The sequence below is a fragment of the Tursiops truncatus genome, chromosome X (assembly GCF_011762595.2).
Source record: "Tursiops truncatus isolate mTurTru1 chromosome X, mTurTru1.mat.Y, whole genome shotgun sequence".
NCBI classification, from domain to species: domain Eukaryota; kingdom Metazoa; phylum Chordata; class Mammalia; order Artiodactyla; family Delphinidae; genus Tursiops; species Tursiops truncatus.
The window spans coordinates 83,565,757-83,679,585 of record NC_047055.1 but is presented as its reverse complement, the minus strand read 5'-3'; the positions used below and the strand labels follow the sequence as shown (position 1 = coordinate 83,679,585).

Sequence of the window (113,829 nt, the reverse complement as noted above, 5' to 3'; positions counted from 1 at the left end):
ATGTTTGGAACCTTTATCCCTACTTGTCTTGTGAGGAAACTTGTCCCAAGTGATACATATAGTAAGTGACAACTCCTTTCTAGTTTTCTAGGTGTCAGGGGAAACCTCAACCCTTCTCCACCTGAAACACAGGTGAATGACCCAACTGAACAACTGTCTGGACAGGAAACAGAAAGCTAGGTGAGGTGATGCTAATAACAGTAAAAAAAAAAAAAAAAATCACTAGTCTCTCACATGTGTAAGCATTTAACAGCCCACATAGCTCTTTCATACCAATTATCTCCCTTAATCTTTGCAACAGTCTTGGGAAAGATGTAGGTCAATTTACCCATTCTGTAGATGAGGAACCAAGTTCCAGACAGATTAAACAACTTGCCCACTGTTACACGGGAAGTTGCTGCCTCGGGGTCAAATGCTCTTCCTGTCATTTGCTCCTACCAGTGATAGAACTAGGCAGGAGAAGGGTGAGGAGAACAAAGAAGATAAAAGAATATGCCAAATCCTAGGTTGAAGGAAGTTTGGCCTTTCCATCTTGAGGCAGCTCAGTGAAGGGCAAAGAGCATGAATTAGGAGTCAGGAGACCAGGTTTGGGGTCTCAGCTCAGCCTAGCCTTCCCAAAGCCTTCTCTGAGGTCCTTAGCTGGGACACCACCCGCACCATCCTGGAAGGGCAAATGGAAATTGCATAGAGTCTTTGAAGCCAGTCAGATCCAATTCATTCATTCATAAACATTTATCAAATTCCTACTATGCACCAGGCACTCTTCTGGGCCCTGGGAATATAATGGTGACCAAGACAGACATGGTCCCTGCTTTCTTGCAGCTGACATTCACCTACTGAGATCTACCAAGTACCTCACCTCCATGAACCTTGATTTTCTCATTTATCCAATGAGACTATGTAAACCCTTCCTCACAGGGTAGTTATGAAGATTAGAGATCATGATAACTACCATTCATCAAAGGCCAGGTGCTATGAAATAGGTATTGGTATCCCTGTTTTACAGATGAGGAGACCGAAGTTCAGAGAAGTATAAACTTAAGCAAGTCACATGGCTAGTAAGTGGCAGAGTTCAAACCCAAGTCTGTCTGACTGCTGTACAATTCTGCCTGTAAAAATCTCAGATGGTGCCCCCTCCCCCCTCCAAACCACAGGTGCTCAGGAAATGGAATCCTTTCTCAATCCTTGGATCTTGCTGGAGACCTGCCTGAGTCTGGGCACTGCAGGGTTAAAAACTGGGACGCACCAGGGAGCTCACCCTGGACTGGGGGTTCGGTTGGCCTCACCCACCCACCTGGAAGACAGGGTCTGGCATGGAACTGGTACGGAGCAGTGATTGGAATGCTCAGCTGTGCTCTCGACCACACTCAATCCATCCACGTTTTCTGGATGAACTGTACAGTGACTTTGTGCCTCACTTTCTTGATTTGTAAAATAGGGTCCCTTCCAATTCTGAAGTAGGTATGAGCTGTGAGTTCTAACTCCTAAATAGCTCTGAAATTTACCCCCTCCTCCCCATGCCTTTTTCTAATCTTCTGCTCCCCATGAGAGCCATTTACTAACTCTAGCCAAGATTATTAAAAGAGCCTCCTCAAGATATCAAGGTCTCTATGTGAATTTATGGAGATAAATATATATATATATATATATATATATATACACATAGAAAGAGAGAGAGAGAGAGATGCATATTATATGCTTAATACATATGCATGACAATAAAATGATATATTCAAAATAATGATAATTCCAAATGAATTATGATAGTAGTGGATTATAACTCATTAAAATAAGAATCCGTGACTCCACACTGATAGAAATAAATAAAATGAGGGAAAAGGGAAAGCTCTTCCTTCAAAGAATGATGGAGTTAGAAAATCATCAATAGATGCTCAAACTTCTTCCAAATAAAAAAGCAAACCCTGAAAACGTAGCTATAACACTTAGTGCCCAAATCTTGGTTCCTAGATGCCATTGTCAACCAGGCATTTCCAGGTCTCCTTGGAAAAAATGGTTGACTCCAGGGCTGGGGCAGGGAAAGTACAAGATGAGACTGGAGCATCTTGTGGTGCCAGAAAACAAGGAAGTGCTCAAGGAAAGATGGAGACCTGCCAAAAGGACACAGGAGCCAGCTTGGAGGGCCTCTTGCTGGCCAAATCTGGGACATTTTGAACATCAAAATAAAGAATGACATTAATGTGTTATAACTCACTGAAAATGATAGACAAGCATGGTCCATGAGAATATAAATACATAAACATAGGAGAAGGGAAAGCTCTCCTTTACACTGGAGAGCCAACTAATCCATGTCAAAAGAATGATGGCATTGGACAGTCACCATTTGGCAACCTCAAGAATCATCAGTAAATGCTAAAACTAGTGAGTGAAAGTTTGAGGAGTAACAAGACAGTTACATAATGCCAATGCATCTCCCCTCAAGATACTCATTAATTACGGAGGGAAAAATAATAGCTTTACAACAGAGACACTACGTAGCCCAACGTGTCACCTGGTCTTTCTTCAGCTTCTACGGAGACCCTGGAGGCGCGAAGCCTGGGTGAGAAAACCTGCTGGCAACAGAGGAATGAGGATATGGGGGCTGCTCACCTCTGCTTTGGGATGTGCCATGCCCACCACCTGGGCTGCCCTCTCGCATTCCTTTCTCATTATTCTGCTAACATTACATACTCGCACACCTCCAGGCTTTTGCACATGCTGCTCCCTTTGACAAATGCCCTCCTTTACTGGGCTAATTCCTACTCACCCTTCAAGACTCAGCTAAAGGAGCGGTTCCAGAAACGCTTACCTGACCCCTGCCCCAAGTTGGGTTTTCCCTTTCTTTGTGCTCCCACACATGCTGTGCTTCCTTCTGGGACTGCACTTATTACTATATTGTATTGACATCATCCCCCTAGGCTGTCTACTTCTGAAAGTCTTGTCCTGCATTGTCCAATATGGTAGCCAGTACCCACATGTGGCTATTTAAATTTAAATTTAAAAATTCAGTTCCTCAGTTCAGTTGCAACCAGCCACATTTCAAGTGCTCAATAGTCACATGTGGCTAGGGGTTACCATACTGGACAGCACAGGTATAGGACATTTCCATATTCACAGAAAGACTTATAACAGGACAGCACTGGTCTAGATAAAGATAAGAACTCCGTGAGATTCTAGGACCTTTGTCCTTTCTTGTGTGTCATCCCTCCGCATCCACATTGCCAAAGAGATTGGCAGTAGAACGTTTGAGGACAGCCAGTGAACTCCTTGTCTTCAGGTCCTCAGGGAAATGGGGAGGTGAGGAGCCCAACACCCCTCCACAGCCTGGATGGTGAGCCTCCAGGGAGAGGGGGAGGGTCGAGCAGGGATGGCCCAGTGCTGGGACTGCAGTGAGGAAGGGAGGAGGAGGAGAAGGTAGGAGAGAGCTGAGAGAAGCATGAGGGGGTTCCAGAGGGGCCTGAAAGCTTGCATCAATCAATAAATCAACCAATGCCAAGATACTTTAAGATTTAGCTTAGGAAGAACTATTCATTCATTCAAATCAACAAACATTTTAGTGTCATCTGTGCTGTGCCAAGCACTGTGCTGGGCAATACTCTGGACAGAGGTGATTCAGACCAGTGTCATATCTGTGCCAGCTATGGCCTAGTGGGGAAGATAGATAATGATGTGAGGGATCTCAGAGAATGTGATCAAGGGCACTTTGTGAGGGATGGGTCCTTTAAGGCCAGCTCATAAGAGTGAGAAAACCTTCATCAGGGATGTTAGGGGAGTACATCTGGCAGCAGGGAAGGCACAGGTAAAATACTGAGTTTGGAAATTACACACAGATCTTTTCAGGGAGTGGTGAGTGGATGGCCAAAGTGTAGGCGAGAAATGAGAGGATTACAGAGATTGGCCAGGGCCATGTGGTGGAGGACTTCCAACGTCAAGGCAAAGGAGTTTGTACTTGTTTCTGTAGGTGGCCGAGAACAGCTGACTGTGTGTCTGGCAGGAGGTAGGCATTTCACATCCATCTATTAACAACTGTCCTGTAAGACTATTATCCGTATGCTACAGGTGAAAGACCAGGCTCTGAGAAGGTGACTTGCCAAAGGCAACAGTCAAGTCTGACTGAGTACTAAAAGCTGAGCTTTGGGAAGACAAAACGAGCATCAAGCTGAAGGTGGGAGAAGTGGGAACAACCAAAGGCAGTCCAGCTTGGTCCACCAGGGAAGAAACAAAAAAACTGCTGACTGGACTTGATTCTGGACCAAATGCTTAGATGGCCCCAACTGCTGCTTTTGCTTAAATGTGCGTATGAGGAAGAAAACAAAGACATTGATCCCAGCTGCTTAAGAGTGGGGCCATCCAAACTGCTCCCTCTTAGAGGCCATTCCACACTCTAAGAAGGCCCTCCAAATATTTACTGACTGCTGCTTCTGGGGACCCTGCTGACCCTAACCAAGAGCCAGTGTCCCCCATTCCTCCTAGGCTCTGCCGAGACCCAGGACATGATTAGTGGTGCTGGAAACATGTCCATTTTATAGGGAGGCAGTTTTGGGCACTGGAAAAGGGCCTGGACTAGAAGTCAGGAACGCCCCATCCTGACTTGCTGTGTGACCTTGGGAAAGACCCTTCCATTCTCTGGGCCTGACCCTTCCTCTGTAAACTAAACAGAGCTCAACTATTTGTTATCTAACATCCCAAGTACGTACACAGAGCTCTTAAAATGGATGTATCTAGCCCTCACTTCCTGGCCCAGGTCACCATCCGCCCCCCCCCGACACACCCTTAAGGACACAAATGTGGCCCAGCTGTGGGGAAGGAGAGAGGGCTCCAGGGCAAAGCCTGGCCAGTCACAGGAAGGGTGAGAATAGATGCCACAAGAGTAGAGGAAGTATCCAACATGTGAAAGCAAGAGAAGGGAACTAACTTGCTGAGCACCTACTCCATGCTGGCTGCTGGACATTCGTTACCTCATGCCTTCATCACAATCCCACGTGGCAATGGCTTATCACCCCAAGTTTTCAACTGAGGAAACAGAGACTCAGTTTCCCGAGGGCGCTAGGAAGGGGAAGCCCCAGGATCTGAACTGGATCAACTCCAAAGCCCAGACCCTTGCCGCTCTGCTCTGTCATGCAGATCGTTAATGAAACGAGACAGGAAAACCTCCCTCACCCCCACCTCCCACCCAACCAAAGCATCTCACCCACCCAGTTGCCTGAGCTTCTACCATCAGCGCCTCACCTCCCTGGGCTAAGGCCTCTCTCCCGGGTCTCCACTGTGGGGGAGGGGGCACAAGTAGGAGGCAGAGGCGGGAGGTGAGCACAAGGTCTTTTATGAGGCATCAAATATACATTCTTATATACAAGGAGGAAAAAAGACAATGCCTAAACCCCAGCTCCTCTCCATACAGCCCCTCCCGCTGCTGCCCTTCCCCACCCCCAAGCCCTGGGGTCCCTGGCCCTTCATACAGCCAGGGTCTATCTGTCTGTCTGTGCTGCAGCCCATGGTGGAGAGGGGAGAGGGAGGCAGGAGCTGAGAAAGGAGCTGGATATGCGGGGCAAGAAGAGGAGCTGGGGCTTGTAAAAAATATATTTATAATAAATAAACAGGGCTGTAAAAGGGCTGGAGAGGCAGCGGAGAGTTTGACGGACAGAAGGACTCAGGCATCCTGGCTCCCAGCCCCCACTTTGATGGCTCCAATCTCTGCCTCAGGAAGGACATCTCAGGCTCACGGTGGCCCTCTGGGAGCCCCTCTCCCCAGGGCTGATGCTGGGTGCCCTGCCCCAGCAAGGTGTGTGTGGGCAATATCTATAAAGTGCATTGTCTTCAGCTGTAGGTGGGGTAGGTGTGAGGGAATGGGGGGCATGCAATATGGGTGAGGGAGGGCAGCGCCCTTCTCATCCCAGACCTGAGCCCCCCCGCCCCAAACCTGTCTGGACTTTGATCAGGATAAGAACGTTGCAAGGAGAGGCAAGGTCCTGAAGCTGAAGAGGTCTGGGCTGGGGCCCACTGGAGAGAGGGCAGAGATTGGCTCCAAAGAGGATGCACTGCCCCACCTGGGGACCAGCATAAGTGGGGGCCCACCCACCGCGTGCACTGACGCTCCATGTCCTCCAGCAGGTGGAGAGACACATGGAGGTGCGTGGTCAGGCCCTGAGGTCAGAGAGAGGGCCGAGCCAGCTGAGGTTTGGCCACAACTCTACAGAGCTCCCTCCTGGCCCTACGCGGCCAGAGGTGCCCTGGGGAAGCCTTCACCCTCATTGTTCCCGACACCTGCCCTTCCCCACCAGCCAGAGCTGACAGGGAGCTCACACTGGCCCGGAGGTCTGAGGCCACCCAACTAGACCTCCAGGGAAAGGGAGGGGGGAGGGTGAAGAGAGGAAAGAGGACGAGGATCTCTGAAAGGTCCTCACCACTCCCCAGAGCTTGAGAGCCTTGCGTATAGGCTTCAAGTGGCAAGGAGTCTCGAATCTGGAAGGAAATCCCATGGAGACTGTTGGGGGTTAGAGGAGGGGTCCCAAGGCAGGGAGGCAGTGGGGAGGAGGACATGTCTATGTGTATATATGTTTTGGAAAAACTGAGGAAGCAGAGAGGGTGTGAGGCCCCTCTCCTGCAGATTCCCCAGACCTCCCTAGTCCCCAGCTCACACTCTCCCTTCATCAGACCACGGTGCTGATCCGGCTTGGCTTGGCCTTGGGGTTTGCAGTGGGTGGGTTGGCCGTGCCAGGGGGCCCAGAGGCGTGCAGTGGGCCGTGGGGGGAGGTGGGCGGCAGGGGCGAGTGTGGGGTGTGGGGTGAGGGTGGGGGCAAGGGTGGGTAGGAGGGGTGGGGTGGGATGGGTGAGTGCGGTGACAATGGTGACTGGGGGTGGTGGGGGTGGGAGTAGGAACCCCCTGGTGGCCGGGATCCAGGGCCCCCAGCGGCCCCTGCTGCTGGCATCATCTGTGGGTGGTGGCTGAAGATGAAGTGCTTGGGGCCCTGTTTGTGGGCTGGAGGGTGCTGGGGGGCAGGACTGTACAGGGGCAAGGGGGAGGTGGGCTGGTGCAGGGGGTGGCGGCCATGTGGAGCAAACTGAGGGTGTCCTCCGGCCCCCCGTCTGGGAGCTCTGCCTGGCCGGCCCAAGGTATAGTGCTGGGGGCCTGGGACTGGGCCATGGGCATGGAAGTGGCGATGCGGCCCCACGGGAGGAGCTGAGGCAGGAGGCGGTGGAATGGAGCCCAGCTGCGGGAGGGGCGGGGGCTGCTGAGGAGGTGGGGGGAGAGGGGGCTGCTGAGGTGGGAGGTAGGGGGGCGGGGCCGGGCCCGGTCCTTGGCAATACTGGGCATGCAGGGCCTGGAGCTTGGACTGCCCATCAGGCAGCACCCCCAGGCCGCCGTGGCTGTGACCGTGGTGGTGGTGGTGGTGGTGGTGGTGGGTGGAAGAAGCAGATGAAGAGGAGGCAGAGGCCTGGCCTGTTGGCGGTGGTGGCATCTGGAAGGGCCCCTTGCCCCGCTTGCTTCCAAATAGGGAGCCCAGGAAGGATGAGGAGTTGGAGACGGGCCTCTGGCTCTTGTACTCCTCTGGCGGCGGGGGTGGGGGCGGAGGTGGCATCCTCTGGTGAGGGCGTGGACTGCTAATAACAGACCCCTGGAAGGGGGGAGGGGTGGAAGTCAGGCCGGTCTAGATGTCCTAAACCCCCAACCCTAAACTCCACCCGGTCCCTGAGGGCTGGAGCTGGGGAGACAGGGCCCTCCCACGGCATAATGAAAACCAAGTCACAGTCCTGTACTTGTACATGGAGCGCCCCCAGCTTGCAGAGCTCTGCTGTCACATCCACTATCTCATCTGAGCCTCAGCTGGGAGAGGAAGAGTTAGCAGTACCTCCTCCTCATCCCCATTTTGCAGACAGGGAGCATGTTAGGCCCAGAGAGACAGAGTGACTTGCTCAGGGTCAAAGAGCAGGACTTGGAGGTAAGAGCTTCTCTGGGCCCAACTCCAAGGGCATCACTACTTGGAGTCGGCCCTGGGGTTGAGAGGGGGCTTGGGAGAGTGGAAGATAGACTGAGAGACAGGCAGAGTGAGGACAGACAGAGTTGAGGACAGATTGAGAGAGTGGTTGGCTGGGAGAAGTAGCCGCAGGGTTCCCGGCAGGGAAGAGGGGGAAGCAACAGGTCCCCTCCTCTTCTGGGGCTCCGCGGGCGGCGGGGCAGGGCTCATGCAGAGGACAAGTGGGGCAGGAGCTGGCACTTACTTCGATGGTGCTGTCCAGCGATCCCACGCTGTTACGCCGCCCCCGCTTCCCTGCACCCACAAGCAAGGAGCCCAGCGTCAGAGCAGCAACCCCCCCTCCCCACCCTGCTGGGCTCCAGAGCTGGGCACCAGGTCTGGGCCCCTCCCGGGGACAGACACCCCTATTCCCTTTCCCCCGCTGAAGAGGGGGAGGTGGGGAGGAGGAGAGGTGGAGGAGGAGGAGCGAGAGGAGGAAAAGATGGAGGAGGAGGAGAGGTGGTGCTGGACAGACAGAAGAGGAAAGAGAGGAGAGGTGGAGCGGCGAGAGAGCGGGGCTAAGACTGTGGCCCCATTCGCGCTCCCTGGCCCAAACCCTGGGCTCCGCCTGTTCTGACCCGGCTCCCAGGCCCCCTGCGGCGCGGCACCCAGGGCTCTGGATGAAGGCAGGGTGCGTGCACGTGTGGCGGGTGCAAGGAAGGCTGGCAGTCAGTGATAGGAGGCGAAGAGGACACCCGGTCCCACGGCTCCCCAGCCTGGGCAGGGGCCCCAGGAGACTTGCCTGCATCAGAGAGGTCTCGCAGGGAACTGCTGAGCGCTCCCCGTTTGAGCCCATCGCCTGCCCCGTACGTGTCCTCCAGGCTGCTTCGGGCCAGCGTGCCGTTCACCGAGTCCTTGGCCCCTCCGGGCTGTGAGGCGTTAGGCCGCATCATACCTTTCTGCTTCTCCAGCTCCGCTGGGTGGCAGGTGGGGAGACAGGGAGCGAAAGTCAGGGACAGGAGTGAGAGGCCACCTGACTGACCCCAGCCCTCCGTGGGCCTTCCCCCTCCTCACCTGCTCTGTCCTCAGGCCTCCTGCTTCACCCCCTGGACGGCCAAACCTCAGCTACATCTCCTAAGCACTGCGGCGCCCAGCCCGTCTCGTGCCATCTCCTCTGGCTCAGTCTCCCCTTGTCCCTCTCAGTGTCTGCTGCTCCGGCTCCTCTCCCCTTCCCTGCCTGGTCTCCCAGACCACCCCTACCTTTCAAAACTGAGCTTTACATTGGCTGCTTTGTTCCCAGGAGGGGCAGGAAGGCCCTTCGAGCCTATAGTGAAGGGCACTCACTCCAGAGCCTTCTCCATTCTCAGATACCTTGTTCCAGAGCAGAGGGCTCCTGGAAGGACAGGAGCAGGAAACCAAAGGGAATCAAATCATCTATCATGTGCCAGCAGTATGCTGGGTGCTATGCGTACTTGATCTCTCTCAATCCTTACACCAGTTCAGAGGTAAGTATTAGTAGCCAGTTTTCAGAGGAAGAAACTGAGGATCCAAGAAGTCACAGAGATTGCCCAGGGTCATACAGCTGGAAGTGGGGGAGGCGACATTCTGGAAGCAGGTCTGCCTGAGTACAGAGCCCATACTCTCAGCCTTACACTCCTGCCTCCTTGCGGAGGTCACGGAGACTTCTGTCTATCACCCTCCCCTCAGCCTGGCATGCTCACCCTCTCTCTGAATGTCCCCAGGGTCTCAAGGATCTGGTGAGCTGAATGAGTGACCCTGCCTTGCTGAGGAGCACAGCAGACCCTGGAACTGTGAAGGCCTCACCGAGGAGCTGTCCGCCGCCTCTGTCTCTGTCTCTGTCTTTCTCTGCCTGCCTCTTTCTCCTTAACACCATGTTACTTAACTGTGACTGCTTAGCCTGGAGAAGAGAAAACTTAGAGGGCATTGGGAGGAATGAGATGTAATCACTATTTTCCATCATATATGATCAAAATGACTTGATATGGCCCCTGGAGGCTGGGAGGATGGGTCACCAGGACTCAGCTCGGGAACTAGAATGTGGGGAGAGGAAAGGAGAGGCTGGGATGGGGGCTAACATTTGTTGGACACCTAGGATGTTCAACACTCATGTCCTACGAACACGTAGGACACACATTCCACCTTATCTCATTGAATCTCCACAACTCTGCGAAGGAGATTTCACCACCCCAATTTCATGTATGAAGAAATTGGGGCTCAGAGAGTCAGGCACCTTGCCCCAGTTTACCCAGATAATAAGTAGCATACCTGGCATCTGAACCTAGAGTCCTACCTCCAATACCCTGATTCTTTTCCCTGCTGCCTTTCAATAGAAGGAAGAGTTGGCTCATAATTAGGGCTTGGAGTAATAATCTGAGGCTGAGAGGTTAATGAGCCCCTTGTCACTGAAGCTATTCAAGCAGAGGCTGAAGTGTTCCTGGAATGAGGGTAGGAAGGTTGGACAAGCTAACCCTCAACTCTGAGCTTCTCAGAGGACAGGATTCTTAGTGTTTGCAAGGCACTGTATCAGGAGACGGGGAAGGAGACGTGGCTGGGCTACTCACACTCCACGCGGTATTTCTCCATCTCCTGCACCTCAGCGATGGATTCTCGCAGGTCGGATGTGAAGCGCAGCCGGTCCTGGAGGCTGGGGGCATTGAAGATGATGAGGACTTTGCGCTCCCCGCCAGGTACTGCAGACAGCAACTTGATCCCAAACTGGTAATCTGTGGGGAGAGGGGAGGTCAGGCACCTCTGTCAGGACTGAAGCAAGGTGGCTCATATGTGAAATAATTTTTTCTAATGTCCAACTCTGACCCAGCCTCTTCTCTGCATGAGCATCAGCAGCAGCTCCCCTTTGCTCCAAAGCCCCCAAACTCCTGGTAATCATGGCCCTGGGTTGTAAAGGCAGACCGAACTCTGGCTGCTCTCTAGAACCCCTTTTCTCATGCCTCTACCTCTACTCACATTGCTTCTGCTGCCCAGAAGGCCACTCATCAAAGCTCCTCTGGTTTAGTCCTTCAATGCATACCATGATCGCCATGCCTCTGGCCCACCAAAAAACATACATGCTGCAGTTCTCTGCCAGACCATAGCTCCCCAGGGCACAAGTCAAACTCCACCCTGGCCTGTCTTACATCCTGGGACCAAGTAGGTGCTTTGGAGACCTTAGCCCAGTTGTAAAGGAGTCCAAAAACTGGAGGTTGGTGTGGAAAAAGGATGAGCATGAGGGCCACGGCAAAGACTCTTGGGATGCTGGGATCCGAGAAGGGACTCACATGAATTCTGGAAGAGCTGCATGTGCATTTCCACGAGGGGAAAGGACTGACGGAAGCTGTACGTCACCAAGATCTTCTTCTTCTGGAAAATTTTGGTGACCTTCGGCAGGGGCGGGGAAAAAGACAAGAGGCAGGGTTTGGGGTGGGGAATTTCCACATGGCACCTATTGCTTGCAGCTGCCCTCCCCTCTACCCCACTGCCACTAACAGACATATACACACAAACACACATACCCACAAGCTGGGGCGAACTGAAGCTTGTGGAGCAGAACAGGAAAGACGGGAGAAAAATGCAAGTTCCTGATGTAATGATGATGCACAACAGGCACTTTCGATTTTTACAGGAACTAACTGAATGCTGCTCCCTCCAGGAAGCCTGTTCTAACACCTCACATAGATCTCCCACCACTTTCTGAGCTTCCAGAGTGCTGGTTCAGTGCCTTTCACTGCTAGGCTTTAGGAGAGTACTCTGAGTGTGTGATTGCTGGACTGGGAGCGCCAAGAGGAGTCTGGATTTCATGTATCTTGCCCACCTGGACCAGACCCGGGGCACATTAGCAATCTTCAATAAAGCAATGTATAGAGTTAACGAGTCTTCTTCTCAACAACCAAGGTCTTTGTCAAGTACTTGGGCACTCTGGACTGAGCTAATATAAGTTGTAAACACCTCAGACCACCTGCAAATGGTGTTTAAAAGCACATGATTTGATTTCAGGATGGTTACAGTGCACAGTTATGCGAAGCATCTTTTTAGCCCTTCAGACTGTGAGCTTCCCGAGAACGAGGACCGAGTCTCCCTCATCTCTGGGAACCCAGTGCCTAGCATGGGGCTGGGCACCCACAGGTTTCAGCACATGATGGATGGTGAAACATTTACTCAATACCTGCGTGGGCCAGGCCCTCCTCTGGGTTAGGCTAGTCCGCATCTAACCTCTTATTTCATCCCCATGACAACCCTGAGATAGGGATTAGCTCTACTTCATAGAGGAGGAAATAAAGGCTCAGAGAGGGCACTGGAGGAGCTTCATCTAAAGCAGCAATTCTCAACTAGAGGTGACTTTGCCTTTCAGAGGACATTTATCAATGTCTGGAGACATTGTTAGTTGAGGAGTACTACTGCTACCTAGTAGGTAGAGACCAGGGATGCCGTTAAACATGCTGCAATGCACAGGACAGCTCTCACAACAAAGTATCCCACATCTGCCCCAAATGTCAATAGTGTCGAGGTTGGGAGACCTGCTCTAAAGGACAGAAGACCAAGGGAGGACAGGTCACTGTCCTCAAACCCCTGAGGAGCTGTCTCAGAGCAGAGGGAGAACACTTGTTCTCTGTGATCCCAAGGGTTGAGTGAAGATTATTGAAGGAAACCCACTGGGAGACACAAAGATTCTAGCAGTCAGAGCTGTCTGAACGGGAAACTGGCTGCCTTGGAGGAAGGCAGCCTTCTGTGCCTGCACTCATGCAAACAGAGGGCCATGCAGGAAGCTGGCTCCTGCGTGGGGCAAGAGGTTGGACAGGAGACCCTGAACTTCCCTTCCCACCTGCAGAGTCCTAAGAGTCCTAGTTCTAAAAGACACACGTCTACACTGGTGATGAGCTCGGTTTTAAGAATCACTTCAAGCCGCCCGACCACCGGAAGGTTTCAGACTGACCCCAGGGTCACAGGTTCACTTCCTCCAGCCAACTCACTGGGCTATTGAGGTGGGCAGGGACTTTTTCTACCACTTCCCAGATTGTAAGCCTGTCATCTGCCCTGGTTCTCACATTTTCTGCCCCCGTGTGGCTGCCACTACCTCCAAATGGATCCTCCAAATGGTGAAGTAAAGGAGGGGCTGAGGCACTCAGATCACATGGCAGAGCTCCTTACCTGCCACGCCTCCACCCACCAATGTTAATATGGTTCACACCAGACCCGGGGTCCAGGCTCACCACCTTCCCTCCTTCTCCCCTCAGTGCTCATACCACAAGGAGATCGTTGAAGAGGAAGACCTCTCGCTGATGCAACCCTAGCCTCTGTGGGCGGTTTGGATCTGGCACCTCATAGAGCTGGCAGCAGCAAACCAGTCGACGGTGAGGAAGAGACAGGACCTAGACAGGCATGAAGAAATAGGTGTCCGCAAGGCCAGCCCACCAGCTTCAGGCATCTTAACATTAACTGCAAGAGGAAGTTCACCTCTGGTACATATCACTGTCACTGTGACACACGAGTCTAAGCAACTAAGCCTCGGCTTATCTTTGTCCCGGCAGCTCCCTGTGTCTGGAATGCCTTTCTTGCCCAGCTCCCTATGGCCACATTCCACCCCTCCTCCAAACCCCAGTTCTAGGGTTCTCTTTTCCAAGAAGCCATTCCTGATCTCCCTGGGCTGAAAATGACCTCTCCCTCCCGTGTACTCCCCTAAATTAACCTAACTATAAGGTGAAGGTATTGTGTCTTTGTCTGACACCTCCCCACCCGGTCTGGGAGTGCTTCCAAGGACAGAGATCACATCTTATTCATATCTGTGTCCCCAGTGCCAATTGAAATGCTGGGCTCAGTGGAAAGGCACCTGTAGATGTTTGTTGACTAAAAGACTAGAGTGTGTTCTTGGCTTTGGTCATCAGCTAATTATTATCTTGGCTGCTCACTCGGGATGGACAGGCAAAACCAGAGGTGTGAAGGATGCTAATGTTTATACAGCACCCATGATGTGCCTTGCCATGTGCCAGATGCATTCCCATAGAGCATCTCACTCAACCTGCCCCACCACCCCTGAGGAATGCATCACCACCCACTCCATTAGGCAGTTGAGGGGAGCCTGGGGCTCAGAAAGGGGCATGGACTCACCTCCCAAACCCTGTCCCTTCTGCAGTCTCCCAAGGCGCTTACCGGTTTCTTGCCCACAATCATGCGCTCCACGGCCTGCACCTGGGACACGTGGTCGTCGTTGGTCCGCAGCTCACGCCCCTGGATGCGCTGGTAAATACCCACCAGGAGGTCTCGGGGGATGTCTTCACCGTTGTCAACCCCTGGGTGGAGGGAATACACAGGAATATATAGTATACATGTGGGGAGTGGGTGGCAGGGATTCTCCACAACACCCCACACCCAAGCGTGGGCCATAACAATGGCCAGGACTGGAGGGAGTGGGCGCCCTCGGTCCCTTGGTCAGGATCGGGCCAAGAAAGGGGCCCTTCAAGATAGTCAGTTGCTTTCTTCCCCAAGGTGGGGATTTTATCTAAACAACTCAGAGTACAGTGTGACTAAAACAATCAGACACTTTTTTTGGCCTTTCTAACTAGCAAAAATAATGTTAAATGATAATATCCAGTGTTAGTAAGAGTTCAGGGAAGCAGGCAGATATACTGACGTTAACTATTTTGGAAGGTAATTTGGCAAGCCTAAGTATTCAGTGATTCCTCTTCTAGGAACCTACTCTAAGGAATTACTCAGAAATATGTCCAAAGATATATGTATAAGTACAACTTATGGGAAAAATTTGAAACAACCTAAGTTCTAACAGCAGAATACTTAAGTAAAGTTGAGTATACCTGTTTCATAAAATAATTTACAGCTATTAAAAATTTGATGTTTATCAAAAAAGCATGAGAAAATTCCTGTAGCAAGTTAAGTGAAAAGAGCAAGATAATAAATTGCATGTACAGCCTGATCTTAACTGTAGAAAAAGTTACATATGCACAGGAAAAAAAGACTAGAATACACCAAAATATCAACCATGGTTGCCTCTAGGGGGCAGAATTTTGGATGGTTAAAATTTTTAATAACTTCCTATATTTCCAAAATTTCCAGAATGAGCAGGTATTTATTTCATTTGTTTGTTTGCTTATTTATTTAATAATTGGAGGGGGAAATATATACACATATACATACATATATAAAATATGTATATGTATACACACATACATATACACACATATACATACACACACACACACACACACACACACACACAAAGAGAAAGAGAGAAAGAAAGAGAGCTAGAGAGAGAGACAGGGAGGGGGGAAGGGAGAATGGATGAAATGAATGAAGGAACAAACGAACGACTAATGGCAGGATTCTGGGAGACAGCTCCAGATGGCCTCTGATCTGTCTAATTCCCTCCTCTCAAGTCTACCATCCTTCTGATTGTCTGCTGAGCGAAGCCCACTCACTCTTCTCTCTAAACCTTCCGCTAAAGAAAATGTTTTCTCCTTTGGAAATGCCACACCTCCTCCTTGGACACCAGGTGCTAAAGGAACAGCCTTCATCACACCGCCTTTTTACCTCAGCTGCCAGAGAGCTTAGAGCCCAATTGTGCAAACCGCGACAGTCAGCAAATTTGTCTTGTCTGTTTGTTTTTCCTCAATTATACTTCCCTCTTTCATTTCTGTCTAAATAATCCTAACATCTGTGCCATTTTTAGTAGGCTGCTCTTTGGTGAGAGGCAGGGCTTGACATCGATACAATAAACTGAGAAAAAAGGTCAAGGTGACGCCTTTCATCTGGCACTCAAGGCTGCTGGATACTGCTTCCAACTGACCTTACCAACTGGATTGTCCACCCCCTCTTGATTGTTCTCCAAACAACTTAACGTTTTCCTACCTCTGTGCCTTTGTTATTCTTACTGCTAGGTAAGCCTCCTCTATCACTGTTCCATCACATTATCTGTGCCTTCAAGAACCACCTGAAAATGAAAATACTGCTTCCTCCAGGAAGCATGTTGGAGGTAGGTTCTCTCTCCCCTGAGCTCTGACTGTACTTTTGGCCTGACATCACAGTTCACTTCCTGTCTTGTGCTGGGTATCTCTCCCACAAACCGGGAGCCCTCTTAGGGCAGGGACTGTGGCAGATGCCCCTCCCCAGTCCTTAGCGCCCACCACAGGGACTGGGACACATGAGGCACCCAGTGTCAACTGCCTGGCTGGTTGGTGGAGTGAATAAATGAATGCATAAGTGGAGGAAAGGGTACCTAAAATAAACGAGTCTTTATGGGCATAAATAAACAAGGGAGGGAAAGAGGGAGTGATGAGTAAACAGACATGTGAGTGAATCAGTGTAAGTTCCGTAAGAGCCAGGGCTTGTACCTCCTGTTCAGGACCTCCTAATCAGTCAGTATTCAGTGTGGGAATGAATGGATGGACAAATGACTATTTGAGTGAATTAACAAGTAAATGCTGTGGGCACATCCAGCCTTGGCAGAAATTCAGGTTAATTTCCAGGGAGGAGATGTGATCTCCCTCTTCCTTCCCCACCCCTGCCACCCAGCCCACTTTCCCTTCCCAGGTAAAAGATAGGGAAAGCTGATGGGGAGGTCTGGGGTCACCTCTCAGGTTCTTGATGAAGTCATCTAGTTTCATCTTGCGTTCAGCCTTGACGCTGGGACTGTACATGTCGGTATTGAGGAGGATGATGGCAAAAGCAAGGATGAAAATGGTGTCTGGATTCCGGAACTGGCGCACAAGGGCTGGGTTACACACACAGTACCGCTGGCTGCAGGACAGGAGGGGTCAGGGCCAGGGTCAGGCACCAGTAACCTCCACCTACCCACTATCCTCCCATCTGGCACCACCAACTCCTTCCTCCAAGACATACTCCCAAACCCTTTGGGTCTCTCGTCTTTCTTCAGAGTTTCCTCAAGACTAGCATGTAAAAATCACAACCGCTACCTTTCATGGAGTTTTGCCAGGGGATTTATGTACATTATCTCATGTAATCCTATCACAGTCCTGCAAGGTAGCTAGTAGCAGCCCCATTTTACAGATGAAGTGACTGAGGTCCAAAGTGGTAAGGTAACTTGCCCAAGGCAACAGAGCTGATAAATGGTGAAACCAGGATGAAAATGCAGATCTTTCTGACTACAAAGCAAATCCTTCTCCCATGTTGGGAAACAAGCTCTCAGTAACTCTTCTGTTTCTCCTCTAAATACCTCAAAGTGGTGGACCCAGGGTTTATACCCAGGTCTGATGCCTGATCCCCGAAGCATTCACAGAGGAAGATAATAGTTAAGGGCATGGGTCATGGAGTCAGACACACGAGTTCAAATACTGGTTCCACTGCTTATTCACCACATGACTCTGGGCTAGTTACTTACCTTCTCTAAACTTCCTATTTCTCATCTGCAAAATGGGAATAATAAGAGAAGCACCTACCTCACCAGGTTGTTGTGAGTATTCACTGACATAATCACGTAAAGTGTCCAGCTCAGTACCCAATATCTGGCGAGCACAGTATCAGCTCAGTGAATATAAGCTGTTGTTGCTGATGCTGTTGTCACTTGTTGGATGCCCATGTCCCAGATGCTGAGCTGGATACTTTAGGCACATTACCTCTGATCCTTACAACTGCCTTGCAAGGTAGGATTTATAACTTCCATTTTCTGGTTAAGAAAGTATAACGCTCAGAGAGGTGACTTGTAGACACGTCCTACACTGCCCCCCAAAGTAGGGAAGGGCAGCTTCAGGAGTGGGAAGTGGGCACACCTGAAGGCTTCGATGAGTCGTTCCACTTTCTGGGCCTCACCCTGAACCCGGATATGGGATTGGAACTTCCGGAGTGCATCATCCAAATCCATGGAGGAGAAATCCATCTCATCCACGACACAGCTGAGGAGCAGAGAAGGGTGTGTGGAACTCTCAATTTCCCTGCAGAAAACCTCTGACCCACCCTGACCTGCTCCAATGAACCAAACCCCCCACTGATAGACTTCCAAAATCTGGACCTGTGGCCTAAGCAAGTACTTATGAGGATAGAACGTCTGAAATGGAATCCATCCCAAAAAGTCCAGGCCAGACACATGGTTACTAATGGTCTGTTCCGTCAACCCACTCATATCAGGGATGGGAAAACTGAGGCTCAAAGCAGGCCAAAGGACAAGCATGCCTTGCCTGGGGCCACCCAGAAGACTTTAGGACTAGTTCCAAGAGAGATCAGATCTCTTTGCGGCAGAGAGGTATGGGAGCAGGAAGGTCTATTCATCCTGTTTTGCAAAGTTTATCTCCCTCCTGCCCTCCTTTTCCAGGAACCCCTGGCCCAGTCTGCCCCAGCCTGGGGTCCTCACTCCAACACATCTCTGTTGAACTGCTTCTGCCGGTTCCCTAGGAATTCCCCTATCATCTGTCGGCTCAGGCCTTTCCGTTCCAGGATGAAGTGAGCCACTCCCACCGGCGTGTCTGACAGGAAGCCCCGCTCGATCAGATACTGGATACCCTTCTCTGGCTTCCTGCAGAAAGAGGGGAGGTAGATGAGATGACTGTCCTCCTGGAACTCTGCCCCCGTCCCATTTCTTGAACTAATTTTGGGCCCAACCGTGTCCTCAGAGAACTAAGGAAGTCGAATATATAACTTGGTTCACTCCCTTCATGGTACAGGTGAGAAAACTGAGGACCAAGGAGAAGAAGACAGTTTCCCATTTCACAGTGCTTCAAAATTCCAAGGTATCCTCAACCCAACTTCCTCCTGCACTGGAGCCACACTACAATTGAAAGAAAATTAAGATCTAATGAGAGCCTGCTGTGTGCCAGGACCTTTCATATTCCTCACAGGCACCGAGGAGTCCTGGGAGAAAGCCTGAGTTCCAGGCTAAGTCCTTCTCCCTGAGTCACAGACCCTCAGAGTAGGAGAGAAGTGAAAAGATTACTTTGTCCTCATCCCACATCCCACTCGGACAGGTATCACGCAGCCTCTGTGAGTGTTTCTATAGACAAGCTGCTCCCCATTTTCCACTAGGTCATATCTGGGTCTGAGCTATCCCATATTCAGAACCCCAGAGCCTTAGGGTCCTACGAGGCTAGAATTTGGAAGACTTTGGTGCCACAGGAGTCTCAGATCCATCACTTACTACGCATGACTTGGGACAATTCCCTTTACTTCTCCAAGCCTCAGTTCCTTCTCTATAAAATAGGGACACGATTGCCAACCTTCCTGAGTTATCCTGAGAACTAAATATAGAAGGCCGTGTCTCATAGGCTATGAAGATGTTAAGCATTTGTTTTCTAATTATTTTCTCATCAAACGTCACACTCCCATTCCATTGCTAAGCACCTGGCACAAGACCAGGTACCTAGAAAGAGCTCGGTCCTGGTCACTGACTAGTCCAACACAGCACCCTGCCCCCAACACCTCAAATATCCACACCCTGCTAGTTAATAGATAGAAACACTGAAGCCCAAGGAAGGGACACACCTTGCCCAGGGCTACCCAGTGAGTCTGGCCCAAGTCTCCCGTTTCTGAGAACAGGGTTCTTTATACACCACATCGCTTCCCTACCAAAAATGGAAGGTGGGCAACCCAAAGTTCAGAATCCATCCATCCTATAGACAGAGAACTAGGGCCCAGAGAGGGAAGCATCTCACCCAAGATGACACAGCCAGTCAGAAGCAGAACTAGGACCAGAACTGCCTCTCATGGGGGTGGGGGCAGCTTTCTACTATTGTCACCCTATTGCCAATTCTTTTCCCTGAACAGCTGAAGAGAAACACCATCCACAAAATGAGAGGATAGTGGCAGCAGGATCACTGCCTCCAGGGGTCAAAGTGTCCGCAGCAGGGTAGGAAGGGGTGAGGGAGTGGGAACGGGAGCACGTACTTATTGAAGAGGTTGAGGCCGATTCGGTAGTGCCGCCTCTGCACCACGTCATTGTTGAAGGCTGGCGAGTCCCAGCTGTGCCTGGTCTCCCGCTGGTAAGTCTGCTTGCACAGGCCGGTGGCTGGAGGCTCCCTCAGGCTGTCCCGCGAAGAGGAGCCAGAGCTGCAGTTGATGGTCTCGTTGGAATTGCTGGAGCTCTCAAGGCTCTCATTATCTCCACCATCAGAGTTCTCGCCTGCTGCCTCGCACTTCCCCAACCTCCGACCCCCAGCCACACCACTGGGCCCAGTGCCACTGTTGGGGGCTGGTGGCAGGGGCCCTGGCGGGGCTGGGGCTGGGCCCTCCGGGGCTGGGTAGTGGCGGTGTGGGATCGGGGCCCTGCCTGGTGGCCCCTTGTGCTTCAGGGTCCCATGGGGGCTGCAGCCATCAGCCTCATACACGAGCTGACGGTGGACAGAGCCGCGATCTGAGCGGTCACTCAGGTCCACGGAGCTGTCACTAGGAGGCTCAATAGTAAGCAGGGGAAGGTGGGCAGCTCGCAGCCGGAAATCCCGGCATTCCAAGCACCCAGGACCCCTGCGAGTGCCTTCCTCACGGCTACCATCTTCCCGGGTCCCTGGTGGCACTGGTGGAGGAACTGGTGGGAGAGGGGCGGGTGCCCAGAACTCAGGCCGGCCCTGGGGTGGGGGCTCTGTGCTGGGCAGTCGCTCAGGGGATGGTGGGGGAACTGGGTCATCCAAGTAGAGGGGAAGGTCACTGAAGGATGTGGCCGAGCTGTCCTCTTGCTGTTCCTTTGACTCTCGCTTCTCCAGCTGGGCTGACCCTGGCTCCTCAGACATGGGCCCCGATGGGTGGCAGTTCAAGGCCTCGTCAATGGATTCAGCCAGAGACTTTACCTGTATGGGAGAAAAGGGGAGGAGGGAAAGGGAGGAAAGATGAAGGATGGTGGGATGGTGGAAGGGTGGGAATGAGGGAGGGAGGGAAAGAAAAAGGGGGGAATCTTCCTGGTGGGGCAGCCAAAAAAAGGGCTTCCCCTCCCCGACCTCCACAGATTCTCTGCAGCATATAAAATAACTCCCAGGGAGCCACTGTGAGCTCACAGGAGCTGGAACTAATGCCCACAAGTTCCCTTCTCAGATATCCCAATACCTCCTTCATGTCCATGTAGACCCAAGCCAAATGCCACCTCCTCCCTGATCCAAGCCACATTCCTGCCTCTGCCTTCCCTTAGGGTAAACCAAAATCCCAGCTGCCTCTGGGCTCCCAGAGCCCTCTGTCTGGTTCTCTCTTAGGAAATCCATAATATTTAGCCTCGAGAATCTGGACCATGGCTGGTAACTCTGCCTATGGTTTTCAGCCTCCCAACTGGCCCCTAATGATCCCTGCCTCCTGGTATTCACACCCTCGTGTACCATAGTATCCCAGGGTTGGTCTATGGGACTGACAGCATCCGGCAGCAGTGATGGGATGTCACTTCTGAGATTAGGTTATGAAAGACTGCAGCTTCCATCCTGAGCACTCTCACTCACTTGTGCTCCCTCTCTTAGACCCCTCACTCTGGGGAAAGCCACACCGTGAGCAGTCCTATAGAGAGGCCCACGTGGTAAGGCCCTGAATCCTCCTGCCAACAGCCAAGAAAGTGAGCTTGGAAGCAGACCCATCAGCCCCAGTCAAGTCTTCAGAGACTACAGTCCTGCCCTACAGCTTGATCACAGCTTCATGAGAGACCCTGAACCAGAATAACCAGTCAAGCCACTCTGAGATTCCTGGCCCTCAAAAACTATTTGTTGTTTAAGCTCCGTCTTTACATTCAGTTTTAAGCTACTAAATTTTGGGGTCATTTGTTATGCAGCAATAGATAATGAATACACTTCCCCATCAGACTTGAATAGCACTGAGAGTTGGGCCCAGGCCAGATTGTGAGCCCAATGCTCCATTACCCCCTTGAGGGATGGGTCCAGGCCAGGTTTCTCTCTTTTTAGCTCAGCTCGACACACATTGCTTGACACAGAAGAGATGTTCAATTAAATGTGTTGTATGAATGAATAAATGACTGATTTAGATCTTCCCTTTAATACTTCTTTCCTTCCCTCTACCCGCCCCTGCCCCCCCCCCCCAACACACCTCCAGGGAAGCATGCCCAGGTTTATGGCAGGGCCAGATCACAGAGGTTAGAGCAGAATAACTTCTTCTCTTATAAACTTTCTTTTATTCATTCATTCAACAATTTCTGCCAAATACCTCTTTGGTTTTAGGAAGGAAACTAACATGTACTTAGCAGCTACCATGTACTACGTGCTTTCAGATATACTACCTAGCTGAACTGAACCTTCCAAACAGCTCTAAAAAGAAGGTCTTATCTCTATTTTATTGATCATGTTTCAGTGGGGTTAAACAGTTTGCCCAAGGTCACATAGCTCGGAAATAGCAAAACTGGGATTTGCAGCTGATCAGCTATGCTGACACACCACAAGCCTAGAGTGATCTCCTACCACTATCACTGCCGGTTACATTCCCACCCTTTCCTGCTTTTGCTGATGCAATGCCTATGCAAGCAACACCCTCCCGACTATCTCTAACTTGCTAACTCTTAACTGTCTACTAAGGCCCAGGTCCAGTGCTGTTTCCTCAAAGAAGCCTGCCTGGTCCTCCCAGAAGAAAGTTTCCTCTCCCTCCTCTGGGTTCCCATGTGATCCCTTCTCATGGCTCTGAGCACATTCTTTCAGGAGACAGTCCTGTGCACATGTGTCTGCTATTTCCTACTGGCTTGGGGAGATCCTTGAGAAAAAGAACCCTGGCCGGTTCATCTGTCTCCCACATGGCGCCCAGCACAGAGCCTGGTCCATGGCCGTATGGTATAAGGGAAACCTTTGGAACCAGTCAGAGCTGAGTTCCAATCCAGTTTGGAAGTCACTTCACCTCTCAGGGCCACAGAGCCTCAGTCTCCTCCCCTGTAAAACCAGGATAACAACACCGGTCTGGAAGGTCATTATGAGGCATATACAGCACCTGGTACAGAGTAGGAGCTCATCACCTGTTAGGCCTTTATCTGATAGTGGCTCACGTTCCAAAGAGTGAGAACTTTAATTTTCTTATGTGTTCTAGACACCCAGATTTTTAACTTGCTTGTTTAAACGATATAATTTTTCTCTTGCCAATCCTTTCTCATTATTCTCACAGTCCCTACGCAGATGGTAGCTATTCGTTGTTATCAAAAGCTTGTTGGGCAACTTCTTTCGGTTTGAAGTACAGGTAAAAAGGCGTAGGAGTAGCCAGAGCACAGGGATGGGGAGGAAAGGCCCTTTTCAGGGATGCTGACCTGTTTGGAGAAGGAGTCCTCAAGCTCTGTGATGTCATTAGAAAACTCTCCAGATGTGGTGACGGAGCTTCCCCCACCATCGATGCCCCCTCCACAGGAGCCTCCATATGGGAGCCCCCGTTCAAGCCGGTGGCTCCGGGCACCAGCCATGGCACCCTCGTCCAGCGAGGCAGGCTTGCCCTCGAAGTACGCGGGGTTCTGTGCCTTCTCATATTCCTCAAAGGAGAACTGCATCCGCATGTTGGAAAGGATGATGCGGCGGGACATGCGGCTCTCTGAAGCTGAGCTGCGGAGCCGCTCAAAGTTCTTGTTCATGCGGTACTGACGGAAGGCCGTCTGGATGGTCCTGGCAGCCCTGCGGCTCAGGAAGGAGCCCCCATACTTCCTCTCCAGCATTTCCACCTGGCAGGGGAGGGTGGAGGGGAACAAGGTCAGAAACTCACTACAGCCTCCTCATCTCCCTGGGCCTCAACCACACCACCGCCCGAGTCACAGCTAACTGCTTACAGCTGCCTGGATGCGCCAGGCTGGGTTCTCAGTGTCGTGTTCTCACTTTAATCTCAGATAGCACATGTCACACGGGACTGAACTGTGGTTTTTTTTTTTTTGTTTTTTTTTTTTTTTTGCGGTACGTGGGCCTCTCACTGTTGTGGCCTCTCCCGTTGCGGAGCACAGGCTCTGGACGCGCAGGCTCAGCGGCCATGGCTCACGGGCCCAGCCGCTCTGCGGCATGTGGGATCCTCCCGGACCGGGGCACGAACTCATGTCCCCTGCATCAGCAGGCGGACTCTCAACCACTGCGCCACCAGGAAAGCCCCTCTTTTTTTATTTACAAGAAGTAGATGTTCAGTATTTTAAAATAAGAAAAGAAAAAACACAGAGAAGCCAAAAAAGGAAAGAAAGGAAGACATAAATTGAAAGCAAGAAGGAGAAAGAGAGGGGAAGAGAGGGGGGGAAGAAAGGAAGGAAAAAAGGAAAGGAGGAAGGAAGGAAGGAAAGAAAATTGAAAGAGAGAGGAAGAAAGGGAGGAGGACAGGGGGAGAGGGAGGGAGGGAGGGAGCGAGGAAGGAAGGAGCGAGGAAGGAAGGAAGGAAAATTGAAAGAGAGAGGAAGAAAGGGGGGAGGACAGGGGGAGAGGGAGGGAGGGAGGGGAGGGAGCAAGGAAGGAAGGGAGGAAGGAAGGAAGGGAGGAAGTTTGGTTCACCTAAAGTCCCAACACCTGGCATAACCACAATTACATTTTGGGATATGTCCTTCCAGTTTTTTTCTTTTGTACATTAGTATTTTGTGTCCCCCTGTTGTAGCTAAACAATACCTTGTGTGATACATGTGATATTTTGTAACACACTGTTCTGAACTTGTCAATTTATGTGTGTGCTTCTCCCCTTACACTGAGATTTTTGAGGACTAGGTCCAGGTGTTTCATCTTTACATCTCCAGTGCCCAGCATGGAGCTCCCTCAATGTTTGCTGAGTGAATTCAAGACTCAGTGGATGGATGGTGAATGGGTCAGTGAGGCCCTAGTAGGGTGAAGGGTTCTGGAGCCAGTCTTCTCCTGTTCTAGTCTCACTATCCCTCCCTGGACACCACCTTTGAGTGCCACATTCCAATCCCTCCCTTGGTCCTCTCACACCCCCACCCCCACCCCCACTCCCGGCCAGAGCCATCTCGTCGGCACCTTCTTGTCCTGCAGGTCCGTGGAGAGTTCATAGCTGTCCGACAGGGCCTTGGAGCGCTTTATCTCCTCTTCTTCCTGCTTCCTCAGGGCAACACTGGCTGGCTGGAGGCGAGCCCGCTGAGCCCAGGGAAGGCCCACCCCAGCAGGGGGGCCCCCCATGTGGCTGCTGGTGGGGGGCAGCTGGCTCAGCCGGTAGGGGGGTTGGCTCCCGGGACTATCAACCGCTGTGCTCAGGTCACTGCCTGGGGCATCACCCTCCACACTGTGGGGATGAGATAAGATGAGCCAGGATGTTGAAACAGGAGACAGGGCTGCTGGGCCAGACTGAGAGTGGGTGGACCAGATCCCTTCCCACAACCCCATCCTCCCCAGCGTCCTCACAGATACAAGGACCCCAATACTTAAAGGCCAGAGGGGAGTCCTACCCCCCCAAGTAGTCTCCTCACTGCCCTCACAGTCCTGTCCTCGCCCCTTCAGCCCTGTTCCCTCACAGCTCCATCCTTTTAGACTCCTTTCCCTCCAGCCATGTCTTCTCACAGTCTTGTCCCCAGTCCTACTCTACTCTCACAGCCTGGTCCCCTCGTGGCCATGTCCCCTCACAGCCTTATCCTCAGACCAGTTTCCTCCCACTCCTGTCCCCTCAAGTTCCTTTTTCTAATCATCTCAGCCCCTTAACAGCTCCATCCCCAAACCCTTCCTCCCCCGAGGGACCAATTCCCTTGTATCTCCACCCCCCCCAGACCTCTTCCCCTCACAGCTCTGTCCCCAAGAGGAGACAAGACGAGACATGCATCCCTCCCAGCCCTATCCCCAGCACCACCCCCGATCAGCACTGTCCCCAGGCCTGAGGCCCACTCCCACATCCTGCACATCTAGGCTCTCCCCTGCTCGCCCAGCCCTGCCCCCTACAGCCCTGCCTCTGCCCTCAGAGGCCTGGACTCCGGGCTTGGCCAGTTCCCAGGGTTCCCTGGCCGCCAGGACACGGGCTCAGTGACAGTGGGAGGCACCTCCCATCCAGCATCCTCACAGGTAAAGAGCTGCCCTGTGGGGCAACTTCCTTGTTCTCCTCATGGCCTCCTCTGTTCAGCTGGGGGAGGGGGACGAGGGTCTCAAGGCTGAAGAGTGGTAGGAGCTGGGCACTGGGTCTTGCCCGCCCTGGTTACCCGGAGCTGTTGTTCTGCCACACCTGCTCCCACGGTGCCATGGCAACCAGGCTGCCAGGGAACTCAGGTGGCGACAGAGCCCAGGCGCCCTGAGCTGGGCAGGCACGATGAGCAGCCGCAGAGACAGGAACACTGGAGGGGGGTTGGGAGGGGGCGACAGGCAGGGGGAGGCATGGAGGGGGTTGTGGGGAGAATAGATGTGGCTGAGGCCGGCAGGCACGGGGGTGAGGGGGCTCTTGGCTGGCGAAAGGGTTAAGGGGCCATTCCCCAGCCCCTACTTGCAGAGGCCCAGGGCGCAGAACCAGAACGGGGGCAAGCTGGGGTGGGTGGAGGGGGGCTCCCTACCGTTTCAGGAGCTTGAGCTACAACGGGCCTGCCAGCCTGGCAGAGAAGAGCACTTTGGTCTGGGGGCTGGGTGTGGTGGGTTACAGCGTTGGCGCTGGCTCTGTCCTGGTGGAGGCTCCCGCCCACTGCTCACCCTCTACCCTCCTAAGTGTTAATCTGCTACACTGTCAGGAGCGGGCGGAAACAGACTGAGGGGCTGCCCTGCCCAGATGCTCTCTCCTTCTGGTCCTCTGGGGCCTGTGAAGTCCCCCTTCAGGGGTCAGACCCAGCCCAGCGCCCCCCAGGCATCTAAGATGCTCCTCTTCGCCCCTTCAGGACTGCAGGATCCTGCCCACCAACCTCTCAAACCTCTCCCCTCCCAGCACATGGCTCCCAGTTTTGATCAACTGTCGTCTCCTTTGTTCACGAACCATCCATGGTTCCCACTGCCCACAAGAGATAGCCCAAGTTCCTTATTGTGGCATTTGAGGCTTCTCCAAGATACAGTAGCTAATGTTTAGTAAGGCACTGTTCTTACCACCTCACATTTAATAACTTGTTTACTCTTCAAAACAACCCTATGAGGTAGGTATTGTTATTCGTCTTCATTTTACACATAAAGAAACTGAGAGGTTAGTAATGTATCTGTAGTCACACAGCTATTAATGATACAGCCAGGATTCAAATCCAGGCAGTCTGACTCCAGAGCTCACAGTCTTAAACATTAAGCCATACTGCAGGGTTGGCTGCCAGCCCCCCACCCCATGAACCCTTCCCTCCAGCCAGCCCAAATCCTGTTTCTCCCCAATACTCCTGTCCTTTCCACCTCCCAAACTGCTCATACAGTACTTTCTACCTGCAATGCCATCCCTATCATCTTCTGCCATCTGCAATCTGAGAACCCCCCCACACCCTAGTGCCATCAAGATTCAGGTCATATGCCACCACTAAGAAGCCCTCCCGAAGCCCACCTCTAGCCAGAAATGATTGCTGATCCTGTTCAGGGCTCCCACACACAGCACATGTCTGTCCTTCTTTTTATGGAGCAGGTTAGCTTTGGCAAAGCGTGACAGCTATTTGTGTTCCTGACTCCCAGAATCCCAGCACAGGAAGAGAATTTGGTAACCTCTCCGCTAGCACAGAGCACAAGGCCTGGAACAGAGTAGGTGCTCAATGAAAGCTTCTGGAGGGAGGAAGTCAGTGAATGAGCTCTGGCGGCTGCGGTAATATATCCTCTCACCTGAACTTTGACCTCAGCCTCCAGTCTCCTCGTCCCAATCCGTTCTCCATCCTGTGGCCAGAGAGAGCTTTCCAAAGTAGAAATCTGACCGTTTTGCTCCCCCACTAAAACCCTTCCATGGCTTCTCATAACTCATTCAACAAACAACAACTGAACCCCTTCTACATGCCAGGCACAGTGCTAGGTGCTGGAAATACAATTGTGAGCAAGACGTGTAAGATTTGTTCCCTCGTGGAAGTGACATTCTAGTGGGAGAAGAAGACTATAAATATATACTATCATTTCAGGTAGAGAGAAGTGCTAGGAAGGAAAATACAGCAGGGTGATTAAAGGTGCTGTTTTAGACGCGGTGGTCAGGGAAGGGCTTTTTGAATAAATGGCATATAATCAGAGCCCTGATGGAAGTGAAGGAGTGAGCGGTGTGGTTATCTGACACGAGAGCAGTCCAGACAGAGGGTAGAGCCAGTGCAAAGGCCCTGAGATAGAACTGTGCTTGGCATGTTTGAGGAACAGCCAGGAGGCCAGTGAAGCTGGAGCAGAGTAAACGAGGGGAGAGTGATAGAAGATAAGATCAGAAAGGTAATTGGGGCAAAATTGTGAAGGGCATTGAGCCCACGAAAAAGACTTTGGCTTTTGCTCTGATTGAGATGAGCAGAGGAGGGGCGTGATCTACTTAGGTTTTACAGGAATAATCATCCATAGGATAACCTCCAGCTTCCTTACCATAGCTGAGGATGGTTCTCCTGACCGGACCTCTGCCTCATATACCTTCTGCCCCTTTACCCCAACCTGGCTACCTCCTGCTCACCCTTCAACATTTAGCTCGGGTGTTCCCTTCCATGCCTGCCTGAGCCCTTCACACAGGATTGCTTACAGGCCCCTCCTCTGTGCTGCCATAGGATCCTAGAGTCACCTCCATCCCTAGGGCAAAGGCATTAATTAGCTCATTGAAGCCTTACAATTTACTGAGGCAGGCACCATTAGCCCCATTTTATAGATGAGGACACTGAGGCAAGAGGTGATGTAAACTTGCTCAAGGTAACACAGCTATTAAGTGAGAAAGTCAGGATGCAAACCCAGGGCCTAGGCTGTCTTCTCATGACATGACATCTTGTTGCCTATCCCCACTTCTAGCCCCATGCTGCCCCTGGCCCTCTACCCTTTGGCAGTTCTCCTCTCCCTTCTGTTTTGGTTGCAAGGGTAATAGTGGCAGGGAGGTCAGGCTGTCAACACAGCCCCCCAAAAAGGACAGAGCTGGAGGGCATCATACACACTGCTAAAGAAATGGGACCTGGGGACGTGGGATCCCTTAACTCAGAACTCCCAAACACTCAGCGCACTTACAGCGCACCTTCCCTGCGTCAGGCACTTTCTGCACATTATTTTAACTGCGTGGCAAATGCTGATCACATGGAAAAATCTCTCTTCTCTTTCTTACATCTCACATAGACTCATATTCATTCTCTCTCTCTCTCTCTCTCTCTCTCTCTCTCTCACACACACACACACACACACACACAAACACACACACAGAGAACATGTTGTGCAATAAGAAGCTGGGCAGACCTAGGTTCAGGTCCTGACAGCCATTTATCCGCTGTGTGAGCCTGGGTGTGTCCCTTTACCTCTATGCACCTCAGTTTCTCATCCGCGTGGAGCTCAAAATGCAATTCCCTCTTTGGATTCCTGCACTTCAGAAAGGGCCTGGGAGATCTACCTCTCTGGGACTCCTCCCAGCCGGGAACAGGAGCAAAGAAAACACACACACGCGCACACGTGCACCCATGTGTGCTGTCTGCTGGGCTACTCTGTGAGGGAAACTGGGGAGCATCCTCTGCAGCGGGGGGAATAAATCACGTTACACAACTAACCACAGTATAAAGCTGAAAGTTCTCAGGGCTGGGGAACGGAGGAAGTGCTAGGAGAGCTCAGGAGAGATTCCTCCTGCTGCGGGGTGGGGCAGGGGTGCTGAGCGGAATAAAAATAAACTCGCACTTACAGCGCACCTTCCCTGTGTCAGGCATTTTCTGCACATTATTTTAACTGCATGGCAAATGTGAAGGAAGAATTAGGATTCCAATTTTGCAGGTGAGGAGAAGGCTCTGAGGGGGAAAGTGATGCCAAAGGTCTCAGGACTAGCAAGTGGCAGAACAGGGATTCAAAGCCCAGAGCCTGTGCTAGTTCCCCTGCCTCGAAGGCTTCATGGGGCAGTGGTGAGGTGGGGGAGCTATTGAATAGGGCCTTTCCTAGGAGGAGTTGGTAGAGAGAAGGAGTGAGGGACCTTGTGAGCCAAGGCATTACGATGGGGAGAAGCGGGGCAGAACGGGCAGTAGGGATTTGGGGTGGCCTGCCCTTGGCGGGGGCACTGACCCACTCTGGCTGCTGCTATTAATGGGAGGTATCTCTCTCTCCTTCCCTTTATTGGCACTGACCGGAGCCAGGCAGCCAGCAGGGGATGGGATCAGGATGCAGTTGCCATGGAAATGAATGGGGGCTGTTGCTATGGATACCATAAGATGAGGGCAAGAGGAAGCTAGGGATGCTGAGGACTATCCCCATGACAACTTGGGCTGAAAGCGGGGTGGGGGGGACCGGAAGTGAGACAAGAAAACAAGACAAGGAGGTCAGCACACCTAGATGAGGCCAGGGGCATTGGGCTCTGGAGGAAGACTGGGCAAGGAGACCAGACCCAGCGGGGGGTGGGGGCAGAGGGGCAGAGGGACTCCAGTCACCTCCCTCTCCCCCGACAGCTTTTCAACAAGCTGTTTCTGCTGTCCAATCCCAGCGCCACAAAGACTCCAAACCTGAGGCCAGCCCGGCTTGGCACAGGGACTGGCAGGGGAAGAGGAAGCCATCGGAGGGGCTGATTGGGTACCCAGCAGGCAAACATAGGCTTGGGAGCACACAGATCAGGGTTTCAATCCTGGCTCTGCTTCCTTTGCAGCCCTAAATATAATAGTTGTCATTTACTGAGGACGTACTTTTAGCTAGGCCCAGCAACTCTGCAAGGTCTGGGTTGTTCCCCTTGAAGGGGATAACACAGATGAAGAAACTGAGGTACAGAGAGATGAAGTAATTTGCCTAAAGTCTCAATGCTCAGCAGTGGTGGTGCCAGGAGTCGAATCATCGCTCATGCCTGTACCCACCAGCCCAGCACTGAGCAGCCCCTCTGAGGCAGAGTCCTTGCATTCTCCAGCTCCCTGTGCCTTCCCACAGTGGCACACAGAGGGCCAGATGCTGAGTAAATATTTGTGGAGTGTGTGAGTGAGGAAGCGATCCAGGAGGAAGCAGGAAAGACTGAGGTTAGACGGAAGAAGTACCTGACTTTGAGAGCAATGACTCACTGGTTTGGCTGGCCAAGAGTAGAAGATCCACAGAACTGGGATGGACTTTTCGAACCATCTAATTCCACAGATTCAAATTAAGGCTCAAAAAATCTAAGTGACTTGCTTGCTCAGGGTCACACAGGACGAGAACCCCAATCCCCTATCTTCCAGGCCAGCGTAACTTTTTAGCTGAATCTGTCCAGTGCCCACCCCCGCCCCCCGGCACCTTTAAGCTCCTAGATGTTGGTGGCAGCAGGCTCCTTGAACTTTCTAGGCAAGGCAAGCTGATTCACAGCACCACGCCTGCGCCCAGGCTCTTACTGCCCAGGATTTCCTCCCTCTCCCCTCTACCTGCAGCCTTTGTCGGTCTGGCTGAGCTTTTCTGAATCTTGTGGCGCCCTGAGCCAGCCAGCCCTCCTGGGAAGTTGGTTCTGACTCACTCCCACCCCCCACAGAACCTGACAGGGTCAGTTATCCCCCCTCTATGTTTTGTGCACACTCATGTCACCGGCCGTCCTTATCACCGGCTAACTTGAGATTCTCTCTTGAAGTGTCCATTCCCTACACTACTCCCGTTTCCCATGGGCAGTGGCCTGGTATAATTCACCTCTGTGGACCCTCCCTATGCCCAGGCCAGGGCCCAGCAGCCACCTTGGTCCCCTAAGACCACAGGTGGCAGTCATGTGTGTCTGTGTGACCATCCTGTCTGACAACTGTCACCCTAAAAGCCACAGCACCACATGCTCAAAAGCCACTGACACACATTCTTGTGATTATCTCCACCGGGGCACATGCAGAGAGACTGCCAGGCACAGAAAGTTGCCACCTCACACAATCAACCTCACACACTCAGAATCCCTCACACCCAGCCTCACACAATCACATTCCCTCAGATACACAACAGTGCACAGCCTCTCACTCTTCTCTCACCTGCCAGCCTCATGCACACCTGTGCACAGGCACACACATTTCCCTCACAACAGATAGAAACCTTCCCCTTTCCCATAGCACAGGCCCTCAGCCAATTCAGTTGCCTACACAGGAGTCTACACCCCCATGGCTCCCACAATGGCTATCTGACCTTTCGTTGAGCCCCTGTGCCCCCTAACTTGTTTCTATCTCCAATCAAATGAAGGGTAGAATGGTCTCCCCCTCCACAGCCACAGGTCACCTAGACTCACACGCCCAGCTTGAACCAAGCAATGTATGTATCATTCCCCAACACAACCCCTGGGGCTTTCCACCAGGTTTTGGTCCATGCTGTCTCTGACTCCTTAATGCCTCACCTCTCAAACCATCTATCCAAACCCTTCCCGGCCGTCTACTCTTGCCCCTGTTCCTCCAGCAATCCTTGGACACCACCACCCCCAGCTCATCTTGACATCTCCCTACTCTTTGGGCCAGGAACATATTTTGCTCATTACTGAAGCCATATCTGCTCAATCACTTCTGCCCTTCACACCCTGCCTACTTTCCCAAAGGAATTCTCATCTCCCCTGATAGATGGAGAACTTATGGAGAACACAGCCACTGTCTTACTTTCGGTCCCTCACTGTATTTAGCTTGAAACCTTGTACACAGTAGGTGTTTGAGCAATGCCTTCTGGAAGAGTAAATAAAGGAGAGAGGAAGAGAGAGGGAGGGAAGAAGGGAGGGGAGAAATAAATGAGAATTTGAATGAGTGAGTGAGTAGCTGAGTTGAGTGCCTAAGTGAGTCAAGCAACGAGTGAAGAGTGAGGCGAGCCTCTGGAAAACTACCAGGGCATGTGATGGGGATGCTGAAGGGAGGGGGGAAACAAAGGAGAGGAGGGACTCTCACCTGGGCCTTAATCAAAACAAGAGCCTCCAATTAGTACACACTTGGCAGCTGTGCACTAGACCCTATGCTGAGCTCCTTGTGCTTTTTCTTGCTAATCTTCATGACAACGCAGAGAGGTAGATCTATTCTCACTGTACTTGGGAAGAAAATGAAGCTCAAGGAGAAGAAAATACTTGTTCAAGGTTATACAGAGAGTAAGTGGCAGAACCATAAGGTAAACTCAGATTTGTCTAATGAAAAAAAAAAAAAAAGGCTCAGAAAGGGAAAGCAGGGGTATGAGCCCACCTGGGAATCTCCTGGCTTTGCTCCTAACACAGACTCATCATGGAAGGTGTGGGTTCTACAGTGCATAGAGGACACCTTCTGCCTTCCTGCCAACAGCCTCTGGGGATTCTTAGAACTAGCTTTTGGCAGGTGCAGGAAATACTTAGGGTTATTGCATCTGGGGGCAGTGGCTTTCCCTCAGACTCAGAGATCCCTAAAGCTGTAGAATCAGAACCTTGAAAGTACAGAATCAAGGACTATTAACATCACAGAATGTTAAAATCACACCATCAGAATTTTTTCTAAATGGTAGAATCATGAAATCTTAAAACCACAGTATGGTAGAATCCCCAAATCACAGCGTCATAGAAAGAGAAACCACAGAATTGGATGGAATGTGTCACTGAATTACCCTCTCTTAAAGTCATGTAATCATAGTTTCTTAAAATTGTACCATCTCAGATTCACAGAATGTCAGAGCTGGAGGAGCCCTTGGAGATCCTCTGGTCCAGACTCCCTCCTCCTTTTACACATGGGGAAACTGGGTAGCAGGGAGGCCAAGCAACGTGTCCAAGTTGACCAGCTCGCACCACCTCAGGCTGAAGAAGGCGCTAGGCTTGCACATGGTGAGAGCGCCACATCATTCATTCATTTATTGAGTGCCTTCTGGGTGTTGACAATAAAATCAAACCCTACTCTCTCTCCCAGCCCCTGTTCCCAGCCCTGGATAGGAAAGAAGGTAAGACCCTGGTGGGGATGGGGAGAGGGAAGTGGGGTGGGGTGGAACATACATCAGACAGAGAGAAGAGATCAGCTTTTATTGATGGAAATTCTTTTGTACACAGCGACACGCACTCTGAAAGGCCTTTTCCTCCTGATCATATTTACAGAGCGCTATGGGAGTGGCAGGAGGCACGGGACAAGGCCTCCAAGCAGTAGAAGAGATGGCAGCAATGGCCACAGCGAGGGAATGAGCAGGCTGGGTCCCGACCCCGTCTGGTCCTCTAAGCCCTAGGCACCCTGCATCTCTGTTTGTGCTCACAGAGGACAGAGGTAGGTCCTTGGGATGTCATTTGGAGACCTCTCCAGGAGTGGCAGGCTCCAGGGTGCCTGGGAAGTGGGGTGCGGGTATGGGAGGGTCCAGGTTTCAAGCTCCAAGCTCCAAGCTCTGCTGCTCCCACATTTTAGTCAGACCTAGGGCTCCAGCCTTTATAATTTGGGGGCTGGAGTCCAGGGGAGACAGCAGTGAGGGTGGGAATTCCAAGAAGGGGGTGGGTGAGGACGGGGCACTATGCCTGCCCATCTGGTTCCTGAAGCAGGGACGGGGTCCCATGGGGGATCGAGGGGGCAGGGGGCAGGGGGCTGGTTAAGGCTTTTGCTTCTGCATAGAAAATGACCCTTGTCCTCTCAGTTACCGAGAGGAGGGACTACTGCACTCGGAGGCCGGACAGCAGAACTGATGAGCGTCTTCCTCTTCCTCTTCCTCAGTCTCCTCCTCCTCCTCCTCTTCCCTGGGGCCAGGAAGGGCAGGGTAGAGGCCACAGGCGGCGGGTGACAGAGAGAGGCAGAGGCATTAGTTTGCAGAGCAAGGGAGACACAAGAAGTGCTGGAACCAGGGAGGTAGGGCTAGGATGGGGGTTGGAATGGGGAGGCCAGTGTGACCAATGGGGCCACATCCATCTCAGTCTCCAAGCAGCCTGTTGCTGGTCCCCCTCCTGGAACGGCCCTCCCCCACACTCAGGCTGGGCTCAGGCTTAAGGTTACACCCAGAGTATGTAAACTCCCTTTCTGACCTGACAGGTGCCCAACCTTAATTTTAACATAAATAGTAGCAATCAGCTCTCTGCTGGCACTTTGCATGCATCATCTCATTTAACCCCTGCAACAACTGTGCAACATTTTAAAGATGAGGGAATTCAAGCTCAGAGAGGTTAGATATCTGCCCAAGGTCACACAGCTGGGTGAGCGGTAGTCAGGATTTAAACCTGGAAGTTCTTGGAGCTCCAAGTCTCAGACTCTTCCCAGCAGGTCCTTTGGGTGAACTTGGTACTATCTCTAGAAATCCACTGTGCCCTTGAAGGACAAAGATTTGTATTTCCTGAAGGCTTCAGCGTCGGGAATGTAGGAGATGCTTAGAAATGGTGCGTGGAAAGTCCACAGCTTTGGAAGCAAACAGACCTGGGTTCCAAGGCCAGCTCTACAAGTGCTTCTAGGCTGCGGCCCCAGGCATGTTAATGCCCCTCTTAGAGCTTCAGTTTCCTCATCTGTAAAAATGAGGCTTATGATGCCAACCCCACAGGATTGTTCAAAGGACTGGAATACATGTCAAATGCCTGGCAAACAAGAGTGATGGGAACATGGTGGCGGTTATTGTTAACTGCTCATGAACTGAACCTAATTACCAAGGTGGCCGTTTGCACCCACACAGAAGCGCCACAGCGGCGGGGAGGAAACATTGCAGGAACAAGCACCTGTTCCTCGGGTCCTGCGGAGCAGTACCAGGGGCCAGTCTGCATGTGGCAGTCACTGGAGCTGGACTACATTTTCATGGGGTGGATGGACAGGCAGGAGGGCTGGGGTGGGACCAGGTGTCTTGGGAGTGAAAAGGCTGATCTTCTAGAGATTTCCAAAGAAACAGTCTCAGCCCACTCCCAGACCCCCTTGGCTCAGGAGATGTAGGAAATATGGAATCCAGGATGCTGGAGTATTGGGAAGACATGGGAAGGAAAGAGAAGGCAAGGGAAGGCACTGCTGTCCAACTGACAGACAAGCGCGTGCAGGGGTGCGCACGCGGGGACACACACACACACACACACACACACACACACACACACACCCTCCTCATACTCAGCGCTCCCTCTGACACATTGTTCCACAGAGTCACTGAGTCAGCAAAACCACATGAACCAGTGCTCAAGTCCTGGGCAAGTAGCTCCTCCTTTCAGAGTCTCCCATTCCTCATCTATAAAAGGAGAAGGAAACTCCACACCTCTCAAGGCTGTCATGAGGAACAAATGATCTTCCAGTCCCTCTGCTCACTCCCCTCCTATCCAGGCCAGGCCCCTGCTACCCTTCACCCTGACACTGCAGTCACCTCCTGATTTCTTCTCCCTACTCTCTTGGACCACATTAGCCTTCCTAAAGCCCACCTTTGAGTGTGAATCTCTTCTGCTCAGACACCCACCTTGGCTCCCCTTAGCTTCCTGGATAAAGTTCAGATTCCTCTACTTGGCATTCAAGGCTCCCCCACCATATGGCCTCACCTGGCCTTTCCTGTCAGGTGGAAAAAGCCCAGGCTTTAGAGTCAGACAGACCTGGGTTTAAATATCAGCCCCACAACCTACTAGCTGGGTGACCTTTAGTCCATTTCTTCACCTCTCTAGGACTTATTTTCCTTATCTGCAAAATGAGGAAATACCTATTCTGCAGGATGTGGTGGGGATTAAATGAATTCAAGTATGTAAGGCACCTGCCACAGGGTAGGTTTGGTGCCTCATACATGGTAACTATTACTGTTACTGTCAGCATCAGTGCCATCAATGTTATACCGCCCAGCCTTCATCAAACTAGCTTGTTCGTTATTACATCAGCACGTCCAGCCTTTTCACGCCTCTATGCCTTTGCTGACTCTGTTTCTTCCTTCTGCACAGAGCTTTGCCTGTTGAAATCCTGTCTGAACTTCACAACCCAGCTCAAATGCTGCTTCCTGCAGGAAGTCCTCCCTGACTTCCAACCAGAAGTATTCTTTGCTTCCTCCTAGCTCCAGCATCCGTGCTCTTTGTCAGGGATCTCCATGTGTTGCTTTGAACTTTTCTGAAGCATTTCTTTCACTAATCCCCTCAACGCCCTTGAATTCCCCCGACCACCACTATCTCTGCTTTCCTTCCCTGTGAGAAAAAGAGGGCCCCTATACTATTTAAGGCCAGTCCCTACACCCAGGCTCTGGAGCCCACCCCTGCTACCACCTCCATAACAATCATCCCCTCTCCCTCCAGTATTTCAACCTCTCCCTCTCTGTTGCCTCCTTCCTACCAACATTTATAGAAGCTCAAGTCTCTCCCATCTGGGAATAAAAACCCTCGATCTGCCCCCACATCTCCCTCTAGCAATCAGTGTCCCTCTCTCCTCTTCACAGCTAAGCTTCTTGAGAAATTCGTCTACACTGGCCATCTCCACTTCAGTACCTCCCACGGGCTCCTCAACCCACTGCAATCTGCCTCGTGCGCCCACCAAGCCACAGAAACTCTTCTTAGTAAGGTCGCCCAGGACCTCCCACTGGTTAAAGCCAATAGACTCTCTCCCACCCTCATCTTACTTCCCCCAGCTGTAACATTTGCCACTCTTAACAAGCCCCCCCGTGCGCAGACGGCTCTTTCCTTCCTCTGCTTCCGTGAGCCCACTCCCTGCTGGTTTTCCTCCTACTTCTCGGACCACCCCCAGCTCCTCTTCCTCTCTCCATTCCTTATGCGTTAGTACCTCTTCCCCAGTTCTGCTCTGGTCCTCTTCTCTTTCATTCCACACTCTCTGTCAGTGATCTCATTCCATTCCATAACTTCAGGTATGGCTGAGGACCCCACATCTCTCTCTCTAGCATGGATCTCTCTCCTGGGTCCCAGACCCATCAAGCCTAATTAATGCTTGCTGGAAGCTCCACCAAGATGGCCCTTAGGGCCTTCAGAGTTCACAGGGACCTCTAATGCAGCATCTTACCGCTGCAAACCCGTCCTCCTGCATTTCCCACCTTCGTGAAAGGCACCACCACCCAGGGGCCCAAGCCCAAAACACACCTGGAAGTCACCCTAGGTTCTTCCTGTTCCCTTACCAAGTCAGCCACTGAATCCTGCTGATTCTACCCCCTAAATAGCTCTAAAAGACTACACATGATCTGGCCTCTGCTAACTCATCATCTACTCCCCTTGCCCCTCGCTCACTCTTTCTCCAATCGTACTGGTCTCCCTGCCGTCCCTCAAACATAACAAGCACACTCTTGCCTCAGGGGCTTTGCACTCGCTGGAACATCATCCCCCAGATAGGTGTGGCACCAGACACATTCTATATATTTAGTTGCTTATTTATTTAGTATCTGTCTCACCCATCGTAAGATCCATCAGGACAGGCATCTGTTTTGCTCAGTGCTATATCCTTAATGCCCAGCACAGTGTCTAGCACTCGATAAATATTTGTTGAATGAATGAATCCATTGCCAGGCCTGAACACGGGCAACTCACCGTGACCATCCTCAGTCATCTCCACCCCCCACTTCCACCCCCATTATCTATTCAGTCTCTCTGACTCCAGCTCTCTCTTCTACCCCATCACCTCTCAAATCCACCTCCTCTGCTCCATCCCCACAGCCACTACCTCAGCTTACCTCTCTTGGATTACTGCAAAAGCCTCCTCCCTAGTCTCCCTTCCTTCTAAAATGCTAATTTGATCATGTTACTTTCCCTCCTCAAGAACTGCTCATGGCTCTCCAGCTGCCTACCACGAGAAAGGACCCTGGGCTCCCCAGACAGCTGTTTGAGGCGTGTCTAACCTCCGCATCAGTGTTCAGCCTTACCAATTCTCACCTCCAGGCCTCTGTGTTCACTCTCAGAGCATCCTCTCCCATCTCTACCACTCAAAATCTTTACAGACCCTGGATGACTGGCTCAAACACGACTTTTTTCAGGAAAATACCTGACTCACAAACCAGAAGTAATTCCTCCCCCAAATACATAGAGAAATAAGTGTCTCCAGTGTCACTCAGAATCTCCGAGAACCAGGAGTAGGATGGAAGTTAGTAATTATATCTGAGACCACGGACTTTGGGTGCTGGGCGAGCCTTAACAGAGGTTCCCTTCTCCTCCTGCACTATTACCCTGGACTCATGTCCCTCTGGCCCTCTGCTAACACTGATCCATCCTTGCCTCCTCCCTTTCTCTCACCTGCTGTTGGGTCTATCTCTCAAAGAATTTAGATTCCATAATTTGAAATTAAAATGGTTCTTTGCGAATGGTGCCCACGGGAATAGTGCAACATAGTAGCCCTGCTCCAAGCCACTTCTTCTATGCCAATATCCCAGTGTAGGCCTTCCAGCTGGCCTCCATGCATACGATCCATTTTTCATACCGATTGCTAATGTGATATGTCTAAAACACAAATTTTACCAAATTTCTCTCCTATTTAGAATCCATTCACATGATACTTCATCACCAGCAACATTGGTTCTTAACCTTTTTTGGAGGAACCCAAAACCCTTTAGGCATTTAATGAAAGCCACAAACCACCTCCCCAACAGAAAATGCACACAACTAGACACACACAACATTTTGCATTCAATTTCAGGAGGTTCATGGGCCACCTGAAGCCATTTGGGACCCATGCAACCCAGGCTCGTAACAAACCTCTGGCTCTTCCCAACAACATCCAGGTTCTTTTGCATATGCTGTTCCTTCTGCCTGGAACATTCTGCCATACTTCACCCTTCTGCCCCTGACTGCCTCTGACTCATCCTCTAAGACTCAGCTCTTAGGCTGAGTTGACCTGCACCAGCCCTAGGTGGGGCCAGATCTCTTCCACTGGGCTTCCACAGCAGCCCCCCCACCCTGTGCTCTCCTCTGTCATAGCCCTCCTCAGTCTCCCCAGCTGACTGGGAATTTGTGGAAGGCAAGAACCATTACCCAGCATAGGCCCTGCCGTAGCAGAACTCCCTAAGTGTCTACTGAAACAAACACTAATAACAGCTACCCTGTTTTGAGTACTCATTATGTGCCAGGCACTCAACAACATGAATACTATTTATGATCTCTTCTACTCCTCAATAAATAAACCCCATGATGTTGGTATTCTTTTTAACAGATAAGGAACTAGGCTCAGAGATGTGAAGTGAGTTGTTTAAGGTCACCCAGTTAGTGAGTGACAGAGGTGGGATTGAATTGAGACATGTTGACACCAATGCAAGTATTGGTCCACCATGCTTCCCTGCCCTGCACTGTGAGATTAGGAGATGGTATCAGTAGCAGAATAGGACCAAGAACCAGGGTCAGAATGCCCTCTGGGCTCCATTTCCCAGGGCCGCCTACTCTTATTTTCCCTCCTGTGTCACCTTCATGTCAACACCAGGGACCTGGCTCTCTCTCTCTCTCTCTCTCTCTCTTTTTTCTTTTGGCCATGCTGCGAGGCTTGCAGGATCTTAGTTCCCGGACCAGGGACTGAACGCGGGCCCCAGCAGTGAAAGCACCAAGTCCTAACCACTGGACTGCCAGCGAATTCCCTGGCTCTCTCTTCTTACGGTGCGATCCCCTCCATCCCATGTACTACTCTCAGCCTCCTCATCCCAAAGCCCCACTATGGTCAGGCGCATCCTTTGTTCCAGAACCATCCCTAGACACGTACAGCTTTTAGATCCTATCCAATCCAAGGCTACATATTAGCTACGAGGAAAACAAGACATGGGTAGTCCCTGCCCTTCAACAGTTGATAGTCATCCAGGAGTTTTACATGTACCTTCTCCAATCCCAAAATCAGCCCTGAGAGGTAAATAGGCATTGTCCTCATTCCACAGATGAGGAAATAGAAGTTCAGAGGCTTGCCGAAAGTCAAGCTTGGAAGTAGCCGAATTTGGACTTGAATAAAGATACTGACCCAACTATTTTCCCCCATTAGGTCATCCTGCTTGAAGAGCCAAAAAGTAGGCAACCATTTCCGGCAGGATTGGGGGATAAAGGAAAGCTATTATTTTTTCAAGACTTAGTACACATGTCCCCTCCTGTAGGGGACAGGTGGGGTTAGGTACCCCTCCTCTGGCAGCCCTCTGGGCCTACTTCTGTTCTATCCCAAACCACACTATGCAGTCATTGTCTATGTGTCTCTCTCTCCCTTCCAGACTTGAGCTCCCTGACTGTAGGACCAGATACAGCTCATTCCCATATACCACCAAGGTTCAACACAAGGCCTAACTGAGAGCAGGCAGAACAAATGCTTGCTGAATGAATCAGGTGGTATTTGAGCAAGTTATTAAAAGGAAAAACAACAGGTGGATACAGGAAAAAGGTATAGAGGAGGAAGGAAACAAGTTAGTAAAGGCAAGGAAGTGGGACCAAGAAAAAAGACCAGTAATTTTAAAGTTGTGACAGGGTATGTATAACATTTTTTTCATTGTTGTTATGGGGGTTTTCTTTTCCTTACAAAAATGGGATCATACTATAAGCCCTGTTCTGCAATTTGCTTTTTTCATATAACAATAAGTCTTAGAGGTCTTTCCAGGTGAGTATCTAGAGATATATCTTTTTCTTTTGATCTGCTACAGAGTATGGATGGATCATGAAGGAAAAGCTGTTTCCTACTGATGGACATGTAGGTTGTTTTAATTGCTTGCTATTATAAACAATGCTGCAGTGAACATCTTTGCATGTGTCTGAAAGTAGTTTTGAAGGATTCCTAAAAGTTGAATTGCTGAGCAAAGGGAATGAACATTTTGTTTAAAATGTAGATAAAAGTTATTTCCGTGGCTTTAACATTTTTATAAACTGGCTAAAAATAAGATTATTCCTACTCATATAATCCTGTCTTTATTTAAGAAGCATATATCATGCAACCTTTTCATTAAGAGTTGGTTGAGAATGCTACCCTACAAAAGGGCGTGTGATAGAGTTGCACAGTATGGCTTATGTTTGCAGTTGGGGTTGGGGTATTTTAGAAAAGGCTTCTGGCTGGCCAAATTGGGGTCTACCTAGTAGTAAAACTCTAGAGAAACCTAACTCTAAGACATAGTTCTCAGCTTGGAAGTATATGCACATTTAAGTTTCTGGGGGCAGCTAACAAACTGGTCCCATAATAAAATGAAACCAATTCGTACTCTTATCAAGGAATATGAGAGATTCTGTTTCCTCACAACCCTTTCAATCTTTTAAATTTTGGTACTTTAAAATTAGTACTTCGCTGTTGTTTTAGTTACATTTCTTTGGCTATCTGTAAGGTTGAACATCCTTTCTCATTCATTAGCTGTCTACTTCTTCTCTGAATTGTCAAATCACGTTATTTCTCCACTTTAAATGGGTAGGGCACCTTTTTCTTATTGATTTCCAGGAGACGATATAGACAGATGTCTATGTAGCAAATACTTTCTTCTAGCCTTGTTTCTGTTTTAACTTTGTGTATAGTATCTTTCTCCACACAGAAGTTCTTAACTTTAATGTAGTTGAAATTATTGCTCTTTACTTTATGGCTCCTGAGTTCTTAAACCCTGATCAGAAAGGCTTCTCCACCCTGTTATAAAAATATTCTGGATTTTCCTCTGGTACTTTTACAGCTTTATTTTTTGCATTTGTTTTTGTACAAGGTAGGGATTTAACTTAAATTTTTTCCAAATGGTAGCTAATAGTCCCATCCTATTTACTGACTTCCCACTGATCTGAAATGCATTCTTTGTCACAAATTAAATTCCCATATGAATATATGGGTTTGTTTCTAAATTCTCTATTTTGTTCCATTTATGTATTCCTCTATTTCTGTGATGATATAATATTTGTAATTTCTGTAGATTTATGGTAAGTTTTTATATCTAACGGGGCAAGTCCCCCCTCATTGTTCTTCTTTTTCAAAATTTTCTTAGTAATTCATGGGCATTTACTCTTCCAAATGAACTTTAAAATCCAATTGCACAATTCCCAAAGAAAATACCACTGAAATTTTAATGAGAAATACATTGAATCTTTTGATCAAATTGGGGTAAAATGTCATTTTAAACCATATTGAATTCTTCCCATCCAAGAATAGGATATGACTCGTGATTTATTCAACTCTTATAGCCTTTGACGAAATTTTAGTTTTCTACAGAGAAGTATTTTAAATTTCTTATAAATTCGTAGGAATTTTATCTTTTTTTTTTGCTATTGTGAATGGGAATCTTTTTCTATTATGTCTTCTAATTAGTTATTGATGGTATTTAGAGAAGTTGATGGTTTGGGTGTATATTTATCTTGTATCTACCCATCTCACTGAATTTTCTTATTAGTTCTAATAATTTTTCCTTTTATTCTCTTTGATTATCTAAGTAGACAACTATATCATCTTCAAATAATGCTAATTCTGACTCTATTTCTGATATTTATACCACTTATTTCTTTTTTTAATCCCAATGATTAAAACTTCCAGAAAACACTGGTTAGTGACAGTGATAGTAGTCATCCTTATTTTGTTCCCAAATTGAATGGAAATTTATCTAGCACGTCATTGTTACATTTGATGATTGTTTTTGGTTTCTGATAAAAATTCTTTCCAAGTTAAGGAGGTTTTCATTCATTCCTAGTTTACTGTACTAGTTATCTATTGCTGTTTAACAAATTACCCCAATGCAGCAAGAGATAACTAAGGCACTAAGGGTTTTTAAATCAAGAATGGATGTGTGATTTTGTCAGATTATTTTTTCAGCATTTATGGAGATAGAGTAAAAAGATTGTAAAACTATTAGCATAATCAATTACAATAACAGCTTCCCTAATGTTGAACAATCCCTGCACTCCTGGGACAAACCTTCACTTGTCACGATACAGTCTTCTTTTAATATACTGATGGATTCAGTTGGAGAATCTGTAATTTAAAACATGTGTTGCTCTATTAATATGTGAGGTTAGACTATAGTTTTCCTTTTTTTTGTCTAAACCTGTCCAGTGATACCAGCCTTCTAGAATGAACTAGGAAGCTGTCCATCTTTTCCTATTAGCTGATCTTTCAATATTGGATAGAACTTCCATGATACCTGAACTTCCATAATACCAGCTGGGCCTGGTACCATTTCTGAGGAGAAAACTTTGACCATCTTTTAAACTTCTTCTATACTGTTCCATTCTATTCAGGTTTTCTGCCACTCCTTAAGTGATTTTGGTAATTTATATTTTCCTAGAAAACCACCCATCTCATCTAGATTTTCACATTTATTGGTATAAAATTACACAAAGCATTTTCTTATGACTTTTTCATATACTCTGAATCTGTGGTTAAATCCCCTTCATCATACCTTATTTTATTTATGTTTTCTTGCCTTTTTCTCAATCATAACTGCCAGAGGAGGGTCTGTCTAGTTTGCTGGTCTTTTTAAAAAACACCTCTTAGCTTATCAAACCTTTTGTTTTCTATTTCATTAATTTCTGGTTTTATATATAGTAATTACTTGATTCTGCTTTCTTTTGGTTGTTCTTTTTCTAGAACTTTCTAGACTCTTGATCAGAATAATTAGTTCATTTAAACTGTCTTGTTCTCTAATAAAAGCATTTAAGACCACAAACTTTCTTCTGGGAACCCCCATGGTCATATCCCATAGGTTTTGATCTATGACATTCTCAATTGACATTTATTCTAAATAGTCCACAAATTCCATTCTTATTTCCTCTTTAACACAAGTATTTTTAAACTTTCAAATGGACCTAGCCTTTTTGCCATTGCTATTAATATTTTATTTCATTGCATTATAATCAGAAAATGTAAAATGTGTTTTCAAATTAACTTGGAAATAATCTCCTTCCCCAAAAGTATAAGCAGATTGTTCTCTCTGTCTAAACACCCTTCCCCATCCTATCCAACTGACAAACTCTTACTCATCCTACAAAACAGCTCAAATGTTATATATTCTAGGACCAACCACTCCCACTTCGGGGGGGAAGGTATCTAGAGAAGGATTTTTAAGGAAGGACAAGCTACAAACAGGCTGTGAATGTCCTCTTTGGTCTTCTGGCCTGGTCCCCCAGTCACTCTCCTCACACGCTCAGACACCCATTCCACAGTCACTCCAGAGGCTAGAGGGAGATGGGGGAGGGGCTGGCAATGATATTGATATTTGTCTGGAGGGGTGAGGGATTGGGGGAGGGGTGGGTCTAGCTCTTACCTGCTCTCTGCCAGCCTGCCTGAGGGGGTAAGCTTCATGGAGTCAAGGACCTGAGTAGGACAGCAATACTGGTGTAGAGTATGAGACGCTGTGGACCTGAGAGACAGCAAGAGACAGAGAGAGAAAGAGAGACAGAGAGAGAGACAGGGAGGGAGGGGAGAGGCAGGGTGGGGAATGGGGACAAGGAGGCGAAAGTGAGTGGGGTAGGGGAAAGGGGAAGACTGGGAGGAATGGGTGGTGGAGGATAGGGAATGGAAGAGGAGGGGTGGGAGGGAGGGAGGGAGAGGGGGAAGGCAGGAAGGAAGGAAGGAAGGAAGGAAGGAAGGAAGGAAGGAAGGAAGGAAGGAAGGAAGAAAAAAAGAAAAAACCACAAAGTCAAGAAAGAGAGGACGGCACTCGAACCACAAACAGAACACAACGACAACAGGGGGCAGCAGAGACGAAAGAGCTGGGCTGGGCCTCCTGTGTTCCAGGTGACTCCGTGGGGACCTCGGCCTCAGAGACACTGGGACACCACAGTAGGGAAGGGGGAAGGGAGCCCTCCTCACACCAGACGCCACGGGTAGGGAAGAGGGGAGAGGGAAGGGTGGATGAAAGAGAAAGGGAAAAGGTGTATGGGGGGGTTCCCCCTTAGAGAAGACCCCTCACAAGAAAGGAGGGAGGGATGGGGAGAAAAGAGGCTCTGGGTCCAAAGTGGGGGAAGAACCCAGGCCAGGGCGGGGTGGGGGTGGGGGGGTGCAGGAGACACTGGAGGAGGAGAGGGAAAGAGACAGAGAGAAACCGAAAGACAAGACAGAAAAGGAGAAAGACAGAGAAGGAGGAAGACAGTGAAAGGGCGAGACAAAAGACACAGAGAGAAGACGGGGAGAGGCAGAGAGTGCCAGAGCAAAGGACAGGAGAGGCGAGGGCGGAGGAGAGCTGACAAGGTCTCAGTGGTCTTGGTGACAGGATGGGACTCGGGCTGAGTGGGCGAGTGGGGCCCAGCGAGCCAGAGGACAGGGTGGTTCTTTGCTTCCAAGGCCAGTGCTGCGCCCCCAGCCTGGGGCAGGGCCCAAGCTCCGCCCCCCAGCGCTGTGCTCCCACCCTTAGCGTGGGGTCCAAAGGCCCCTCTGCCTCCTGCTTCCCACGATTAAAGTCCAGAGAAGGGGAAGGGGGAGGAGAGACAGCAGGGTAGTGAGGCCGAGGGCCCTGTCCCTGCCCTACGCAGCACAGGGCAGATACTGGGAGTGAGTGCCAGGTCAGCCAGCCCCTGCCCTCCACGAGCCCCTGAAGGCAGGTTGTGGTCAGGGCCTGGCCATTCAAGAGCCGAAGTAAAGGCCGGGAGATGTGGCTGCAGGCCAGGCCAGCTGCCCACTATCTCGCTTGCTGCGAATTGGAGAGGATGCCTAAATCTTAGAACCTTAACAGAGAATCCTGGAATCTGATACTCTTCTTATCAGAGCCTCTGGAATAATTGTCATCAGCAGAACGACTGTTTCTCAAGTGCCATCTAAGTGCCAGTCACTGGCCCAAGTCCTTGACTCATTAAACCTGAGACTCAGAGACCCTTAGGCTGCTGGAATGTTGGTATCAGAGAGTCTCAGCTGTTGTGGACAGCCCCGCAGCACCAGGCTAGGAGCCAGGGCAGCCACCAATCACACCCCTCACAGGCCACCGACTGCGCTGCTCAGGGCTCCAGGGTTCTTACAGAGCTGGGCACCCAGATGCCCCTGGGCTCACCCACTTGAGCTGGCTCCCTCCCCCAAGCCAAAGGCCTCCAAGAATCCAAGAGGAGAGCCAGGAACCAGGAAGCCAGGAGGCTGCTGAATCAGCAGCCCAGGGACCAGGTCCAGGCCTGGGCAGGAAGGGAGGGGGTCGGGCTGCAGGGTTGGGGGTGGGGGCCAGGTTCCTACCTGCTACTCCTCCCGGGGGGCTCCATGGGTCTGGACCTGTCCCGAGGGCAGGCCCCCTGGCCAGGGCGGTGCCTCCACCGCTGTTGCCACCCCCTCCTCCCCAGCCCTTCCCTAGAAGGAGGAACCAAGGAGGCGGGGCCAGGCGTGCTGGGCTATAGGCCAGACTGCAACTGGAAACTTTGCTCCTTCCCCTGCTCCCCCAGGAGGGCTGGGAACTCCTAGTACGAGGAAGCAGCTTTGAGAGCTTGAAGTGACTCCTCTCGGCCAAACCTCAGGCTGTGCTCACTATATGCACCTCTGTTGGAATCTCCCCAAGTACCCTGTCAAGTACATGTCACTAGCCCTATTCTCCCGAAGAGAAAATTGAGATGTAGAAACATTAAGTAACTCGGCACAGGTAATAGAGCTAGTAAGTAGCAGAACCCCAAGATCAGGACCTGGTTTGGCCATTCCCAAATCAGGACTCTGTCCCCTTGGCCATATTGCTGCCCTGTGAATACAGAAACCTTTCCATAGAAGCTTTTCACAAACATTTTCATCTTCCACAGAGTTAAAGAGACTCTGTGTGGTGGTTATGCTGGGATGCTCCAGTTCAAGTAAAATTCAAATCACCCATCTGGGGAAATCAAGATGAGGGCCCAGCCGATTTCTTGACCATTGCAATAAGCTCTCACTTTCTTCTGCGTTGTTTTCTGAACTGGCTAAGAGAAATGCTCCCTGAAGAGAAAAGCAAAAATCAGAAGACACGCCATTCACAACCTATATAGGCTGTTCTTCCAAGGAAATTGGCCCACCTGATTTTACAGACGGGGAGAGGGGAAGAGTCTTACTAAAGTTCATACAGCCAGTCAAACTAGAATCCCCATCGACCTACCACAGTAATCTCTCTCTCCTCCTTATGTGGGGGGCTGGAGAAAGGGGACAATTTGGAGGATTTGAAGGGTGTGGGGTTCCTGAAGAGTACCCCAGATCCAGCTCAGAGGGCTCCTGTCCTTTCACAGCCCCAGAGCCCAGGCCCCTGGCTGTTCTGAGCAGAAGGCAGCCCTGGGAGGGGCCAGGGGGCCAGTGATCTAGAAGGAATAGGAGTTGACAGGCAACAGGCCAGCCTTCCTGCCTTTCTGCCTTCCTGCCTCCCTGCCGGGGCAGCTGGTTCCTCTCAAGAAAGCCAAAGCTGCTGAGAGAGATAGGCCCTACGGACCACCGCAAAGTTGGCATCTATGGGCTCTTCATGGCCTCTTCTCCCTCTGCCCACCCCCTAAAGCCCCTTGGTCTTCAAGGCTCTGGTCTCAGCCCCTGCTTTTCTTTCTCTCTCCCTCAGCAACTCTCTTGGCTCTTGTGGCAGCCACACCTTGTGCCCATTTGCAGTTATTGTCCTAAGGGTGGCACCTGTGGCCCAAACCTTCACCTTGGCCTGGCAGAAGTTGAGAGACAGAAATTCTAGTCCTGGCCCTAAGGCTGATGCTGTGTGACCTTGAGCAAGCCCCTTCCCCTCTCTGGTGAGGCAAAGAGCTTACATTTTGGTGCCTGGCAGAGCTGGATACAAGTCCCAGCTCTACAACTTTTCAGCTGGGTAACCCCTCTGAGGCACAGTCTGTTCATCTATAAAAGGTGAGTGGCAACTCCTATCTCACAGGTTCTTGTGAGGTTTCAATGAGACACATATGCACATGCTGAAAAGTCTCAGTCTGAGCCTGAGAGAGTATGATCCTTCTCCCAGGGAGGTACGGGAGACTCTTGGGAAACCTGTTTGTTTCGGGCAGGGGAAGATTTCTAGGAAGATACCTCTTCATCTGGGCCACTCTTGGAATTCAGGCATATCTGAGCCTGTTGGGGCGACTCATGTGATAACCCTCTAGGGGCTGAAGGGAAGAAGGAGCGAAGGGTGAGGAGCCTGACCCAGCCGCAGGGCACTGGCAGGGCCTTCATTCACTTACACTACAGATCCTGTGAGCCAGGCACTGAGCTGGGTGACAGATACGGCAGTGACTAAGGGCAGTCAATGTCCCGATCTCATGGAGCTCATATTCAAGTGAGAGGAGACAGACATTATTCAACCACTAATGGAATTAAGCTGGGCAAAAAGTGGAGGTAGTGGGGGAGAGTGTTCCAGGCAGAGGAAACAACTTGGGCAAAGGACCTGAGGTGGTATTTCCAGGAACTACAAGGAGGCCAACGTGGCTGAGTGGAAAAAGCAAAGGGGAGATGAGCGAGACTGGAGATGTAGGCGGGGGCCCAATCATGCAGAGCCTGGAGGTCCTGATAAGGTTTCAGTATTTATACTAAGAGGAATTTGGAAGCCTGTGGTTCACGGATAGGCCTGGGGCGGGGAGTGTCTCTGAAGCCCCTAAAGTTGTATGAAAAATATGAGTGAGTATGAGTGCATTTCCGGGGAGAACATTGCTTTCATTAGATCCTCAGATGGGTTTGTGATCCCAAAAGGGCAGGGAAACTCCTTATATGAGTCCATTCACTAAGTGCTGACTATGAGCTAGTGTCAGGCATCCCAGGACCTTCTGTGAGCTGCCCCTCCCCACCACTTCCCCGTGGTCTCAGCCTCCCCCCACCCCACCTTCAACCTGTGCTCCACCCAAACAGAAGCGCCTACAATTCTCTGCCACACTCTGCTGTCCGCCCTCACCTTTGCCTCTGCTCAAAAGACCGTTCCCCACCACCCTGCCCCCAGTGCCACCTCCCCACCTCGTTAGCTCCCCCTTGTTCCTCACAAGTCTGCTCAGAGGTGGTGCCCTCTGGGAATCTGACTCTGGGATCCCTCCCCTGTGTCCTTCCCACCCTGCGTTTCTCCAGCGCTGTCTATTCACATGCCGTTGCCCCTTCTGGTCCAGGAGCTCGGTGGGGACAGACACCATGTCTTATTCATTCCAGTGTCCCCAGCATCCGGCACAGGGCACCTAGTCAAACAGGTCAGCAGGTATTGAGAGACAGACAATCCACACTGAGGTAGAGGCTGCAAGATGGGCTGCTGGACACTAGAGGGCACTGTGGCCACTGGAATCCTGGCCTGCCGCTGGCACTAGCCAGGCTGGCCCAGGCTGGCCCCTGGGACCAGGCAGGCGGGGAAGCATGGAAACTCTGCTCCTGGGTCCTGCAGCTCCTTGGCTCTGGGTCTAACTGACCGGGGTCCCAGTCCCAGCTTCCCAATTTACCTTCTGCCTCCTTTCCAGATTATCTCTCATGACAGTGCCATCCCACTGCAGATACAGTTACAGTTCTTCACGAATGCAAGTACCAAACACTGCTCCACAGCCCTGGCACACTTTTTTGCTCTGTCTGCAACACTCTCCACTTCACCTCACACACACCCCCACCCCTCACCAGGCTAACTTCTACTCATCCACCAAGTCACAGTTTAGATGTCAGCTTGGAGAAGCCTCCCTGACCCTCAGGTTGTGTTGGGTACACTTCTGAGGTTCTCCCACAGCACCCTACACTTCGCCTGTAATTGTCTGTTTCCTTATCTGCTTTCCTACCAGACGGTGAGCTTCCTCAGAGCAGGATTCTATTATGCATCATTGTATCAACTGCATTTAGTTTAGCACAGTGCCTGGCACGTTGTAGGTACTCAAGAAATTGTCCCATGACTAAGTGGATGGATGGATGGACAGATGGATGGATGACCTCGGGCAAGTGACTCTACCTCTCAAGGTTTCAGTTTCCCCCTCTGTAAAGTGGATCCCATCACCCTTACTTGGCAGAGCTGCCAGGAGGATTAAAGATAAGGTGTGTGGAATGCTCCTTAACAGTACCTGATACATAGTACACATTTTTTGAATCAAAGCATTTATTAAGTTGAAGGAGGCTTTGCCCTGAGCCTGGGATGATCTCTCCCACTCAGGCTTACCACCTATATGTGGAAGATGGACTTAACAATAATAAGAAAACTATCCTTTTTATTAAAAAATAACAACAGCACCTGCTATGTGCCAGGCCAGAAGTAGGAGCTCCCTAAGGAGGTGGGCAGTCTCCAGTCTCAGCCAGAGGATGCAAGGCCCGGGCCGAGGTCAGAGCCATGGGCATTGCCCCTACATCTGGAGAACAGTCATTACGTGCACAGCTGGTTCCAAACTCTTTACTCATAGGTGAAAACCTGTCTAAGGTTCCCTCTGTAATTAATGTAAAAACTGCAGGGTTTGTATTAATGGAAAAGTGAGCTCGAGCGTCAAGTTGATAATATTGATAATGTGTGCTTGTAATTCTATACTGAAGATAACTATAAATTCAGTCACTGCACTAATAAAATGTGAAAATTCCTGAAACAACCAAGAACTTGGTAGCAGCTGTACCATGAGTAGCATTATGCCAGTTGTTCTGAGACTATGAAAATCACCGCACACTGGTGGCGATGGTAATATTCACTGTGCACTTAAAGGCTGTTTGGGCACAAAATAAGGGGAAAGTTTTAGATAAAACAGGGTATTTTGATGCAAGAGCATGGAACTTGAAAGCATAGTGAGCTAAGGTCAACTTGCATTAGAGTAGGAACCAAAACCTTGATGGACGAGCAAGCTTATAATCGTGGGCCTCTGAGCAGACTACTCCCCAGGCTCTGACCTCGCTTGTGAACACATAAAAGCTGTGGGCACTGTAGAAGAAACACCAAGTCCAGAGTATTTGACCTCTACGCTCACCCACTTCTAGGAGAATCCACTCCCACCTACAGCCCCTTGCCACCTCGTTTACCACAGGATGGACAGAAACAGTGCTGTCCCGTGGGGGTGGGCCCTGAAGCTGGAAGGTCACATAGCTTCTAGGTTGGTGGCCACATCAGGCCACCTGAGAGCAGAGGAAGTCAGTCCAGAGAGAGGAGTCAGTGACAAAGAGATGACAGGGACCAGGCAAGTCATGAAAGATGAAGAGAGACAACGCATGAGCCAGGGAGATGCAGAGATGCAGAGAGAGAGAGAGAGAGAAAGAGAGAGCAATTTTCCTCCTTGACTTCTTGGTCCCACTTCCAGTTGGCATGAGGCCTGGCTATACGTCATTTACTGCTCTTAGATTCTGTGAGATGTAGCCTCACAATAGTCTCCCCCCCCCACCCTTTATTCTTGAGCGCATTTGAGTGGGTTTCAGTTCCCTGCAACAAAGTGTACCCAGACTAAGACAAGGGAAAATTGGGGATGTAAGTGCAGGGCTTGCATAAGCAAAAACGCATAAAGAACACTTAGGTAGGGAGGGGTGAATGCAATTATAAAGCATTTGTGTTTGTTCACCCAAATGCTCCCTCATTTCCTGACAGTTGCGACCACAGATACATGCTACAGTCGCACACTCACATACACTGACATTCAGTGGACACCAAGACAAATGCAGCAACAACCAGATCTGCTTCTATGCAGACACCCTGCCGTGCATGGACACCCACCAGCACGCAGCGCTGCCCCTGCGTTCCTCACACCCGCACAGATGTGAAGCCACACCAAGAACACAGTGGTGCTGCCCGGGAGGCTTGGGCCAGGAACCGAGGCTCAGGCTCAACTGGGTTCTGAGCAGCCTCCCTCCCCAGCTGCCAAGTGACTCATCCCCAGGGCTGCTAATTAAAGCCAGGACAGAGGGGACAGAGAGGAGGGGAGGGAAAGAGAGAGAAGGCAAGTTTATTTTGGTGCCAATCAGGCATGCAGCCAGCTTAGGGGTCACCCACTTCCTGGGGCTGGGCCAGGCCGGGGCAGGGAAACACTAACAGGAAGGGGAAGGAGGACCCCCTTACCCCTTCTTGCCCCTCGTGAGCTTCCTGGAAAAAGGTAACTCCTTTGGGAAAATTACCCATCTCCCTCCCCCCCCCACCTCCCTCCTCCTCCATCCCATAGTCAGATTCAAGTTCTACCCCCTCCAGCCTCTTGTCCTTACAACTGGCTTCTCCTCATCAACGCACTCCCATTTGGGCTTGCCAGAGCTGGCTCATCTGTGTCTGTAGCCCGCTTCCATCTCCCCCATGGATCACCCAACACAGGCCTGGTACACAGGGAATGCTCTGTTCGTGCTTCTGGAAAACAACTGGGTTAACCCCGGTATAGCATGGTGACCGCAACTCTGATGGTCTGGATTCTGATCTGAGTTCTATGGGGGGGAGGGGGTAAATTATTTTAACTCTGAAAGCCTCAGTTTCCTCACCTGTAAAGTGACTAGAATATATACTCTATAGGATTATTGTGAAGATGAAGTGAGAAAACACAGGTAAAGTGCCCAGCATGGTGGCCAGCATATATGGGCTTTAGCTATCACCCAGCAAGTGCTGCTGCCGCTGATAAATTATGCCCTGCCTCAGGCCTGGGGTAGCAGCAATTATACAGAGCTGAGTTCCAAGCCTGGCTCTACCACATAGGACTCGGGGGAACTCAGACAAGCCACATAAGCTCTCAGAGCATTGGCTCATATGTAAAATGGGGATTCACAATATGACACCATAAATTTACTGTAATGATTTGAGCCTGTCAAGGGGAGCCCAGCTCTCAGAAGTGGCTCCATGCATTGCAGCAGCGATTACTAAGGATAGCAGGAGGAGCGCAGACCTGTGGGGCCAAAGAAGCCCAGGAGCGAGGAAGCAGTCAGGGTGGACTCGGGCAGCCAGGGAAGGCACCCCAGAGTGCACAGGGCTGGAGTTGGACCCACCAGAGCCAGAGAGCATTCAGCAGGCGGTAAGTGACAAGGTTCCAGGAAAAGGAAGTGGTGGGAACAGAGAGCTGGGCAGGGCAGGCAACCAGGCTGCGCTGAACAGAAGGCAGCACGCAAGGGAAGATTTGGAAGCAGCTGGGGCAGCTCTGGGGACTGGCAGTGTCTGGACATGTGGATGGGGGAGCCACGGAAGGTCTGTGAGGTCTCAGCTACCCCAGATTGCCAGGAGGTCAAAACAAGAAAGAATCTTAGAGATTACCTAATCCAAACTCCCGTTGGACAGATGGGGGCACTGAGGCCCAGAGTGGGAGGCCTCCTCTGGGAACAGAGCCAGCGTTGGCTCCTCCTCCCACTTCTCCCGACAGCAGCGGCTCCTGTTGCCATGGGGACGTCCCTGGCTCTGCGGGTGTCAGCAGCTCCCCCACCTCCTCCCTCCTTCCCTAGCAACAGGCCACCTCCTCTGGCTCTCATCCTTGCGTGCCTGTCAACCCCGGCCTGGTCCCCAGGGCCCCCAAGTTCCAGCCAGACCCTCACTGCAGCGGTAGCACCTCTAGGCCTGGGCTCCCTCCTCTTCTGGTGGCGGAGGTATCAGCCCCTCCTGCCCCTCTGTCTTCAAGTTCTGCACCTCTCCACATATCTCAAGCTTGACTGCCCCATAAATGACAATGCATTGGGTTAGGGGATGGCGGAGGGCACTACAATATGTTGAGCCACCATTTTATGCTGAGCATTGCTTTAAGTTCTCTCATCAACCCAAAGAAGTCAGAATTATTGACCTCATTTTACAGATGAGGAAAGTAAGGATCAGAGAAGCCAAGTGACTTTGCAAACAACACACAGCTAGGAAGCAGGCTCTGCTGAGAGCTAGTTTGTGACCTTGAGCCATCGCCAGTCCCTTTCTGGACCTGGATTTAAGGCGCCTGTAGGTCTGACAACTTCTCATGGATCTACAGGAAGTCCAGGCACCTTCCTCTGCCCACAGCCCTTTAGCAACACCAGCTGTTCAGCTCTAATTAGACTCCACACTTCCTCTGGCACCCCATACCTGGAAGCCCTCATGCCTGGGCCCTGCTACGGGGGGTTTTCAATCCACCGACCCTGCTCATTCCTTCCCATTCCACTTCCACAGCAGCCGAAGTCTAGCTCCTTTCCTTCGTGTTCCTTCTACCCTCCTAAACTTTCCCCTCCACACACACAATGTTTATTAGATGACAACCCTGGGGCTCCAGGGGGGAAAAAGATCTGTTCAAAGTCACATAACTAGAAAGCGACCTGGCCATAAATGGAACCCTTTGCCCAGATCCAGTTGCTGCCCTTTCTGTGCTACAGAGCCCCACCTCTCTCCTCCAGCCTCCCCCGGCTCCCACTGATGACAGAAGGTATCTGTGACCCAGTCCCGACCAGACCAGTTCTGAACTTTAACACTTGCTCCTTTCCTGCCCAGATCTGTTTTAGCCCGACTGACTGCCCCCACCCAGCCCCCCTCACCTCCGATGCCTGCTGGTTTCATTTACAGGGATGCCCTCCTTACACAGTCTGCGTGTCAGTCCTCCATGACCCAGCTCAGACACCACCTTCTCCAGGAAGCTCTCCCTGACCCCTAACTGAAGTGAGCTCAAGAATTCACATGCGGGTCCTGAGAGCATCCTCAGATGACCCCACCCAGCTCTGGTTCCAAGTTAAAGGACCTTCCCACCATATTTGCAAGATTTTGCCCCACAAGTGCTATTTTAGGCCCCTTCCACAGTCCAAGTTTGACCCTTGCTTCCACAGTTGCTGAGTCTGCAAGGTCCCTGTAGCCTCCTTGACTGTAGGTCCAGGGTGGATGTCGGGAAGTACATCTCAGTAAAACAAATACCAGCTTTGGCAGCAGACAGCCCAGGGTATGAGTCAGAGTGATGCCACCCTGCCCCATTTCTCTTATTTCCTTGGGCAAGGCACTGACCCTCTGTGGGACCTCATTTTCCTCATGTGTAAATCAGAGATCCCAATCCATGCCTAATAGGGCTGTTGTGAGCATTAAATAAGATCATATTCAGAGTTCTTAGTATGTGAGGAGCAAATGATAACTGCTATGATTACTAATATTAGGATGAGGATGAGGATGATTATTATTATCTGCAAGGCTGTCGAAAGCTCCTGCAGGGATGGCGTGGGCAGGGCTCTGGGCTTGGTGCCAGGCAGACCTGGGTTTGAATCCTGGCTCAGCCATAAATAAGTTGCATGGCTGTGGGCAAAACCCATAACCAGCCTGAGCCTCAGTTTCCTCAACTGTATAATAATTATGATAAGGGCAGCCCAGGTTCCACCTACAGTGTCACTGGGAGGATCAAACAAAAGAAAGTCCCTGACAACTTCTGTAAGTTGTAAAGGCCCAACGTACATCATCATATGATTTATGATCATAATAACTATTAAAACCCTGAGCTATAGGTCCTAGGACCTCCCCTGTCGGGAAGAGCTAGAGACGCCTTCAGTCGCATTCCTTGACAAGTCGCAGGCATATCAACGGGGATGCCTGGGGGCCTGTGCTCAGAGTCAGCCCAAGCTGTCTTTCTCCAAACCCACAGTGGGGCACTGGGATCAGTGTCCTTTGCTAGACCAGTGCCTTCCTAAATGCTAGGACAGGCTGTTCCCAGGCCATACTCCTTGGCTGCATGCCAGGACTAATTGCATCTCATCATATACCCCTTGCCTGGACACTAGGCCTGACTGTATCTACCACACTTCCCCTGCTTTCCTGCTGGCCGAAGTGTGCTCCCATCCCACAGCCCCTACCTTGGCCCAGGGCACCAGTGTGCTCATCCCATCCCCCCTGCCTGGGATGCAAGGACACAGCATGTCTCATTATGCACCTCCGTCTGGATGCTGGGATCCTCTGCCCCCCTCCCATATCCACTGCCTGGATGCCAGGACCTGGGCTGCTGCATATGGTTGGACAAGCAGTGCCTTGCACAAGGGTTCACAGCCAAGAGGGCATGAGTCGCGGCTGAAGTTCAACCTGTGCTCTACTCACTGAGCCGGGAACCCTGGTGAGGGGCTGCAGGAGCCCTGTGGAAAGGGAACATTCCTCCAACTGATCCACGCAGTGGGTTCTACTCTTCACATAGGTGTTATATATGTTAGTTGCAGCCCTGGCTGGAACCGAGTGAGCCCATCTCATGCCTCTGCTGCCTGGACCCATCTCATTTCAGAGGCCAACTGCATCACCCCTGGCCTGGATGCTCTCTGACTGGGCCCTACCCTGAGCCCCGCATCATTCCTACATAGTCCCTATCCTTGACACTTGTGTTTTCACGAAGCTTCTGTTGGGTTAAGGCCTGGGAAATGCACTAATAGTCCTTGTCCCTAACCCCAGTTTTACCCCCAAATGGCAGATTGATCACACCCTGAAAACTTACTGATTGATGCTTGTAAACCTTTTTCACCAAGCATGCAAAAAAAAAGGGGGGGGGGCACTTGTTACACTTAAATATAAGGTATATTTAAGTGTAACATTACCTTAAATATAAGGTATATTTCTAATGACTGGAATGTGTCACATCAAAAGTCCATCCAAACCACACTACTCAGGGCTAGTGCAGGTCAGGGTGGAGCACAAACGCCAGACCAGGGAAGCCCCGTTTCTATCGTGTCCCCTTCTCCCGGGAAGGGAGGGGGAGAAGGTCCCGGGTCCAGAGCTGACCTCTCTGCAGGTCAGCTTTCCCATCTAGGTAGCTCCCATGAGCCCCTCCAGTGTTCAGCCGAGCCCCCAAATCAGCTAGGGTCAGAAAGACTAAGGAAGAGTTTTCAACCCCCTCCCTATGCTTGCCTCCTCCCCACCCCTAATACCAGTGGGACAAAACCCCTGGAGTTGGCCCCCGCCCCTCCCATGGATCCCGAAGTGACAAGCCAGAGGCCCCCACCCCAGTCCCTGCCCCAACTCCCAAGCACTACTAAAGAAAGGAGGTACTGACCTGACTGTTCTGGAATTCTCACCATCAGATCTGAAAGAGAAACAGAGAAAAAACCCGACAGTCAGCATATGCCCTCTACTCCTCTCCTCCCTCTGCCCAGCCCTGACACCTAGCACGCATCGTGAAAATGAAGGGTAGGGCATTTCGTGCAGAGAGAATGGCCAGTGCATAGGCCATGATGTGGCGGAGGGCCTGGCCAGTTGTTGGGACACGGAGGAGGACAGTGTGGCCGGGGTGGAATAAGTGAGGGGAAGAATGGTTGGAGGTGAGGTCGAGGAGGTGCCAGGAACCAACCATGTTCTAGCCTAGTGGGTCATGGTGAAGAGCCTTCCTCGGAGTGGCTGAGAGGCAGCCTGCAGCGGTGGCCAGGGGCAGAGCCCGAGGTTTAAACACAGAGAGACCAAGCCTCAGATACTGGCTCTGCCACTTACCAGCCCTGTGACCTGGGCAAATCACCTCCCTGCTTGGAATCTGAGCCTCAGTCTCCTCACTTGTAACACGAGGCCAATCCTTGCAGGGCTGTTGGGATGATTAAGCCCTTTGCAGCCCAGCAGACAAATACCAGGTATTATTAACAACATAGAAAAGGCTTTGCCAATTGCCTGGTCCAACCTGCTTATTTTCTGGATGACAAGAATGAGGCTGAGAGGGGTGAGTGAGTCAGCTGCTGGGCTCCTTTCTACTACATTGGTCTGCCTTCTTCATTGTGAGGCCCCCTCAGAGGCAAAGGAAGGGCAAGAGAAGAGAGCGGCACTGGGGACAGCTTTGAGGGGACTGAGAGAATGAGTGAAACCCGACCCACACCCACTCCGGCTGTTCCTCCCTAAAAGAATGTGTGTGTGTGTGTGTGTGTGTGTGTGTGTGTGTGTGTGTGTGTGTGTGTAGGGAGGAACAGTGGAACTGTCCTTGGGGGTGGGGAAAGGGAGGAAGAAGGACCAGGGCACTTGGAAGAAGCGGGGAGAGTGTGTGAAGTGGCTTCCCTGTCCCCTCTGTCCTCTTCTTCCTCCTTTTCTCCCCTCCCTCCCCCACCCCCACTCCCACTCCCACTGCAGACGTCGGAGGAGACAGAGATGAACACATCACAGGCTCTGTCCTCAGGTGAGAGAACCAAGAAGGGACCTTAGTGAGGGGACCTGAGTGGGGGGAGAGTAGTCTATGCTGATTGCAAAGTGAGAGGGACACGCGGGGAGGGGAAAGTGAGTATTTGTTGGAAGAGTGAATGGAGCACCCACCGGCCAGGTGGGGCAAGCAAGCATCTGGGTGCAGGAGCGCAGGCAGTGGGTGAGGCCAGTGCTTCCAGTTCTGCTACTTACTAGCCATATACTCCTAGGGAAGGCACTCCCCGATGTCCAGCCTCAGCTTTCTCACTTGTAAAATGACATGACAGGGGAGGGGAGGGGGGCAGGAGGGTGGGGTGGCTGTGAGGTTCAGCCTGGCACAGTGGACAACAGTGGGTCCAATCGTTAGCCTTTGCAGCCCCCTAAAGGGACAGAGGAGCAGGGCCACAGAGCACCTTTTCACATTTATTAAAACTTTCCATCTCACTCTGCAGCAACAAGATTTCTTCTCAGGCCTGGCTCAATTATTCGCAGGTACCAGATCAGGTGGGCTTAATTCAATGACTCCCCAACTGTCAACAGAATGGAAGTTAAGCCCCTCAGCCTTTCTCCCTAACACAAACCCTCTGCTCCAGGCAGGCTGGTCTCCTCGCCACCCCACCCCAAAACCCCCAGCACACACGTATTCAAACTACTATATACCAGGCCCCGACTCAGGAATATAAACCCTCAAGTTGCTCACAGACTGGCCCCTTGCCTCAATCTATTATACTTCAGAGCATAAGCCACATATATAATCGTCTCCATTGGCATGTGAACAATCACCGGGCACCTACTATGTACCAGGCAGGGTGGCAGGCTCTTTTGGTACATGACCTCCTTTGATCCTGCAAAGTGGGAATTACTCATGCAATTTTAAGATGATGAAACTGAGACTCAGAGAAGTTGAAATGATTTGCCCCACGGCACACAAGTAGGGGCAAAGCTTGGCCTGGACCCCACAGCTCGTGCTCTTACCACCACGCTCCACTGCACCAGCAGCTCAGTGCTGGGCACTTACGCATCGTTAAGGTGAGTTCCCTTATCCTCGTCCCCCAAAGTCAGGAAAGGCACTTCCTGACAGGCTCTTTCTTAGGAGAGATTACCAGATATGTACTTCTGCTCCAAAAGCACTTCTGTATGATGTTACAGTCCTCAAGATGGCAGCTACGGGGAGCAAAAGAGCTCCACGCCATGAGGCAGAGTGAATTAGCCAGCTCTCCTCACTGTGGACTGATTCTTACTAGTTCGAGGGTATACGGCATCTTATGACCCTCAATGCGGGGGTGCATGCCACCTCAGGGGTTTACAGGCTCTTATGCGTTTAGTATACAAATTGTTATTTACATCTAGATAACCATCATCATTAACACTGTGCTATCCTACACCTCTTCAGGACTAATGCCCAGCCCAATGGTCAATCCACCCCTTACTCCATGAAGCTGGACCACCATTCTTTTGTGAAGTAGCACAGACGTAGAAAGAATGCTGGGCTCTATTATGGCTCATTCCCTAACTGGCAGCATAGAATTGGAGAAATCACTGCTCTCTGGACCTTGGTTCGTCATCTATAAAACAAGGGGGCTGTGTTAGTTGAGTTCCAATCTTCAGGCCCTAAGATACTTAGTTTCTTCAGAATCCCAAAGTTTCTCTCTTTTATCAATTGGGTTCAGCTACCTATGGGTAGAAACAAAGACCCAGGGTACCAGACCTCCCTTTATCAATCCATGTCAGAAGGAGATGGATTTCTCCTGCTACTCCTATGGCTTTCTCCCAATGGAAGGCCACTTCAGACCCCAGGGTTCTCAAAAGGCTTGTCTAAGCCAATTCCCATCCTCAAGAGTAATGCTCAATAAACAGTAACTGATTGAAGCCTATGAGTATAGTGACCATATTTTCTGAACCAAAAACGCAGGCATGTAATGAGACCAAGGATTCTGACGTTGCTGCTTCCAGGTACAAGGGGCAATCTGGCAGATGGGAGAATAAATGGCAAAATATCGACAGTTCTTGAACCTTTGGGGGACTTATGGCGACAACAGGGCAGAATAACTCAAAAGAATATAAGCCTTTGAGTTGCCATACTGGGGTTTCTGCTCTCACCTCCTGACTGGATTCCCTGCCTCTCATTTTGACCCTCCAAGCTATCTATAAACAGTGCCTGGGAACACAATAAGGTGCCTCTCTCCCAAGAACCTGGAATTGGATAAATAAGGTTGTCCTCTGAGACCTAAACTAAGAAACAAAAAATGCATCAGAAACGAGATATGCAAAGTTACGTGAGAAAGAGAGACTGTTTCTCAAGCCAGCATTTGAGCAACATGTCTACAAAATCAGGTGTCCAACAGAAAGGTGATTGGACACGAACAGAAGTACATTTTTTAAAGGAGACTTGAAGAGCTGCTGTGTACAGGGCTCCTCCTAGAAGTGTCCTGAGGAGAAAGAGGTGGGTACCCTGGCCCAGGGATCATACAAGTCTCTCTAAAAGCTGAGAACCAGCCCTGGGGCAGCCAGGCAACTGATCTCCCAAACATCAACTTGTCTAACTGCAAGTCTCTTCAATGGGCAACCACCTTCTCTCACTGGCTGCTAAAGGAACATCTCTCAAGCACAAATCAGTTGATGTGGTTCTGCTGCTTCAAACATTCAATAATTTTCTCACCGATAGTTTTCCCACAGACAATTTTCCCACAAACTTCCGTGCCAGTCGAGCCCAAACTCTCCAAAGCTCTAAATCTTACTCCGCCCTCCCATCTACTTTCTTAGAACATTTGGTATTTGTTCCCTGGAACACTCTTGCTCCCCTTTATGTTTTTAAAAATTATTTTAAATTTTATTAAAGTGATATGTAAACTAGTTTAAAAAGTCAAATTCTGAAAGGATCTTAAAAATAAAAGTTTCCTTTTCAACTCTCTTAGTTACCTTTTTCTGAGTTTACTTTCATATTTCTAAAGTATACGCTTATATTGCTAATCCATTTTTGGCATTTTTGTGTGTGTGTGCCCTTTCAATATTTTTTTTAACCAAAGTAATACATGCATATAGATTTTCAAGTCACATAGTACTGCAAGGATTAAAACAAAACAAAACACACAAATTCCCCACTCTACCCCTCCTCACCCCCAACTCCCACTCTCAGAGACAAACTGTTTTCAAGTCTTTTAACTACTTTTTCGGGTATTTACCTCCTCATTTCTAAGGAACACATGCGTACTTCTATTTCTTGATTTACTTTTTTCAGTTCTCTATATCATGTACTGAATTCCTACCGTGCAGAGAGAGGGTGGGGCTCCCTAACACACACAACCACCTCTAGCCCCCAGTTCTTATGTGGGTGCACCGTCCTTCCTTCCCATTCTACCACTGTAGTTATAGCACAAAGTTTTGGTTAAATCAATATTGGTGGCTTACATTATTATGACTGCATTGATATTAATAATGAGTAAATCATTTGCTATAATTACATTTTCCTTCCCATACAACTTTTTCTTTTCCCTGGTGTTGATGACTATTCTTTTTTTTTTTTTTTTTGCTTGCTTAGTTTTTTTCATGTATATGATCAATTCTCCCCAGACTCTGTGAGTAGTGCATTTCTCTTCTCAATGTGTTCTGACACATCAGGTAATCCATCAGATTTTTTTTTTCCTTTGAGACATCATTCTCGCTGCAATCCAGACTGGTTGCTCTCCAGGCCTGCACAAGGTTGCCCATAGATCTGCTCCCTTCTCCATCACTCTGGGATTCCCTTCACCTGTCTTCTGTGTTAATTTCCTGTTTCCTGGATTCCTTGGCCTTTTTTCTGAGTTTATGCCTGCATTTTGCTGGAGCACATTCTCCAGTGCTTCCTGAGAAAGGAGGCCTAGGACATAAAATCTTTAGCTCTCCTTTGTCTGAAGATGTCTCTATTGCACCCTCACCCTTGATTGATAATTCAACTGAGTATAGGCTTCTAGGTTGGAAATTATGGTCTGTCAGAATTTTGAGAACACTGCTCCATTGCCTCCTAGCTTCCAGTGCTGCTGTTGAGCAGTCCAATGCCATTCTTTTTCCTGATCCTTTGTACATGATATATTTTTCTTCTGGAAGCTTTTAGGATCCTCTCTTTATCCCTGGTATTCTGAAATTGCGCTGTGGCATAACTTGGTGGGGTTTTTCTTTAATCATTTATGTTGCTGGTTACTCGGTGGGATATTCATTCCTTTAGTTCTGGACTTGTTCTTGTATCACGTCTTTGATCCTTTCCTTTCTGCTGTTTCCTCCATTCTCTATTTCTGGAACTCCTATTGTTGGATGTTGCAGTTCCTCAACTGATCCTCCCGTGTTCTCATCTTTTCTCTTCTGTTGTCCATCTCTTTGCCTTGTTATTCTGCTTCCTAGGATATTTCTTCAACTTTATTTTCTAATCCTTCTCTTGAAATCTTTATGTTGGCTCTCACTATCTTAAATTTCCCAGGTTTCTTCCCCTCCCTTCATTACCTCTGTTCCTTCCAAGTTTTTTGGTTTGTTTGTTTGTTTGCTTTTTGGGTCATTCTTGCAGGTTGATGGGCTTCCTCAAGTACCCTTGTACTATCTGATCATCTCTGGCTACCTAAGGCTTGTTTTTTTTTAATGCCAGTTACACTGAGGTTTAATTTACATAAAATGAAATATACCTACCTTAAGGATCCTTGGCTGGTGAGCCCCGGGGATCAGTTCCCATGACGGGAAGCTCTGTGTGTAGATGGAGCTGGCCAGGTGATGGGCTTCACTACAGAGTTTATGGGCTGAGAGCCTGTTCTTTTGTTGGAGGACTCCCACATGTCATCTTTTGGAGGGCTCTGTCTGGGGCCTTTCAGTTTCCCCAGAGAAGAATCTTTTTCTGTCTCATGTGCTCCTGACTTTGGTGTTCTGGAAGTAGGCAAGTGGAAGGAGGCTGGGGTTCCACTGCTTTAGGGTACAGATCCCTTTGCTTGCAGCCCTGTTTCACCCCCATCCTCCACTGTGCCTGGTGTCCCCAAGCCTGGAGGCTCCTAACTTCAATTTCTCCAAAGAATCACCCTCCATCTATAGAGATGGAGCTGGGGAGGGGTGTCCCGACTGAAAGGGGTCGGGGAGGGGCCAAGAGGGTCTGTTCACAGACTTTCAATATTCTCCTTGCTTTCTGCAGTTCCATGCCTCATCCTGCCTTCTGTGCTTCACGGGACCTCTGATTCCTGGGGCTTGCTGGGTGGAATAGTTTACTTCTGGTCAGCACCCCAGACCTTGTGTTTCTACCTTTTTTATTCCTTTACTCATATTTCAGTGGGATTTGGGGAAGCAGCAGAGATAAAGAAGTTTACTCAATTAGTTGTGTTTAACAGGAAGTTCCCCTTCGTATTCCAGCCAACTCTTATTCATCCTCCGTGACTCATTTAGGCAAGACCTCCTCCAGGAAGCTTATCTTAATGTCCGGAAGTTGGATGAGGAGCCCCTCCTCTGTTCTCCCACAGGCTCCTTTTCTTGCCTCCATCACAGCTCTGATCAAACTGTTTTGAAAGTGTCCGTTTCCATGCCTGATTCTCCCTGCAGACTGAGGCCTCCTGGCAGTCTGGGGCCACGTCTTAGTCATGCCTGTGCCCCCAGTTCCCAGGGTCTGGTCCACAGGGGTACACAGTAAATATGTGATGATGGGCTTCCCTGGTGGCGCAGTGGTTGAGAGTCCGCCTGCCGATGCAGGGGACACGGGTTCGTGCCCTGGTCCGGGAAGATCCCACATACCGCAGAGCGGCTGGGCCCGTGAGCCATGGCCGCTGAGCCTGCGCGTCCGGAGCCTGTGCTCCGCAACGGGAGAGGCCACAGCAGTGAGAGGCCCGCGTACCGCAAAAAAAAAAATAAAAAAGTGATGATGGATTGAATTAATAAATGAATGACTATACGTATGAATCAGACCCAGCCAGAGGGACCATCTAGAAAGGGAAATAAGCGGAATACAACTGTTCTTATACAAGGCCAGTTCCCTAAAAGCTCTAAGTTCCCTAAAAGCTGTATGTGCAAAGATGCCTACTGCAGCATGATTTAAACCTGTGAAGGACTTCCCTGGTAGCACAGTAGTTAAGAATCCACCTGCCAATGCAGGGGACACAGGTTTGAGCCCTGGTCCGGGAAGATCCCACATGCTGTGGAGCAACTAAGCCCATGCGCCACAACTACTGAGCCTGCGCTCTACAGCCCGCGAGCCACAACTACTGAGCCCGCGTGCCACAACTACTGAAGCCCGTGTGCCTAGAGCCCAGGCTCAGCAACAGGAGAAGCCGCCGCAATGAGAAGCCTGTGCGCCGCAATGAACAGTGGCCCTGCTCGCTGCAACTACAGAAAGCCCGCAGGCAGCAGCAGAGACCCAGCGCGGCCATAAATAAATAAACAAACAAACAAACAAATAAATAAAAACCAGTGAAAAAAATAGGCCCAGCATGTTGAGAGGATGGTTAAGTACATTATGGTATATCAGTTGCCATTAAAAATGATGCTTCTGAAGAATATGCAATTACATGGGGAAATGTTCAAACGAACAAAGCAAGAAAAAATTGTATGTGCTGTATTATTTCAATCAGATGAAAAGAATGCAGAGAACAGGGAAATACATCAAATGTTCAGAGTAGCTGCCTCTGTGTGTTGTAATTATGGGTAATGTTTTTCTCCTCTACTTTTCTAAGTTTTTATAAATTTTTGAATGGAAGAATGCATTAAGTGTATACTTTTAAAAATTTCCTAAGAAATGAAGTATCCTGAGATACTTATGAACAAAATATTGTGAAGGGGACCCAAGGGTCTGTGTACACTTCTAGCGGCACTTGCTGGAAAGGCTCCATTCTTCACTGGCCAGAGACCCGGAAGGCCCAGGCCCATGGAACCCCAGCCCCACTGCAGCCCCCACCCCCACTGCAAAGCAGGACCTAGTTCAGGAAGCCAAAGGAGGAGGATCACAGAGCCCAGCTTTCTACAAAGTGCAATATCATAGGCTGTACTGGGAAACAGAAGGTTTACCCTACACTGGACATCACACTTCAGAGGCCTCTCTCTGTGAGGTAAAGGGTCTGTGGGGCCAAGAGAATATGCCCATCAGGATCTCTGGCCCTCTCCCTTCTAGACTGCACTCAGGTACCTGGAACCCAGAATTCTCTGTCCATATTTCTTGAGCTTACTTGCAGGAATTGTGTGGTCTTATTATCCAGGTCCATCTGCTAGGCCCAGTGGGTGGTCAATGGGAAGGGAAAATAGACAGGGTTTGGATGTGGGCTGGGGTATCCATACACATCTCAAAGCTCCATATGAACTACAGGTGGGAAGAGAAGGGGGAAGGGCCAATGGCCTCAACTGGTACCTTGCATGGGCTGCACAAACATAGAGGCAGGCAGGTCCGTAGGTCCCTAGGCCTCAAGGTTGGTAGAAGGGCCTACCTTGAGTGTTAGACAGATCTAGGTTCAAATCCATTTATTTGCTGTGCAACCATGGATGAGTCCATTCCCCTCTCTGAACCTCAGCTTCCCCAACTATAAAATAGGTATAATAATTCCAATCTCAGAGAGTTGTTGTGAGGCTTGCTGGGGGCACAATGGCTTAGAGGTTATGAGCACAGGCTTTGGGTCAGACAGGCCCAGGTTTGAATCCCAGCTCTGCCCCTCCTAACTATGTGATTTACATCTCTAAGGCACAGTTTGCTCACCAATATGATAAAGAAAATAATAGCACTAACCTGATAGAGTTGTTGGAAGGATTATGGTTGTAATGAGTATGTAATAACATTAGAAAATGCTTAAATGAGAAAAGGCTGCTTTTATTAATGGGTGTGCAAATATTGGCTATCGTAGGATTGACCAGACTTCTGCACTCCCATCCTCCTGCCCAGCTTTATTTTTCTCCATAGCACTTACCACTGTTTGACATATTTTTGTATATTCTTGTTTATTTGTTTCTTTTCTTTCCCCACTCCCTACATTCACACACTAGAATGTCAGCTCAGCAGGAGAGAGGTCTGTTTTGTTCACTGTTTCCAAGTGCCTGTATCAGTGAGAGACTGAAGATGTTCCTCAACAGTCGAGTAGATATCTGCCATGTAGACAGGGGTAAAAGGTATTCTTGGCCAAGAGAACAGACAGAATATAGGCATGGACCCATAAAGAAGTCCACTTTGCCGAGGGTATCCTAGATACTTCAGTACAACTTGAATGCAGGTCAGGAAGGGAACAGAGTGGCTAGAAAGATGAGTGGGGAAAGCAGGAGGGGGGAGGGCGGGGGGGGCAGGGGGATGAATTGGGAGATTTGGATTGACTAATATGTATAATATTGTATAAAATACATAACTAATAAGAACGTGCTGTAGAGCACAGGGAACTCCACTTCGCTGCACAGTAGAAATTAACACAACATTGTAAAACAACTATACCCCAATAAAAAATAAATAAATAAAAACTAAATTTAATTGAAAGGTGAGTGGGGCTGTGGCCTGACCCAAAGGAGCATGTGAGAGCTTCCCTAGACCACAGGTGGTGTGAAAACCAACTTGTGACAGCCAGGAAGTGGAAAAGCACTAGGGGAGAGGCAAAGATGCCTCCCAAGTTCAACTGCCACCTAAATCATGATGATGTGAAAGGCCAAAGTTAAAACCTTTTGAAAGATAATTCAGGTGGAGGGAAGACTCCTTTCTAAGGGGCCATCTGAGCCAAGAATCAGACCTAGAAATGACAAATAGGCAAGTATAGAAGTCATGTGGATGAGGTAATAGTGACATGCAAAAAAATCTTAAAAGGTTAATTAAAGAGAAGAAAAACTAGATGAACCACAGAACAAATCAGAAACCTTGTTGGATAATGTAACCATTTTCAGCATTTTTCACATGATATTGAATGGATCCACATGATCCACAGGCCAAGATCGTGGTGGGGAAACGAAATGAAAGCCCATGGTGGTTTCAGTTGCTAGTTATCTTTCTGTTGATGATTACTCTTCCTCTAGTCCTTTGTTACCACTACTCATTGAAAAGTCCTGGGATGACAATGACGATGATGATGATGATAAAGATTGCTGCATCAGAGGAAATATCTGTCTATCACTTTTCAAATTTCTTTTTCAGAAAATAAAGAGGCAAGTATCACTTCACATTTTTATTTTAAAGAAAAGAAAGACAGGCAGAGACTACAACAAAAACAGCATTGAACACCAGGCAAGAGTGTGAACCTCATTGTATAATTGCCAGGAAGCCCCTGGGGGTCTCGAACCAAGCAGTGACAAGGTCAAATGCTGCCTTCCTAACCTCCCGCCCCTTTCAATCACTAAAGCGAGCTTTATTTGGTCCTTAGCATCTCTGCCTTCTAATAATCCAAAAAGAATAAAGTGATTATTAAGCACCTACAATGGTCCAGGACTTGTGTTATCTTCATAACAGCTGTGCAAGGTCATTATTATTCTTCTCATTGTATAGATGTGAGAACTGGGGCTCAGAGTAGCAACGTGATTTACCTAGAGTCACACGGCTAATAAGTAGTGGAGCCGAGACTCAAGTCTAGGTTTGTATGATTCCAAAGCCAATGCTTTTCACTGCTACAGCTGTGGCTTCCTTCTGTCATGCCAGAGCTAGGCAGCACTTCATCTCCCACAGCTTGACCTCTCTCCCTCAACTGGCTCCAAACTCCCCTCCACACCATAAGCATTCAGGGGGTGCTTCTGGAAGAGACAATCATTCAAGGATGGAAGGCGGGGCACCAAAAAGGGAAGGTGGGGTTAGGCACAGGTACTGCAGCCCAAAGCAGCTCAGCACTATCACAAAAAGAGAGAGAGAGAGAAGGAAAATGGAACTGGCTCTCCAGCCCTCCCTTCTTGCTTCCCTCTGCTGGCGGCAGAAGGATGGAGGTTCAGCCATGATGGCAGAGAGAGTGGGCGGAAGGGGAAGCAGCAAGAGCAGCCTGTTATTGCAGAAGCCTCAGCTCAGCCTCAAAGCCCCCTCCTGTGTGCTTGGGGCCCATCTCTGGCCCACCTGCTCCCACTGCCTAAGCAAAGGAGGCTAGGCTGTTCTCCAAGCACCCACCCAATCCTGCCAAAGCATAGCTTACAGCAGACCCAGACCCTCTCAAGTCACAGTGAGGGCACCCTGAGAGGTGGAGGGACTAGCCCGGGGGTTCAGAGGAAGGCAGTGGCAGGATGGGGGTCAGAACCCAGGTCTCCAGTCCCTCAGCTGAGGGCTCTCTTGATTGCGTGGTCTAGATGGCAGAGGTTGAGGAAAAGGGGTGCTCAGGAGGCTGCCACAGGAAGGCTTATGACAGGGCTGGAGCCAGAGGCAACACATGCCAAAATGAGGCCATACAGGGTTGGGTATTTTGGGGGTTGACTAATAATTTCCATTCTCAATCTGGATTGAGAAAGCAAAACAACCACTTTTTAAAAGTAGCTTTAGCCTTAGTTTGGACCTCAGGAGCATAAATCTTTATCTCTCTCTTCTGTCAGGACCCTGCTGAAAAGAATGTGAAGGAATAAAATAAGGTAAGAAATCATAACAGTGAAGAGGATGGGAGAGGGTGATATCAATGGGTGAGAGATTTCAACCAATTTCTGGGAGCGAAAAACAAAGAGAAGAGTGTTCACAGTTGAAGGAGAGCCAGCAACGCCACTCAGGGGGTTGCAGCTGGAGAGGGAGCCAGTCAGGCCAGCAGAGGCCCAGAGAGAGTCCAGACTTGAAGATGGTAGGTACAGGGGAGGGTAGGAGCAATCAGGGGCTGAAAACGGGGGGATAAACTGAAGGTAAGTACATGAAATCCTTCCCTGTGCCCCCACTGACAACTCCCAGATCCAAAACACAAGCTGCCTGGCTTTCATCCCTAGGCAAAATATCAAAGGAATTAAACTATCTGGGATTACTCAGGGCACCTAGTGGCATGTTGGTGCTCCCAGAATAAAGTGCTTTTCATTCTGGCATTTGGGGGGCACCCATTACAACTGCCAGCTCCCCGGCGGCTCACCTAAAATAAAGCCAGCAAGTGGACAAGTCAGCTGGATATACAGACATCTCACTTTGTATCAACTCATTCACAAACTATAAAATAGAAAATATGAGAGAAAAGGTGAGCAGCATAGAGGATCAATCCAGGAAGTTCAACATCCAATTAACAGACATTCCAGAAAGAGAAAACAGAGAAAATGAAGGGCAGGAAACTACCAAAGAAATTATGTAAGAAAAGACAAGGTGCATCAAGTTGAAAGGGCTCACTGAGTACCAGGTAGGGTTAATGAAAAACAGACCTTGAGCTGAGTGTTGGTTTTATAGGTGTGTTTGGCTTGTGGAAACTTGACCATATGATATGAGCACTTTTCTGTATACATATTTCAGTATGAAGTTTTAAAAAAAATCCCCCTCCTAAAAAATTTTCAAATAAAATGTCCCCAGAAGATGTGCTATGATTATCCTGTGGTTTCAAGGAACACCACACAACAGTAAGTTTAAGTAAGTACATAAATAAATAAATAAATCGATAAGGTGGAAAGTCCTGATCCAAATATGAAACAAAGTAACAAGCGGCATGACTTTGAGCAATTCGTAGAGCATAAGAAACGAAAATTCATTTGATCTTGATGCTAGGAAAATTTTCCTGGGAGTACAGAGGTTGGGACAGTGGACCTGTGGGAAGTGAGGTGTAATTATAGTACACTATTTAGCCCTGCAATTAATAATATGACATAGTCATAATCACATAAACACCGTGTATTGGTGGTCAACTTTTAAAGTCAATCTGTCCAGAAAAGCACTGAAGACCTAATTATTGTTACATAACAGAATGCAAATGTAGTCAACCTTGCTGGATGCAAAAGTACAGAACACAGAAAGTGGGAGGTGGAAAGGTGGAGGAGAGATGGAGGGAAGGATGGGGCACTAATAACTATATCTTACAAACTGAGTGGTCAAGAGATACTGTGGAAAATTGATGGAATAAGAAATTACAGTCTAAGTAGTATCTAGCAAAGTTACAAAGGTAACTAATAGAGGAACCAAAATAGTAATATAATTATTAAAGTTTGGAAGGGGGAAAAAAGAGTCAAGTGTTGTAAACAAGCTAAATTCTCGCTTGTCATAGTAGAAAGAAGTCAATAGATGATGTTTAAAGTTGATAAATGAAGAAATAACCGACAAAGGATGTTTATTTGGAGATACGAAGTCACCACCAGAAAGCCTCAATGGTAAAAGTGGTCACCTCTGGGGGCTGGGAAGTGGGGGGCAGGGAGACATTGGCTTACTAGTATGCATGTCCTTGTGTACTATTTGCCCTTTTAAAATTATGTATATGGGGACTTCCTTGGTGGTCCGGTGGGTAAGACTCTGTGCGCTCCCAATGCAGGGGGCCCAGGTTTGATCCCTGGTCATGGAACTAGATCCCACATGCATGCCACAACTAAGAGTTTGCATGCCGCAACTAAGAAGTCCACATGCCACAACTAAGGTCCCGAGTGGTGCAACTAAGACCTGGTGCAGCCTATATAAATAAGTATTTTTTTAAATAAATAAATAAATTATGTATATGTACTGCTTTGATTTAATTTTTCAAAACAAGTCCCTCCTCTTTCTTTGGACCTCAGTCTCCCACACGGTCCATATAAAATGGGGAGGTTGATGACTCTAGGTGATGCGAAGTCTTGTTCTCCAAAATCCATGCTTCTTTCTAGAGCAGAAGCAAGACACGCCAGTGAAGGACCGACTCTTTCCTAACTAACCCCTCGACTCCTCACAGTATCATAATCATCCGTTACAGATGCCTTCTCAGGTGCCCCAGCCTGCACCACCCTCTGGTCGTCTTCAAACCCCACCATCACCAGTCCAGCCTCACCAGCCTTCCATTCATTCAACTATTTACACCCATTAGTTATTTATACCTGCCTGAGTCACAAAGGATTTGAGGTGGCTTACTCTAATAACACAGATAAGGAAAGAATAAAAATTGAACTAGAAAATAAGAGCTCAGAAAAAGAGATCAACAAAGATGCTAGAGCTGTACTTCAAATTAACTGGTAGCTGAGGCAGAAAGCAAGATACAATGAGCCATGACAGCCTCATATTAGGAAGGAGGAAATATACCAGTTTTCAGGGGAAGCAAACCTTTGCCGAGCACTGAATTCTTCAAGTCATTGTCCATTGTCCATGGGAGATTTCATGAAGGAGAAGGAAATGACTGTTTTTGATTTGTTTTGTTTTTGTTTTATTAAACTTCAAGCTGTCCTATTGTAATGATGTGCTATCCGGATCTGGATGACTTATCTCCTATAAAAACTGAAGAATCCTAGGTAATATCATGATTATGAAATGAGGTATAAGAGCATATGTTTTGGCACAATCATGAATTATGTCATTGCTTTTCTTCCCCCGGAAATGACTATTTATTGAGCACCTACAAATATCAGGGAATGCCATTCAAATGATCTTGGTCAATCCTGAGAGATGGGCATTGTCATCCCATTTTACAGATGAGGAAACTAAAGCTCAGAGAAGGTAAAATGACCTAGCTGAGGTCATCCAGTTGGTTGGGGCAGAGCCGAGATTCAAACTTAGGTCTGTCGGTCTCCAAAGCTCATTCTTTACATATCATACCGGGGGCCTCAAAACAAAGCCACCCAGGCTAGAGACACCCTGCCTAAGGCAATGGGGACACAGTGATGACACAGGCCCGCCCTCTTCCATGAAAACAGAAAAAGGGGGATGACAGGCCTTGCTGTCAAGCCAGAAACTGCCTCTGAGCTGCCTCAGTTACATTAAATGAGGACCTGCAAGGCAGAAAGCAGCAAAAAGAAAGCTGGGCCTGGGTGGAGAAACGGAAACCACAGACCCCAGCTATGAATCTACCTGATCTGATTTCTGAGGGGCTGAACCAGAGCAGAGGGTCTGTCTGCCACTGAAGCAAGAGATCCTTTACTTAGGTGATGCATACTCTTTACCGTTTCCTCCCCAGCAAATCAGCCAGCCTCCTGGAGGCCTGGTTTTCTCATCTGTAGGACAAAGATAATGATCCCTACAACCTTCACAGGATTTCAAGGCATAAAATAGCACATTTAAGGAATGATGCTTTAAACACTGGCATTAACACTAGAGTGACTTTTCTAATCAGAGCTCTTCTGCTCACACGTTGAGTGGCCTCCTACAAGTCCTTTCTTTAGGCTTCAGTCTTCTCATCTGTAAAATGAACATCCTGATTTTTAAGGGTCCCTAAAGCTGGAAGGTTCTTCACGTTCATGCTGATATTATTAAAACCCTACTGGTCATGAGTGGCTGCACTCCCTTCTGTCACAGCACTTATCAGTGTGTTGCCACTGTCTTTCTCCCCCAGTAGATTATCTCTACTCCCACCACCCAAGTTCAGGCCTTATCACTTCTCATCTAGACTGTCGCACAGCCACATCACTGAATGCCCTCCAGTCTATCTTCCAAATTGCCCTGTAGTAGGATCTCTCCAATACACTGCTCTCAACACGTCACCCCGTACTCTACAATACACACCTCTTCCCTCAGCTTAGAACTCTACGTTGGTTCCCAATTTGCAACAGAATAAAGCTCCTTATCCCGCTACTCCAGTGTCCTCATGATCTGCACCAGCCAAGTCGTCAGACTCTTCTCTGGATCCTCCCTGCCTCCCTTTTTGTGCTCTAGTTTGTACTGACCCGGTAAAAGTGTTCTCCTCCTCACCTCCACATACCCTGCTGGTCTCATACTTCTGTACATTTGCTCGTGCTGTCCCCTCCGTCTTGACCTCCCTTTGGTTCCCAATTCCCACTGACCCACATGCCGTCCTTCTTCACCTAGCTAGCCCCTACTCATCCTCCAAGCCTCAGATCAGGCATCACCTCAGTCTGGGTAGATGTCCCTCCTTTGGGCACCCGTGGCCTCCCGTGCTCCCCTCTGGCATAGCACACAAGACACCACGTTACATTTGTCTTCTCCACCCAACTGTGAGCTCCCTGAAGCCAAGAAGCATATGCTATTAATCACGGAACTCCCTGCCTGCAATAGCACAAGCTGTGGCACATCCCAGGTGCACAATATTCACTGGATGGCCCTCTATCTCTCAGAAATGTGATGAGCTCGCACATGACCTCTCGCTCCTGCCCTTCCATGGCACGGAATTTTGCAAAATTATCATTATTAATAATAAAAATGCCTATCACCAAGTAAACACACACTCTCTGCTGAACACTTCTCTGTCATCTCACTGAATTCTCACAACAATCATGACAAGATGGGTCATTTATGAATTGTCTAGCATATCAGATGTACAGTTGTGAGGCATGCCTCCCAGTTTTGTAAGGAAATTTGGGGGAAGGAAGAAATTAGGTACTTTTTAATCACAGATATAATGACAATAATTCTAAAGTGGTTCTATAGAGGAAAATATTGGTTCTATTCAGGTGAATGCAGTATATTGCATCTGGAATCCAGTAGAAAATCACAAGGCCCAGCCAGATATGCAATCTTATTATCCCTTAAAATATATATATATATATGTGTGTGTGTGTGTGTGTGTGTGTGTATCATCACATAGCTACAAAGAAATACATTTGATATTAGTGAAATGGTACATATCAGGTGATAATTGTGATAAATTTCCCTCTAAAATGTTAGAGGAATCATCGTGATCTGTCGTGTAGCCCTGGCTTGTCATGTTTGTTTTAAAAAGGATGTGATGAGACAATCTTGGCTGGGTTGCTTTGTCTGCTACACTCCACCTCTAGAGGGCAGGGCAGCCTCACATATTGTTTTCCACCCTTATCCCTTGGTTTTTTCATCCTGATCAGGACCTTGCTGGGTGTGCTTGGCAGCCAGGAAACTTTCTGATATATTTTTGTGGGGCTGGGGGGAGGCGGGCAACAGGAATCGCACCCATCAGAAAATACAGTTTTATCCCCATTGACTACTTGAGAAAACGGAGGTTCTGAAAGTTAAGTGACTTGCCTAGAGTCACAGAAATTCCTCCTTCCCACGGCACCACATTTTTCTCCAAATGCGAAGGTCCCAGAGAGCAGCTCCTAAGTGCTTAAGAACAGGCGTCCCGGGACTTCCCCAGCGGTCCAGTGGTTAAGACTCTACACGCCCAATGCAGGTGGGCACGGGTTCAATCCCTGGTTGGGGAACTAACATCCCGCATGCCACACTGTGCAGCCAACACAAAAAACAGGCATCCTTGCGTGAGTGCTTTTCAACATGGATGCCTGGAGAGAGACCTGACACCACAAGGAAGTGAGGGTAACTAGCAAATGATCTTGCCCTAAATGACTTACCACAACAGAGGAATAAGTCATTTACTCCTCATTCCTCCCCATGACAAGTGTTGATTCTTCTGCCAGGGAACATAGCAGAGAATGAGCTAGAAGGGCTGTGTCTTATTCTGACTCCAAGACGCCGTGCCTAGCCCAGGGTCAGAGCCCAATAAAGATTTGATGGGTAAATAAGTAATTTCCCACTGGATGAGGCAGAGGGCACACAGGTCCTATGCAGGCCTCTTTGCTCCTTTCAGGACAGAAGATCCCGCATTAAGGGAGAAGAACATGGTATGACATGGCCATGGCATGGGAGGGACAGGTAATGATGAGCAGATTGGCCTAAATGTCTCTGAAGTCTCATCTGACTCTGCTACCCTGACATCCTATGAACTGGGAGACTGGTGAGTGGGAGGAACACAGAGGGCAGAGGCCAAACAGCTCCAGGGAGCATGAGGGAAAAGCCACAGAGAAGCCAAGAGAACCCTGAAGTTGAGTCATCTCTCTCTACAGGAGTCCTGAAAGGAAGAACACCTTAGGCACCCCTGGCCATTAGTGCACCGGGACTTAATCTGACAATCATTTGTCTACTCAACATTTACTGAGCAGCTACTATGTGCTGTGCTATGTTTTTCCAAGCTTCTAGCTCCTTCAGTTACACCCACAGCACCTAGCAGAGGGACTGACACAACGTGCACATGATATATGTGTATGAAATCTTAATCTGACGGAGCCCTCAAGCTAGTAGAGATGACACGAGGTGTAAACAAATAAAGGTATAAAAGGGGGCAAAGTGCTCATTTCAAGGGTCAGGGATAGACCTGTGCACAAACACGGGAGAGGCAACAACAGTGGAATGCAGCCTGGGCACTGGATGGAACAGCCCAGGAGAAGCAAACAACATGAGCAAAGACCCAGAGGCTCTCAGGAGGCTGAGTGGGCTGACAATGGGGCACACAGGCCAGTCTGGCTGGAACTCGGTCTGTGTGAGGGGGACTGTAAAAAGATGAGAGGAGAAAGGTGAGATCCTAAAGGGTCCATGCATGGCAGGCAAAGCAGTCTGAACCTTCTCCTGCAGGCAGAGACAGCAGGAAACTGCTGGAGCCCCACAGAAAGCTTGGTCTGTCTGTACCTCATCAGGGGCCCGAGGGAACAAGAGCAGGAGGGCATCGATTAGGAGACTGTGGTCAAAATCCAAGAGGCTATCAGGAGAGGGAGCTTGACTCAAGCAGTGGTCCCAGGAGCTCTGCTGGGGGAAGCCCAGAGCCACATCCAGAGCATCTTTACCGTCTTCACACCCGCCTGCAGGAGGCATTGGTGGACCAAAGGCTCAGGAGCCAGATAGTTCTGGGCCTCATGCAGTTGTGTAACCTTGGGCAGGTCATCGCACCTCTCTGACCTCTCGTTTCCCTGTCTGAAAAAAGAGGATAATACCAATATCCACCTGGTATGGACTCTGTGCAAATGAGATAAGAAGCAACATGGAATGGTGGGTGAGAACGTTGTGGATGGACTCTGGAGCCTGGCCACCTGGGCTCCTTCTAACTCCTTCTCAGTTCTGCTACTTATTCACTGAGTGACCTTGGGGAAGTTACCCAACCTTTCTGGGCCTCGGTTTCCTCATCTGTGAAATGAACTTAATAACAGTATCTACATCAAAGGTTTCATATGGCGATTGAATGAATTAATACACAGAAGGCACTTAGAACAAATAGTGCTTGGCACACAGTAAATGCAGGTTAAAAAAAGACGTTAGCTATTGTTACATAAAGCCACATAGGGTGGTGCCTGGCACGTAGAAGGCTGAGGCTCACTCAGCACATGTGCGGCCCCTTCTCCATGCCCCAGGCCTCCCCTGTGCTCCCAGCAAATTCAGAGGCCACCAGAGGCAGAGGTGAGATAGATGAAAGAGTAGCAGAGGGCAAGCCTGGGTCCGGTCTTCCTCCCACCTCCCCCTCCATCCTCCACCCACTCTCTTCAAAGTCCCCTGCCCACGTCTTAGACCAGTGGCCTGGCCTCCACTCCTCACTGCCCTTCCTACTCATTTTGTCCTAAGCACCGGCACTACAGTGGGTCAGGCTTGGTCCCCTGTGTCTTTGGTCAGGGAAGGGGGTGGGAGGGTTCTCAAGCGCAGAGAGTCTGGTGTTTGCTCAGCCTGGGGGCCCCTCCTGCTCTGTGCACACAGCCAAGAAATGTTTGTGGATGACAACAGCCCCATTCTCGCCCCAGATCTAGACTGAGAAGCAAGATTCCTCTAATTCTCATTCAATTCGACATTATCATTGCCTCCCACGTGAGTATAATGCTCCCAACACAGTGGGGGGAGAGAGGGCAATGGTATTCCCTCCTGGGAAGAAGGAAAGACCCCCACCCCCCGCCCAGGAAAAGTGCCCAATACCCCAAAGGAGACAGACTTCCCCAGGGCCCCTCCCTGGGCTCCCTCCCTCCCTCCCAGTGCCCTCAGCCCCTGTGGGGAGCGCACTGACACTCCAGCGCACACACAAGACAACCCGGCAACTGTGCCTAGAGCCTAGACCACGCATTGTCCTGGCTGCTGAGAACACCAGGCCAGTCCTGCTGGTTGCTGTCCCCCAACGCAAGCCAGCCTGCTGGCGGGGGGGGGGGGGGGGGTGCGTGCAGAGGATGAAGAGTTACCACCAAACCAGCTTCAGCCCACCACCGCCTACGGCAGAGCCGGAGCTGGGCCCAGGCAAAAATCAAGGGAAATGCAGCTCTCTTCAGCGTGGAGGACTCAGCAGTGGCCCCCAGCACGCCTGTAAATCATTCCAGGTGCCAGAACGGAAAGGGGGGGGCCAGGCCAAGATCAACAACGAAAACAGAGCTCTTCTCTAACCATGGGGAGTGGGGGTGACAATTCCAGGGAAAAAGACCTAAGCATTGCAGACCAGCAGCTGCTAAAAAAACAAACAAGCAAGCAAAGACCTCATGTACAGAGGCCCAGTGGCCAGAAGGAGGTCGGGCCTCATCGTGTGCTATGCTGCACTAGAAAGGCCACACCCAGAGCACAGCAGAAGGCAGACTGGCATCCGGGAACCTGTCCAGAAGAGACAGTGCGGGAGGATGTGGGAATCCTGGGGGGATGACATAGGTGGGGGTGGACGTGACAGCTGCTATCAACTGCGGTAGAGGGCAAGTTCACAGGCTCGGGAGTCTGTCTCACAGATAGTGTGACCTCTGGTGTGTTACTTCACTTCTCTGAGCCCTCGGTTTCTTCAGCTGTAAAACGTGGGTTGTGGTGACAGACGGACAGCGTCGCTGGGCAGAGGGGCCCTTCAACAAGCAGCAGCTGGGCCCAGGCCCCTCTGTCCCCTCTTCCTCCACCAGAGGGAGCCTGGGGACCAGGAGCGCCCAGCATGTACCAGCTCTACCTAGCCTCCCCCAATGCTGCAGCCTCTGCTGCTCAACACCCACCCTGCCTGCCCTGGCTTCCAGCGGCAGCCTCTCACCCACTCCTTACAAACCCAGAACAGGCCTGGCAGGGGAGTAGCTTGCAGCAGCTGTGGCGACAACAATGGCTAGTGCATCAATACGCCCTCCTGACGCCTGGTCGAGAGAGAGGGAGGGAGAGCAGAAAGAAGGGAGACAAGGCCTTCTGCCCTCCCCCATCGACTCCCCTTCTCATCACTCATCCCAGAGCAATCTCCCCTTGCTCAAATCCTCCAGATACCTCAGGCTCTCCTGGCCTCTCCCAGTTGGTGACCTGGCCAGGTCCTGAGGCCAAGAGACTCCTTCAGGCTGGAAAGCCCCAGTGGAAAAATAACAGGCCTCGGAGACAGGTGGACTTGGGTTCTAGCCCCAGATCTATTAGGAACTGGCAGTGTAATCTTGAGCATGTTCCCTTCATTTTTTTGGAGCCTCAGTTTCCCCATCTCTAAAATGGAATTGCTAGTGCTCACTGCACAGGCCCTGTTGTGAGGACCAAAAGAGGTAATAATGGGTGTACAATCAAAGTACCGTCTAAATTCCTGTATTAATCCAGTAGGAAATGTGAAGCAAGGGAATCCAACAAACAGCCTGGAGGGTGCACAAAAAGAGGGAAAGACCGAAAGGCAGGCCTGCCCAGATGGCAGAAGCACAGAGCTCAAGAGCAAACAGGCTTCCAGCCAGCCAAGAGATTCAGACCCACATCTGCAGGATGGAGAATCTGAGAAGAATGGAATCCTAGAATTTGGGAAGACCCAGGTCATTTCATTGGGCTTTCCACCAGTTCAGGAATTATGCTTTCTCCAGCCCTCCCCGACCCCCTTGAGGCAGTCCACTGCATCACCAGACAGCCAGGTTGGAAAGTTCTTCCTGATTTATCCCAAAATTTCCCATTGCTCCTGGTTCTGCTCCCTGGAGCCACACATAATGAGGCTGCTTCCTCTGTCACAGGTTTGACCACTCTGGAAAAGTCTTCGGCAGCCAGGCTAAAGGACCACAATGCCCATACAGTCTCCCTCTGTCCCCACCCCATCATGGCCCTCTCCTGAAAAGGCCTTGCTTGGTCAGTCGACCTGGCCCCTCCCTCCAGTGTGGGGCCCCAAGCTGCACACAGTCAGTCCTCCTGGAATGGGCTCCCAGCAGCCCTGGCTGGGCAGAAGAGTCCATCTCCCTCTGGGGCAGCCCACACCAAACCTCAACTGAGGGTGCACTGCAGTGAAGCCCAGCCGAGCCCTTGAGCTGCAGCTGCTGCTCCTGGGGCCCAGCCATCTCAACCCAGCACCCCAGCCTGCTGCCTCACCACGGGGGAGTTGCAGAGAGCTGTCTCCCGGCAGATTTCCTGAGGCAGAAGGCTTCCCCACCCCCAGCCCAGCCTCCAAGAGACACTCCACTGGTTGTGGCACATGGTAGGACCAGCTGAGCAGTGAGAGGAGGGGGAAAGCTGTCCATTCGCTAGAGGACTTCAGACTTGCTCTGTAGTGGTGGCTGGATTAGTCATAGAACCATCAAATCTAAGCTGGAGGGGCCCTTAAAGAGCATTCAAGGCAGACCTTGCCTTTTAAAAAGATATGGGAGAACTGATGGCCTGAGAGAGGAAGGGACTCAGTCAAGGTCACAAAGCCAATCTGCAGCAGAGCTGGAAGGGGAACCTGGGTTTCCTAACTCCCAGGTCAGTATTCTTTCCAATCCAGCAGAAGAGAAATCAGGGAGCCTTTAGGGCAGCCCTGTGAGCCTGCACGCCCTTGACTCTCTTGGCCTGACATTTATCCCAACCAGCTCACCGTGGTATCTGCATGGAAGAAGTGGACCCAGCCCATGCCCCACCAACCCAATAGATGTTGCCAAGGTGTCCCAAATAGGCAGACACACAGACCCCAGCACAGAAACTGGCACTGATCCAACAAGAGGGAAGATCTGTAGACTTCCCTTGCTGGTATGCTCTTTAATTGGGTGGTTTTTCCTTGAGGGTGGAGAGGGGGTGGTCTTTGAGGAACTAGCCAAGGGCCGGGCCTCCATCTTTGCTCCCCCGACCAGGATGTGCTGCAGTTCCCCTCAGAGGGATAAGAGCCTCCAGCAGCCATTCTGGTCCCCACCTGCCTCTCTGCGAAAGGATGGAGCTGAGGCCGCCAGAGGAGATCAGATCAGGCCTGTGCTCAGGACCCGCAGAGGAGACCCGAGGTGGGGGGGGGCCTTTCTTTCCCTTGGGGCTCTGATCTGACACCGTCGGAGACAATAAAAATCCCAACCGGCACATCCAAATAAAATAAATAAATGAAAAGCCATCCTCTGGCAAGGATATAGCGAGGGGGTGAAGAAGTGGAGGGGGTGATGACTGCTCCAGGCCCTCACTGGCCACGGTTTTGAGAAAGAAGAGACGCCTGCACTCATCGGGCCAACCCACTCTGGGGTAGCTAGAGAAGGGGTGTCGGCTGCACGAGGGGGACCCGGCTTCTCCCGGCAGGTTGGGACTGGAGAGAAGGACATGGAATCAGGCACCGGCTTCTTACTTTACCAGCCGTACAAGTTGGAGAGGGAACTAGCGGGGAAGAGCCAGGGAAGACAAACACGCGTTCCTTACTTTCTCTGGAGGGTTGTGGCCGGGCTGGTGCTGGTACTGGTACTGTGGCCGCCGCCGGCCCCGGGGCTGGAGCTCCTGGATGCGCCACGGCTCAGCTGGCCCCGCTCTCGTGATGGACGGGGCCCCACGCCCACCGCCGCCGAATAGCCGGATTCCTTCTCGCGGCCCGGGTGCGCTGGCCCGGCCTCCCGCCCGCCACGCTCGCGACCCAGGGCTGGGTTCTCGTGGTGCAGGTGGCACTGGGCCACGTCGCGCTCGCGGGCAGAGTAACCAGCAGTGTCCTGGAGTGGGTAGGAGGCGTCCCGCTCCTTGTCCCGATACACAGCCTCCCGGTTCTGATAGGCGCCGTCCCGGTTCGCGTAGCCCACGTCCCGGGCCGCCTGGTGGAACTGGCTCTCCCGCAGCTCGCGGTGGTGGAACTGGGTCTCGCGCAGGTTCTGGTACTGGCTCTCGCGGCTCGGGCTATCCCGCGCGCCGTGGGGGTCCCGGTGCAGCTCCCCGCGGTGCAGCTGGCTCTCCTCTCTCAGGTCGCGGTTCTCCTGGGTGAGCTGGTCCAGCTGGCCCTCCAGCTCTTCGATGCGCCGCCGCTGGGTCTCCAGCAGCTGCTGCTGGCTCTCTATGATGTTGTTCAGCTCCAGCAGGTACTCCACCGCCCGGTTGGGGCTCTCGGATCCCGGGCCGCCCGGGGGACCCGACCCCGCCTCCATCCTGGCGGCCCAGGGGCAGGGGAAGGGGCAAGAGAGCCCGGTCCCCGCTCGCTCACGGCGCCACCCTCCCCCGGGCCCAGCCGGGGGAGGGGGCCGGCGGGACGCGAGGGCGCGCACCGGGCTCGAGGGCCCGGGGGCCCGGGGGGGCCCGGGAGACAGCGCTGGGGCAGGCGGCACGGGGAGCAGGAGCTGAGGCTGCCGCTGCCGCTGCCGCCGCCGCCGCCAACCGCCACGGCTCTCGAGGACGCGGCCCACGGCGCTCCGCCCGCTGCGGAGTCACTGCGCAGCGCGGCCGCGCGGGACCGCCCCGACCGCCGGCCCGCCCCCCGCCCCTGCCCCCACCCCGCGCGCCCGGCCCGCCCCCGAGCGTCCCACCTGCCACCGCCGCCCGCACCCGAAGCCGGACCCGCCCCAAGGCACCCGGGCCAGCCCCCTCACGTTCCACCGGTCCCAGAGTCTTCCCTTAATGCAGCCTAAAGAAGCCCTCCATCCCAGTCCGTTCCAATGTCCCTTGGGTCCACCAGGCCCAAGATCCTCGTCTAAGACCTCCCAGAAAACTCCATCCCAGGCAGCTCCCAGGTCTAGGCATCACACAGACTCCCCATCCCCTGGGTCTGCCAATCCCAAGTGTCAGATTCCCCATCCCATCCAACCCCTGGACCTCCTACCTCAGGTGACCTCTCTCTAGTCCACAGCATGGGCAGTCCCAGGATCTCCCACCCCAACAAGCCCTGGGACACCCCATCACAGCCAGTCTTAGGATCAAAGCCCCATTCATTCATTCAACCCCCATTTTCTGCTCTCCTTTGGAAATGCTCACCTCCATTTACTCCATCACCTCCATCCAATGAAACTGTACCCATCTTTCAAGACTTATATGCCACCTTACTGAAGCCAGCCCTGGTCTCCCCAGCCAGAATCGCTCGCTTCCTCCACACGTCTTTTGTGGCACTTGTGGGACAAGTGGAACTCTGCTTTATAGCGCATTCGTTTTTGTTCTTGTGTCATGTCCTCTGCCAGACCAAGCTCCTTAAAGCCAGAAACATGTCTTCATTCATCTTTGTGAGCAGGTTGGGGTAGAAGAGAAAGCTTGAGTTTTACAGTCAGACAGAACTAGATTTAAATTTCATCTTCTCTCTGAACTTCCATTTCCCTATCAATAACACCTACCTCACAGGAGTGGTCTTGGGAAACAGCATGCAAAAACATTTGTCACAGAAAAGATAACACAGAAAATGGAAGAAAATATTTGCAAATGATATATCTGAATATGTAAAGAACTCTAAAAGCTCAACATCAAAAAAACAACCCATTTTTTAATGGCCGAAGGACTTGAATAGATATTTCTCCAAAGATATACAAATGACCATTAACCACATGAAAAGATGCTCAACATCATTAGCCATCAGGGGAATGCAGATCAAAACCACAAGGAGCTTTCCATCGTAACTTAAAGGGAATCTTTCACAATGTCCAGAGCCCTTGATATCCTGAGATGAAGGAGGATGTCCTTAAATTCCTTGCAGCAGGAACCCACTTAGGTGGCACCAACCTTGACTTCAAATGGAACAGTATGTCTACAAAAGGCAGTGATGGTATCTACATCACAAATCTAAAGAGAAGCTTCTGCTGGTGACTCGTGCCACTGAAAACCCAGCTGATGTCAGTGTCATATCTTCCAGGAATACTGGCCAGCAAGCTGTGCTGAAGTTCGCTGCTGCCACCAGGGCCACTCCTATTGCTGGCCGCTTCGCTCCTGGAATCTTCGTTAACAAGATCCAGGCAGCCTTCCGTGAGCCACAACTTCCAGTGGTCACCGATCCCACCGCTGACCACCAGCCTCTCACAGAGGTGTCTTATGTTAACCTGCCCACCATTGCTCTGTGTGACACAGATTCTCCTCTGTGCCACGTGGATGCTGCTACCCCATGCAACAACAAAGGAGCCCACTCAGTGGGTCTGATGTGGATGCTGGCCTGGGAAGTACCATGCATATGTGACACCATCTCCCATGAGCATCCACTGGAGGTCGTGCCTGATCTCTCCTTCTACAGAGACCCTAAAGATATTGAAAAGGATAAACAGGCCACTGCTGGAAAGGTGTGACCGTGGAAGAATTTCAGAGTGAATGGACTGCTCCAGCTCCTGAGTTTACTGCTACTCAACCTGAGGTCACAGGCTGGTCTGATAGTATGTTGGTGCCCTCTGTGACTATCCAGCCGTTCTCTGCTGAAAATTGGAGCACTTAGCCCACCATTGAAGACTGCTCCCAATGCTCAGGCCACTGAATGGGTAGGAATGACCACTGGGTAGTTTGAAGCTGTTCTTCCATAGGCTCTTAAACAGAAAATGGAAATAAAGTTGTTGAAAAATAAACATCAGTTTCTTAAAACACACACATACAGATGCCACTTCACACCCACTATGATAGCTAAAACAAAAAGGACAGACAAGGAGAAGTATTGGTGAACCTGTGGAGCAATTGCTGGTGGGAATGTAAAATGGTTCAGTTGCTTTGGAAAACAGTTTGGAAGTTTCTCAAAATGTTAAACATAGGGTTACCATATGACCCAGGAATCCACTCCTAGGAATATACCCAAGGGAAATGAAAAGTGTTCACACGAAAACTTATACATGAATGTTCATAGCAGCATTATTCATAATAGCCAAAAAGTGGAAACAATTAAATGTTCATCTGTTGATGAATGGGTAAACAAAATGTGGTATATCTACACAGTGGAATATTGTTCAGCCATAAAAAGGAATGAAGTTCCAAAACATATAAACAGCCCATCCAACTCAATGTCAAAAAAGCAAAATAATTTTTTAAATGGGCAGAAGACCTGAATAGACATTTTCCCAAAGAAGATGTACAGATGGCCAACAGGCACATGAAAAGATGCTCAACGTCCCTAATCATCAGAGAAATGCAAATCAAAACCACAATGAGATGTCACCTCACACCTGTCATAATGGCTATCATCAAAAAGACCACAAATAACAAGTGTTGATGAGGATGTGAAGAAAAGGGAACCCTAGTATAATGTTGGTGGGAATGTAAATTTGTGCAGCCACTGTGGAAAACATTATGAAGGTTCCTCAAAAAACTAAAAATAGAACTGCCATATGATCCAGCAATTCAACTCCTGGGTATATATCCAAAGAAAAGGAAAGCATTACTTCGAAAAGATATATGCACCCCAATGTTTGAAGCAGTATTACTTACAATAGCTAAGATATGGAAGCAACCTAAGTGTCCTTCAACAGATGAATGGATAAAGAAGATGTGGTATATGTACAAGATGGAATACTACTCAGCCATAAAAAAGAGTGAAATTTTGCCATTTGCAACAATATGGATGGACTTGGAGGGTATCATGCTTAGTGAAATAAGTCAGACAGTGAAAGACAAATACTGATGATATCATTTATATGTGGAATCTAAAAAATAAAACAAAGCAATGAATACAACAAAACAGAAACAGACTTACGGTTATAGAGAACAAATTAGTGGTTACCAGTGAGGAGAGGGAAGCAGGGAGGGGCAAGAGAGGGGTAGAGGATTAAGAGGTACAAACTACTATCTATAAAATAAATAAGCTACAGGATATATTGTACAGCACAGGGAATATAGCCAATTTTTATAGTAACTATAAATGGAATATAACCTTTAAAAATTGTGAATCGGGCTTCCCTGGTGGCACAGTGGTTGAGAGTCCGCCTGCCGATGCAGGGGACACGGGTTTGTGCCCAGGTCTGGGAAGATCCCACATGCCGCGGAGCGGCTGGGTCCGTGAGCCATGGCCGCTGAGCCTGTGTGTCTGGAGCCTGTGCTCCGCAACGGGAGAGGCCACAACAGTGAGAGGCCCGCGTACCGCAAAAAAAAAAAAAAAAAAAAAATTGTGAATCACTGTATTGTACACCTGAAACTTATATAATATTGTAAATCGACTATACCTCAATTCTTAAGAAAGGAGTGAAGTACTGATACATGCTAAAACATGGATGAACCTTGAAAACATTATGCTAAATTATGCTAAAGGAGACACAAAAGTCCACATATTGCATGATTCCATTTATATAAAATTCCAGAATAGGCAAATCCATAGAGACAAAAAGTAGCGTAGTGGTTGTCAGGGGCGAGGGCATGGGTTGGGGAAAGAAGAGTGACTGCTATGGGGTTTTGGGGAGGGAGAATGAAAATTTTCTAAAATTAGATGGTGGTGATGGTTGCACAACTCTGTTAATTAAAAACCACTGAATTGTACATTTTAAAAGGGAGAATTTTATGGTATGTGAATTGTATCTCGATAAAGCTGCTTTTTAAAAACACTTTGCACAGAGTCTAGCATGTAACAGCAACTACAGTAATAATAACACATCTATGGTGCTTACCATGTGTCAGGCACTGTGCTAAGTACTTTACATGCACGAACTCAATTTGCATGACAATCCTATGAGGTAGATAATGTTATTACCTCCACCTTACGGATGAGGAAAGTGAAACCCAGAGGTTGAATGACTTGCCCAGCGTCACACAGAGGCATAGCCAGGATGCTCAGATGTTTCCTCCTCATTTCTCTGTATCTTTCCTTATACTCTGTACAAAATAGGTGCTCCATAAGTGTTAACTTAATATATCCATCAAATACTTCTATTCATCCAGCAAACATTTACAGAGCATTTATTATGTTCTAGGCAAACCTGCATTCCCATCCCTGTCCCTGCTTCTCTCATTCAGGTTCTCTGCGAGGTAGGAGGCAGATGGGTATAAAGTTTCAGTCACAAAATATTTATTGAGTGTTTACTATGTGTCAAGTAGTATTCTAGACACTGAGGATATACCAACAAACAAAACAGACAACAGTTCCTAACCTCATAGAGCTGACATTCTACTGGGGGAGAGAGACAATAAAGAAATAGAATAGGTAGAACATGTTGGATGGAGTACTGGGTTGAATAGTATCCCCCCAGACTTGATGTCCACCCTGTGAATGTGATCTATTTTGGAAATTAGGGTCTTTGCAGATGTACTCAAGTTAAGGTGAAGTCATATTCTATTGGCATGGGTCCCAATCTAATGACTGGTGTCCTTAAAAGAAGAGGGAAATTTGGACATAGACACACACACACACACACACACACACACACACACACACACACACAGGGAGAGAGAGAGAGGGAGAATACAACGTGAAATGGAGGCAGAGTTTGGAGTCTCCAAGCTAAGGAACACAAAAGATTGCTGGCAACCACCAGAAGCTAGGAAGAGGCAAGGAAGGATTCTTCCCTCTAGCCTTCATAGAGAGCATGGCCCAATTTCGGACTTCTAGCCCCCAAAACTGTGAGAGAATAAATGTCTGCTGTTTCAAGCCACCCAGTCTGTGGTACTTTGTTACGGCAGTCCTAGGAAATGAACCCAGATGGTGCTAGATGCTCTGGAGAAAAACAAAGCAGCAAAGGATGATGGAGAGCTCTGGGCGAATTACACATGGCCTGTGCCCTAAGGGAGCTCCCAGCCTAGTCAGATTACAATCCTAAATCACAAACAGGACTAACAAAATGGAATGTGCAAAGAACAAAAGTGGAGGCACCAGGAGTAGGGTGCTGGGAGGTCTTTATGGATGTGAAGGTATTTGAGCTGAGCTGAGGATTTCAACAAGTGGAAGTGGTAGAGCTGAGAAACACCTGTTGAAGGGAGCCACATGCCATGGCAGGAAAGAAACAGAATCGGGAAAACTGTGTGTTTAGGGAACCACACGTAGTTTGAAGAGAGAAGGAGAAGTGCACGCGTGCGTGCGTGCAATTGTAAGAGATAGAAGGAGATGGGAAGACATGGCTTGATTCCGCTTGGAGAAGACTCCAAAGCCAAACTAGAGCATCTGGACCTTCTGTTATAGGCAATGAAAAGTCATGGAAGGTTTTTGAGCAGGAGAGGAACATGCTAGGAGGGGAGGGGTTCCTGGACGTGGACATTAAGTGTACCGAATATTACACACTACAAAGTGGGTTTTTATTGGTTCATTGTTGTCGTTCACCAGAGACTGTGGCACTACCTTTTTTTCCTGCCTGCTGCCTCCCAGAGTCGTTTCCCAGAAGCCTCGGTCCCTCGTGTGATTGTTGCAATTCCCCTTACCCCAGGGCCAGCTTTGCCAAGGAATGCAGAGCTAAAGCAGGAAAGAACCCTGAAAACCACATCTCACTGCTGCCAGTATCCAGTCAACAAGAACTCATCATGATGATGAGAGCCATGAAATATTTTCCTCAGATTTGAAGGCGGCATCTGTTCAAATTGGTTTTTCCTATTGGATTCTCACAGCTCTACCACAAGCAGATCTTCTCCTATACTGTTAGCTGCCAGACACAAGATGGGAAAATAAAATTTTTTTAAAAAATCATCAGTCTTTTCCCTCAAAGACTTTACAGTCCAGAATATCCGACCTGAAGCTTAGAGTGCTTAGAGATGAACTCATTTTTCAGATGAGAACACTGAGGACCAGAGAGAAATGATTTGCACATAATTGCTGTGTGACCACTAGGCTATAACTCCTTACTTGGGCTATTTCCTGAGGTCCGGTATTCCAAAGAGTCTTAAGATCAAAGACTGTAAAGAGAAGAATGGTAAGAAAGTGACCATCTGTAAGGCACATAGAAGGAAAAAGGAACAAAAAAAGAAGGCTCATCCCTGTGGGGATCCCTAAAGAGATAGCGGTGCTTAAAACTGAGACAGCATTTTGCTAATTAATTAATTATCCTTCCAGCCCCTTTCCCCCTAGTGGGGGAAGGGGCAAGATGTATGTAAAGTACCAGTCAGCCTTTGAACAGTCTCACAGAAAGCAATCCTAATAGGCCAGTCTGGGTTTCGTTTAAGGAAAATTTTCTCTCTGAAGATGATTTGTAAGCTCAAGTCTGTCAGAACATAAAACCACGTAACCCAATGCATTTCCAATTTTGTCCTAGCTGCCATAAAACTTCGAGCCAAATTCAGAGTCCAATTATAATCCAGTTCATTTTAGGTACCTGGCAACATCTATTTGTGCTTCCTTTACATGGTCTCTGGTCTGTTTTCTTCCACATTTTTATCCCTAATTGTCTTTCTTTCATGTTGTAACTGATGAGTTGCCTAATATCCTCTTTAAAGTAGGTGGGATATAAATCTTACATAAACTAAACTATATTACAGATGCTAAGGGGATTTGAACCAGTGAAGAACATTTGAAGGAACAGAGGATATTAGGCCTAGAGGAGAGCACGCTTATGAAGACATGATTCCTGGCTTCAAATATCCAATAGGCTGTCAGTGGGGGCAATGTAGTGGAATTATTCTGCTTAGCTCCAAAGGGCATAGCCAGAAGCAATGGGTGAAAATTACAGGGAGACTCCCAGAGGGAAGAAACATCTCATAGGCGAAGCCTAGTGAAGAGGGTGAGTTCACCATCAAAAGGAGGTCTTCAAATAGTGGCCAGATGGATTCACTTGGAGGGTCTATTGCCTAGGGAATGTAAACACTGGATAGAGGGGTTAGATAAGCTGATGTTAAAGGCCCTTTGCAGCCCTGATATATGAACACAGTTCTAGATGTAGAAAAGAAGACTGGGGGGAGGGGGCAGGTGGGGAGAGGAGAGAGGAAAGAAAGAAACAAAGGTTCATGGAATTCTGAAACATTCTCCCCAAAAGCAGCAAACCCTAACTGCTCCTGAGACCCTTGTAAAAGGGAGAATGGTCCATAAACAGAACTCAAGTCTATATTTCCCCAGTCCTATTCTATGTGACGCCTATAAGGCAGGAGAAATGGAAGCATCGCTCCACTGTTCCCACTGCCATCTAACCAGCTGGTATTCAAGGAAGAGCGGGTCAAGACTGTTAGAGATAGAAGGGGCCTTAGGAATTTTGGAACCCCAATCTTTCATTTTAGAACCAAAGAGAAAGAGGGCCAGAGAGTGGAAGGAGCCTGTCTGCCTGTCAGCCACTTCACCTGACCCTGTGCTGCTGAAGGGCAGAGACCACTTTGTTTACCTTTCAATCCCCCAGCCCAGCCTGGCCCCAGGTCCTTGCACATGATGTGTGCACAGTAAGCAGTTGGAAAATCGAATTACCCAGAAGGGATGGAACCAGAAGTTAGGTCTTTAGACCTCCAACCTATGATGATTTCCATGACCAAATTTCATCCAATTCAAGTCCCCGGGCATTTATTTGGCATCTCTGTATGCCAGGCCTGGAGCTATAGCAAAAGATGAACAAGAGGCAGGTTGTGCCCTGAAGAAGCAAACGGCTCCTCCTGGGAGCTGGGCTCTTCCCCTCTCAGGCCCTGCACACCTGCTGTTCTTTTGGCATAGAAAGCTCTTTTCTGCTGCCTTTGCCTACTTACCGCTTATTCATTCTTCAGATCTCAGTTCAAATGTCAGTTCATCAGCAGCGCCTTCTCTCACTCCCAGATGAGGCAGATCCCTCTGATATATGCTTTTGGTGAGTCCTCCTTCCTTGAACTTAGCAAGTGTGTAATTACACATTGATTTGTGTGGTTCTTTGTTTGCTTCCCTCCTACCTCCCTCACTAGACTATTAGCTCTACAAGGGCAGATATTCCGTCTGTTTTGCCCCCCACTGTACCACGAGTCTGGCAAAAAGCCTGGGACATGGTAGGTAAGCAGTAAGCAATCCATGTTTGTTGAATGCATGAATCAACAATCTAATGGAGTATATAGATAGATAAATTACAACTACAATTTGATGTGATGACAGCTATAAGGTAATACAGTAATCAATTCTTTCTTTATTTATTTTTAAAATATTTATTATTTGGCTGCACCGGGTCTTAGTTGCAGCATGCGGATTTTTAGTTGCAGCATGCAGGATCTAGTTCCTTGACCAGAGATCAAACCTGGGCCCCCTGCATTGGGAGCACAGAGTCTTAACCACTGGACCACCAGGGAAGTCCCACAAATCAATTCTTTAGGAAGGAGAAAGCCAGCTCCTGTATCAATGGAGCTGGCCTGGTGGAATGCATATACTGCCAGGTAGTCAAAGCATGCAAGCATAGCACAGGGAGATCAGCTCAGTGCTTTGTGACCACCTAGAGGGGTGGGATAGGGAGGGTGGGAGGGAGGCTCAAGAGGGAGGGGATATGGTGATATACGTATAGCTGATTCACTTTGTTGTACAGCAGAAACTAACACAATGTAAAGCAATTATACTCCAATAAAGATGTATTTTTTTAAAAAGCATGCAAGCAGCAAAGCCTTGTGAATGTTCCTGTTGTGTTCAGACAAGCCAACACTATGTGCCAGCATCTCCTATGTCACCAGTACCCTGAGAAGCAGGGTAGTTCTGCCACAGTGAGACAGACTAGGCAACTGGCTGCTGGTTGGGGTTTGGACGCAGTTGGCAAATTCAGACCACGTGGGGCTGGCAAGGCCAAAAGGAAGCTCCTGGAATTCAAGGTCCACAGATCTTTCTGTTCCTCAGTGTTCTCTACAAGAGAAAGCCTGAGAGGATTGGTTGGTCCTGGAATGAGGGGACACTTCCGTACCTTTTCTTTGGTGGGGGTGGTTAGACCTACTCCCAGGCATAAGAGTGTGTTGCCCTCTAGTGGTAATAATAATGGTAATGATAACAATAATGATAGTGATAATAACAAGTAGGGGATGTGGGCCTTGCTGAGGTGACCAACTATACCAGTTTGCCCAGGATCGTTTCAGCGCTGAAGTTCTGCTTCCCAGGGAACCTCTGAGTCCCAGGCAAAATGGTACAGTTGGTCATCTAATCCCTTGATGGTGTTCAACACACTCTGGATACACATGATCTCATTAGATGGCTCATAACCGCCGCCCCTCCCCGCCCAAGGCCAGGATTCAGGCTCCACAAATCTGTAGCGCTTTAGAGATTCTGCTTATTTTCCAGATGAGGAAAGACGGCCCAAGAGAAAGGAAGTAACTTCCTTTTTCAACATCACATTACAAAATGGCAGAACTGGGATCAGCATCTAGGTGTCCAGACCCACAACTCCGTGCTCTTGGCCTCTGCCTGGCATGTCCTCACCTACTTTATCAGTTTGTCTCTGTCCCACATCCTCCAGGAAGACTTCTGTAAATTACTCACCCCTTAATTCTTTCAGAAAGCTTCCCCCTCTGAAAGCCTGAAACACTCATTTGGCACTTAGCATGTGCTATAAGTACTGTTTTTTTTTTTAATCCTTTAAATGTATAACTAGAAAAAAGAAAAGCTCCTCAGCTCCCCACCCCCAGCCCCCGGCCATACTGGAGAGGAGAGCAGCCTCTGGGTAGAAGAGTCTCACGGGTGCCCATAGTTTGTCCAGGGCCCTGAGGAAAGGGCATTTGGCATTGCAGAGCAAGGAAAGAAGCAGAGAAAACCTTTTGCAATCACCAGGTGGGATGAATTTGAGAGCTAAGAGTTGAACAGAGGTGAGAAGGCGTCCCTGCAGCCTCAAAAGGAAAGAAGAGAGTGAGAGCCTTCCTCGCCCTAGTGATACTATCAGGGAATGGGCCCTAGTTTTCTTGTTACCAGAATTGCAGTGTCCTTCTCTGCTCCCCTGGTCCCTGACAAGGACCCCCAAATCGGCTCTTGCCTCTCCCCTCCACTGAGACAAATTTGCAAACTCCCACATCTCTGTGGAAACGGCAGAGAGCAGGAGAGAAGAAAAAAGGAGAAAAATCCACCCACATGCCAACAAACTGGAAAAAAAATAACCCAGGCCTTGTCTCACTCAGCTGTTGGCTTGCTGCTCCCTCCCACTGTGGCGGCTGCTCCTGCCTCCTGGACAGGGACCTGGCTCTGTGCAGTCTCCCTTCCCACCCTGAGCTGGCTTGTGTCAATCCCCTCCCTCCGCCCAGCTATGGGGAGAGAGGGTCTTGGAGCCCAGCGTAGAAGAGCTGGAAGGAAGGACTGATAGAGCCACCAAATGCTTGTGGCCAACTACAAACTCAGTTCCCATCACTGTTCTCCCAAACCATGCAGGGGACCCTCTTCTCATCCCAGGGAAAGAAGTCAAGGAGCTCTCCCTCACCAGGCAACTTTTTCCACAGATGCTGTCCCCTGCCTCCTGCCAACCCGTTCCTTCTGCTGCCTCTCTCTACCATTTCATTTCTACATTCTGTCTGCAGTCTAACCAACTCCCTCTACTCCAATCTTTTCATGTCCTACCCTTTCTTCACCTTCTGCCCCAGTTCTGGGAACCATATATTTTTAAAAAATGGATGTGCTGATAGGAAAGGAGAGCTCTGGAAATCATCACTATTAGGAACTATTGAGGAAAACAGAGATGCTTAGCCTGCAGGAGAGATGATATGGGCTCAAAGAATTATGGAAAGATGGAACCACAAGGACCTTTTTGGATAACATTGTCCAACCCTTCATTTTCTAGGTGAGGTGACTGAGACCCAGAGATGGAAGAAGACCTGGGCTGTCATGAAGAAGAAGGGACAACTTTGGTCTGTGGGCCTCCAGGAAACCGAAAGAGAACCAGCGGGTGAAAGCTATGAGAAAGTAGATTTAAATGACAGTTTTGTTTCTTCCTTCCAAATCCCTATTCCTGTTATTTCACTTCCTTCCCTTACTGTGCAGGATCTCCAATTCAATGCTGAACAAAAGGGTTGACAATGGGCATCCCTGTCTTCTTACTTATCTTAAAGGGAAAAGTTTCAGTGTTTAACCATTATATATGTTTGCTGTAGGATTTTGGAGGATACTTTTTTTCGGTTTAAGAAAGTTCCTTCTTATACCTAATATGCTTAGAACTTTTTTTGTCACTAACTGGTGTTAAATTTTATCAAAGCCTTCTCAGCATCTTTCGTAATGATCATATGTTTTTTTTTCTCTTCTAATCTGTTTATATGGTCAAGAATGCAGTGCTTAGCTCAAGAGAAAGATGAAATTTCTAACACAGAAAACCATCCAAAGAGCCATCGGCTGCTTTATGGATCAAAGTAGTCAGCTCCAAGTCACTGGAAATGTTCAAACAGAAGTGCAGCCATTCAATAAATATTTAGGTGCCAGACTCTGTTCTAGATGCTGACAGTTCGGTGATGAAGAGGGTCCCTGCTCTCCTGGTGGTCACATTTTAGAGAAAGGATGACAGATACAAACAACCAACAAATACAGGAACAGGATCATTTCAGAAAGTAAAAGTGCTTTGAAAACAAATGAAAATAATGTGCAAAGGTAGTGTGACTGGGTAGGGCTGGGGAACAAGATTAAATAGAATAGTCAGGAAAGGTCTCTGGGCAGATTTGGGATATATTTTTACCTGAACAGCACTATCAATCAACTTGATCACATTGTCACTTACAGACTACAAGATTAAATAGAGTAGTCAGGGAAGGTCTCTCCGAGGAGGTGACAGTTGAAGTGAGATTGAATGACAAGAAGGCAATCATTTCAGGAAGATCCAGAGGCATGGCATCCCAGGCAGGGTGAAACACAAGGGCAAAAGCCCTAGAGTGGGAATGAGCTTGGTGTATTCAAGGGATTTCAGGAAGAAGTCTGACTAAAGAGAGCAAAAGGAGAGACTGGTACTAAATGAGGCAGGAGAGAAATTCTGGAGCAAGCCTGTGTAGGACCATGTCAGCCATGGGAAGGTGTTTATTTCAAGTACTGTGACAAGCCATTAGATGGTTTTGAGCTGGGATTGACATGTCTATGATCATTCTGTCTGATGTGTGGAGAATGGATTATAGTGGGGGCAAAACTGGAAACAGGTAGAACAGTTAGGAGGCTAAAGATGAGACCAGTTAGGAGGTCTAAGCAAGAGACCATGATAGCTTGGGCTAGGATAGTGATTATGGAGAAAGATAAGTGGAAAGATTTTGGATCTGTTTTTTTTTTTTAACATCTTTATTGGGGTGTAATTGCTTTACAATGGTGTGTTAGTTTCTGCTTTATAACAAAGTGAATCAGTTATACATATACATATGTTCCCATATCTCTTCCCTCTTGCATCTTCCTCCCTCCCACCCTCCCTATCCCACCCCTCCAGGCGGTCACAAAGCACTGAGCTGATATTCCTGTGCTATGCGGCTGCTTCCCACTAGCTATCTACCTTACGTTTGGTAGTGTATATATGTCCATGCCTCTCTCTTGCTTTGTCACAGCTCACCCTTCCCCCTCCCCATATCCTCAAGTCCGTTCTCCAGTAGGTCTGTGTCTTTATTCCTGTCTTACCCCTAGGTTCTTCATGACATTTTTTTTTCTTAAATTCCATATATAAGTGTTAGCATACGGTATTTGTCTTTCTCTTTCTGACTTACCTCACTCTGTATGACAGACTCTAGGTCTATCCACCTCATTACAAATAGCTCAATTTCGTTTCTTTTTATGGCTGAGTAATATTCCATTGTATATATGTGCCACATCTTCTTTATCCATTCATCCGATGATGGGCACTTAGGTTGTTTCCATCTCCGGGCTATTGTAAATAGAGCTACAATGAACATTTTGGTACATGACTCTTTTTAAATTATGGTTTTCTCAGGGTATATGCCCAGTAGTGGGATTGCTGGGTCATATGGTAGTTCTACAGCACTATCAATCAACTTGATCTCACTGGCACTTATAGACTACTCTTTCCAACAACAGCAGAATGTACATTCTTCTCAAGCTTGCAATGAATGCTCACCAAGATAGTCCATATTCTGGGCCATAAAACACATTTTAACAAATTTAAAAGAATAGAAATCATACAAAGTATGCTCTCAGACCACAATGGAATTAAACTAGAAATCAGTAACAGGAAAATTTCCAGGAAATCCCCAAATGTTTAGAAATTAAACAATATATTTCTAAATAACATATAAGTCAAAGAAGAAGTCTCAAGAGAAATTTTTAAATATTTTGAGTTAAATGAAAATGAAAAATACAATTTATGAAAATTTTGGGGCTTGTGGAAAATCCCAAACAATCTACCAAAAAAAAAAAAAAAAAAACGCTTCTGGAGCTAATGAGGGTGTATATAGATAGCAAGGGTACAGAATACAAGGTCAATGCACAAACATTAATTTCTTTCCTATATGTCAGTAGTAAAAATTAGAATTTGAAATTTTAGGAAAATGGTACTACTTAACAGTAGCTGCAAAACAATGAAATAGGTATAAATATAATAAAATATGTATAGTATCTGAATGTGGAAAACTACAAAACACTAATGAAAGGAATCAAAGAAGATCTAAATAAATGAAGAGATATTCCATGTTCATGGATAGGAAGTATCAATATTTTTAAAATATCAGTTCTTCCCAACTTGATCTATAGATTCAACATAATTTTGGTCAAAACCCTGCTAAACTATTTCATAGATATAGACAAAGTGATTCTAAGGTTCATATGGAAAAGCAAAAGACCTAGTGCAACCAAAACAATACTGAAGAAGAACAAAGTTGGAGAATTGACACTACCCAATTTCAAGATAACTACAGTGCCAGAAGCTACAGTACACAAGACAGTGGAATGGAATAAATTTTAAGGTAAAGCTAAAAAACTTGTTGATGGAGGGATGGGGTGAAGAAAAGAAAGGAATCAAGAAGGACACGATGGGAGGAAGATTGGGTTAGATATCTTTAAATATTTCTTCCAAACTTTGTTTTAATAAAAAGCTGTAAGGTCGATGATTCCTTGACCTGACCCACGTATTTCTCCTAACCCACTACAGTTATACTTGGGGCTGGGGTCTCCCTAGTTATTGACCCCATACCTCCAATCTCAGCTCCCCCCCACACTCCCCTTTCCTCTTCTTTGGAGGGTATGCTGGGGACTCTGCAAGTAAGAGCCAATGAGCAAGGTGAATGCTGCAACTAGTCTTTTTATTTATTTATTTATTTATTTATTTTTGGCTGTGTTGGGTCTTGTTGCTACGTGTGGGCTTTCTCTAGTTGCAGTGAGGGGGGGCTACTCTTTGTTGTGGTGGCGGGCTTTTCATTGCGGTGGCTTCTCTTGTTGCAGAGCACGGGTTCTAGGCACGGAGGCTTCAGTAGTTGTGGCTCACGGGCTCTAGAGTGCAGGTTCAGTAGTTGTGGCGCACGGGCTTAGTTGCTCCGTGGCATGTGGGATCTTCCCAGACCAGGGCTCGAACCCATGTCTCCTGCATTGGCAGGCAGATTCTTAACCACTGCACCACCAGGGAAGTCCTGCATCTAGTCTTTATTCTAAGAGGCTTCAAGCTCTGTGGTCAAAGTCCGATTACCCTATAATTAATGTGTTAATGAAACAAGAGGGAGAAGGTGGGGAAGAGAAAGAGGAAGAAAAGGAGAATGAGGAAAAGAGAAAAGGAGAAATTGAAGAAGAGATGGGAGGGAAAGGAAAAGAGAAAAAATAAATGGTCTGTTGGCAGAAAGGGGAGAGAGGAGCAGGCCTTTATGGCACACAGGAGGCCCCTGAGGCAGAATGCACCCAGCCCTGCTAGCCTCAGTCCATGTCCTCCGCAATAGCCCCTTCTTATTTGTGGCCCTAAGAGAGCAGAGAGACTGTTATATGGAGAAGTAGGTCTTTGTAGTGACTGCATGTGGTCAGAGTGGGCGGGGTGGGGGGGATGAAAATAAATGGATGGATTTAGAGCAATGGTGTTTAACTTTTTTGTTGAGTCACAGGCCTGTGTAAGAATATAATGAAAGCTACGGCTTGTACACTCTCCCTAGAAAAATGCTAATACACACAATCATACCAAATTTTGCCTGCAATTCAGCATGTGCGTGGATCCTTTGAAACCTTCCAGGGTCCACGAACTCTTGATAGAATTCTGAACAATAGAATATTTAGGAGGTAAAAATCAGCATGATTAGTGAGTGGATTTCATGTGGTAGTTAACAGAGTGAGTCAGAGAGGAAGTCTGGATTTATGACTGAGGTGGCTGGATGGATGATGGAGCAATTCACTGACACAGAGTAAAGAGTAGAACCAGGAGAGTGTGGTGTCACAGAAACCAAGGGCAAATCATCTTCCAAAATGGAAGGAATGGTTAACATGCCAAATAGTACACAAAACAAAGTCTGAAAACCAACCACTAATTTAGCAACAAGATCACTGGGAGTCTTGTAGAGAACATGGAGTGGTGGGGGTGGATGGAAAATTACAACGGGCTAAGAAGGAAGGAGTGGAAGACAAAATGCAATGGGTTAAGAGGTGATTAGAGGAAAAAAAGATAAAAATGAAAACAGTGAACAGGAAGTATGGACAGGAGTGCAAATAATGTTCTCAAGCTGTTCGCCCATGACAGTGATAGAGATACACTGCAGAAGCTAGAGAATGATGAGGTGTGCTGAGGCAGTGTTGTTGTTATCTTTTTGTGTGTGTGTGGTGAGAACATTTAAGTTCTACTCTCTTAGCCAATTTCAATTATACAATACAGTGTTATCAACTCTAGTCATCATGTTAAACATTAGATCCTCAGACCTTCATCATATAGCTGAAAGTTACTACCCTTTTACCAACCTCTCCTCATTCACCCCCCACCCCCCCAGCCTTTGGCAACCACTTTTCTACTGTCTGTTTCTATGAGTTTAACTTTTTTTTTTTTTTAAGATTCCACATGTAAGTGATACCATGCAATATTTGTCTTTCCCTGTATGGCTTATTTCACTTAACATAATGCCCTCAAGTTCCATCCATGTTGTCGCAAATGGCAGGATTTCCTTCTTTCTCATGGCTGAATAATATTCCAGTGTGAGTGTGTGTGTGTATCACATTTTTTTCATTCATTGATGGACCCTTAAGTTGTCTCCATATCCTGGCCATTATGAAAAATGCTGCAGTGAACATGGGAGTGCAGATATCTCTTTGAGATCCTGTTCTCATTTCCTTTGGATATATACCCAGATGTGGAATTGCTGGATCATAGAGTAGTTCTAGTTTTAATTTTTTGAGGAAGCTACACACTGTTTTCCATGGTGGCTGCTCAATTTACAGTCCCACCAACAGTGCAAAAGGGTCCCCTTTTCTCCATATCTTCGCTGACATTTGTTATCACTTGTCTTTTTGATGATAGCCATTCTAACAGGTGTGAAGTTATATCTCACTGTGGTTTTGATGTGCTTTTCCTGATGATTAGTGATGCTGAGCACCTTTCATGTACCTGTTGACCATTTGTATGTCTTCTTTGAGAAAATGTCTATTCAGTTCCTCTGCCCATTTTGTTTGGGATTTTTGCTACAGAGTTGCATGAGTTCTTTATGTATTTTAAATATTAACCCTTATCAGATATATGATTTGCAAATATTTTCTCCCATTCTGTAGGTTGCCTTTTCACTCTGTTGATGGTTTCCTTTGCTGTGCAGAAGTTTTTAGTTCCACTTGCTTATTTTTGCTTTTGTTGCCTTTGCTTTTAGTATCAAATCCAAAAAACTCATTGCCAAGACCAACATCAAGGAGCTTACCCCCTATGTTTTCTTCTAGGAGTTTTATGGTTTCAGGTCTAATATTCAAGTTGTTAATCCGTTTTTAGTTGATTCTTGTGTATGTTGTAAGACAGGGGTCCAGTTTCATTCTTTTGCATGTGTCTATCCTGTTTTGTCAGCACCATATACTGAAGAGATTACTCTTTCCCCATTGTGTATTCTTGGCTCCTTTGTCACAAATTACTTGACCAATATATGCATGGGTTTATTTCTGTGTTCTCTGTTCTCTTCAATTGATCAATGTGTCTGTTTTCATGCCAATAACATACTGTTTTTCTTCCAGTTTAATTGAGATATAATTGACATACAGCACTGTATAAGTTAAAGGTGTACAACATAATGACTGAACTTTTAGGGTCTAATAGCATGCTGTTTTGATTACTATAGCTTTGTAATATAGTTTACAATTAGGAAGTGTGATGCTTCCAGCTTTGTCCTTCTTTCTCAAGATTGCTTTGGCTACTTAGGGTCTTTTGTAGTTCCAACAAATTTTAGGATTGTTTGTTTTGTTTCTGTGAAAAAAAGATTTATTGGAATTTTGATGAGGACTGCATTGAATCTGTACATTGCTTTGGGTAGTATGACCTTTTTAATAATATTAATTCTTCTAATCTATGAGCATGGAGGATCTTTCCATTTTTTATGTGTCTTCTATTTCTTTCATCAATGTCTTATAGTTTTCAAGGTACAGATCTTTCATTTCCTTGGTTAAATTTATTCCTAGGTATTTTATTCTTTTTGATGCAATTGTAAATAGAATTGTTTTCTTAATTTCTCTTTCTGATACTTCATTGTTGGTGTATAGAAATGCAGACGACTTTTGTATATTGATTTTGTATCCTGAAACTTTACTGAATTTGTTGATTAGTTCTAACAGTTTGTTTGTTTGTTTGTTTGTTTTTGTGGAGTCTTCAGGGTTTTCTATACATATGTCATCTGCAAATAGAGGCAGTTTTACTTCTTCCTTTCCAATATAGATGCCTTTTATTTCTTTTTCCTGCCTAATTTCTCTGGCTACAACTTCTAGTACTATGTTGAATAAAAGTGGTGAAAGTGGGCATCCTTGTCTTGTTCCTGATCCTAGAGGAAAAGTTTTCAGCTTTTCACCATTGAGTATAATGTTATCTGTGAGCTTGCCATATATGACCTTTATTATGTTGAGTACATTCTCGCTACACCTAGTTTGTTGAAAGTTTTTATTTATGAATGGATGTTGAATTTTGTCAAATGCTTTTTCTGCATCTATTAGGATGATCACATGATTTATATCCTTCATTTTGTTAATGTGGTATATCACACTGATTGGTTTCTAGATGTTTAACCATCCTTGCATCCCTGGAATAAATCCCACTCAATCATGTTGTATTATCCTTTTAGTGTGGTGTTGAATTCAGGATATTGACCTATAATTTTCTTTTTTTCTAGTGCCTTTATCTGGTTTTGGTATCAGGGTAATGCTGGCCTCATAAAATGAGATTGGAAGTGTTTCCTCCTATTTTTTGGAAGAGTTTGAGAAGGATTGGCATTTATTCTTCTTTAAATGTTTGGTAGAATTCACCAGTGAAGCCATCTGGCCTGGGGCCTTTCTTTGTTGGAAGGTTTTTGATTACTGATTAAATCCCCTTATTGGTAATTTTTTCTATTTCTTCATGATTCAGTCTTGGTAAGTTGTATGTTTCTAGGAATTTATCCGTTTCTTCTAGGTTGCCCAATTTGTTGGAATGTAATTGTTCATAGTAGTCTATTATGGTCCTATGTGTGTCTGTGGTATTAGCAGTAATAACTCCTCTTTCATTTCTAATTTTATTTATTTGGGTCTTCTCTCTCTTTTTCTTGGTAAGTCTAGCTAAAGTTTTGTCTATTTTGTTTATCTTTTAAAAAATGGCTCTTAGTTTCATTGATCTTTTCTATTTTCTTTTTTGTTTCTATTTCATTTATTTCCACTCTGATCTTTATTTCCTTCCTTCTACTAACTTCGGACTTAGTTTGTTCTTCTTTTTCTAGTTCCTTGAGGTGTAAAGTTATATTTTTTAAATTTAAGATCTTCTTTCCTAATGTAAATGTTTATCATTATGAACTTCCTTCTTAGAACTGCTGCATCCCTTAAATTATAATGTGCTGTATTTGCATTTTATTTGTCTCAAGATATTTATTTCTCTTTTAATTCCTTCTTTGAGTCATCGGTTGTTCAGTAGCATGTTGTTTAATCTCCATATATTTGTGAATTTTCCAGTTTTCTTCTTGTAATTGATTTCTAGTTTCATATTATTGTGGTTGGAAAAGATGCTTGATATGATTTCAGTCATCTTAAATTTATTAAGACTTTTCTGTGGCCTAACATATGACCTATCCTGGAAAATCTTCTATGTGCACTTGAGAAGAATGTGTATTCCAATTCTGTTGGATAGAATGTTCCTGTGTTGTTCTTAAAAAAAAAACAGCTTTATTGGGGTATAGTTACATAGCATAAAATTCACCTGCTTTAATTATACAATTCAATTAATTTTAGCATATTTACAGAATTGTACTACTATCACCACAGTCCACTTTTCGAACATTTCTATCTCTCCAGAAAGATCCCTTGTGCTCATTTATAGTCACTCCCCATCCCCACCCCCAGCCCCAGGCAACCACTAATCTACTTTCTGTCTCTATAGATTTGCAACTTTTGGAAATTTCATATAAATTGACTCATAATATGTGCGGTTTGGGGTGTGTCTGACTTCTTTCATTAAGCAAAATGTTTTTAAAATTCATACCTGGAGTAGCATGTATCAATACTCTATTGCTTTTTATTGCCAAATGGTATGGATATATCACATTTTATTCATGCATTCACCAGCTGGTAAACATTTGGGTTGTTTACACCTTTTGGTTATTATAAATAATGCTATGAATATCCAAGTACAATTTTTTTTTTTTTTTGTCCAAGTACAATTTTTAATGCAGATATATGTTTTCATTTCTCTTAGGTAGATACCTAGGAGTAGAGTTTCTGGGTCACATGGTAAATTTATGTTTAACTTTTTAAGAAATGGAGGCAAGTATTTTTAAAATAGAGGTAAAGGACTTCCCTGGTGGTACAGTGGTTGGGAATCTGCCTGCCAATACAGGGGACAGATGTTTGAGCCCTGGTCCAGGAAGATTCCACATGCAGTGGAGCAACTAGGCCCATGCACCACAACTACTGAGCCTGCACTCTACAGCCCACGAGTCACAACTACTGAAGCCTGTGCACCTAGAGCCTGTGCTCTGCAACAGGAGAGGCCACCACAATGAGAGGCCCATGCACCGCAACGAAGAGTAGACCCCACTCACCACAACTAGAGAGAGCCCGAGCACAGCAACTAAGACCAAACATAGCCAAATAAATAAATAAATTTATTTTAAAAATAATAATAAAATAAATGAATAAAGGTAAAATGCACCAAACAGAAAAGTAAGCATTTTAAAGTGTACAGTTCAGTGAAAATACATAGATAGTGTTGTGCAACTACCACTTTTATCTAGTTACACAATATTTTCATCACCCCCAAATGGAAACCCTGTACCCATTAGCCAGTCACTCCCCATTCCCTCTTTCTGCCCAGCCCCTGGAAACAAACAATCCACTTTCTATAAGAATTTACCTTTTCTGGACATTTCATGTAAGTGGAATCATACAATATGTGGTGTATTGTGTTTGGCTTCTTTCACTTAGCATAATTTTTCAAGGTTCATCCACATTGTAGCATGTATCAGTACTTCATTCCTTTTTATGGCTAAATAGTATTCCATCATATGGGTATACCACCACTTTGTTTATCCATTCATCAGTTGATGAACATCTGGGTTGTTTCCACCTTTCAGCTATTGTGAATAGTACTGTTATGAACATTCATGTACAAATATTTGTTTGAATACATTTTTTCAATTTTTCTGGGTATATACCTAAGAGTGGAACTGCTGGGTCATGTGGAAATTCTATGTTTATCTTTTAGAAAAAGTGCCAAACTGATTTCCACAGTGGCTACACCATTTTACATTACCATCAGCAATGTACAAAAGTTCCAATTTCTCTAAATCCTTGCCAGCACTTATTCTCCTTTATTTTATTAGAGCCATCCTAGTGGGTGTGAAGTGGTATCTCATTGTGGTTTTGATTTGCATTTCCCTGATGATTGATATTGTGAATTTTTTCCCATGAGCTTCATGGTCATTTGTATATCTTCTTTGGAGAAATTTCTACTCACGTCCTTTGCCCGTTTTTCAATTGTGTTGTTTATCTTTTTGTTGTTGAGTTGTAGAAATTCTTTATATATTCTAGATACAAGTCCCTTATCAGATGTATGATTTGCAAATATTTTCTCCTATTCTGTAGGTTATCTTTTCACTTTTTTAAAAAAAGATTTTTAAAAATATTTATTTAATTTATTATCATTTATTTTTGGCTGCATTGGGTCTTCGTTGCTGTGCACGGGCTTTCTCTAGTTGTGGTGAGAGGGGGCTACTCTTCATTGGGGTGTGTGGGCTTCTCATTGCAGTGGCTTCTCTTGTTGCGGGGCACAGGCTCTAGGCGTATGGGCTTCAGCAGTTGTGGCACGTGAGCTCAGTAGCTTTGGCTCGTGGGCTCTAGAATGCAGGCTCAGCAGTTGTGGCACACAGGCTCTGCAGCACGTGGGATCCTCCTGGACCAGGGCTCGAATCCGTGTCCCCTGCATTGGCAGGCAGATACTTAACCACTGTCCTACCATGGAAGCCCTCTTTTCACTTTCTTGATGGTGTTCCTTGATGCACAAAAGAGTTTTTTATATAAAGTCCAATTTATCTTTTTTTCTTTTGTTGCTTATGCTTTTGAAGTCATATATAAGAATCCACGGTCACAAATCCAAGGTCACAAATCCAAGGTCACAAAGATATACACATGTTTTCATCTAAAAGTTTTATTGTCTTTGTGCTTGCATTTAGGTATTTTATCTGATTTGAGTTAATTTTTGTATATGGTGTAAGGTAAAGGGTTCAACTTCACTTATTTTGCACGTGGCTAACCAGCTACCCAGAACCATTGTGGTGAGGCTGTTCTTTCCCCCACTGAATGGTGTTGGCATCCATGTTGAAAATCAATTGACTATAGATGTTTGGGTTTATTTTGGACTCCAAGTTCTATTTAATTGATCTATATGTCTATCCTTATGCCAGCACCACACTGTTTTGATTACTGTATCTTTGTAGTAAGTTTTGAAACTGGAAAGTGTGAGTCCTCCAACTTTGCTTTCCTCTTTCAAGACTGTTTTGGCTATGTGAGGTCCCTTGCAATTCCATATAAATATCAGGTTCAACTTTTCCTTTTCTGAAAAAAATGTCAATGGGATTCTGATAGAAATTGCATTCAATCTGTAGATGGCTCTGGGTAGTATTGCCATCTTAACAATGTTAAATCTTTCAATCCATGAACATGGGATATCTTTCCACTTATTTAAGTCTTCTTTAATTTCCTTCTGTAATGTTTTGTAGTTTTCAGCATGCAAGTCTTGCATCTCCTTGGTTAAATTTATTCCTCTGTCTTTTATTCTTTTTGATGCTATTATAAATAGGTCAATGGCTTTTTTATGATACAAGAGACTTGAACATGTTTAAAGCCTGAGTCAACAGAGAGAGAGATACTGAAGATACAGGAGGGAGAGGGGAAACTGATATATCAAGGTTTTCCTGAGTGGGGAATGGGGCACGGAGCACCAATGGAAGGATTAGTCAGCATGAAAAAGGGCACCTCTTCCACTGTGACAGGGGGGAAAGAGCAAGGATAGGTCAGTTGGGGATGCTTACGAGTTTGCAGGTAGTTTGTGGCAAGAAGTTGAGAACATTGCTGTTTGGGGGTTTGTATTTTAAGTGCAGTAGGAAGTGAAGTGAGGAGGGAAGGGAGCGGAACATGTAGGAGGGCTGAGGAAATGAGGATTTAGCAAATCTGCTGTGGAGGCTTGGAGAGCAGATCAGGGAAACAAGATTTCCAGGGCCCAGTAGAAGTTGGGGACCATGACTTTTAAGTGGCTCCCATCTGAGCAATTGTGTGAGCCTAGGATTGACACAGAGAAGGTGGAAAGTTGTATTGATCTGGGGTTGAGGATGTGCTGGAAAAACAACAAGGCATGTAATTGAGGGCATTATTGGCTAGAGAATGGCAGTTTGGGTAAATTTCCACTTTTCAGGGGAGAGAGGTAAGTTTCAGTTAAGTCAGGAGGTAAAAGTTGGTCAGTGAAGGATCTGAAGACTGGAGTGAACATTTGTATTTTGGTTGCTCAACATCGAACACTCTTCCTATTTGGGAGGAAACCCAAGATAGGTTTGGAGGCAGGGCCCTACCATGCACTACTGAAACCAGGGAAGGCGGCACATATTTCTTCTCCCCATCCCCTGGTGGCTAGTGAATGGGCACATGACCTCAGCATGGCAAATTACATGATCCTGCCTGGACCTTTCAGTGTTGAAGGAGCCATACAAAGTTATGCTGGGTCAATTAATGATATTTTCAACCAGCTGCTGGAGAGTTAAAAATCTGATAGTATAGCAATAGTATCAAGGAATAGCAAGGTCCAGCTGTAGTGAAAAGTGTTAGTTGGCAACGGGGGCAACAGCGTCATCCTATCAAACAATTCCTGCAGCAAAATCTTTGCTGTGTCATATCATGCCACTCTTGGTTCCTGACCCTGCCTGGTTCTCCAGGCCTCTCATGGAACCTGTGGATTACTTGATGCCCTTTTCCGTTATTCATGATAGGTAGCTTATGCTTTGATAATAAATAAACCCCAAAACTCAATGACTTAATACATATGAGTTTATTTCTTGCTCATGCAAAATCTATTGCAAGTCTAGTGGTTTTTCAAGACAGCTCCTTTCCAAGAGGTAACTCAGGGATACAGGCTGACATCTTGTGGCTGCCTCATCTAGCACCTGAGGCCCCCTGGTTGCCATAGCAGAAGAAGAGGGAGCAGGAGGACTGAGCACCAGTTCTAAAATGCACAGCCCATTGGCCAGAACTAGTCACATGGCCCCATCCAACTCTAAAAGGACTGGAAATATGGGGGAGCTTGTGGATATTCAGCAAACAGTAAATGACTCTGCCACATCTTCCAGTAGTTTCATATTCTGCTACAGTTAACCAAAGTTATTACTAATACTGTTTGCAATCAATACCCATGCCTAGTAAAGGATATAGGTGGTTAGAGCATTTAAAAATATATATCTTTGGGCTTCCCTGGTGGCGCAGCGGTTGAGTCCGCCTGCCGATGCAGGGGACATGGGTTCGTGCCCTGGTCCGGGAGGATCCCACATGCCACGGAGCGGCTGGGCCCGTGAGCCATGGCCGCTGAGCCTGCGTGTCCGGAGCCTGTGCTCCGCAACGGGAAAGGCCGCAACAGTGAGGGGCCCGCGTATCGCAGAAAAAAAAAAAAAAAAAGTAAAAATATATATCTTCATTTCTCCTGATTATAAAAGTGATACATACATGTTTTAAAAAATTTGAACATTACATAAACATTTAATGTAAAAAGTAAAAGTCCCTCACAATTTCACACCCCCAAGATGACTGTTATTAATAGTTTGTTATATAGCCTTTCTCTATATATTTTTCTATGCTAAGAGTAATGTTATATCAAAACTAGGATCATACTATAGTTACTATTTGCAAGGGCCTTCTTCACTTAACTCTGTATATTTGACCTTGTTCCAAGGCATACAGATCTAAACTTTTCTTGTTCTTCCCCCCGTTTTAATTTAAAAAAATTTTAATTATACAGGTATTGATAATATAGGAGTAGGTTATCCTTTTAAATTTTTTAAAGCTTTAAGGTGAAGCAAAAGTTCTTTTTGACCACCACCCAATTCTAATTCCCTCCCTGCCTTTGCATGTGTTTGAATGACTGCATGATATTTCATTATATGAATGCAACATAATTTGAGAAATTCCCTTTCAGTGGACAATCAACTATTCATTTTTATTGTGAGTTACATGTAAATATTTTTCCAAGGATATCCTTTGATTTTATTTATAATGTCATTCACTAAAATTTACATTTTTCTGTGGTTAAATTTATCTATCCATACATTGTTATTTGGGAAAGAAGTGAGAGACACAAAAGTACATATAGTATATTACCATTGTGTCAGAAAGGAGGGAATAGGAATAAATATTAATATTTGCTCATAGTGGCATAAAGAAACATTAACTGAATGAATGAACAAGAAGTTAACAAAAATGGTTACCTATAAGTTTCAAGGGGGAAAAGGTGAATGGGGACAGGGTGCAAGCAATGCATACCAGTGTACACTTATTTATACAGTTTTTATTTTTTTAACTATATGCATTAGACTTCCTATTGCTCTGTAACAAATTACTACAAACTGAGTGGCTTAAAATAACACAAATTTATTATCTTAAAGTTCTGAAGATCAGAAGTCTGAAATGAGTCTTTCAAGGCTAAAATCAAAGACTGCAATCCTTCTAGAGACTAGGGGAAATCATTTCCTTGACTTTTCTAGTTTTTAAGGCCACCTGCATTCCTGGCCCCTTCATCTTCAAACCCAGTACTATAACATCTTCAAATCTCCCTCCTTCTCTCTCATCTCTGCATCTGTTGTCACATGTCCTTCTCTGACTGACTCTCCTTCCTCCATTGTGATTACACTGATCCCATCTAAATAATCCAGGATCATCTGTCCATGTCAAGGATCTTTTTAGTTCATTCCTTTTTAATACTGAGTAATACTCCATTCTCAGGCTGTACCACATTTTGTTTATCTATTCACATGTAGATGGGCTTTGGGCCAGGTTTTTTTTGTGATTATGAATAAAGTATGGGTAGTTTTTGAACATTTATATTTTTGATACATCTGGAATTTATTTTAGTGTAAGGAATGAGATAGAGATCCAACTCTGTTTTTGCCAAATCACAAGCCAATTATCCCAACACCACTTATTGCATAATCCAGCTTTTCATGGATGATTTAAAATATCATTTTTCAACATACTAAATTCTCCATAGACTATATTTTTCTTAACTTCCTATTGTATTCCATTAATCTAGCTGTCAGTTTTGAACCAATACCACCATATTTTAATTCCTGTGCCCTTTTAATGTGTTTCAATAATTCATAAGACTGGTTGGTACACAATTTTTTTTCAGAATTTCCCTAGTTATTTCTAAACATTTATTTGTCTAAAGAGATACACTTCAGAACTTTAATGTCAATTAAAATTGTTTGGATTGTGTTAAATTTATAAATTAATTTGGGGAGAATTCACATGGTCTGTCCATCCAGGTACTAGGTATGTCCCTCTATTCAAATATTTTATATCCTCCAGCGGAGCTTGTTAGCCATATGATGAGATTCCCAGAGGGTACGGTAGAAAGGTTTTAGAGGAAGAGAGGCAGTTCAAGTTTGGTTCAAGGGAGGGAAAACACAGAGTTGTATACAGGAGAGAATATATGATTAAAGGTGCATCTATAAAAGATGGTTACTGTATTAGTTATCTATTGTTGAGTAACAAGGAATCACAGCAGCCTTTATTCATCTCGTAGTTTCTGTGGGCTTAGCTGGGTCCAGGCCCTCTGTTGGATCCTCTGTTTCAGGGTCTCTCACAAGACTGCAATCAAGTTGGCCAGGGCTGGGGTCTCTCTCATCTGAAGGCTTGATGGAGAAAGGATCCACCTCCAAGATCATCTGTTTGTTGGCAGACTTTTAGTTCCTCAAGGACTGTCGGACTGAGAGACTCAGTTCCTGGCTGGATGTTGGCCTTCACTTCCTAGGCAGATGAGCCTCCGCAGTATGGCAACTTGCTTCATCAAAGCCAGCAAGGGAGAGGGTCTGCTAGCAAGATGGAAGTCACATTCCTATGTAAGCAATCCCTAAGTGACATCCTATCTCCGTTGCCACATTTGATTGTTCAGAAGTAAGTCCTTAGGTCAGTTCACACTGACCTAAAGGGAGGAGATTTTTACACAGAGTGTGAATACAAAGAGTCAAGGATCATTGGGAGGTCATCTCAGAGGCTACCTGCCACAGTTACTAAGAAATGTAAGGTATGGTAGGTTTGGTAGCATTAGCTAACAAAACTTGTGAAAGGAATGTCCCAGAAGCCCCCTGGTACATGGGGATAAAGAGGGACACAGGTCTTCAGGGTTCTCCTATAATCTAGATCAATTGCATTTCCAAGAGAATTGCGATCTCTGGTGGAAGAGGAGACTCCAGGTGCATTAGGCCAGCTCGATAATAACCATTTCCATTTCTGTAGCACTTCACGGTTTACACGTCTGCTTTTGGAGCCATTATTTAATTTGATTCTCATGACAACCTTATGAGGTAGCCAGGTTCAAAGAGGCCACATGGCCACCTCAGATCTCACAGTCAATGGGTGGCGGAGCTGAGACTAGCGCCCCAGTCTTCAAATTCCTAGCCTGTTACACCAGAGTGTCTTCTCCCAAAACACAAAGGTATGCTGTTTTTCCTCTTCAAAGGCTTCTCCTATCATCTTCCTCCCTCTCTGGGTTCTTATTGTGGCTCAGTTATTATTAGTCAGTCAGTCAACCTTGCTGCACCTTCCAGAATTACTGTGGGGATCAGAGGTAATGTTGTAAAGTTCTCAGCCCACTGCCTGGCACACAGTAAGTTCTCACTAAATGGAAGCTATTATCTGCTATTATTTTTTCAACTCTTCCAGGCCAGCCTCATTGCCACTCACCTTCAGTTCTGCTCCTTCCCATGAATCTCTGTAGTACCACATCTCAAGGTAAAACTTACTTTCAAAAGACATCAATACCCAACAACTTTTAAAAAAATATTTTTTCTGATCTAATATTTCCATAAGGGTGTGTGTGTGTGTGTGTGTGTGTGAGAGAGAGAGAGAGAGAGAGAGAGAGAGACAGAGACAGAGACAGAGAGAGACAGAGAGACAGAGAGAGACACAGAGAGACAGAGACACAGAGACAGAGACAGAATGCACAAGTGCATGCTCTTTGACTAACACTCAACAACTTTTACAGGCAGTCATTGCCCATCTACCAACACTTCCAACAGGGAGTATTTGGTTGTCAGTGGTGTGGCTTCAGCTTTCTTTCCCCCTAAATAAAAAACCAAACTCTTAAAATATAGGTATAACACCTAATGCCCAAATCTTGGTTCCTAAATGCCATTCTCAACTGAAAAGGACCAGGTCTTCTAGGGAAAAATGGTTGATTCTTGGGCTGGGGCAGGGAAAGAGCAAGATGATCCTGGAGCACCTTGTGGTGCCAGAAAACAAGGAAGTGCTCAAGGAAAGATGGAGACCTGCCAAAAGGACAAGGAGTCATCTTCCTGCTGGCTAAATATGGGATATTTTGAACATCGAAATAAAGAATGATCTTAATGCATTATAACCCACTGAATATGATAGACAACCATAGGTCCATGAGGATATAAATAAATAAATGTAGGAGAAGGGAAAGCTCTCCCTTACACTGGAGAGCCAACTAATACAAGTCCAAAGAATGATGGCATTGGACAGTCACCATTTGGCAACCACAAGAATCATCAGTGAGGGCTTCCCTGGTGGCACAGTGGTTGAGGGTCCGCCTGCTGATGCAGAGGACACGGGTTCGTGCCCCAGTCCGGGAGGATCCCACGTGCCGCAGAGCGGCTGGGCCCGTGGGCCATGGCTGCTGGGCCTGTGCGTCCGGAGCCTGTGCTCCACAACGGGAGAGGCCAGAACAGTGAGAGGCCCATGTACCGCAAAAAAAAAAAAAAAAAAAAAAAAAAGAATCATCAGTGAATGCTAACACTAGTGGGTGAAAGTTTGAGGAGATGAGGATATATATATATAATCTCAATGAATCTCTACACAAAATAATCACCAAAGGGGAAAATTGTAGCTTTATAGTGGAACAACACAAATAGTCATCATGTGCCTCCAATATGATGCACTGAAAAGGACACAGCATCCCTTCTGTGATATTCCTACCAAAGTAAAATCTAATCATGAGGGAACATCAGAAAAAACCAAATTGAGGGATAGTCTAAAAATATCTAGCCTGCACTCTTCAAAAATGTCAGTGTCAGAAGACACAAAGACTGAAGAACTCTTCCCTACGGAAGGGGACTAAAGAGATATGACAACTGAATGCATATGGTTCAGTTTTCTTTCACTATAAAGGACACTGCTGAGGAAACTGGTGAGCTCCAAATAAGTTCTGTAGATTATAATTATAATAATATTGTATCAATGTGAATTTCCTGATTTTGATGATTGCTCTGTGTTCATGTAAGATAATTTCTTGTTTTAGGAAAAACACATTGAAGTATTAAGGAGTAAAGGGGCATCACGTCTGCAACTGACTATGAATTAGTTCACAGGAAAAAAAATATATGAGGCAGAGGGAGAAATAGAGTAAGATAAGTGTAGTAAAATGTTAACACTTGAGGAATCTGTTTTTTTTTAAATAAATGTATTTATTTATTTATGGCTGCGTTGGGTCCTTGTTGCTGTGTGCGGGCTTTTTGTAGTTGTGGCAAACGGGGACTGCTCTTCGTTGAGGTGTGTGGGCTTCTCATTGCAGTGGCTTCTCTTGTTGCAGAGCACGGGCTCTAGGCACGAGGGCTTCAGTAGCTGTGGCACATGGGCCCAGCAGTTGTGGCTCTCAGGCTCTAGCGTGCAGGCTCAGTAGTTGTGCACGGGCTAAGTTGCTCTGTGGCATGTGGGATCTTCCCGGACCAGGGTTCGAACCCCTGCCCCGTGCATTGGCAAGCAGATTCTTAACCACTGAGCCACCAAGGAAGTCCCCATTTGAAGAATCTGGATTAAGAGTATACAGCAGTTCTTTGTACTATTCTTGGAAATCTTCTGTAAGTCTGAAATTATCTAAATAAAAATTTAAGAGAAAAACATCCTAATTTAAAAAACACGGTTAAAAAACATTTACAAAAAACCTAGAGCTAGTATCATACTTAGTGGTGAGAAACTAGATTTTTTCCCACTAAGATCAGGAAAAAGGCAAGGATGTCTGTTCTCATTACTCCTTTTCAACCTCACACTGGAAGTCCTTGCTAATGCAATAGGCAAGAAAAGGAATTAAAAGGTATACAGATTGGGAAGGAAGAAATAAAACTGTCTTTGTTCACAGATGACATAATTGTCTGTGTAGAAAATCACAAAGAATCAACAAAAAGATGGCTGGAACTAATAAACAATTACAGCAAGCTTGTAAGATACAAGGTTAATATACAAAAATCAATTGCTTTCCTATATACCAGCAATGACCAATTGGAATTTTAAATAAAAAACTCAATACCAGTTATATTAGCACCAAAAAACTAAACACTTAGGTATAAATTTAACAAAATATGTACAAGATCTATATAAGGAAAACTATAAAACTCTGATAAAAGAAATCAAAGAAGATAAATGGAGACATATTCCATGTACATGGATAGGAAGACAATATTGCCAAGATGTCCGTTCTTCCTGACTGGATCTATAGATCCAATGCAATACCAAGCAAAATCCCACCAACTTATTTTGTGGATATTGACAAACTAATTCTAAAGTTTATCTGTAAGTGCAAGAGACCCAGAATAACCAACACAATACTGAAGGAGAAAAAGAAAGTCTGAGGGCTGACACTACCTGACTTTGAGACTTACTATAAAGCTCCAGCAATCAAGACAAATGTGGTATTGCTGAAATAATAGACAAATAGATAAATGGAACAGAATAGAGACCTCAGAAATAGATCCACACAAACATAGTCAACTAGTCTTTGACAAGGAGTAAAGGCAATTCAATGGAGAAAGGATAGTCTTTTCAACAAATGGTGCTGAAACAACCGGACATCCACATGCAAAAACATTAATCTAGACAAAGACCTTACACCCCTCACAAAAATTAACTCAAAATGGATCATAGGCCTATGTGTAAGATGCAAAACTATAAAATTCCTAGAAGAGAACATAGAGGGAAAATCTATGTAACCTTGAGTTTGGCAATGACTAAAAACAACACTAAAAGCACAACCCATGGAAGAAAAAATTTGATAAACTGGGCTTTGTTATCAGTGGAAGACACTTAAAAAGAATGAAAAGAAAAGCCAGAGAATAGGTGAAAATATTTGCAAACGACACATCTGATGAAAGGCTGGTAATCTGAATATACAAAGAACTCTTAACGCCCCCCCCAAAAGAATCCAATTTATAAATGGGCACAAGATCCCAACGGACACCTCACCAAAGAAGATATACAGATGGCAAATAAGCACATGAGAAGAGGTTCAACATCTATGCCATTAGGGAAATGCAAATTAAAACAACAATAAGATACCACAAGAGACCTATGAGAATGGCCAGAATCCAGAACACTGACGCCACCAAATGCTGGTGAGGAGGTGGAGCGACAGGAACTCTCATTCGCTGCAGGTGGGAATGCAATATAGTACAGCCACTTTGCAAGACAGTTGGGCAGTTTCTTACAAAACTAAACATACTTTTGCCGTACAAGCCAGCAATCATGCTTCTTGGTATTTACCCAAATGAGTTGAAAACATGTCCACACAAAAACCTGCACACGAATGTTTATAGCAACTTCATTCATATTTGCCAAAACTTGGAAGCAAGCAAAATGTCCTTTAGTATGTGAGTGAATAAATAAATTGTGGTACATCCAGACAATGAAATATTATTCTGCGATCAAAAGAAGTGGGCTATCAAGCCATGAATAGACACAGAGGAACCTTAAACACATATTACTAAGGGAAAAAAGCCAATGTGAAAAGATTACCCATAGTATGGTTCCAACTATATGACACTCTGGAAAAGGCAAAAGGATGGAGTCAGTAAAGAGATCAGTGGTTTCCAGGGCTTCAGGGAGAGGAAGGAAGGGGTGAATGGGTGGAACAGGGGATTTTTAGGGAAACTACTCCGTATGACACTGTAGTGGTAGATACATGTCATTATATATTTGTCAAAACCCATAGAATGTGCAACAAAAAGGGTGAGCCTTAATGTAAACTACGGACCTTAGTTAATAAAAATGTATCAGTCAATTATATCTCAATAAAGCTGGAAAAAAGAAAAAATAACAATGTATCATCATTGG

General features: G+C 47.6%; 1 protein-coding gene across 4 annotated transcripts; it reads right to left on the bottom strand.

Moving 5' to 3' along the window:
- Nucleotides 1-5,301: 5,301 nt before the first annotated feature.
- IQSEC2 (IQ motif and Sec7 domain ArfGEF 2) lies at nt 5,302-81,557 on the bottom strand. 4 transcript variants are annotated; one of them, XM_033849211.2, is made up of 15 exons: nt 80,634-81,557; nt 57,276-57,305; nt 24,803-25,064; nt 23,125-23,526; nt 19,806-20,701; nt 18,280-18,441; nt 17,702-17,824; nt 16,546-16,712; nt 14,112-14,251; nt 13,208-13,333; nt 11,246-11,345; nt 10,532-10,693; nt 8,752-8,925; nt 8,215-8,264; nt 5,302-7,610 (listed from the first exon to the last, which is right to left on the bottom strand). In XM_033849211.2, the coding sequence occupies exons 1-15, from the start codon at nt 81,338-81,340 to the stop codon at nt 6,645-6,647; spliced, it is 4,467 nt and encodes a 1,488-aa protein (XP_033705102.1). In that variant the 5' UTR covers nt 81,341-81,557; the 3' UTR covers nt 5,302-6,644. The 4 variants fall into 4 exon arrangements, with proteins under 4 accessions (XP_033705102.1, XP_073655441.1, XP_073655442.1 ...); XM_073799340.1 differs by lacking the exons at nt 57,276-57,305; nt 80,634-81,557 and adding exons at nt 44,801-44,896; nt 46,693-47,092; XM_073799341.1 differs by lacking the exons at nt 57,276-57,305; nt 80,634-81,557 and adding an exon at nt 46,693-47,093.
- Between the last annotated feature and the right edge of the window lie 32,272 nt (nt 81,558-113,829).

What these genes read in the sequence shown, in the direction of transcription:
- IQSEC2 (XM_033849211.2), bottom strand. Translation starts at nt 81,340, where the DNA reads ATGGAGGCGGGGTCGGGTCCCCCGGGCGGCCCGGGATCCGAGAGCCCC. An exon ending in TTCAACAGAGATGTGTTGGA is followed by an intron (nt 17,825 to 18,279) that starts GTGAGGACCCCA and finishes TCTGCTCCTCAG; the next exon opens with CTGTGTCGTGGATGAGATGG. An exon ending in GCAGCTCTTCCAGAATTCAT is followed by an intron (nt 10,694 to 11,245) that starts GTGAGTCCCTTC and finishes CTCTCCCCACAG; the next exon opens with ATTACCAGTTTGGGATCAAG.